Source organism: Apteryx mantelli, chromosome 14 (assembly GCF_036417845.1).
Source record: "Apteryx mantelli isolate bAptMan1 chromosome 14, bAptMan1.hap1, whole genome shotgun sequence".
NCBI lineage: Eukaryota > Metazoa > Chordata > Aves > Apterygiformes > Apterygidae > Apteryx > Apteryx mantelli.
In genome coordinates, this window is record NC_089991.1 from 21,021,728 (window position 1) to 21,160,071 (window position 138,344).

General features: G+C 48.1%; 1 protein-coding gene across 3 annotated transcripts; it reads right to left on the reverse strand.

Annotated features, from left to right (window-relative positions):
• Positions 1 to 2,539: 2,539 nt before the first annotated feature.
• SIL1 (SIL1 nucleotide exchange factor) lies at positions 2,540 to 117,906 on the reverse strand. 3 transcript variants are annotated; one of them, XM_067304787.1, is made up of 10 exons: positions 117,899 to 117,906; positions 85,392 to 85,506; positions 81,909 to 82,044; positions 51,445 to 51,565; positions 50,065 to 50,161; positions 46,251 to 46,442; positions 41,628 to 41,749; positions 7,618 to 7,714; positions 5,231 to 5,395; positions 2,540 to 3,008 (listed from the first exon to the last, which is right to left on the reverse strand). In XM_067304787.1, the coding sequence occupies exons 2-10, from the start codon at positions 85,500 to 85,502 to the stop codon at positions 2,652 to 2,654; spliced, it is 1,398 nt and encodes a 465-aa protein (XP_067160888.1). In that variant the 5' UTR covers positions 85,503 to 85,506; positions 117,899 to 117,906; the 3' UTR covers positions 2,540 to 2,651. The 3 variants fall into 3 exon arrangements, with proteins under 3 accessions (XP_067160888.1, XP_067160887.1, XP_013802383.1); XM_067304786.1 differs by lacking the exon at positions 117,899 to 117,906 and adding an exon at positions 116,210 to 116,258; XM_013946929.2 differs by lacking the exon at positions 117,899 to 117,906 and adding an exon at positions 86,068 to 87,099.
• Positions 117,907 to 138,344: the final 20,438 nt, after the last annotated feature.

A 138,344-nucleotide genomic window follows, 5' to 3' on the forward strand; every position in this document is an offset into this window, starting at 1 on the left:
TGCCATAGAAATACAACTATTTATTATTATTATTATATCATCATTAGGGCGTCCCAGCGGGGAAAGCCAGCAGGAGCCACGGTAATTACAGAGCAGCCAGCAAGGGGGGAGCACGCCCCGCAAACGCGCCGGCCACAGGAGCAGGCGCTAATGACCCGGTCCGGGGGCAGCCGAGGAGCTGCCTTCGGGGCTGATCTGGGCACTGCCACATGCGGCACCGAGGCCTCTGGGCACCAAGAGAAAAATAAAAGCCTGTTGGTAATGGGCTTCCCCAATATAGGCATTAGGAGCGATGGGCGAGCTGCAGGTTAATGCACTGGGTCTCTCCTCTAAGGTCTGGTGGTTACGGCGGAGATGGAATTGGTGGCCTCGGTCCAGCCTTTAATGGACACTTCTCTGCAATGCGAAAGCGCCATGAAGAGCATGTGGCAGTGCCGGCCCAGGTGAGTCCTGCCCTGCTGCAGGGACAGCAGGGTGGGCAAGGCGCAGCAGGTGGCCAGGGAGCTGCTGATGTTTCACCACCAGGCCCTGAAGGCAACGTGTCATCCCCAGACTCACGGCACCATCTCACCAGGGCTGTCGCTCCTGGGTGCCTGCAAAACCTGCCCTGCAGTAAGCACCCTGCAGCCGGGAACGGGCAGAGAGGCTGGCGCTGGCCTCCCACCTCCAAGCACGGCACGGGGTGGTGGAAATGCGCTTGCACAGCCATGACCTGTGTGCGAGGGGCCCTGGAGTGGGCAGCCTCGCAGGTGCTGCGTGGGCAGCTGCCTCCTGCCAGGCCTGCACCAAGTGCAGTGCGGCAGGACACCGCAGCTGGCATGAGAGAGAGCATTCCTGCTGAGCAGGAGACCTCAGGAAGGAAGGGAAGGACTCGCGTCCCCTCCTGCTTCCCTCTGTGAGCAGGAAGGGGGGCTCAGCCCCACCTCCAGGTGCTCACCTCAAGAACATGTTCAGAGCCCTGGTGACAGAGGAGGATGAACACCTCTGTTGGAGAAGCATTCAGGCTGGACATCCCATCTGATTAAGATCAGTACTACCAAGAGGAAGGGACAAGCATCAGCAGCTGGTGACTCCCTCCTGCACTGGACAGATGCCCACACCTATCGTCTAGAAGATATGCTGCTCACCTGCACCTGAAATGCTGCAGCCTTTGCCAGGGCACGTCTGGCCTCCCCACTCCTGCTCCCTGCTGCTTGCCCACGGGGTGCCAACGGCACAGCCAGGGCAAAGCCTGAACAGCTCCGAGTGACGGCAGGGCTCTGCGGCAAGGCAGGGGGGACAGACCTGGGAACAGGGGTGCAGGTGATGTTGTCCTCAGCCCTTCCAGGCCAGACAGAGGCATAGGAACTGCGCCACTGGGGTCATGAGCAAAGACTTCGGTTTCTTCCATAACAGTGCCTCAGCTGAGGAAGGCCTACCTGGGAAGAGACAGAACCAACCTGACAAGGAGGGCACAGAACATCTTTCCAAACAGACCATCTAAGCTGGCAAGGACTTTAACATGGGTTTCTGGAGGAGGGACACACATCCCTGTGTGGAAGGAAGAGTGTTCAGAGACTCACCTGGAGCATCTGCACACTAATGCACAGAGCGTGAGCAGCAAAGCAAGAGCTGGAAGGGCTCAGAGAAAACATGGCTCTGCTGATGAGCAGAGAAGACAATTTAGTGCTGTGCAGCATAGGAAGGGCTGAAGTCTGTCTGCTGTATATCATGTATAGAGCACATCATCTTGGAACCCATCTCCAAAGACAGAGAGGAGAAGAACATAAGCTGAAAGCATCAGTGGGGCTTTTTGCAGGGCAAAGTGCGCTTCACCAGGGGGGTTACCTGTTATCATGGCACTAGTGGTTTTGTGGCTGTACCACACCACAGCTTGAATAGACATTTTGCCTCCCAGAGCAATCTTACTCAGCTGGCCTCCAAGCAGAGAGGGCCTAGAAGAGGGCTGCCACGATGGAGTGGGTCCTAGCAAACGTGACCTACACAGAGGGGTTGGTGGAGCTGAGCTTCTCCGAGGTGGTCAAAACTCAGCTGCACAAAACCACGCTGACCTGATGGAGGGATAGCGCTGCTCTGAGCGAAGGCTGGACTAGAGACCTCCAGAGGGTGCCTCCAACCAGCATTTCAATGAAGTGGCACAGTCCTCCCCACACATCTCAGGTAAGTACAAGCACAAAACCAAACCCAAAGCAAACTGCACTTTTTGAGTGCTAAGATACATTATATAGAAGGAAATAAAAGATTACAGTTGTTTTGCAGATTGTCCCTAGGTAAAAGAAAAGGCAGGTCAGAGCTGCACAAGGACAGTCCCAAATCTCTCAGCCCTTCCCACCCCAATGAATCTCCCTGTTCCTCCAGATGGACTGAAAACATTCAGCCATTTGCATGGGTTAGCAAGGCTGAAGGATGACAGGCGATGTAAGCTGAAGCTCTGCCTCAGTACTTCTAATGCCTCTATTTATCCAGAAATACTTCATGCAAAGGAAAATATGCCCCCAAATACTTGTGTTTTAATAACGAAGCTGTTGGGACACTTGCATGTTGGAGAGATCCCATTTAGTCCAGCAGTTTATTCAAAAGTGCATTTACACACGTGCCATCAAAATTCATGCTGTTGTCTTGAATTTCTTAAATTTTAAGTGAAATGACAGCTATTTTGATCTTAATTCCTGAATGATGGTATTTACAGAGCCAAGGAGTTCCTTGAAATAGCCATCTTTGTCGCCTTCCCTTTGCTCCTCTGCTGCCAGCTCTTCGTACTCGCTGCGCAGCAGGCTGAGCGTGGTGCCGAGGCTCTGGTCACCCTGGTAGCGCTCCTTGCAGAAGGCCATCAGCACACTCACCGTCTTGAGGACCTTCTCCCGAGTGTCATGCTCCGGCATGGCCAAGAGGTTGGAAACAATCACGCACCAGTCCTGCTCGACCACCGCTGGCACCAGCTTGACTTGCCGGTACTGCTGAATTTTCTCTTCCATTTGATCTCCGTTCGGAGAGTCCTCCAGCAGCATCTGTGGGAAATCATGTTATATCGATTAAGGACAAAGGAGCACAGAGAGGAGAAGCCAAACTAGACACGCTGATCCACGCGGTAGCTGTCTAAAGACAAGCTCTGACAGCGACAGAGCAAGACACTCTGCTGCAGATCCTGGGCAGTTCAACACTGCCCCCTTCCACTCTGTTAAGGGGGACGTGCAGGAGAAGTTGCTGTGAAGTCAGCTTATTCCAGGCAGTTGCTTGACGATTCATCCCAGCTCCATAGCTGCTGGGAGCTGCTGCGCGGGGGCAGCGCAGACGGTGCGTAGAGCGGAAACGGCCCCATGAGGACCAGACTGCTCAGTGCTGGCTGGTTCCCTTGCTGGAGAGAAACGCCCGATCGCAGCAGTGCTGGTGGGGCAAGGTGAGGGGCTGCCTTTACCTGGAAGAAAAACCTCCCACCATGGCACAGCAGGGAACACGACCCTTCGCAGCTTAGGTGGAGGAGCTACCGCTGACAGCATCAAATTCCCCCAACGGGCTCTGCTTCCCTTACAGAGTATTCCTCCCGGCTTGGCTGGTGGCCCCCTGTGATAATTGCTATGTATGTGCTTCATTAATTAGCTCTGAATACGAGCAGCCTGCTTGCTTCGGCATTATTGTTAAGGGAAGATTAGGGCTTCGGCGGGGCTGACGAGCAGAAATCCGGAGCCGCGGCACAAAGCGAAGGGAGTGGGCGGCGAGCGTGCCAAGGAGGCCGTTGCGAGGAGGTAGCTCACGGACAACGCCTGTCTCCAGGGGCCGTTCGGGCCCCCGAGGACTCCCGTGACATTTTCTCTGACCTTTACTGAAGAGCCCGGCTCGGCTTGGCAACTGCCTTCTGCTGGTTCCTTGGGCAGCTGCTGCCAGGAGCTTCATCCTACTACACTGTCCTGCTGATTTACTGGACACAGGGAGAAAAGGGAGAACAACGCCGGTGATATCTGCCCTCTCCCAGTCTCCCAGGAAGGCTACCTGCAAAACTCCTACTTGCACACGAGCTAGGCAGTATTCGGGCTGAAAGGGAAAGAATGAGGTGGAAAAAGCTGTTCCAAACCACTGTTCTTTGTGCTTCAGTCCAGAGCTGGCTTCTGATGGTAGTCAATGCTTTTAAAAACAGACTGTTTGACTTTCACCCAAAATCTGCCCACCTCCTCCAGACCAGCTCTGCAGCTCCCCAGGTACTGAGCTTTCTCCCCATTTTCTGTGCAGACTCAGAAAGTGAGCACGCTGTGATTTATATGCTGGGAGGTGGCTTTCGCAATCAGAAGGGCAGTGAAAAATCATTGTTTTAACATAAAACTGAGAATCTGTAGGGTCTGCAGATTGCCTCCAGTTAGAATGAAGCTGGGAACAGATGGGACTGCTAGAGGTACAGCAGTAAAACGTGGAACATGAGTAAATGGTTCCGATAAAAGGCCCAGGCACATTCCCTTTTGGTGCAACTAGATAAACAGGTTCGTTGTATGTTAGAGCCAACACCTGATAAAATTTCAGACCAGGCAAAATAATTCACACCTTTGCAAAATCTCCTGCAAAACAACTGTTTTAAACATAGGCATTTCTCTGTGGTGCCTGAAATCCAAGTATTACAGCCGAAATAATCTGCAGGACGAATTGGCTATAAACAGAGTGAAAGTGGATTTAATTCCCGTTCTCTGGAGTCAGAGAAATGCGCAAACTAAATAACAAACTGTGGCGAGGAAACAGGATTCTAAGCTGACATTTACAGCAGTAATCCAAGGTTTTCTAAAATAAAATAGTTAAAGCTGCGGGCTTGCCTCCAACCTAAGACTAGCAGATAGGCAACGGCCTCTAAAACGGACAGGATCACAGAAACTCGTCTCTAGACGGTTTGTTAACAGCCTGCATTTCATGACGGCTAGGTGGTGAAACCAAGCTGACGGCAGGTCCGCCTCCTGTTTTTCCTACTTGTGTCCTTTTTAACACCCTAGGGTAGAAACGGCGACATTGGTTTAATGAAAAACCAAAGTTCAAGCTAATTCTGGGCTCTCCCAGCCACCCTGCCAGCCAGCAGCGGTGGCCAAGGTGCTGGGAGCTGCTCAGCACCTGATCCGAACTGCAGGGACCGGCCCTTCTGGGGGCTCCCGCAGAGGCTCGACTGCCCCTCGGGCCCTGGCCGCGGTGGAGGGGGAAGCGTGCAGACCGGTGTGCGGTGCCTCCACCCTGCCTCGCGCCTGCACGGCTCGCTCCTCACCTTCTCCATGATGAGGTCGTAGAGGAGCGTCACCACGCGGATGTAGAGGGCCTCCATGCCTTTCTCCCTGAAGAGGTTCCTGAGGACCTGAAGGCCACCAAGCTTGAGGAACTGCTGCTGGGCATAGGGGAAGTGTCTCAGCATCGAGGACAGGGCAAAGAGAGCCTGGTGAGAAGAAAGGTCCGTCAGTACCTCGGGCCCTTCTGTGCCAGTCTTTAACCAGTCAAATACTGTTTTCACGGAGCTCAGATTGGTCGGTAGGGACGCGGAGCAGCATGACCTCCGCTGGCTTTGGTGACGGGGGCCCCCTGCCCTTCCCAGTGCTGTGAGACTGCTCGGACCAGCCATGGGCTCAGCCTGCAAGCAGACCTGCCCTGCGCTCGCTGTGCAGGGTCCTGCTCAGCACGGGATGGTTTGCCACCTGCACGCAAGCTCCCCTTGGTGGCTTCTACCCAAACTTCTTCACAGACACTCGATATGTTCACTGTTCACTAAAATAATAACCTACAGGGGCTCGTGGCCACCACTTGGACTGAACCCAGGCAAACGTCTCCCCTTGCAGCTCTCCCATCCAGGCCCCAGTACTGATCCCAGCGATGGGCCAGGCCAGGCCGGGGTGAAGAGGGGATCTGGCACTGCTCAGCAGAGCCCTTCCCCCTTGAGATGATCTGGTTAACTGGAGAACTTGCCTTTGGGGCCTTTGAAGGCATGGGGCTGACACTGAGGAGGCAATTAGGGGCCAACCGACTGATTTTTCCACTCGCCAGGCTGACAAACACGGGTCCTAGAAGCGACACGTTAAGAGCTGAGCGAGGTGCCCGGGCTGAGAGTCTGCCCTTTGGGCAAGGCTCTTGCCGAAGCAGGACTGAGGACGCTCATCTCGGGGCCTGCCGACGATCTGACCTGACTCCTCTGCGTGCGAAGGTGGGCCGTGTTTCCTGCACTCTTTATGGACACATCCGAACTGACAGCAGTTTTTCCCCTGATCCAATTTGTGTCTATTCTACATCTTTTGAGTTGCCTCTGGCCAATCAGTGCATGTCGCCATCTCCTTTTTCCCGCAGACCAAAGGACAGTGGTGTGAAGAAGCACGCTTTGGGCCTCCTCGCCCCGCTCCGTGCTGGAAAAGGGGGCTACAGCTCTCGGGGGCCCTAGGAAGACCACGTGCAAACGCGGAGGATGCTAAACTCAGCCCTGTCCCGCTGGGGAGGCGTCTCCCGTTCTCTAGCTGTGCCAGCGCAGCTCATTTCAGGCTCTCTGCAAGCATCGGACCGTACCCACCCACGAGGGTTGCAGGTGAAGCTGCCGAGGGACTCCACACTCCCAGCCGCCCTTCCCGCCCCAATCCCAGGGCCGGACCGAGACAAGGGCATTCTTCTGAGCACGGAGCTTCCCGCAGTGCATTTCTCTGGCAGGGCCTTCCTCCCACCTGGGCATCGAGGAGGCGCTTCCTCACGTAGCAGTTCCTCCGTCCCTCCCTCTCCCGCCACTGGGTCAAGGACTTTTAGCACGGGCTAAAGGGACGCGTCTTTGTGGGAGCTCCCTGTCAAAATTTCGGCAGCGCATCACCGCTTCCCTAATGGCAGGTATGTTAAAGACGAATGAAGGGAGCTGCTATTTCTCTCACCCTGCAGAATTCCCTCTCGCAGAAGGTCACTGTGTTAACTGCTGGGGCTGGATTTTTAGAAGAAGCTCGATAATTTTATGGCCAATAAATAGTTGCAGCATTGCATGCTAAAGCGAGGGTAATTAGATCTCATGCTCCAAGGAGTAGGCTGATGCGGGAGGGAGGCAGGCAGCGAGGACTCCCCCTTCCCCAACAGACAGTGCTGCACATTTAGCTAGGGGCTCTCCAAGTTTTTTGTCTTCCTCTAAAGCCTCCGCTGTTGGCCAGTGCCAGAGGCAGGACGCTGGGCTGGCTACAGCAATTATCCCCTTCCAAATGTCAACTTCTATGTTGGTTAGTCTCTGATCTTTATGCCTGCTACCGGCATCCGTGCCTTTCCTCCGAGGCGCTCTGCAGCATCAAGCGCTGTCACCCAAGGGGTTTTCAGTGCTGCTCCGCGAGCGCTGCCTTCCTTGCAACTAGGGCAAGAGCACAGCGCCAGGAGGCACCAGCCGGCAAGGGAGCCCGAGCAACAGGGGGTGGCCTGGCCCTCACGGCCGCTCTCCTGCAACCCCGCGACAGTGGCGAGCGCTGGACGAGCAAAACCCAACCTGCACGGGGCACAAGTCGCGCAGACTCTGGCCCAGCACTGCTGTCAGGACAAACGCAGCTGTAAGCTGCTGCGCCCCGAGGAACACTTGCATCTAGTCTGGCACAGAAACGGCTTTACCCGGAGGTGCTGTAGGAAGGAAACGAGGTAGATGCATCTTTGCCCACTTACCTTCTTCTTGACAGCCAGGGGTTGCTCTGTAGCCAAAATAACCAGGAGCTTCTGTAGCGCACCCCCCTCGATTGCTTCTACCTGGACTTTGGGGTTGCTGCAGGAAAAGAACAAAACATATGTCAAAAAATGCATGTAAATATACCACTGTGGGACAGATCGCAGGTCTGCCTGGGCCAATATCCTGCAGCGGACACTTAACGAGAAATATAGGAGACACCGGGTAAAATAGAGCCTGATCCCTGGAGCAAGCTCCCCAGCCTCGCCTGAGCACAGCTCGGGGCTGCAAACGGTGCCCATGCTGCGTGGGCACGTGCCTACCGTCCTGCCACCGAGAGCTCAGCCCATGCGGGGTGCAGGGACCAAAGCCCCGCTGCCACCCTGACCGGGCATCGCCCTGGCCCCGCAGAGCCGGCGGCTCTGGCCCTGGGCCGCTCTGCCGAGGAAGAAGCAGAAGCTCAGCTCCCATGGGGCCACCATCAGGGGGTGCAGCGTTTGGCCCGCTAGACACCAGCGGACCTTCTCCCGTGCTCCTGCCGAGGAAAGGGGCCTGCAGCGCCGCACTCGCAGCAGCATGGAAACGCGCCCTCCACCACGGCTCGGTGGGCACGCTGCCCAGCGCTGCCCCGTCTGGAGGCACGGCAAACATCTCAGCTCCACGGCCACCTACCTGACAGATAGGGGCCGAGGAGAACGGTGGAACCAGCGGCACACAGAAAATGAGATGTGACTGATGTAAGCTGAAGCGATGGCAATGCGGCTCAGGAAGGACACGCCAGGCCATCCACACCAACTCTGTCTTGCTTACAAGCATCTTCCCCAGCCACAGGTGTCAACTCCACCAGGCTTCCTCCCCCCACCCTCTCTAGCATTTCCCTCGCAGCAATTGCTCCATTAATCCTTTCGCCTTCTGTTGCATCTATTCCTTAATGGCCTTTTATTTCAGTTCTCACTTTCCACCTCTCTTGCGTTCCCCACTTTCAGTTAACGTGCTGATTTATTTAAACACTTCTCTGCCATCGTGCTGCTTAGGCTGCTGCATGAGTCTTTCAGCTCACCTGAAGAAAGGACCCGTTTGTCCCTGGAGCCTCTGAATCACAAATTACGCCTGGTCTCACCACCCACACACCTCTCGCATCAAGCGTTTTTCTTCAACGACTATAAATGGCTAAACTCGTTCCTCCATCTGAAAGAACTGGGCTAAAGTGCCCCTTTTGGATGTAAATGGCCACCCCAGGTTCTCAGGGCCAGCTAATGCCATTGCTAGTCCTCAGCGCAGACCTCTGGCGCTGGCATTGTGCGGGGATGTCCATCCTCATGGCCGGTGTTATGAGAGCTGTATTTGCTGCTGGCAAGCAGCTGACATAAGGCCCATTCTCCTGCAAGTGCAGCACGGAGACAGGGGACTCCGGGAAAAGCAAGTCCATCGGACAGGGCACAGGGCAGATTTGGTGATGCCGGTGTTGGAGAAAGGGCTGACGTCCCCCTGGATCTCTTTTAACGCCCAGTTCGCTGCCTCTAAGGCCTCTGCTGCCTTCCCTGAAGAGCTCCTAGGGCACCCTGTGGTCCTTCTATCAGCCTAGCAGAACGTAGAAGATCTCCGTGCAGTCGGATCCTGGCGTAAAAAGCAGCAGGGCTCTGCAAGGTCATGGCCTGCACATCCCTACTTGCTGCAGGTCGGCGGCAAGTGCGCAGCCAAGCAAGGACGCTGGGGCCAGCTCCCGGCACCGCTGGTACGGGCTTCTCCTGGGCCACGGTGCTTCTGGCCAGCCGGGCCCCAAAGACGCATCTCTGCCACTCAACCAACGGAGCTCATATTGCTCGCAAGCCAGAAAAGGGGGCAGAGTCAGGCCCTCCTTTCATGTCCAGGAAGGGTTTAGCCACCCTGGGCTGGTTGGGAGGTTTTCAGCAATGACTCGGTGTAATACGAAGACTGAAATACCACTTGATGTAAGCACAAGTAGAAGCAGACAGGGCTGCCACCCTGTGCCTCTACACATCTGAAAATAAGCTTTTTCCCCCCAATTCAAGCTGCACTTGGGCACTGGCTGCCCCGGCAGGGGCTGCTCGGCCTCTCGGACCCTTTGCAGAGACCCTTCTAGTGCGTTTTGAAGGCGGGCGCGAGGCTGCGTGCTACAGGCTGCCTCTCCGGCAGGGCTGAAGCTGAGACTGAGCTTTGCATTCAGACCACAACGCGCTGGCTGTCTTCCTCCCTGCTGCCGGGTCTCTCGCGCTCCGAGGAAGAGCTCCAGGTCTCCAGCCTTTGCCTGCCTTGGAAGCAGCTATTGCACTGCGGTTAGCCAAAGGGCACCGCTACAGTAAAAACCCGAGAGCTGTTGCTATTACCAGCAAGCTGCTGCAGCAGCCAGTGCCAAGAATCATACCAGAAATAAGAAAGGCAGGCAGACAGGGTCATAAAAAAATAAAAATACAGAAGACAAATGGACTTGGGCAGGGAGCAGCTTTGAGTTAAACCAACAGCTTAATATTAGCTCACAAAAATGTAGCAAAACACAAAGCTCACCCGTGTCAACCGAGGTGCCGGGCAACCTCTCCCGCTGCCTTTGCAGGGAGAGTGGCAGCCGCCTCCGCCGGGGCTGTTTCCCGCGCCGCTAGGAGGGGACGGCGGCTCGGAGGCGGCGGATCCGCCGCGTGGACTCCCGCTGCAATTAGCAGGCTGACCTCGATGCAGAAAAACGGGGATCGCTGCAAGGCACCTCCTCACGGTTCCCTTTGATTCCTCCTTCCCGCCCCGACTGCCGCGGTACTCGGGGACTCTCTTAATGACAGGCCGGGTCTCGGAGGCCGGGCTGCGGCGGCACGAGGCAGGAACAGCCCCCGCTGCGCGCGGAAAACGGGGATGGATGATCCAGTTCCCACCGCTGCACGCTGTGCGCAAAGCGAGGGAGGAAACGGAGGGGAGAGGGGAGGACGCGAGGGGTGAAGCCGGCACATGGAGGCAGCTCCTTTTCCAAGGAATAACTTGCCCTTCGGCTCACAGGGCAAAGCCACCACACAGGGCCTGAACACGGGCTGTGGCGCGGTGGCAGAAATGACACTGGAAGACCAAAGCCGGGGACAAGACTGGCGAGCCGTCCAAGGAGGACGGCAGGAGGAAGAGGCTTAGGCACCTGGACTTGGTGCCTACGCGTTCTGGCGTTGCGCCAGCCGGAGAGGACCAGCCCGGAGTCCTTCCCAGGCCAAGCAAAAACTCCCCAGAGAAACCACCGCGGCGCACAAACGGCTCGGGGCCGACAGCTACACCGTGACTGAACTACAGAGACGCTGCGAAGGGGCCAGGGCAGGCGGTGTGCTGGCTGCAATGCCGAAAGCACCGCAACAGGCATCTGGTTTTCGCGTTGTTTTTTTTTTTTTTCCTTATTTTTTTTTCACACATCAGTCAGATTTTGCACATTTTTAATGCACAAATTATGTAACAAAAAAAAACCTTGCCTTTGTTAGCGTCCCATTTTATGTCTGGGAGGAAACTGTTCGCTGCTAAATCCCGTACACAAAGTTAAATCAACCTCAGGCTTCCTGGTTGCTTAGCTGTCGGCCCAAACAAAGATGGTCAGAAAAACGGGATCACCCCCAAAAAGGTCAGCTGCCTCCAGGAACATGCAACTCCTGCACCCAAGGCAAATCATTTCCCCCCAAATCGGAACAACTGCTTTGGAAACAACAGCTCTCCTCTCCAGAGATGATCTTAAGCACAGAAACAGCCACGATCCCACCAGGAAGGGTAATACACAGGGATAGTTCTTCAGCTAAGGGGCATCATGGTGAACCATTCAGCTTGGGCAACTTCCCTCACTTCCCTGCGGCAGGGATGGTAAGAGTACAGCAGTGGGATAGATGAAAAATACCTCCCAGAGCACCCAGGGCTTGGCCAAAAGCTTCTCTAACATATCCCAGCAGACTGAAAGGTACCATGTGTGATGCCCACCTCAAGAGAGCCAGAGATAGGTGCTATCTACCCTACAGAAGGGAACGAATCCTGCATCTCCTTTCTATCCAGATAGATTTAGATGCCAGATGTATTCAGGACTATTGTGTTTACACTTCTTAGCGAGTCCAGAGACACAGAAACCAGAACGTAGCAAGGAGACACAATGGTGAGAAGCAGTACATGTATCAGAATCACTACAGGTGCCCTCAGCAACGTCCATGGTGACTTGTGAAGACCCGGTACCTGTGCACCGCTGAGCCCTCCTGCACGTACCAGTGCCTCAGCAGCACAAAACCTTCATCTCCAGAGGCTGGGCAGCGTGAACGCTGCCTCCAGGACCACAGCGAGAGCCCCGTGCATCTCCAAAACACATCTAGCAGCTACGGGAGATGCACAGACGAAAGCCTGCCTGCTGTGACAGGCTCCGCTGCAAGGCAGGCAGGAGGAGGAAGCGCTGTTTCTCCAGCTTGTTTTCTGCAGCAGTGACAGCTTTGGTCTCTACCTTTCTATGTGTATGGTTTGGTTTTGTTTGTTTCTGGTCTGAGCTTTTCTAGCAGCAGCAGCGAACGTCACAACGGCGAATGTCAGCTTCTGCCTGGCACATCAGCAGCAACGCTGTCAGCTCCGTTTTAAGCACTGCAGCTCTGTTACCAGTGAGAATAAGGGAGTCAAGGAGAACAGAGCTGCATTTTCACACTCCACGTTGGAGTTTGCAGCTCTGACACTAAGAAAATTCAACTTCTCATCTGAAAATCTGATCAAATCTCACCTGAAAGTTACTCTGGACAAGGGAGACCAGAGTAAATACAGAACAAGTTTGCAGACAGGCACTTTTCTGATTATAACTGTGCTGCAAGGAGAATCTCTTTTGCTGGAGACCTCTTACTGCCATTCAAGCAAAATATTAAGTTTGGGATATTGAAGTTCTTTTGTCACACCTTTCTGAAATAAATAATAAAAATGCTATACAGCAAGGGATCTAACTGAAAAATTCGTACGCCTTTTAATGCTTCACTGGTCACCTGGAGCATTAGATCTAATTAAAATCTCTGAACCATGGAGCTTTGGTAAGGAGAACCTGTAGAGGTTAGGAAGTTTTCCCGGATGGAAGGTGGGCTGCTCACTCTTCAATGTTTCTATTGTTTAATGTCTCTACTATCGATAGTCCTGTTCACGCGCTAACAAAAAGCTCATTTAAGGGTTTTGAAAACTCAGCACAGATCTGTACAAATCGCACTGTCAAGCACAGGGAAAAGCAGCCTGGACAAAATAAATACAATGAGACAGACTGTGGACTACAATCATATGAAATTCAACCTGGGCTAATCTGTTAGTAGATAAGGGGATGCTGGCATCAGCAAGGAAATTTGCTGAAATGAAGCTTGGAGGCTGGTACAGAGACCGAACACAGCCTATGATGGCACCTCCCTTCCCTCCAGCAACGCTACTGTGATAGCAGAAATTTGGGTGCATGGAACAGAAGAGGTTCACCGGCCTCAAATCTGGGTGAGGAACAGCCACAAAAACAGGGGGACTCAACACCGTGCTGCACTTGGGTTCAAGCAGCTTCCCGAGCTGAGGGCACTTGCATGTGCTAAATGCAACCGCAGAGTGCCCTGGCAAGATAAAGGTGCAAAGAACAGCACTGACCGCAGGGCCACACCACGTCCTTCCCAGTGCAGTCCGCTCCTGAGTTCGCTCCCAGTTTGGGACTGGGGCTAATGGCCATCCTGGTGTTCACGCTGGACAAGATGCATTGAGCAAGGGTGAAGAACTCAGGGCAACCGGCAGGAGTGTCTCCTACCCACAGATGTCCATGCCACAGTCTCTGAGAAGCTCCTAAGAAAGCTCTATCCCTTGCCAAGATGGGTTTTATGCTGGGGCAGAAAATCATAAACTTGAGACACCGATCATCTATCCCAGAACATGAGATGACTTTTCAACAACACTGGACACAGGCCACTAGACCTTTATGATGAAGATTTTGGACACGATACCCTATTTCACAGGGTAGTCCAAGGTCTACTGTCTTCTCTGTGCTTTCAAACCCCAGTCTGGGCCAATTCAACCCATGAAGACTCAAGATGACCCTGCTGCCTGGAGACCTTGATGTTTCTTCTCATCTCTTACATGGACCCCCACAGACAAACTAACCTGGCAATGATGGGAGCTGCCACCCAACACTGCACCATGCTTTCACAAGCACACCATGCCAGGTGGATCGTTTTGACCACGAGACAAAGAATAATGTTTTCTATTGCTGCTTCCATCCTAAACTGCTGGAATTGTAGCTTTGCCTAGGATAAATTTAATGTGTCATTTTGTCAGCCCAGCACATTTTCTCTCTTTGTAGCTGGACAAGGGTGACTGTGCCCTTCAGCGGAGAGGGGAAAAACAAAAGCAAGGAGGATGAAGCGAACAGAAAACCACCACCTCAGCTGTCTGCTGCAGCTCCTATGGCAGAAGGGAATATTCCATTCTCCACCAGTTTATATTTCACTGCATTAGATTTATAACTTCCCACACGGGGTCAGAGATTATTATAGTCAAGGACTGAACACCGCAAGCTTCAATAGCACAAGGATAGGGGAGCAAAAGTAATAAAAACAAGCAGTGAAGCACTGCGATCAGTGATAGCATAACTCCCTAAGTGGTAACACGCAGTAAAATTGAAATGAAGAAAGTTGCTACAGCGCCCCAGCGACTGGCACGAGTCCTGCCCGGGGCAGGCTGTAAAGGCAGAGAGATGGCACCTTGCACAGGGGCAGGACATGGCCCAGGAGGATGAACATCTTCCACCAGCTGCCGCGTTAGACAGGGAACGTCTCTGCTCCATTTCTTCCTTTTCCTCTTCCATTAAAGCTGTTTGTGGGAGCAGCAAGGCCTTAGTCCTGGGATGAACTGGCGTGGTGGAGGTTGCCCAAAGCACACATGGCCTCACGAGCGTGATTCGCAGATACCTCCAAGCAGCTTCCGCCCACATTGCTGGGTCACTAACAGCTTGGACCTGGACCATGCTCTGGCAAGTAATTTGGCTGTTACAGATCTGCTCATGGGATTGCTGTGGTTTCTCCCTACACATCATTTTGGGAATACCTCGGACCAGCTTCTAGAAGCACAGTCAACTACCACAGGCCAGCCCTGGCTGGCGGGACGTGGCTGTTATGCCTATTGTAAAACACAAGTTTTTAAGAGTACTATCAACTTGCACAGCCTGACTCCTAGGATGACCCAAAGTATACATGCAAAAATTTGAGAGAGACTTTCAGAGTTCCCAAGAGTTTTTAAGAGAGACTTCTAAAGGACTTTTTTGAGACCACACACTCAAGGGCCAGGGGAAGACTGAAAAGCAGCACCACAGCCCTGAGGCAACAGTGGATCTTGTAAGAAAGATGGGAATTTGCAATGCAATAGAGCAGCAAAATTAGATTTAAATTAAAAAATAAAATAAAATAAAAATAAAGGCAGTGTGGAGGGGTTGGGAGCACAAAGCAGGGCAGGGATGAAGGCAAATAACCTCACCTCTGTTACTTCCTGGTACACGGGAAGTTAAGGCTAGAGCTCCTGCTTTGATGCCAGCGCGGCACGCCGGCAAAAAGGCACGATAACCGCGGGGCTAGACAAGCTTTAATGGGTCTCTTCTCTCTCCCGAACCAGAGGTCTGCGGCACCGCGTGGGAAATCAAAGCCTCCGATCAAAGCCTGCACGCCTGTGAAATAGCCTAAAAAATTCAGTACAGTCTATTTAGCTTGTGCTCTAACCTAAGGATCAGAAACGGGCAAGCAAAGCAGCACAGCTTAATTTGTCCTTCCCCTCCTGCAACCCCCTTGCAGGCGTTCACCGGAAAGATCTGCTAAGGAAGAAAATGACACCGTCTAGGATGGTGTTATGAGTCCTTAAAAACAATTGCAAGTCTTGTGGCTCCTTGTGCCCTCAAACTTTCACATCTGGGGAGGAATTTGGAAAGCACCTGGAAAAGGGCATTTTTCAGAGCACTGGGAACCAGAAGCAATACAAGCAGCGTCACACCCGAAAAGGCCAGGAACTTTTCCAGAGAGGCCTCTGCATTTGGAGAATTTCTGACAGACCGTGTAAGCGCGCTGATGTTAAAATTATCTGACACATAAGAGACACAGCGATAAAGCTGATCATCGCAATGTCAGCCTGTAAAGGTTTGACTGGAATTCAATAATGCACATCCTTGAATGCAGCTGTACATCTGTCTCTCTGAATAAGGGCAGAAACAATATGCAGGATGATCGACAGCTTGTTAATACTTGTATGGTTGAATTTTAGATTCCAGGTTTAAGAAAAAAAACGTTAAAATAGCTCAAGTGAGAAGTACGCCTAGAATACGCTTCCCTGTTGCACTCAAGCAAAATACCGGCTACAGCACAAAACATCACCCTCAGAAATGATTGCACAGCAGCGCAACGAGCCCTGCCATCAAGAGGAACTCTTACGCTCACAAACCGCAGAAGCGGGAACGGCCTCTTCATCAAACCGAGGCGTGTGCAAGGAGCGCTCCCGAGCCGTTCCCGCAGCCCATCAGAACAACCGTGCCTGCGGCACAGCAAATCTGCCGCCGCTCCGAAACGTCGAGCGGCACCCGCAGACCGTGCCAAAGCCGTGACTTTGCGGGTGAAGCGCGCAGAATAAGCGCGAGCTAGCCACATCCCTTTATGAACTTTCTTCTTAAGATTCCCCAGAACGGGATAACGGGGACAATTCAACGCACGTAATTCTGCAGCCCCCCCCCGCCAGCTCCTGTGATGCAGCCCCCCGACTCCGTCCCCGGGATGCTATCGCAGCAGGCTGCTCCTGGGATATCACAAAGCAAATGATGCTTATGCACACAGTTGCTGAATCTCTTACAGAAATACATATTTAACACGGAGGCTTTCCATTACCGCAGAATATCACATTATCGAAAAGGAGATGGGTCATTTGCACACAGAATGTAAGATAGGCCGGGTAATAATAAAGCTACAGCTCTAAAAAAATAAAAAACCCAACCAAACAAGGCCAGCTGTGACTAATCAGATTTAAAAGGAATAGGTATGAAGCACACGCACCCCCAAGGCCCACACCAAGGTCAACTTTTGGCAGAACTGGCCTAAAAAAACATATTCTCTCAGCATCATCTCAAAACCGAGTTTATCCTAGAGAAAGGCCTTCAGAGCCACGCCTAAGGAGATCAAAAACCACCCAGTAAAACGGAGCCCTAAATAGTTGTGCCGATCAAAACACAGTGAAGAAGAAAGTGGGGGTGAAGGGGGAAAACCTGACAAAAGGAAAACGAGGTTTCGACAGGCAACACAATACAACAATTTTGTACCAAGGATGTGAAGCATAAGAGAGACGTTAGATGTTCAAAAGCACAGAATAGAGGAGCGACATAAAAAAAACACCCTGAGAAGATGAAAACCCCCACTTCAAGGCAATACTGCCTTCTCGCTCTCTACCAAGCCAGGCGCCCGGCACAGCAGCGGGCGAACAGCAGCACCCCTGCGCGAGCAGCCTGGCGCACTGGGAAATAAGGGATGACATAGATGGCAGCACGGTTTTTAACGAGCAAGTAGGTTATCGAGTATTTGTTGCAAAGAGGAGAAAAGAATTGCAGGGAACAAGCTGGAGCTGAGTAAACGATTCGGGGATTCGGGTGGGCTAACGCGCCACAGAGGCGACTTAACCCGAGGGAGCGAGATTCACCCCAAGTGCACAAATGGCAAAGAAGAGACACCGGTAACGGCTAGAAAAATTGCCGCTGGCTGCAGACGGCGTGTCCACGCCGCAGACACCAGCATGAGACAGGGCAGCTTGTTACAAGTCCTGCACTGCCCCTGCCCAAGGGACCCAGGTGCCTGTACACGGCCCGGCGCTGGTGGCCGGCCGGGGCCACGCGCCCTTCCCCTCGCCGGGCCGGCTCACAGCGCACGGCCCGGCTTGCAGCCCGCTCCCGGGGCATCTCTGCAAACCCAGCAGCTCCAAAGCTTTCCGCTTCCCACGGGGCTTCCAGGCTCCAGAGGCATCGGAGCCCCGCGGGCGCCGGTCCTGCCCTCGGCGAGAAACCCCCTCCTGGCGCAAGCTCCAAGAGGGCAAAGTCAAGAAGCTTAATATTTTGGAACGAGACTGACACGAGCTGCAGTGCCATAACGCAGCGTAGCAGATGGATAATTAGATTTATACTAAGAGCTGTAAAACCAGGTAATTAAATAAAAATATGTAATAATGAATCTGCCGCAGAAAGACACCTAGCAGAGGCCCAGAAAGCCCCTTCAGCTGGGACCCAGCATCAGAGTAACGGGGGAGCGGACAGCAGAGCCAGAACGCGATACTAATTCAGCTCAGCATGAAATGCGGAGTCGCGCAAACATAACCACTTCAGCGAGGAATGATGTGAATAGAAAAATCAAGTCCTGTGGCAAGAAAGAATCGCAGTTAAGCAGTAAAAGCCTTTTTCCTCCTCACCTCACCGTGAAGCAGATTAGAAAAGTGAATATCAGATCTGGGCAATAAAATCTTAGGTGCCATAATAAAACCAACCATGCCAGATTGTTCTGCTAAACACATACAAACAACAAGCCGCCAGGCTGTATTTATATCTGCAGAAAAAAAAAAGGATCATAAAAATGGGCCAGAGATCTTGCACAGTAACAAACCAAGCCAAGGCAGGAAGCCCAATGTCTTGGCACACACGAGGCTCCGGAAGACAACCCGCAGAGCCTCTCTTTTTCTGACCCCCAGCTACGCTTGTTCTGGGCGTTTTTTGATGCTAGCACATACCTTCATCTATGCGAACATCAGTGCTCAGCCTGGCGTGCTGCCGGCCGCGTGGCTCGACGACCTGCTTTGAAGGGTGCTGAGCACCTGAAGCTCCCCTTGACTCGGGGGCAAGCGGAGCAGTGCAGCTTTCAAGAGCCTCAAACGTGAGCTCGGCTTCCATGAGTTTAATCAAAGACCTACAAACAGTTTTATGATTAAAAGCAAAGATACTCTGGATTCTCAGGGGCTATCAACTTTATCCTGTCAGCTGAAGCGCAGAGCTGGCGGAGCCTGCAGAGGAGAGGATATGAAATAGCACTGTAAATGTTAGACCATCTTATCTGTTCTCCTGACAGTGAAGAATTGTCCTGTAGAGTCCATCCTGGAGTGTTTTGTCAACCCATTATGATTTAAGGGGTGGACTAGGTGACTCATGCCCCATCTGCAATGATCAAGGAAACTGTGTTAGCTCTTTGCCAGCACAACGTGATGAAATACTGATCCTCCCAGGTAGGTACGAGCAAGTGCTCCATGGTGCATGGAGAAGGACATCACTGAAACTCCCCTCAGTGCTAAATCACCAAAAACAATGTTTTATTTTGAGGTGTAAATCAACCTTAAGGCCAGATGTGCCATGCTTACGAAACACTCAATATGCATTTCTGAAGGGCTGTTATTCTACTGTAGGTCAAACACATCTTGTCGCCTAAGGATGGGTTTTGTTTCATCAGATGCTGCATTAATAAAATGTGAACGTTTCTCTACGAGTGCAAGCAGAATTCATTTATTTCCATGTACTTCTTGCTGTAGCCCACAAAAATGGTGTTGATTTCATCTCAAAACCACGATACAGCAAGAGAGGAAAACAGTATTGCAGGATTGATACCATGCCCTTGAGCTCATCCCATGTTTTTCATCAGTAAGGCTTCAAAACATTCCCTGATTTATAGATGGGGAAACTAAGGCACCAGAGAGGCAGGAGATTTGCCCACAGTCACCTCGAGATGGACAGCTTGATGCAGTGCAGGGCCGCGAGCAGAGGGTGCCGGAGGCACCCACTGGGCTCCTGCAGCTGCACCCCGCGGGAGCCTCCTCTCCTCTCTGGGTGGACCCACTCCCTCCCCGGCTAGAACAACCCACCCGGCAGATCCTAACTAAACCCCCAGAGGAACAGGAAAGGCAACTCTGCCACTTCGCACGCAAAGGAGCCGAAAGCAGAGTGCCACCTGGGGAGCGAGTGTCAGCCCTAGGGCAGGAGCGCTTGGCTCCCGGGCACACGCTAGGGCCACCGCTCACCCGGTGCTGAGCTGTTCCTGCCCATCTCCACGCTCTCGTTCTGCCTCTGCATGGCTCAGATGTGACGAATAACCAGGGCGTGCGCTGCAAACCAGCGACAAGGACACCAGCCAGCGGCTAAGCTGGATTTGTAGGGCTGCCGTTCCGAGCTGCTGCTCCCGAGCCAGCTCTCTGCCCGACTCCATCCTCCTGGCTCCAAACTGCAGCTGGCCTAGGACGGCAACAGAAGCAGGGACACACGAGGTCTGAGCTAGCTCCCTGCTGCTGCTGCAAGTCCCTTCTGCAACGGCAGCTTCGGTGGGGCAGCTTTGCACAGCAGCATCCATGCACGCTCTGCCACGCCGCACTGCGTGCCTAAAATTATGTTTGAAATTGCTCAAATATTCAAACAGAACCTATTCACTTGCCTTAGGTAACACACAAAACACCGTAAAAAGCTGTCTGAAAGCACCGCAAGAAGAAAGCCTTCGTGCAAACTGCTGGGCTCCTAACACTTTGGCTCATATTCCCGAGTGGTAGCAAGTGCCTATATCACACATCAGCGCTAATAATCTGGAGAGATGTTAAAAGGTAGCCTGAGGCCAAGACCTTTGACTGTCATTCGCTTTATTTGTTTGCTTGCTCATTTGAGTTGATTTTTCTTTAATACACACGCTAATAATAATAATAATAATAATAATAATAAAAACCTTTTGCCTGCCTTGTCCCTGTTGGGATGCTGAAGGAACGCACAGGCCCTCTTTAGCTCTGCCACAAGACACAATGCAAAGTGTGAGAACAGGCACTTCACTTTTTCTTTTCCAGCAGCATCTCTGAGATGCAACGTCCTATTTTAACCCTGCCATCTGTTTCTCAGCTCTCTGCATTCCTCTTGTAACTGAGGAAGATATTACATTTCATCAAGCAAATCCTCCTATCACCTACCACCGATTTTGTTTATGGACACACCCCAGAGCACCTCCAAAAGCCACAATGCAAGGTATTGCTCTTAAAGAAATGATCCACTGATCATTTACAAACCTTATTTACATCTATACCACTCACTCTAAATGCAAGGAAAAATACTAGGTCACAAAGAGAATCACACCCAGTGCAATCATCATATTTGAAACTTTGGCTGTTTCTAGTCCCGCTGGTTTAGCAGATTGCTATTACAATCATTCAAAACTAGAAAAGTAGATTTGTTTCACTGACTCATAATTCAAAAAATGAGACTTTGCTCCATTTACAAAAGCAAAGCACCATCTCACAAATGCCAAGCACAGAGAAATGCAGCTCCAAAAGAGAAGCCTGTGGAATGTTTCCAGCTGGGGAAAATGGAGACAGAATTAAAAAGATTTTAAGATTTAAAAGATTTAAAGATTTGCAAAACTCAGGAAACTTTTTTGTTGTTGTTGTTGTTGTTAACCAAAAGATGTGACCTGTGGAATACGAATTCCTTGAGAAACCTAAGGAACCAATTCTGGACCAAGCAACTTCCCTGCATTATAGACAGAAGAGCATTAGCTGGAGTCCTTCTATTCAAAGAGGTGAGCTTGCTACCACAGGACCAAGGAGTGTGACCTGTAACACAAACCACGCATCGTTCAAGTCAGTTCTTGGGTGGGGAGCCCTCAAGGAAAACTTGGGAGTTGCAGAAAACCCCAGTAATTCCATCTGCTTTTTGATTCGCCCCTACTTGAACAGCCACATACCAGGGCAGAGGAGGCTGGGATGACATTTAAAATCAAGGTTGTAGTGCTGATGGTCATTAAAAACCCAACCGCACTTTTCAGAAACAAGCAGGCGCTAGCATCAGTGTCCCTGTCAAATATCAGCACAGCAGTAATTTTTCTACCAGCTTCCCTTGAAAAATACGGAAAATTGCACCCATCTGTAATTGCTGCTATTATTGTTGTTGTTGTTTTAAGCAGCAGCAATGTACCTTTATATTTTCCAAATATAAAATAAGACAGAAACATTTCTCCAAATCTTTCCAAGCGCGGGATTCATCTTACTTAACACCAGACACCTCAAATTAAGACATCCAGCCTAGGCTAGCTGTCTGGGCTCCCTCAGTAACATCTTCCAATCTGTGGTCGGTATATCCCTGGAGGCCCAAGCACTATTTCCGTATTTCCGTAGGACCTGCCTAAGGTAATTCAGAAAAGCAAGCTGACAGTCAAAGGGTCTAGATTTATTATAAAAGGGTCTGCATTTACTTTGAAAGAAATTTCTGTGGCATTCACAGTCACTGGCAGTGAGCAGAAACCGATCTGATGATTTGCCCCGAGGGAGACGGGGCTATCTTTGACTCCTGCCTTAGGATGTGATGATTTGTATTTTGGAGGCATCTCTCTCCCTTGGTTGGGGATGGAGCTTAGGTAGTTAGCTTAGATGGATACTCACACAGGAAGACTGCAGGTGACACAGATCCCATCTGCAGAGAAAGGGTGCAGGATATAGCCATGAATGCGCAAAGCAAGCTGTCAAGGAGTTAAAATGACCAAGCTAGGTAATAAAATGTGTTAATGATGCAATGAGTTGAGGAACAGGGTCATGGCAGGTACTACAGCTAAAATGAATGCTCAGAGAAGGCTGGGGCAAGCAGAGAAAGCACCTACAGAGAGGAACATCATGCGTAAAACATGCAGGGGAACAAGATACTGAGAGAGCTGTGCAACAGGAGGGGAAATTCAGCAGTGTCCTGCATCTCTGATGGGATGGAGAGAGTAGATATCTCGACAAAGGAAGCTGACATGCCAATCAAGCTTAAATAACCTTAAAGGCAAAGAGAAAAAGCTCTCATCTGCCATGGTGGAGGAGGGAGCCAGACAGACTTAAGAGGTGAATGAAATGATAAGAACAAGCCAGAAGGATCTTGAGATGAATACTGTCTGTGTCATGGAGAGCAGTAGTATGGGCACATCACAGGGACATTCTCTGGGACAGATAAGGGCTTAATCATCAGGACAGAAGAAAGCTATCAGGGCTGGGAGATGCAGTGGAAGATGAAGTGCCTGTTCAGAAACAGCTTGAAAGTGAAGAGTGAAGAAGGAAGCGGGGCTCAATTTATTCAACACTTTGAAACTGTGGAAAGACGCACACTATCCAAATGTGAGTTGTGATGATCACCTCCCACTGTTAGACATCGTTAAGGGAGGACAGAAAGGTGACACAATCAGAAGTTCACACATGTGCTGCTAAGGCGCAGAAGGAAGGAATACTTGCCAGTAATCGCCGGGATGTAAACTCCCAGTTGATCACAGCCTAGTAAACAAATCTGGGTTTGCATTTCCATCTGTTTTTACTGCGTTACAGGTCACAGAAGGAGAAAGGAAAGTGACTGTCCAACGGCTCGTTAGACACTGTTGGCACTGCGTGGAAGAGGCAGGCCCAGTGCATAGAGCCAGGCAGCCTGCCTGCCCGCGGAGAGCTGAGGGGAGCCTTGTCTACATGCACAAGCTGTAGATACTTAAGGAAATCACTTCAGAAACTGATGGTCCTAAACCGATGCTTCCTCCCAGGACGGACATTCGTAAATCAGCACAGGAACACCCTACACTGAGCGAGCGTAAAGTATCTCCTTGCTAACGTAAATCAGCTCAGCACAGAGCAGTCAAATTGATTTCAGACCATTTACACAGAGGAGGTTGCTACAGCCTCCAGCTGAGTACACAAACCCTAGGAGATGAAAAGCCGCCTGCTCTACGCTAATGACTAATAACACCAGTGCATCATCCTCCCATGGATGTCACCTGAAGTGTGAAAATCTGGCCTCCTTCCCAACTGGAGCTGCTGGTACTTCCTGCAGACAACATCCATTCCTGCTCCATTTAGTCTGGAAACGGATGAAGAGAGCAGCACCCACAAACTTCCTGCCTTCTTCTGGCTTTACTCCCCTCCTACCCTCGCTGCATCCCTCAGCAAGGAAGACCCCAGTCTCGCTGGCAATCCAATCTGAGCTGGGAGATCAGGCAAGGTCCCACCTTCTCCTTGCTGCCTTCAGCTACAGCTCTTCCACCCTGGCCCGTAACAGACCAGCCAGACTGAGATGACAAGGCAGAGGCCAGATCAGGTGTCATGCTGATGTGACCGGTCAGAGCAGCTGGATGCAAACCATAAACCACCTGGAGAATCAGTCACCCACTGCATTCCCCCACCTTTCACTGACCCATCTCTTTCCCACTTCTTTCTATTTCGCAAAAGCAAGTAAAAAAAGTCCCATCTTTCATGGAGATCAATGTGAAATCCAGCAACAGATCTAACCCATTCTTCTGTCCCGGGAGGGATTTCCTGGTGGTACGAGTAGGAGACAAACCACTTATCTTGTTGGGGAATAGGACCTTTCTAGGTTTTGATTAAGTCCATCTTGCAGAACTGCTAAGTTTTGTTCAAATTCTCTCTTTTGCGCACTCCCTCAGTAAACTCCCCAAATACAGCATGAATCTTCTGGCCTGTTTGCCATGGGATAAATCTGGGCAAGTTCCCGATCTTAAATGCTGATCCATGTTTATGTGCTTCATGCAGTGCTGTGACAGCATGTGTCACATACTGCCTTTGACAATCTAGGCCCACTGATTTATTGAAATGAACCTTCATGTTTCGTGGCACAAGTTTGAGGCTGTATAGCTAACTGTGGACACATTGCTTGTTCTCGAAATGTAGGCCACAAAGCCACTTGAGTTCTGCTTTTGCTTGTAAATCAGGGGCTTACATATGTAATTGGCCTAAACCGTAAGAGCAAACAACAGCAGTGGTAACACAGTGCCAGCAATTATTCATGCCTATAATAAATGCCTGTAAAACTGAATGCCAGCCTTTAAAAATCTGGCTCCTAACTGTATGTATGAAAAAAAACCACCCAAAACTCATCTACAGGGCCTGGCCAGAAAAATTTTTGCTTTTGGGGAGAGGCTAAGGAGAGAGGGTTTTTTTTAACTCTTTAAAAGCATTGCTCATGCCAATGTTCAGGTCACAGACTATTCTGGCCGCATTTCAGAGTTTTGGAATAAACCCAGGGACAGGCCCAGAGGATAAATTTGCCCTGTGTACGAACAGAGCAGTTCTTTGCAAATAAGTGCAGCAGATCATTATTCCTTGGCATGCAGGAAATGGAGTAAATGGTTTATAGATGGCCTTGTTTCTCCTGCCTGTGTGCTGTGCCAGCAGTGAACCTGCAGATGAGATGTCACCTGCTAGACATGACATACAAGCACAGGCCTTTACCACTTCTGGGCAAAGCTCCCTACGGTGCTATTCTGTGTGAGAGAATGCAGACTCACCCCAGGGGCTTGGGCATTTAACGATGGCATCCTTGCTGTCTAAATCTTCGGGTTGAGCTGCAAACAGCCTTCTTTGCTTCACTGTGCACTCTTCAACCTACCATGGCTACCTCTCACTGCAACAGGGCAAAGGAACAGCAATGGAGACAGCAATTCCTGCCTACACTTTGCGCATCACTCTGTCAAGCTTGTGATCAGCTTTAGGATTTCCAGGATGAAAGGTGGTATAAGATCATCATCTTTTCGGTACCCACATTTCTTACCCACAATGCCAGAGCAACCCCTATACAACTATTACGGCGCATTGCTGAGAAGCAGCATGAGCGTCCTTGCTGGGAAAGATGCCCAGCAACAGAAGTCTGCCCACAGGGTGGTCCTCACAAGCCAGGAGACAACACAGTGCTGAGACACAATTGCTTTTGAGTCCTTGAATTGCTGTAAAGATTGGCAAGGTTGAAAGATGTCAAGAGAGTCAGCAAACAGCAGTGACAGCTGAGTGGCTCTCCGAGAGCAGATCTCCACCTGATGCACTGCAAGGCCTCACAGCAGATGGGGGTTACTAAAGCACACCTTCACACAGCAAGCAAGGGCACGTCATTGCATCACCAGCGCAACACTCATTCCAGGATCCCTCTTTAAGTTTTCTCCATGGTCACTGCCCAGGAAACACAAGGTCATCTCTCACAAGGACCCTACTGATGCCCTTCCAGGCATATCTTCTCCTCACGCACCTATTTCCCAAGGGCTTCAGAGTTCCTGCCTCTAGCAGCTTTGTTGGCCTCTGGTTTCTCCAGCATCATGTCAGCTCTTTGCTTCCTCAAGCACTCATCAGTTAGAAGCAGATTTCTCCTGCTCCAGCAGCAATTTGGAGTATGACACCTCAGTAGTATGACACCTTTGACAGGCTTTGGACCTCCAAAGCTAGAAGGTCTGAAGTACTGACAGACTTCATTAAAGATGAATCCTCTGTTTCATACTTTCCTGTGGCAAATCTGCTTCCCCTCCCCCCCCCCAGTTGAAGCGGTGGCTGAGCATGACTGGAAAGAGCTCTGTAAGGACCGCAGTCCCTCTCTTTGCTCTGTGAAGCTTCCCTCTTCAGAAATTTTCTGTAACTACTAAGTTTGAGGACCTTCTGAAGAAAGCAGCATTCGTCACAGTTTGGAAGGGACCTTTTGACCTAATCCCCACTAGAAAAACTGCCAAGACGATCCTCCCATCTCACAATTAATAGCGACAGAGATTTCATGATACCGGAATATGTGGTGCTGCTATGACAACACGAAGGGGAGACTTGTTAAAGGTCTCGTCTAGAGAGATAACGAGCAATCATGGCTCCCAGAGAAGCCAGGTATCAGTGAGAGTCGTTGATACTGCAACATTTTTCTGGATCGGGTTGGATATTTGGCGAGCTCTGGAAGATTGACATACATTGTTACAGCACAGTCACCCTAAGCACAACTTCTGAGGACAGGCAAAGATTCCTAGGGAGTACAGATGAATATTCATGAAGGAACTCAGTTTGGGAAAGGAAATGAATCAAGTATGACAAATGCTGCCTATTAGAAAAAGAGGGTGGTGTCTATTTTTAGTGGAGTTAAGCAAACATTAAAGCTCACTCTCTAAGAACTCCAAATAATACCACTCACTGGCTGTGCCTCTCCACCACTAGATAAGAATTTAGCAGCATGTTGCCACAGCCAAAAACTGCTCGTCTGAACAGAAGTTTTCTGATTCGGCCCCCATATGTGTTTTATAAAAATAAAAGTTTTAATCTCTAATCTGCATAGGAGGATGTGACAGTTTCCACTAGGATTTCTTCCCCCTCCCTCTAGAATCATAAGGCTTGAAGGAACCTTTTTAAGACGGAAGAAAACGCTGCATTCAAATCTCCTAAAAGAGCACTCACGCGGAGCTGTAATCACTTCAGATGCACAGAATTATCAGGAGGAGAAAATTCATCTCACTTAGAATCAAGACCCAATTTGAAGCAGAAAGGAAGAGGCTTGGTTTGCTGCGATGCCAAGCACTCAGACTTTTCACTGAAGTCAAAGAAGCCCCAGCTGCTCAGAGCTATTGAAAATCAGGCTCAGAATCTCTGGTGAAACTTGTTTGCAGAGATTACAGCAGGGCTGATAAGGATATTGACTATTCCAAACAGGCCCACATTATTTTATATTTTTAGAGATACTTAGCCTGGGTATTATTATTAAGCAGAGGTGGAGTAGTCACTGCCTCCTTCTCAGAAATTAGTAACACTGCTGCCTTTCAGTAGGCTGTTCTTTTCTTCTCATTAATATTAAAGAGTTTCCCTCTCTTACTTCTCAGGCTTATAAAATGTGCCAACTAAATAAGAGAACAGAAAGAGAATATTGACAGACAAAAATAACAGGATTCCCATAAAGATAATAGAAAGGACTTGAAATCGTAACCTAAGGTGCTCCAAACCTGAGATGAACACCAGTGTGTGTTTGGAGAGGATACCCCACCGGGCACTTAGAAGAACCCCTGGGCAAGGGGATGAATCATGTCCTGGGGTGAAGGACCCTCCCAGAAAACTCTCTGTAGGATCAGTTCAGACTCTGCTAGCTCAGCTGGCTGCCTGCCTTCTCCACTGTCACACACCGAGCAAGCAAGGACCAACTTTTTCAAATCAAAGCATCCCATTTCTTACCGATCCCTCCACCTGAGCACATGGCTTTTGTCCCAGTTTCTCATGGAGTTTCAATCGTGGTCTAAAAGGCCTAAAATGAACAAGCTCTGAAATTAGATGTGTTGAGTGTTTATTATCGATCATCCATCTGTAGCATTCAGAGGCCACAAATCAGACCGGGTCGGGTCTCACTGTGCTGGTCTCACTGCACACAAAGCAGGAACCCTACAGGCGTACCCCAGCCTTGCCTCGAAAGGACAAGGGACAACTTTTTCAAGAGAAACAAAGAAACTTGGGAGTTTGAGGCCTCTTGAAACTCAAAGAGGTGACTGAGCTGACCAAGATACTTCTCTTACCTAAATTTTGCTCCCAGGCAGCATGGGAGAGATCTACTGGCAATTAATACTAATCTACCCAAAACCAAAGCACTTGCCAGAGGCTTGAATGAAAGTCTAGAGACTTGGGCTGGACAGGCTTTTGAGGGAAGGATTTCTGGAGAGTCATCTACATGCTGGGGGACCAGAAGCAAGCTGAAAATCAACAGCAGAAAGATGCAGTCTTTCCCAAAGTTGGCATCCAAATAAGATCTGTGTTTTGGGGATCCTGCTATGGCACGTGAGGTGGGTAACAGAGGTTGTGCCACCTCCTGGCCTCTCCCTCCTGAGCGAGCACCTCCATGATTCCCCTGGGTTTTCAGGTTACGAGTTCCCCTTTCCTCCATCGGGGAAATTTGCTCACCTTTAACGAAGCGTGGCTCATTAACGCGTCCACTGGAGCAGCTTGCATCCAAGCAGCGGTGCATCTGGCTGGGTCTCCAGCAGGGCCAGGAAAGCTGGCCGGGCAGCCAGCTCGCAGGGCTCAGCGCGCAACATCTCCTCGGCATGTGACAACGCCATTTGTTAGCAAAGTTGCGTCCACTGTCCTTTAGAAAACCCAGCCTCGTCCCCTGTCGCAGCCAGCCCTCGGCAACTGTTGCCATGGTTATTACATTTGAATGCTTTTCATCAAGAAGATGCTGCAACTGCTGAATTGTCTCTAGCACGAGTTATTTAGGAATAACTAGTTACAAACAGTAAGCAGGACTAACGGGCTCAAACTACGCACAGAAGCCAGTGATCCCTATTACTTTTGGTTTAATCCTGTGTCCTTTCTGGTCTTTGTCAGGTTCAGATTTGAAATACAGGTTAGGAGATAGGTAGAAAAGAATAAATGCTTCCTGAAGAGAAACACAGTTGTCTACGCAAGTAAATGAAAGGTCTCTCTTTATACCAAGCCTCTGCTTTTCAATCAATCATAAAGAGGTATAAGGAGGCACAGCAATAAACTGGAAAAAACATATAACCTCACCTGTCAGATTCAGGTGGCGAAATGAGATGTATTTTCCAGCTCCATCATGTTAATTGTTAATCAAGATATTACTGGCAAAACCCAAAATACGTACATCAGTCAAGGGGAGTAACTAATACCCCAGCGCTTTCATTCGGTGACGCGTGGCTTGCACCGGGCGGACGTGCCCTCCTCGGCAGACAAACCGCCGGGCTGCTCCTGCCCCCGAAGGCGAGAGCTGCTTTCATGGCAGGCACGAGGCCTCGGCTCTGGGAGGGGTGCCAGGGATCTGCGTTGAAAGGCAGACATTTTGAGCCAAATTTGAGACCCACTTTGGAGATCACAAAGGAAATTAATAAAGCCTGCTCCAGAAAGCAAAACCCATTTTGTTTAGCTGTCATTCAAAGCCTGGCAAAGTGACTGGGTAATAATGGCACTGGCCTCCTCCTGCAGATCTGGTCCCACAGCGCGTTCAGTTAGGCATTTAATGACATAAATGTCCTTTTCTACTCTGTTATCACTAGCTCTGCAGAGCCAGCCTGATATAGAGTTTGGGTGGAGAGGCTCATGCCACAAGACCTGAAAAAGCAGTGCAGCTAAAGGAGAGGCAGTTGCAGTTGACTCCAGCTTGTGCGTCCATCAGCAGCAGGATCTCCCAAAGCCCAGCTCATCACGGCCTAGGATGCACAGGGCAGGTGCTACCCAAGGCACTGGGGGCCCTCACCCCGGGGCAACCTCAAAAGGGAGGAAGACCTCAGCTTATTTCAGGAACCAGTGTTTAAGAGCCTAAGGGCAAGAAAAATGCATGAGCTGAAAGCCAAGCCCATCGCATGGAGGGTCAAGCAAACATGCCGTACTACGCCATGGAGCCCCCCAGCAGAGCAGGGCTGGGTTTTGAAAGGGTGTCTAACCAGGGATGCCCGGGGCTGGCTCAGGCTCTGAAAACAGGAGCCACAAGCCTGACTCGAGCCTGCTGTAACGCCTGCTTCTTCAGCCTCGGGTTCACCCATTTCCGCTGACAATCCTGTAGATCGCCAGGGGAGAGCTGCAGCCCACCGCGCAGCACTACCTCCATGGCACGCTGCGGTGCTCCTGCAAGCACGCCGCAGCACTGCACGCTGGCCACCCACAGAAGACGATGTCTTCCCCGCAAGAGTTAAATATTTTTTCAGCGTGCTAAAGTCAAGTAACTGAATTTATATTACATCAAGCCCAAAGAAATCTTGTTTCTGCCTTTTTTCTGAGTTTATCAAAAGAGACAGAAAAAGACTTCACTTATTCTAGCTAAACTAGCTGGATTTAAAGAAATTAAATTTGCCAGTTCATTAGTGTGCAACATAAAAATGAAAAATACATTTCTAATTCCTGATACACTAATCCACAATCCGCTGATCTGCAATCCCCCAAATCCCCAGGGAAAGAAAAGAAATTCCACAGCAGCCTCACGCTATTTCCCTAAGACTTCCCAGCCAGATCCTGCAGAAAGAGCTCACATTACCGAGCTTTCCTCCCTTTACAAAATACACCACGGCACATTTGCTGCCGTGCTACAGGGTATCATGAATAATGAAAATCAAATTGCACTTGTCAGAATAAATGAGCAATGGATGTTTTGTGAGGTGCCAGGCTTGATGCTTAGCATGTTTGCTCAACTCCTCATTGATCTGCAGCATCAGCTCATTTGCAGCAACCCTCCCACTCATTAGGGACAATTAGCAAGGTCCTGTTCAAGTTTGTAACTCTGAAGGGCTGCCACTGCATTGCAGGAAAGGGTGCTGGGTGCCTGTGAAAATGCTGCCCTGGCCGGGCCTAAGGCATTTCCACAGGGATGCTGGAGATGAGTCCATCTGTACCTTCCTCCAGCTCACGTGCTAGCATCCATGGAAGTTGCTCCTCATCAATTTTGCTCCAGGAAGATCAGTTCAAAGCACCTCTGCTCTAGGGGAGAGGGAATGGCAAGCAGACAGTTCTCGCTGGAGTACGCACCTGCCAAGCACACTCACAGTAATCGACCCCTTGGCCAGACTGCAGATGTTAAACCATGACCTCTGTGCTCAATATCAGCCTTCTACACCAAATCCTTCTTTACATTAATTTTAACCCCTCTGCCTCGTTCAACCAGCTAAGGTGGAGTTCTCATTCTTACCTCCAGCAGGTATCTTAGAAAAGCTTTAAAGGTGTGCATCTACAGATTCCAAAAATATCCACTAATGCCAAAGCCAATGCAGATAATACCACCTTGCACTTTTCCGCTACTGCCCTTTGACGGTGTGGGACCGCTTAGGCCAGCAGTCACACACACCCCTTCCACACCCTGGGGCAGATTCACCCGCTGCATTTCACAAAGAAGTGAATCTGCAGGACCCGAGGGAGCTTGCTCAGGTCGCCGGAGGAACACGAGTCCTGGGCAGCACCTGAAGCAGCTGCCCCCCGGCCCACGTTAACCACATTACTTCCCTACCTCCAAACTTCCATTCCCAAATTCATGCAACATCCCCCAGAAATACCCTACCCCCTCAGCAGTTCTGCTCCAGACCTCTGCAGTCGCACAAGGGCCATCAACGCACAGCTGGGGGGAGCTCGAGACTGGAGATAGCAGCTCATTAATAAAGCAGGCCGTGACACGCTAGGGACCCTGATAGGCCTTTTGATTTCTTTATGTATCACCATGGACCTGCACACTGCTTTCGCATCTCTTCCAGGAATAATATGGAGTGACACTTAGCACATCATTTCTTCCAGGTCCACACGGCAACCTGGAAGGTGACAACCCAGGACCCATCCCATTCCATCAAATGACATCTGCATTTCCTACACTGAGCTCCTCAGTCTGGACCTCGTGGACATTCAAGCTGGCTGGATTGTTCTCAAGACACTCACTGGGTAGGACCAAGCCCTGACTCCATTCGACTCTAAAGGGATTCAATTAATCATAAAGCCAATTCCATTTTGGGCTCCATCTGTCTTTATGCCTTCAGGGACTAATAATGCCTCACTGTGTGTTTTCACACACTAGCTGAACTGAAATTAAGAAAGATTTCAACATGAAGCACTCAAGAAGAAAACACATTTTTTGAAAGGAAAATTTCAGAGTCATTACCTTTGTCAGTTCGGAGAAAGCCACTGTTAAATAAAAAGAGCAGCAGGACGTTAATTGGAAAACAGTTCAGGTGAATTCCTGCTTGCTGCAAGACATACAAACACACTAAGGTCATATTTATGGGCTTCCATGACAGAGTATGTACGGAAATGTAACACAATCTACTTCCAAAGGGAGGTGAGAAACATGCAGAGGGAGATTAGAAACACCCACTTGTGCAGAAGCTGCCAAAACGCATTCTTGCATTAGCCACCCTGCTGCACTAGGCATGGACCAGAATTCGGAAACCCGTTTAAACTCTGTTACATAGACAGAATTAGCTAAAAAACGACGACCCTTGCGTCTCAGGACATAAGGGAGTTTTTAGCTGCTTAAGGCTAGGGGAGCCTCATCTGCACTTTACCATGTCACGTATTTTTGTTCCTCCCTCTGCAAAATCCAGCCTCAGGGGCCTTTAGACAGGACTGCATGTCCACTTTAATGAGGCAATTCCTACATTGATCTAGTGGTTTATACAAAGCAATAGCCCTAATCATTGATCTCAGCAATTGGGGCTAAGGATTAACAGCCTGTCCCCGGAAAGAGCCACCGTGGAGCCCTGCAGAGCCATACCACCCGTGCTGCGGGATTTTGCCACCTCCCCGGAGTGTCACTCCAGCAGCTCCTCCTTCACACACCAAGATGTCCTCTCACCAAAGGCCTGCTTTGGTGATAGCTGAGATTGACACGTGCAGGGATAGTCAAAATTCAGATCGGCTCCAGGATTATTAACAGAATTGGATAGGTACCGCTGGGCTTCAGAACCGAAAGAACTGAGAAAGAATCCTGAAAGTGGAAATAAAGAAGCGTGATTTAGAGTATTTGCCATGACCCATATATTGCATGGGTCCACCTAGCACCCATCTGACTGCTGGAAGAGTCCTTTAAACCTCCCATCCTCTATTTTCAGGGCATTCGAAAAAATAAAAGGAGAGACTGTCTGGAAAGTACGGTTGCAAAAAATTATGTGCTGCACTCCATGTTAAATTCATTAGGGACAAACCCAGAGAAAATCTGTGAGCACTGAAGTGCACTGGAGGGACAGCTAGACACTTGCGACACAAGCGGAGGCAGAACGCTTTGATGGCAGCCTCCTGGAACCAGCTGCAGTGCCTAGGAAACGTCTTCAGTGCAGCAGAAAGGACCGGTGACATACAGCACAGAGCATCTAGAGAACCAAATTCCTTTCAAAATCTGCTCAGCTCTCAGGCAGTCAGGTGTCAAGGGGCCACGACTTTGTGGGAAGTGGCTGTGCCAACATTTCTCAAGCTGATGAAGCGACTCCGAGGAGACTGGCGGGGAGGGGGTTGCCTATCTGTAGAGCTCCCGGGAGATGTTTCTCTACAACGGATTTGCTCCCCTGACTGGCAGGTCTCAGATGTCTGAGTTGCTGCTCCTACAGTCAAGAGAGTGAGTCATCCCCTTCAAAACACGCGACGCAGCTCTGAGAGCCGCTCATGGACATTTCCTTTTAAGCAGAAACAGGATCATATAAAATAAAGAGCAATCAAAATCCAGCTCACAAGAAGACGCAGAATGTCGGCACCTGAGGGAAGCACAAGTAATCAACAGTGATAGTGAGTTTCTTCAGAAAAAGATCATTTCGGATAAGCTGCTGGTTTTTCTCCATGGAAAGTCACCCTTTTCAGATACTTGGCAAGTCTTGAAGCGGGTGGTTGGAAGTGGTCTGGTGGAAGCCCTGAGGAACTGTCTTGGAGGATGACTAACCAAACTATTTCAATGGAGAAGGCTTCATTTTTTAAATCTTAAAACACATGAACAGACAGAAGAGGAAAAAAAAGTATCAAAGCACAGAATCTGGATGGTAGGCAGTCTGGAAGATGCCAACCTGGGAATGAGGTCACCTGCCCGGACTTGGGCAGTCAGGCCAGGCAAGGGCCAGTCTTAGACACCGTGAAAGCCTGTGGCTGCTGGCTCCTATTAGTTTGCCTCCTATGCAAGCTCTGGGTTCAGCAGCTCTGCTTTGCTCTCCTTCAACCCAAAGGGAAGCGCAGGGGAAAAGAAGAGGGCTAGTGAGTAATCGAAGCTAAACCCACCACTGCAGAAGACACGTGGATCCCCACAAGAGCTTAGGGCAGCCTCTTCGGACCTCTCTGAAAGCCTGATCATTCCCGCTGCAAGCTTGGATTCATCTGCTTTTGCATGCTTGCAGCATACAGCCTGCCAGCAATTAAATCCAACAAAAGCAGCAATCAGGAAAGGAGTAGAAGGGTGTGCACAGCAGGGCCTACACAGAAAGAGATGGGATCTGGATCCTCCTATATATATATATTCAGAGGATTGACGTAATCTCTAGGTCAGCTCTATCCACCCCAACTCCGCTCAGAACAGGTACGTAACTGAGGCTAGATCCTGCATTTCCTGCTTTCATTGTTCGTCTTTCTTCCACTCTTAGCTTCTTTGTTCTGTTCAATGCACTTTTCCAACCTCGTTTCTAAAACACATTAACAATGGGCTGCTACAGCATCCTGTACAACGTGATTAAAGAGTAGACCCAGATGCGTCTTCTTTGTGGAGCATTTTGCACCTATTACTTGGAGAGAATGCAGAGAATACGCGAAGTGGAAAAGTCACAGCAGGTCAGGAAAATAATGTAGGAGTTATGTAGGAAAATCTTTGAAGCTTGTGAAGCCATTAACTGAACACACAGGCTGTAGGAAAAAGGATAAACAGAAAACATGGATGAAGAATAAATAACAAGTGAAGCAACAAAGGAATACATGTTGCATCCAGTGATGAAACTGGGTCTACACTGGAACCAGGAAGTTTGAGCTTTTTTTTTTTTTTTTTTTTTTTTTCAGAAAGTGATTAGGTAACCAGGCTGAATGCATGTTTTAAATGGAAGCCACAATAAGTGGAATACTTTAGTGGAGAGCACACATTACACACTTACTAAATGAGAAGAGACAGAAACAACATGTTTCATATAATGCATGACCGAGCTGCGATGATTTTTTTCTGCAGGTTGTGACACCAACCTCCCTGCTAAAGACAGAGCGCAGCAAGAGCGGCTTCCCATTGCTCCCAGGCTCTGCCATTTCCGCAGGCAGCACCAGCTCTCCTGCCGCAGCTGCATTTTCAGGATTGGGAGTAGGGCTGTTTCACCCAAGTTTTACAACGGCAAGCGACTCAGGAAGAAATGACCTGCGCCATCACAGTTGAGCACCATAAAAACCAGCAAACGCAATGGATGGACACGACCAACCTCAGCGCTGCAGGCCCCCTACCCAACATACTTGGCTCCCGTGGGGAGTTTTGAGACCTGAGCCGTGAAGAGCAGGGGAGCACGGTCTGAGATTGCTCTGCTGTGGCACAAGAGCTAGGCACGCCGTGGGGCTCAACCAGGGGTACATCATCATGGAGCAGTCCCTGCGTTAGCACAGCCCAAACTCCAGCAAATCCAGCCCTGCCCGCGGCATGCCAGCAGTGGGCACTCCAGGCTCCAGGAGGTGACCAAGTCCACAGCACGCTTCCCCACCAGGTATCCAAGCTCTGCAGTATTGAGGAAACCCTTGTCCAGTTAAAGAAAGTCCAGAAACCAGCAAAGCTGGGCAATGCTGGGAGGGAAACCGCAGGTTTTCTCGTGGCTGCAACGCGAGGTGAGACCAAGCACGCTGCCAGCAGACCCGGCTCCAGCCTCAGCCGTCTGCAACCAAACTGAAACTACTTCACCTCTTCGTCCTCCTCGCTCGCACCACCAGCACTGCAAACCTCAAATTTGAGGGCTAGAAACATCCTCAACCTAAAAACAATCCTAATTCGGCTAAAATGTCCAGCTAATCTAGTAAACTTGCCAGCGGTAGCAGTCGCAGACCCTTGGGGAAACCCTATGTGGCACGGGACAAGCACACGACCCTGTCAGCTTCCCCAAACCAGCGCTGTATCTAGTATTTAAATTATCAAAACATTTATGAAAATGAAAACACGACCAAGCCTTTGATTCTAGATACTTCTCATGGGGTCTGCTCTCCCTTTCTTCCCGAGGGCACAAAGATGGCAGTTTACTGTTTTATTGTTAATTACACTTTCTTGTTATATTTCAGACACTGAAAAATGTTTAGGGATTTAGTCTTCTGTGTAATTACACATAATGATGAAACAGTTTTATACTGCACTGCAGTTTTTCTTCAGGTGTGAGTTCATTACCATTACAGAAAAAAAACCTGAGGTGACCCAATCAAATTAATTTGAAATTAAGCGCAGTGAGGCTGCTAACTCCGCACAAGTCGGGAGTTCAGATAAAAACAGAAGAGACAGTCCACATGGCAGGAAGTTTAAAGTAAGCAGGGAATCGAGGTAGAATTGCCTGAAAGGTAGCAAATGTAAGACGCTGTCAAAGCAGCCCACAGAACAAACAGTGAAAGTGAATAAAGAGATAGGAAAAGATTATAGCATGTAAAAAGAGAAGCTGGAGGAGGAAGGGACAAACATGAAGATGGATTTGAAATAAATGGGCAGGGGCAGCGCTTGTTAAGCTAACTAGATTTATTTCTCTGCCCAGAAATTCTTATGTCCTTAAGAGACCGGATCGAAGCGAGGTCTTTAATTTTAATTTTCTTGGCTTTATTGCTTTACACTAGGCCTTAATGTTATTTAACAGGAGTGAGTGTCAACCAGCTTCATTGCAAAGTCTGACTTATGTCAAAATCGTTAAATCGGGGGGGGGGGGGGGACGACTTTTTCCTCTTGACAAATACATCCTGAAGATGCAGAAATCAGGCGAGCTAGGAAGGTTGACACCACTGAAACGGTGATGGACGCGGTAGGGACAGGGGAGCCAGCACTCCTCCCCCCCCCCCAAAGGAAAGGGGATGAAAACGCAGAGGACAAGAGCCTAGACCTGCCACAAGCAGGTATCACGGTGCTGAGCAGCACCTAGGCGCCGCAGTACAGCAGCCTGCTGCAACGCACGGCGGGAGCAGAACCTCCTCAGGCTTTTCTCTTAAGCTCATCCCCAAAAGCAGATACATCTTTCACGTCTCTCTTTGCCTCGCCAAAGCCGTGAAAGCTCTAAACGTGCCTCGGGGCTGGCTGGCTGGCAACATATGAATAACGGTTATTGGGATGTTCTGGCATGCACTGCCACAGTTTAAGGGGTTTTGTCTCATGGGAAACGGAGAAGACAAATGAGCAAGAAGCAAGACAACGGCCTAACACGAGCTATCTCAAATGGACTCTCGAGGATGGTCACGAGGCATTGCCCAAGTTTAGCTGTGATGAGTTTACTTTCAAGTCTTTGCCAAGTCATTCATATATATATATATATATATATATATATATATGTAAATATATATTTTTAAATTATTCAGGGCCAAAACTGGCAACAGAGAGATCCCAATAGCTTTGGGCTCATTGGAAAAGCCATCCCTCCCTGGAGAGGCTGTGCCAGGGAGCTGCTGCCCTGGCATCGCAGCCAGCTGACACCTGGGTGCGAGGCCAGCCCCGGCCGCTGGTTGGGATGCAAGACGGACGCAAGCCCCGGCTGGCGGTTTGATTCCTTTCCCCCACTGCTCAGTTTGAACAATATTTGGAATTTAAGAGATTGGTCCAAATGCCACCAAGTCCAAAAGGGCCACCAGCAGGTGCCCCCACGCAGAATAAAAATACAGAGGTCTTTGAGAGCTCTGCCAAGACCAACCATCCTTCGTTCAACTGTAATCTCTTCCTCCCCAGCTCTGAACGCCGCTTTCCACCACATTTTTCTCCTCTCAAAATGCTGCTGCATGGGTGAGTTTCTAACTCCCCATTTGGGCCATGCCAGAATCTCACTTTTCGCTCTCTTCCCCATTCCCAATGAAATATAAACTGTTCCTCTTTGCTTGAAGGCCTCACAGCTTATCTTCTCTCCATCCTCATCTCTAATTCACCCCGACGCATATGGGGACCATTTGGGATAAAGCTTCAAGAGTGCATTTGATGTAATTATTCTCCCTTTGTAAACGGATTACAAAAATCTCTTTATAACAAAATATGAAAATGTTTAAATTATTGGTGTGGAAAAATGTTTCCTGGTGGCAAAGTTTTTACAAAAGTTGAGGTTTTAACATCACAAACATAATCCTTTCTGGCTAATATTTCCAGTCTTGTGAAACATCTAGCTACAAATTGTGCACAGGGGCCTTGCTGTGCTAAGAACAAAGGAAAATATTGCCTGTAAATAGCTTAGAGGACATCAGAAGACACTTCTCTCATCAGCAATCTTTTTAGCTTAATATAGCTCCTCTTTGCATAAAACATTGACATTTTTGCAATGTTTGGACCCAATGGTGCGAATGCTGATTGTCATCCTAAGATACTAGAGTGTACCTTCGAAAATACAGAAGAACATTTTACAGACAGTAGTTCTACTTGCCTCCAAAATGCTGTATCTTAATATTTCATACTTATATATATTTAAATGTTAGTACCACTGGATAAATGCTAACATGCTTTTATGCTAATGCAATCACTGAAAATCTAGATAATGTTGTGTATTGGCATATACTGTTAGTGAATTATGGATATCTAAATGTACAATCCCACATGCCTAGCAATTATTTTTGTTAGTGCATTTAACTTTTATTTGCAATCAGAGCACTCGAGGATTGTTCAAATGAAGTTTACTTTTGCAAACTGCTGAACAGAAAACATTTTGTTAAAGGTTTAAAAACAGTAAGCCTGTGAGGAGGTTACAGAGTTACAGTAAGGGCACCGCTCGGAAAACTCTAGCAGATGGAACAATGTTTGACTTGGTCACAGACTTGGCGATTAAGCCCAAAATGCCTAAAATGAAGGACATACAAGAGAAACAAGAGATGAAATCTTGATTTCTTTTGTACCTTCTTCCCAGTCAGAGGCACACAAATATGCAGGCAGATGGAGACTGGTAGGACAGCACCTATCCAGGCAATACCCGGGTGACCAGATGGGACGAGACCCTCTGCCTTGAGGACCAGACTCCCATGTGCTACAGCTGCTTGCACCAACAGTAGAAGTCAATGAAGGAAGAACTGTATCAGGAGGAAGAAGTCCTGACCTGCCTTTGCTGATGCTGTGACCTTGGCAGCCACATGGTCTGCTCAAGGAGCTGATCCATGTGAGAGCTTTTTTCTCCCCAGCCTAACCACATGAAGGCAGGGCTGGGAACGAATGGCCTGGCTCAGCACAACCACCCTTTTTACAGCAGCTGCATGTAAAACCACCATGAAACTAATGCCTGAAGGAAGGGAAGAAACCATTGGCTTGAGCCAACCTGGCTGGTTTTGCTTGAAGACACTTGGAAGGTGGCCGCAAACCCATCCGGCTAGCAGGAGGCTATTGCCCCTTGCACACACGGCTCAGTTCTGATGTCACCGGTTGTCATAGCCTGCCTGAGACACACTCGAAGTCTGCATGGGCAGAAGAAACCGCCTGCTACACACTGCCTTGTGCTTCACTTGCATTCCTTCCTCCACCTGCATCTCCCTGATGCCTTGTCTTATACTAAGATCTCATCTACTTACAGAAATTCTCATGCCTAAAAACACAGAGTTAAAAAAGTATAGTACCTTGTATGTAAGTGGAGGTAGAGGGGGATTTTGTACTTATTCCAGCAAACTTAATCACTGCATAGGAAGGGGAATACCTATGGGAGCATATATGGTACATCTGCATGCAAAGTAGGACCTGACACCAGCACCAGGCATATGAGTACGGAACAGATCATGTCCTCAGTGAGCTGTGCCACCTCTGGGCATGAGTAGGACTCACCAAGTCCTACTATTTGACCCAGGCTCCTAGGAACAAACATGATGGAAGGAAATAACAACAGCCCTCTCAGAAGAACACAACAGAAAACGTGGAGAGCGAAGCACCTAAAATGCCTCCAGTGGTTGAAATGGAGCACAGAATAAACTGAGGAAATGTATGAACAAACAAATTAACCAGAAAGCACAAAGTAGACAAGTTGGCATGTAGGTGTCTATTGAATAAGAAAGCTTAAGCACAGCAAGGAAAGAAACCAAGCATAATATTCCTCACATTTTGGAACCGAGCTCTCAGACAATGAATCATCTGAGCCACTTAATATTACCACCTGTCAGAATGTCCTTTAAAAAAAAGCAGCTAAAAGTATCCAAAGCAGTATTTGAATATTTTCATATTAGAAAAGATACAGTCTCTGTCCAAACAGAGGCATTTGCAATTAAGTGAGAAACATTACCCCAAAGCATTAGTTTAAGGCCACTGATACATGCATATATCATGGAATGGTGACTTTCTTGAGTCCTAATTGTGTCACATTACCTAAATCAGGAAAGATGTGATTTAATACTTCTCTTTATTTTGCAGGTTGCCTCCAAATGTTTCTAGAGTTTCTGCATGATTTTCTCTTTAGGAAGCATAGAATAAAGAGTCTACATGCTATCAAAGAACCTAACAAAGCAATTACAGATATTGTTTCAAATGCTAAGATATGTCAGAATATGAAGAAAGTGTCTGTGTTTCTGATATGAAAGAATATATCTTACTGTGACCAGTAAGTCAAGCTCTGTTTCAAACTACGAGAAAGATCCTTTTCTGGTGTAAATCAGTGCAACTGCTGCTGTCAGTGAAGCCATATTAATTTACACATGCTGAGGACCAACTGCATTGTATGCAAGATTGCAAAAGAAACGCAGATTTTTAGACTGTATATTAGACTAAGTGATAAATAATTTATAATGGTGGAGAAAGCAATCATATTTTTAGACACAGAAATAGGCAGATATAATGGCCCTAGCTTTCAATCTTCACTCTGCGTTCCTGACCTTGAATTCTGGGCCTGTCCAACGCCTTTCTAAAGTCTCCATGCACGTGAATGTGCAGCACATAGCTATGTATAAACACATACATGCGCACGCAACAAAACCCAAAAGCCAGTAAAACAAAAAGGCCATCAATAAAACCCAATGGGCCTATGCAGAACAGCCTGTACCACTGCATACCACCGTTCAGTCCAAGGAAAACTGGCTCCTTTAGGTGGAGGACATCGCTCCATCAATACCAAACATGCCTCCCATCAGCCTGCTCTTGGCTCAGCCTCTTGACACCCATTCCCTCCCAGTCTAATGACACCCCTCGAGGTTATGCCTGTGGGGCAGAGCTATGTGTCTGCTGGGGCAAAAAAACCCTCAAAAGACCACAGTAGTTGCTATGTCTCCAAAATCACCGTCGCACAACTCTGAAGCAGACCAGGCACAGGGAGCAGAAGGGAGCTCTCTGCGGCGCTTGTAACTGCATCATCCTTGAAACCTCCCCTGAAAAAGGGCTGCTGAGGGAAGGGGAGGCAGAACTGTTCCCCTCGGACTTTGTAAAAGTGAGGAGCCTGGGGGGGGGGGGGGGGGGGGGAAATCAAGGAACAATCACAGGTTTCTATGCTGAATTATTTCCAGCTGAGTCTAACGAGCAGGGTGAGGACACACCGAAGAGCAGAGTGGAGAAAGCAATAGGCTGCAAGGAAAGGTCCAGGCGGTGGAGAAAACATTTTGCTTGGGTTTGTTGTCACCAGTCAATCCATTAGAGAGGTGAAGAGAAGCACATAGGCTGCCTGGTCTCCTAAGGCTCCTTTTCCCTTTCCACCCAGCCCTTGAGGACACATCTCACCTGGACAGCGCAGCTCCCAGCACGAAGGCAGCGTGTTCCTTGAGTATGGCCTCTGTGCTGTTCAACCCATTAATCACCAGCTGAAGTCCACCCAAGGAAAGGAAGTCTTTAGCATTGTCCACCTGTGAAAGAACAGGTTTCCCCATCAGTATGAAGCTTAACATGCCGCCAAAGGCCTCGACAATTTGTCAAGACCGTCTTGTTTCAGAATGAACAGCATCAATTCTTCTTTCCCTCGGTTTTAAAAGCAATTCAGAACTAACAGAAAAAGATCTTGGCTCGCATTTCATACAATCCTGCCTGTGAGCAATGCATGTCATGTTTGCAGAAACACTGTCTACTGACAGGTGGCTATTATCAAATGCAGAAAGCATCACTGAAAACTCAAATACTTTGATTAGCTATCAAAACTTCCCTTGACACATGTTGCAGTAATTCAGGAAATCCGACAATGTCAAACCAAAAAAACCCAACAGTTGTCTGCTCTCTCACCTGAGAAGGCCATTACAGCGAACCGGGGAATTGTTATGTTTTACAGATGCAAAAACAGAGCTGTAATTGTGGCGCCAGGAGTTAGAAACGTTTAAGAGCCTGTCAGCAGCAATGGCACATCAACATCATCTCCTCAGCTTCTGCTCCCAGCAAGGCGCCCAAGCTAGTCCAGGCATTTGTCATTAACACAGTCTGCAGCTTCACGGGAGCGTGCAAAGGAAAAAGCCAGTCCCTATTTGAAAGGGTGAGCAAGACATTTTCCCTGAGGGCAGACGATCCCGTAAATTTTCTAAAGCAGACAACGTTGGACTAACTGCCACTAGGGAAAAAGCATAAGGACTAGTGGGAATTCCTCCAGTAAATTCATCATACTTTAACTTTAAACAGACTCAGGGCTAACCAGACAAAATCACGGCGGACATCTGTTCTTCAAGAGAACATCAGAAAAGGGCTCTGAGTGGTTTGCAAACAAAATTGGGAGAAACAGTGAAGAGTGCTTCAAGTACAAAATTCAGTCCAAAGTCAAAGTGATGCATTTTGTTTTTAAAGGATTTTAAACAAGCTTAAAAGGGAATCTCTAAAGAATTTTCAAAATTGCTTGTGCAAAGAATTTGGGTTTTTTTTTTTAGAATTCCAACATTTCTCTTTCATGAAAAACACGAAGACAACAGCATATGTCGCAGTCGGAAATGGAATATAAAAACGAGTATCAGCTGGGTAAAACGACCTTTCCAGTTTTAGTACACAGACTGAAGTGATGGGGTAATACAGAATAAACACCACAAATGGTGCAGAATATGTCAGACTAACATATTTTCCAAGTTTGAACGATCTCTCTTTTAGTAAACAGTGATTTTTATGCTTAGAGTTATTTTTATCTTGACTGTGTACCTTCCCCAAAATTGGCCACGAGTCAGATATTTAAGATGCTCAAGAGAACGAAGAAACTACTTAGCTCAATGTCCTACGGGCCTTTAGCAAAGCATGAACTGGGGAGCTACACGTCATCTGCTGTTCACAACGGGACAACACCTGAGCATCCTCCAGCCACTCGCTGCCCCCCTGCAAAGCTGACGATAGAAAATGGGTCCGTCGAGGTCTCCTGTAGATCATTCGGGATTTGTAGCAGCATTTTCATCCTTTCAGACCCTATTCTTTTAACTGTTACTACAAACTGGCCCCGAGATACCTCTTGCCTTTCTGACGGTCAGTCTTTGTCTAGACGGAAATATATGCAGCAATCTAAATTAGTCTACCAGGCTGCTTTTATGGCTCAACTCGCTGTAAAAACTCTGAGGCTGTTTTAAAATTGGGTTTAGAAGTTTGTTTTCACTCACGACGGAAAAAGTCTAGTTAGCCAACGCTGTATCGGTCTGCTGGTTCACGATAAAACGCCGTGCCACGGAGAGGTTTACATTCAGCGTCGGCTGCGGCAAAACCGATTGTCACCGCGTCCTCATCGGAAATCGGGTCCTTTCGGCTAGCTCTAGTTCCAGCAGAGACCTTTCTTGATTCCAGAATATAGATTGCAATGCAAAACACATTTTCAAGGTGTATTTAATTTTTAAACCTCTGTTTTTGTCTGCTGGAGTCTGTTGCGAGAGCTACTTCTCCTTCACCATCAAAAAAAACAAAACAAAAACAAAAAAAAAAGCCCAAACCCAACAAACTTGAAAGGCTGAAGCTCCCTGGGGAGCGGGGAAGGCGCTGCAGGGCTGCTGGGAAGCAGTCAGCCTGCACCTTGCTTCAGTCTGCCGAAAACAGCTCAAAAGCAAGCCGGAGATCAAAAGAGCTCTGGGGTAGAGCCCCCGCGCAAGGCTGGAGGGCAGAGGGCTGCAAGAAGAGCAAACACGACAGCAGCTATTCAGGGAGCAGCTTCAAATGGGAGGAGAAGGAAAACGGGGAGAGGAGCTGGGAGAGCAAACGATGGAAAACGAGAGGGGAAAAGCGGCATGTCACCCGTACGGAGCGGGGAGGAAACCAGCCATGAAGCATGGCGCAGCCTGGCAGCGGAGGGAAGAGGGAAAGATAAGGAGAGCAAATAATTGCGGGAAAGAGCCTGCAGAGCGTGTGAAGGGGCCCGGGCGCCGCACACGGCTGCACAAGCACCGTGAACTCTGTTTATAAAGGAGTTATGCTCCGGCCTCTTCATATTTGCATTTGGGTTTTTATGCATTACGGACAACCTAGCAAGCAAAGCTCCCCGCTCTCTCCCCGAAACGGGCTCTGCGACATGCCAGGGTGAATTGCGACCCACGCGGAGCATAGAGCCGGCACCCAAAAGCCGAGCGCACGCCGAGCCCCGGGGCTGAGCCCCCGAGAGCCGGGGAGCGCGTCTGCCCCCGCGGAGCTGAGAGCGAGCCTTCGTCAGCGGCCCGGAGCCGAGCTATTAGCAGACGCGGTGGCTAACTACCGTGCGAAAGGAGGCCGGCACGGCCTTCCCGCGTCCCTCCGGGAAAGAGGGCGCCGTCAGGGCCCCCCGCCGCGCTCCCCACACCTGCGGGGCTTCCAGCGCCACGCGGGGAGTCTCCCAGGCCGGCCTCCCCGCCATTTCCCTCTTTCTGACCCATTTGACGGTGGATGCGGCGCGGGGGCCGGTTCCCTGCCGTACCGGCCTGTCCAAGCCACAGCAGCCTCAAATCGTCCCACCCCGTGCTTTACGCAGGCAGGGTTTTTTGCTGGAACAGCCCAGAACATTACGCTGAAACCCAAGTCCTCGCGGGGCTGCTTTTTAGCACGCTGGCACCCTTAACCAGACCGAATTAGCCCCGAGCATAAATATTAAGCTCTTTGGGCGACCATTGTTCATGCTTATTCTGAGTCAGAGAGACGCCGGCAGCGAAACAAAAGTGTTTCGAACAAACAGCAAGGAACCCCCTGCATGAATAGGGTAGAGACTGAGCGTGGAAACCCAACACAAAGAGCCCTGGGAAAATAAAAAAAACCCTTTTATTAACTCATACACAGACTCCATCTTTCATCAGCCTGTTCCTTCAGCTGACTTCTCAAGGAACATGTCTGTTTTTTAATAAATGTCATTCCAGAGAAAGGTCTTGTGCTACCGTCTCTCAAGAGTTATCTCTTTTATCCACCCTGTGAAACGATAGAGTCGCTGGACCGGCTGGCTTCACCTCTCCGCTGGCTCCAGGTGGAACGCAGCAGGCCCACCAACCTCCAGGTGATGCAGGAGCACAGTGGGTCTCCAAGCAGAGACCGCCACCAAGGCGGCTGCTAGACTGGGGAAACACTTCAGGAACAAGGGCGCAACGTTGGCTGGGATGGGGGGAACCTCCAGCCCTTCCACGCAAGGCGCAACGCAGCCGCGAGCCCTCGAGGCCCGGCCACGCGACCGAGTCCCCGCAGCACGGCAAGCACAGCCGAGGAGAGCCTGTGCGCCCAGCCAGCCCGTGGCAAACAGGAGGCAAAAACGTGCGAGAGATTTCGGGAGGAAAATAAATAAATAAGTAAAACAAAAAATGTGCAAGCAAAAAACAGCAAGAGAGATTTCAGGAAATATATTCCACCGCGCACACAGTCAATTAGCAGGGCTCAGCTGATGCTCAGCAGCTTCCCGTGTGCCTGAGCCTTCAGTCACTTCTGACATCGGCCCAGCTGCGAGAGGCGCTCTACACACCGTTTCGTAGTCACACTGAGACAAAATGTAGGCTTTTGGGTGTCTGTCATCTTGCTCGGTATAAAGGCCTTCTCAGTGAATTTGATGCAGAGAGACCTACCTAACCACAGATGCCTTTCATGGAAGAAGAGAGAAAATAATTTTTTAAAATAAAGCAGCCACCACTATACTTACCTTAAAATGGCAATTAAAACCCATTTTCACAAAATAACCAGCACATAAAAGAAAAAGAGAAAGGGAAAAAAAGGCCGAGAACAGACAACTATTCAGGGAATGCTAACCCATAGGTAACTGCTCACTATTGTTAAGAGTGATGATATATATGAGAACCTGGACATAAAATAAGCTTGCAGTAGCCCTCTGCCATCTCTTATTGTCCCAAAATTATGATAATTAAGCAAATTGTATTATCTGATACTAATAAGAAAAATAAGACCACATTTACGATACCATATTCCCTGGATTTTACATGGTAGTTACTAATGCTTTTTGGTTACCTGATGAACATAATATTCAAGATCATAGAGCGCCGCTACTTTTTCATCCAGCGTAGAAGCAGAGCTGTTGAATTTGCCGATTAATTTAACCATGATTTCATAATCTGTTTCCAACTTCACATTCAGCTTTTCAAACTCCTCCTTCAGCTGCTCTATGGGACGGAACTTCTTCCTCACCTCTTCCTCATGGGCCTTGGAAAGGGCAGACGAAAACCAGATATGAAGCCAGGTGAGAAAACAGTCCTGAAGGAACAAGTCATCTCAGAAACAACCCCCAGCCCCTACATTATTTACAAGGTGAACGTGGCTGTCTCGGCAACTGGATTTATCGCTATGCTTTGGAGATGGAGGGGCAGAGCTGGAAGGTGCCTAGGTTCCCCTGGGAGAAGGTGTCAGATGCAAAGTCTGAGAGGACTTCTGCTCAGGTCAAGCCTCTCGGCTGCTTGTGATGCTTCCTACCACCTGACTTGCCATCTCCAGTCCAACTGACTGGCTGCTGTAGATCCCGTTGCACATAGGCACTAACTCAGGGCCGCGGCCGGCACGCCGCAGCCCAGACACCCCAAGGTTATGCACTGCAATGCTGAGCTCTGCAACATTTAAGGCAGATCCCTCTGAATGCAGTCCTAACAAGAGCAGAGCAGCCTGCCGGGCGCTTTGGCACTTCTAAGAAGCCCATCAACCTAGTTATCTGTAAAATAAAGCCCTTGGTTATCAGCAGAAATCCCCAAGAAGCTTAGCCTGTACCTATCTGTACACCGTTTCTACATCCTCCACGCCTTTCAAAAGTACATAAAGCACAAAGGCAGGAAGCACTGCTGTGCTCAATTTTCCTGGAAATGGATGTTTTCACGACCTGACTGGATAAAGCCCTGAGCAATCTCCTCTGATCTTACAGACATTCCTGCTTTGAGCAGAAAGTTGGACCGGAGACCTCCAGAGGTCCCTTCCAACCTGAATTATTTTGCGATTCAATGTTTAGCCCAGCCAGCGGTGACATCAGCGTCTCCTCAGATGTGGGCAAAGCATCCTTCCTCATCCCAATCACTTAACACATTTCAGAATCACTTTATCTCTCACCGAAACATATGTATTCGTTGTTGGGGCCAGAAGATAGAAGCTGTCTGAAAGCAGAGTCGAAGGACTAGCTACAAGACGGCAAGCGGCTGAAGTACAGGGCCATAGGGCTCTGCTGGCAGTTAGCTTGTTTTGCAGTGCTGCCCGTTGGCTTGACAGACCATGAGAGCTGGACAAACGCATGCAGTAAGCAAGGAAAAGGCTCTCCCAGAGATACAAGAGAGCACCAGAGGCTGCAGAGACCAATGCTCCAGCATCACCGACAGGGACACCGGGGCAGGCGGGGAGCAAAGCCTGAGACAGCACGAGGAAGGAGAAAGAGACACCAGGCTGAAGACGAGCTACCCCAAGGGCAAGAGAAAGCAGCAAGGAGGTCTCTTCAGAAAGTATTCTGTCGTGAACAGAAATATTCTGGGATGTTTTTGACAGGTGACCCCCAACCGGAAGGTGTGCATGTGCAGTGCTTCTTCCTGTCTAATGTGCTCCGGTGACAAATGCTGCCCCTTTCCAGTACGTGCGAATGAAACCTGAGGACTCAAGCTATCAAACAGAAAAACATCAGTGATGGAAGTTAAAGCACTGTCAATCTAACGGCAGCTGTACAATTTGCACTAATAACTACTGGGCTAATTACTATAGGTGGCACACAGAAACACAGAACGCTATCCCCACTCCAACCACACAACAAGTATTGCTTTTGCAAAAGCATACGCTGGAACATGCTTGGCGTACCTCGATTTACTTTGACATAGTTACTTCAATTTGTCCCCTGCAGGAGTGATTTTAAATGGAGTACTTTAGGTCCATTAGATGTAGCTGTTTTTAGCTCCATTGCTGGAACAATAGCTATTCTAACAATTTTATTTTATAACAAGGCTTATTTTAATGTAGTAGAGTATCACTGATTTTTGCGTTTAAATGATACCCATTTCAAAAAGTCCTGCTGTCAATATTGCTGGCTGCTACATAAATAATCTTCTGGAAAATAAAATGCTGTCCAGGAGCTGGGCAGGGAAAAAAAGACTTTCTGGGACTCAAAGACTTCCTAACCTCTATTCTTACCTCAGTTTTACTCCAGCTGAGGCAATGTCAAGGTACCAGGAGGAGCTAAGGCTCAAGGAAATATTCTTAAGTGGTAGAGGAGGAAAAGGCTGTGATCAACCTGATGGGTCATAAATCATCCAATCAGCATAATGTCAGTGTCTGCCACTGTCCTGGGGACCAGCTCCAAGCCCAAAGAGCGCTGAAGGAGCACAAGTATCTCATTTTACTTTGGATTGCAGACTCTTTGTAACTAATCAGTCAAGAGCTGACAACCACGGCTGAAAGTCTATGTTAAACTAATTGAGAAGGAAGTCTTATTCACAGAATTCCCTGGCGTTCTTTTCATGACTTTTTTCTGAAACAGGGCTGCAGCCCAGACTTTACGCCACTCTCCGTACCATCTCTGGCAGACTTGTCACTGACTTCAGTAGAACAAGAACAAACCCATGAGACATCCTCCTCATCAAGACAACCCCAAGTAACTACTGTATGCTCACCAATTTGCTGAGAATAGAACAGCTGATGAAATAACAGCGCTCCTTTTCTGCAAGCTATTCAAGGCTAATTCTTACTCACTGATTTCTTATTTGAAAGTGTTCACCCAATAGCTTAGGTAAATAAACTTCAGCCTATGCTTCACCAGAGCCATTTGTTTTTCACTCCCAAGGGCATGAGATTAAACACTTAAATCATGAGATCTCTCCTGGATCCTGCTGTGCCAGTGGAAGAGAGTGTTATGTCCATTGGCTTGCCACCATCAATGATTTCAAAACAGAAGAGCCTTAGCTGCACAATACCTTTTGTACTTCTTCATTCTAAGGAGAACAATGAATAGAAGGTAACTTCCTAGACAAATAACCATCATGCTGAAATTCATTCCACTTCAGGGTTTTGCAGATATTTTTGCGAACCAAGAGGCAGTTGAACAAATCAATCAAAACAATGGATAAAGAGGCAATGCAAACAATGGAAAGGAAATCAGGCCGATGGGTCCACAGAAGTGCTTGCAAGAAATTCTCTGTATTATTAATTTAGGTCTAATCACACTGGTACCCGAACAGAAAACTTAGGGGAGAAGCAACTCAGCACAGAGCTTACTGACTGTAGCTGCTTTTGGTTCACAGGAAAGATCCAATAGTTTCACTTTAGCATTGATACATCAAGGAAGAAATTCGGTGTCTGGATGGTTATGTGGAGATCATGTGTCTAGTTTGCTGGTTCGGGTCCCACTCACTTGAGTAAAAACTAGAAAGTATGGTCATTTGATGGCTGCTCTGTTGATAAACTGCTGATCCCAGCCCTTTCCATCACTGCAGCCCCTCTTCCACTGACAGTCCATGGAATAATTATTACCGAGAAACACTGTGAGTAGTGAGGGTATATTTAAGTAATTACAGACAAAAGAATCAGCTTGCAACACAAGGCCTTTAAGTCTGAAATAAATAAAAATGATCTAAAGTATTCCGTTTTTACAGAAAAGCCAGGATTAATAACAAAAGGGGTGAAAGTTTCCCAAGGAATATGTCACTGGCAGAGCAGGGAAAGTATTTTAGGCCCATGCTCACCAGAAGATTAGTCTGTATAGTACTGACCTGAGCAAATTCTTTAACCAGCATATTTCCAAAGACATGTTACATAGGGCATTTGCATTAGTATGCTGTACATTGATTTAGAATTAGGAAACTATCTTTACCATTCTTTCTGTCTTCTCATTTTCCTTCATTTTAGCCAAAGCCTTTTTGAGCTCTTGTGATGTGAATGAATTTGAGTCAATATCCATCTTGCCCAGCCTTGCAGAAGAAACAAAACAAAACGCTGTATGAGTGAACAATTTTATCTGTATTACTTTCATTGTGATACAATAACAATGGATAGTATGAGGAGGAAAAAGCTAAGAGCACTATATTTCCAGGTATCTCATCTACAACATAAAGAAAAACTCCACGCTCGACAGAAGATTAGGCTGAGTGCTATATTTCTTGTGTGGTTTGTAGACACCTCACCCTGACAATCATAAAAGGCTTCATAATCTGCATGCTGATCCAGAATCTCAACTCCTAACACACAATAAAAATAGCCGATTAATTTATGCTTCTGAGTTGCATGTAGGCATATAAAAAACAGGAAATGTTTCACAGGCAAAAAAGCACCACTGTGTCCCTAGAACAGTGCCAAGGACTTCCAAGTTTTAACATGGGTGTACGGAGACCTACAGCTGAAGTTCTCATGATCATCATACACAGACCAAGTTAGGCAAAGGGTAATCCCAAGGAGCAATTAGACAGAAATGCTACGAAGCACACTGTGTTGCTCTTTACATTGATCTCATTGGTTCAGGGAACTTATCTTGGCCAGCAACACTCTTGCACAGGCAAAATGAAAGCCAAAGACTGGAGCATTGTTAGAGCTTCTCCCTACTTTGAACGCAAGGAAACGGGGGGAGGGAGGGAGGCAATGGTGGATCTCATGCACTTTGGGAAAGAAAGCTCCCCATAGTTACTAAGCCTGTCTTTGTTGCGAACGTACCAAGGAGAAGGTCAGCACAAGTGAAATTTTTTTTAAACAAATCAAAAAAATCTAGGTACAGCGAAGGCTGTGAGATCTAAGGAGAACATCAGCAACAACTGATGCGCAAATCAACGCTCTAAGCCCACTAACAACGGCAAGTTAAACCTACAATGTATCTGCCTAAGGCCAACAGAAGCAAAGCCCCCACAATTGCTCTGGTGGCTTCAGCGTAGGGAATCATTTCAGACTGATTGCCGCAGATGTTTCCAAGGAGCATGTGTCCTTCAGAGAACCACACTGCACGTTTAATTTCAGAATCACAGCACGGGAGGCTATGAAGACCTCTCTAAATACATGCTTGGAGCACTTCTACCACGATACCAAAAGGGAAAGCAAAGGATAGGGCCCAGCTTTCAGAACTGCCAAACACCTAAACCTGCAATTAAGTCTCTTGAAGAGACAGCAATTCAGCGCACCAGGGAACCTGGCCTCTAATAAAAGACACAAAACCTACAGTCAATCTACCTCTGCAGAGCAAGAAGGCAAGTACTTTACATTACTGTACCTTTTTCTTCTTTTCTCTTCTCTTCTGTCACTTTTTCCATTTTCACTGTCTGAGAGTTTGGCTTCTCTTTCTCCCGTCTGCAGATTTAATCGTACATGTGACCCTGCAGGAACAGCTTGACCTACAAACAAAGGTTAGATTATTTTAGGCCGCAGGCATTATTTGAGGGTTGCGCACCCAGGGAAGTCACACACTTCTATTTGAAAGGGAATCAAAGCCACGTAAAAGCCACAGCCCCGTATCATGAAAACGAGCAGGGCTCTTGGCTGCTGACCGCTCTTCCCGTCAGCAATGCCCCTTGGACACAGGGGCTGTTTTAACCTTTCAGAAGTACCACGCTGACCTGCCTGAACACTTCTTCCCCAGCTGCATGCCCTTCCAGCCAGGCTGCTGGCTTCATCACTGGGGGCGTTTGCGGAGGAGAGACCTGGAGCCAGGCACAGCTCCCATGAAGAACACAGGCCCCTGTCTTCATAAAGCAGTGATTTGACCTTAGGGCGCCAGTGCCTAAGAAACCACTAAAAATCTTCATCGGGAGTTGATTTTGAGGCTATTTGGACACGGGCAGAGGGCATAAAACACAGCTGCCAAGATGAAATCAGAGCATGCATCAGATGTTCCTTCAGCCACATACACTGAATATCAAGTGGATCACTACGAGGTTGGGTTGCTTTGGAAACACTGTATTAAAAGAGATAGTTGATCACTATTATATGCCAACAAAAATACACAGAATACAACATTTAGGTTTGATTTTAAATGCATAAAAGATGGGAAATTCAGAGCGCTTTTCTTGGTCATTTCTTGGAGAATGCCACAATTACACCAGAAACATGTCTTGATGGACAACTGTTGCACAGGGACAGAGAGATGGCAACATTTAATTCCATTGTCCTGAGTCCGCTTCCTCTCTTTTTAATGCAAGAAATCTGCCTGCTTAGGAGAGCAGGGTCACAGCTGAGTGAATACGGAGATCTCAGCTGTACACACACAGCCGTACCCAGACAGACACGCAGCTGCTTATGCTCCTCGCTATGAGAATTCCCTATCCAGTCTTTCCTTTATCTGTTTCCTTTTACCTAAGAAGATGCTTAGAATAAAACAACACAGCATGTATGAGACAGATGGCATTTCCTACCAAAGGGAAATGAAGGCGAGGATAATAAAGGATTTCTTGCAAGAAATACATGTTCTCATAATACAAAATCCTCTAGTCTAGGGAACTTCCACATTGACTCTACCTATTCAAGACCAAAGAGACTTTCCACTGATCACAGGATCTAGTGTTTCCTACAAAAGACTAGAATGTTTGCCACAATTTAGACAAAAACATTGCAAAGCCTAAAGACACACAACAGGTACAAATTCATTTACAGAATCTGGAAATAACCAACTTAGAGGATTTCCTATTAAAACAAGGCATATTTCCGATGCCTTTCTCTCTACCGTATCCTTTCAGTAGAAAGTAGTGTCTAATATGGAGAAGGACAGACATGATTACCTATCTTCCTTAAAGCATGCAGGGACAAGCTAAACGTGCCATTTCTGTGCGCCAGTGAAGAAGCAGTATATATTCCTTGGTAAGCTTTCCACTGGTGATCCTCCTGCCCCAGCTGGCTCCGTTATTTGTTATACTTTGGAGCTTTAATCTATGTGTCTAGAGATGAGCATCTTCCCATTTTCGAAAGGTGAGCTCTGCAGAAATTCGCTGTGATAGCCGAGATGTTCCCCTTGCAGGCAACCTAGCCGGAGCAGCTACGACGTGCCTTTCGAAAACGAGTTTGTAAAAATTCAGTGCAAAGGATGACACCTCACATGTTTCAAAAGACACCAAGGCAGGGGACTCCCGGCAAAAGAAAAAGTATAAAACGGCATTACACGCTGAGCATACAAATACATTAGGATGTCTTCCTCTTCCACAGGTATGAGCACCACTTAGCCTGAGAGAAAGAGCGGGGGAAAGCTGGGCTCTTCCAAACCTGAAGTGAGTGGCTTTTCTCACCGGGTCAAAAGCATTCAGTCAGCCACGGTTACAGTCACAGTATTTTCTGAAGCAATTCCTGAATTGTCAAATGTAGCCAGAAATAAATGTCCCTGTTAGAACAGTACAGTATATTCTAGCTTTCATGTTCCTTGCGCATCTGGACACATTAGTTCACTCTGTTGCCAGGGGAGAGGAACAAGGCTGATGGGCTTTACTTAAAAGAAACATAAAAAGGGAAGGAAACCGAGCAGCCTCCAGTAGCCTGAACGACTCCCATGTGACCAGTTCTCCGAGCTTCTATTTTCAGCAAGCAGTAAATAAAAGGGAACGCGAATCCCAGCATGTACAAGCTTACAAATGCAGCACAATTGAATTAAGGACGTTACCGTCAGAGAAGACACAAACCTTCCCTCCTTCTGTGTCTCCATACTTTCCCCAATAGGTTTCGACTAAGACTATGCCGAGCCCACGAGCAGAAATCTCGGCGTGGAAGCACTTAAACAGCAGCCGTTCCAGCAACAGCCTCCTCCTGCCACTGTGCACAGCAGCGCAGGTTCACGCCACAGCAGGGCAAACATACTGCTTTAGTAAGTGAATCAACAACGACACCCCTGTTTTCAGTAACGAGATTTGGGTAGTCACTTTAAATATCCAAGGCATTTGAGACGGGATGAGGTCTCCTCTCTTGTTCAGTTTGGGAGATTTTTAAAAACGATTCGCAAAGTGTGTTTCAGGTTGGATTGACATGAATAATGTGATTAAAATTGCTGATTTAAATGAGCAAGCTGGAAACCCTGAATTTTAATCTTGTTTCAATACGTAGCTTCTAGACATTTCCCTTAAAAATAGTTGATTCTCTTTGATTCCTATAATTTGATACTATTCAACAACCAGGCGCATACACCAGATCTATACATATGTCAGCAGTTATATAGCTTCCCATTCTCCTGATATAGAATTGTATTCTTAACAGTTTTTTTTTTTTTTTTTTTTTTTTTTTTTTTTTTTACACTAGAGAATTTCATTTTTACTTATTTGTATCAAGCTGCATTTGGGAACTGAAATTCAATTTAAAAATGCATAAACAATCTAAGATTCCAGCAATTTTAGGACCTTTTATCTCCTTGATACATAAGAAGAATAAAAGCGTGCTTATCAAAATGGTTTTGCATTGCAAGTGGAGACTGTCTGAGGTTATTGAGTTAACCTGTTATTGAATGGGAACATTGGAACAAGGGGTAATGATGGAAAGAAATTAATAAACTCATTTCGTTTAAAATAATAATAATAAAAAATCCAAGCACCTATTTTTGCCACATGCTAGCCAGAGCGAAGCGGCTGATGGGCTTTGCTGCCCCAGGACTGCTTGGAGAGGAGAAGGGACACCAGCCGGCGCCGCTGCCCACGCAACCCTCAGGGCCGAGACTGCCGTCAGAGAAGCTCGGCTTGGCTCGTTTCAGGCGTCCGAGGGCAACTGAACCGAGCTGAACCGGCGGGTTGTAGCAGGACACCCAGGTCCAGCCGGCGGCAACGTGCTCGAGCGTGGGGCACCGCTGCTTGCGCTCCTCGCCGCCTAAAGCAGCCCTCTCCCTCCGAGCCGGAAAGCACCGGCACGCAACAACCACGCAGCGCTTCCAAGGCCTCTTTGCATTCCTCCGGTTTGGACGTATGCCAGCTGTCTCGGAAGTTGCTTAAAGTGACACTGAGGAAGAATTTAATTTATAGCCCCATTCTTTTAATCTTGGCCAGTCAGATTTTTTTTTTTATTTTTTTTCCTCTCCAAACCTCCGTTTATTTCTTCTTATAATATATTAGATGGAATAACAGCACCGGAGTCAGCTTCAAGGCACCGACTCACTCTCAGGGGTTCTGCTGACATTTATAAACTGATCTTATTTCTCTCTCGTGTTTTATGTTATCAGCTAAACCTGTCGACTTAAATTATTGCCTTGTAACCAAATCACAGTTATCTATTATTCTGCTATGTGTACGTTGCTGAAGCTTTGCGCCTAGATCAAGTTTTGCAGAGGCTGAAAACAAGACTATAAATAAATAAACAAATGGAAAACAGCACTCGCTCCCATTACATTGACAACTAAGGGAAGAGTCGGGCACATCCAGCGCGCAACGATCGCAATTAGATGGCTCCAGGCCCGAACGTGTGCCACGCTACTGCGTGGAAGTATATATTCAAGGAACTCTTTCCTTTCCTCAGGAAGGACCGAATGGCCAAGCATGTTACCTCCTTAAACGAGAAAGGTCTAATCCCGCACAGCATCCTTCCAGTACACGATTTTGTTCAGTGCTGGCCGCAGTTGGTTGCTGGTTTCGTAGGGACACACGAGGGCAAGGCTGAGCCCCCATTCACGACACAGAGCAACAGGAAGGCATTAAAATAGTGAGCAAAGTTTTACATCATGCGTATTCATGCATATAGCAGCTTTACAACATACGTGCTGTCTCATACAGAGATCATGTAATAGCTTACTGTGCTGCTGGGATGAGCTTCCCCATCTCCTACCCACTACTCATCCTTCTCACTGGTCAAATTCCCGATTGCAGCCCATCGACCTGCTGAGCAAGGGATGCCCAGCATGGACACGTGATTCCCCCGCTCCGGAAACACCTTCAGGCACCACTTTGGCCCCTGCGGCAGAGGAGCGTCGCTCTGGGAAGGCTTCTGCAACCAGAAAAAGGGACGATCCAGCTCCCTAAGGCAGATCCCTCAGCCCAGCCCCTGGCCCACCTTCTCCCCAAGTGAATGTCCTCATGTTGCATCGGAAAAAAAACACCACCACCACCACCAACAACAACAAAAAAAATCTATTAACAGTGTGAAAATCCCATTTATGAGTCAGTAACTGGCTCTGCAGTTCTCGGAAATAATCTTGATACCTGAGCAAGTGTCAGATAACATCATCTTTTCTTGACTCTTTGTTTCTTTCAGCACAGGAGAACGAGGCGAAAGGGACTTTCTTTTTAATATAGGCAACAAAAGAATACACGAGTCAATATGTGAATGTTCCCAGCAAAACAAACTGGCTGTGTTGCAATATTAAAAATAATAAGGCTGTACGAGACCGACAGTTAAGAGCATCCTCGAGAAGTTATCTGATGACATAGTATCTCTTCCTTTAATAAAATAATGATTAAAAAAAAAGATACAAATCCCAGAAAACAGTGCAGCTCCCCTTTGCTGGCACGCCCAGGTCCAGCCTGGTGGCTGGACACGCCAGGGTACAAGAGGAGAGATGCACCGGTGCCCCACCAAGCACTGTGGGGAGGCTGGGACATCTGTGTCCTCTGGAGCTCCAAAATGCCTAGCCAACCAACCAGCAATATCAAGGTGAGCCCCTGGGCACCGAGCGCAAGAAAGCTCAGATCAGAAACACTTTTCACCTCTTAGTTGCACAGGGCTGGGGACAGAGCCTGGGTTGGAGCTAGGGGACAACCATCCAGACAGCGAGGCATGTGTTGGGCTGCAGGAGGGCGCTACAGCTGCCCGGGCACAGCACCAGCATGCCTTCTCCTCCTCCAGCGGGCTCTAGTTGCACGAAAACACCGTCCGTTTCTCATACTTGATGCCATGCTCAATAGAAAACAGATGGACCGGCCTTAATCTGAAGGGGGTCGGTATGTGCTCTGACTCCGGACTCTCCACTTAGCACTGCCGAGCAAGAAGAGGCAGCCAAAGCCCGAGTTTTTATGAGGGTGAGTCATAACACTCCTTGGACTGTTCATTATTTCAAAACAGAACATTTTTACATACAAAAGGAAGAGGAGAAGGCACAGGTCAGGAAGAGATGGATTATTGATGGGAAGAGGAAGCACAGAGCCTGAATCTCATTTTGCTATTTCACACCCTGCTTTTTTACTCATCTAGAGCCTTTCATATTATTTCTCTATCTAGCACTCACAGCTCCTCCCAATTAAGTACCATCTGAAAAGGTAATTAGTATGCTATATATCACCTCTTCCAGATAGCTGCTGGGAAGATTTAACTGTATAAGGCCTAGAAGTCCTCTGCTGAACCCACCCCACCAACCACCCCAGCAAGTCAACGCATTTCCCTTCTGCCTCGTTTGCAGTGCACAGTCGCTAAGAAAACTCAGGCTCAAAGACATCTGCGTTCAAATTTCAAGTACAGACTCCTATGACACTGTATCAAATGCTTTACTAAGATCCCATGGCAACTTCCCGTGCATCTCTTACTTCCATTAATGCTGTACTTCTACTGGGAAATCAACCTCGCCTGTTGAGCACAACGCACCCTTTACGAAACACTGAGCTATTCACTGCCCAACACTCTCTGATTTCTCAGGGCTGCACAGTCTGCGACAGCAGGAGCTGTAATTAGCTACGTAATTAAGTATAGAGAAAACTCTCTTTTATTATCACTGTATGTTTGCCATGTTCATAAACTGTTTCCTAAGCATGTGCTTTTGACATCTGTAGAGGACAGGATGCTGGATGAACTCTTGGTATGACCCACTCTGGCCATTCACATAATGCCATTTCTGCCAGCAGCCGCCTGCCTTGGGGGCCAAAGGCACCTCCGAGTTGTCTCTGTCTGCAAATCAAAAGTCCTGGTAGCGTAAGACTTGTTTTTATCGTCATTATTTTGTGTTATCATTGCACCTAGGAGACCTTGATATGGACAACGATCCTGCTGCGCTATGTGCAGTACAAACAAAGAGATGCCCCTTCCCGGGATTACGGAAGAAACCGCGATTTAGGTTTTTTGTCATCACAGGAAAAGCAAACAATTCAAACTGCAGTTTTGTTTTGCTTTCCAGAGTACATAGACAAACACAGAAACGTCTTTAAGAGCAGGAAGGGCCTGATACCAGGCTTGACAACACTGATGGGATCCCACCAACAGGGCTGAGCAATGGGCGAGCGCAGTGAGCACACCTCTGCCCGTGTTCACTAGGTGGACTTAAAGGAACTCATATAAGGTAGCATTACCCCACTATAAGGCTACCAAACACCCAAATGGCAATATCTAGTCTTTTCTTATTAAAAATAAGCAAAACTAAAATTGCATAAGCATAGACAAAATATTAAGAGAGTCATGAGCATCATTAAAATGCCCCAGAAATCCCCGGATGTGGGGGTTGCACCCCGCAAAGAATTTGCCAGCTCTCAGCAGCAGCTTCCACTAGTGTCTTCCAGAAATGACCAAATCTGATGAATTATTGAGAGACTGAATGAACAGTTAAAAAAAATAAAAAATAAAAGGAAACAAACCCAAGGATGTTTCATATTAAATGCACCTTAGCTGGTTAGTTTATCTGACAAATTTTTTATGTAACATTCCACGCTAGGTTAATAAATATCCTGCAGTTCAGCCTGTCAAAATGGTGCTGTCTAAGTAAGAAATCTTCAGCACCAATTTTGCTCCGCTCTGCAGTGGAGTAGGGACAAAAGCCATTGGAAATGCTTGAAGTTAGCCAAGGCTGAATGAGGTCCCAGTTTGAGTCTTGCTGATGTTGCTGGCAGCAAAGCCACCCACAGGAGGGGGCACACCCCAGGGAAAGCCCCAAATTACTGCGTTATAATACATCCCGCCACAAAGTGCCGCAGCTTCGTGTTTTTGCCCAGGGACTCCTCCTGTGTCCTAAAGAAGAAACACTCCACTGATTTCAGCTGGACTTGAATCATACTCTGAACAGAGCACTGAGAAAGCACCGCTTTCCATTCCAGCCTCTCATTAAGTTAGAGACTAGTTATTTACTGGTGCTTGCTGGGCTATTATTTTCCTTCAGTTGATGCCACAAAAATCACTGCATGGTCTCAAAGTGCCAAGGGCTCAGTAAACCCAAGGTTAAGGGGAGACAGCTCCTCACAATACACTTTGGGGGAACTTTATCTTTTTTGCATAAGACTTTAAAGCCAACAGCCAGCTTGCTGGAATAATGACCATGTCTTTAAACGCCATCCATCCAGGCTACTGCTCAAACATTTATCGGAAAAGGGTTTTAAAGCCACTCTTTTGTTCTAGTGCTAAGAGGTCTTCTCTGTAATTTGTTTTTCTCAGCAGATATAATGAAAACGTTTTAAAAAGTGATTTTGGAATCAAATCTCTCCTTCCACAATTTGATCTGCAGCTAACAGAGAGCAAAGCATCTCAAGGAGTGTGCTTTCCAATAAGTAATACTTAATTAGACATGCAAGCGCATCAGTTAAATTTGGGCACTCAGCTGGACAACCACTTATGTCAAAGACATGACTGCCAATTTAAACAGATCCAGTACTCTCCCACTGCACCACTATTCCTGCTCTCTCAATTGATCAGCAAGCGCTAGGGGCCGTGAACCTGGTTATTCAATCCCACGCCATGCGAGCGCTGGGCTCCAGCTCCCAAATGCCTCTTAAACTTGCCAAGTACATCTGCTGCCTTTGCTTGGCTTTGCCTCCTCTTCTCCTCAGGCTCCGGCAGTGGGAGAGCAAACCTGGGAGGGAGAGGCAGACAGATCAGCGAACAGGTACCCTGCATTTAACTCCCATCTACCATCACCGGTGGTTATTTGCCTGCTTCTGCCAAAGGCATCCCCTTCCCCTTTCCTCCTCGCTCCCCCCACTCTCAGCCTCACTTTCCAAGCTGAAAGTGCTCCTGCAGTGGCCACAGCGAGAGTCAAAAAGACTATTTTCCACGCACGTCACCCTTATGCAGGAGCATATGCACACAGCTGAGCTAAATGCCACCTAAAAACCGATCCAAAACTCAAACCTATCTTGGTAGAGTAACCAAGTTGGCTATCACGCTCCAGGGCAGAGCACGTGTCTTCTGCAATGTGCCTGCCACTTTCCTGGATGCTCTAAAATAGTAAACAAGGGAAGCGAAGGTGGATGCTAGCGGGCTGCTTGGGGAGAAAGACTCCTGGGGAAGGAGATGGGAGGGCTCGAGAGAGGACATATGGTGCCTCTCTGATGAGAGTTACTGCTGTGGCATCTGTTGAGGTATCTTCTGCCACTGCCAATAGAGGAAAGCTTCATATGGCAGAGAGCTCTTTGCAACAAGTACTTCACCCTTCCACCTCCCTCTCTGCAAAAGCTTCTTTTTCACTTGCACTAAAACAGCAGAAAATAAACCAAGAAAAAAAAATAGAGCGTGGAGGAAGGAAGAAGGGTTGCCCTTCTGTGAAATTGGCAAAAACACAGGTTTTCACTTTACAAGCAAAACCTTATCTCCAGCTTCTAGCCAGTCACTTCTTATGCATTACCACACACCCTTGCTTACAGCATGATACATGCGCATAGTGATTCAATACGAAGCACTTAATCTATTTTCTGTTCTCATATTGGGTTCGATTCTGTGAACGGTAGCACAACTTCACTGTTTAGAGAGTTTAATCCCACAAAGGTCTGGGCAGCAGCAGCAAAGTGGAGATTAAAGGTGTCCAGTCCCATACTGAACTGCTTGGCTGCATCTCCGATTATTTCAGCTGCAAAGTGATATGCCAGGCTGCATGGGCATTGCAATGACCTCTGTCTCACTGTGCTGCCAAGTCAACATCAAACACAAATGTTATTTACACAAGCCAGCTGTAATCCCTCTCCAGCTAAGTTATTTATCCCTAAGCCTAAACTACTTTATAATGTCACCACAACCTGTTAAATAATCGCCATCCCAGAAGTACACTTGTTATACTTGAAAGCCCATCTGGAGTGCTGCAAGCTGTCCTGCTCACCCACGTTCGGAGAAAATCAGTGTAGAACACAGGCAGAGAAGGACAACTAGGATGACCCGGACAAATGAGAACCTGACAAAAGGGTATAAGGATGGAATTTATCCGGCCTAACTTTTGGTATCTAAAAGTTAAGGTACTTTTACTGAGCTAGGCACCATTGGCTTCTTTGTAGTCTAAGAAAAAGTCCAGCACCTCCAGAACATCATCCATCACAGCTGGCTTCAATATTTGTCCTAGAGAGGGAAAAATCACCCTCAAAGAGCCTCTCTTTCTCTCTCCACTGACTATTAAGATGACCAAAACAAACAAACATGAGGGCAGAGCAAACTATCCTGGAGGAACCTGCAACGTGGAGGCATGGAAAGCATACACTGTCTCTAGGGAGGGAGAATCAGGCTAGACCAACGCTGGTGTAAGAACCAAGGGGACTAAGCTGGCCACAGTTAATCCATGGTTGGAAATGAAAAGTTGAAGTCTAAGATTCTGCAACAGGAGGAGAGAGGGGCAAAAAAAGATGCTATTTCCAAGGGGAAGGCTGGTAAGTTTGTGAAGGGTTTATGACAGGGTCTTGGTGATATCTGTTCTGTATTTATAAAGCACTCTAGGTTGAAACCGAGAAAACATACATGTGCCACAGAGGAGAAACACTCCCTCCTCACAGCTCCAAATATTACAGAGAGCGTTTCAGGACATGCTGTATTGCTGGCAGTGAAAGTGTGCAGCTTATTGACTTGAATTGCATCTCTACTAGGTGTGTGTCAGTTGGCTTATCTCAAGCTTTTGCATAAGTGGTCACATTAACACCCCAGCACCCAAATTTCCACAAGCCTACAGCATCTACCAGAGCCAAGAGACTCCAGGTCTACAGAGTTGGACAACCATTTTCCCCGTTAACATCGAAAGGTGGCTGATCTGAAACTGCTGGCTGCGAGACTACCAAAACATATTGAATAAAAACGTCTGCCAGCTATGCTGCCAAGCTATAGTGAGAATAAATTTGAATAATAAAAGCTGGAATAAGAAGATGCGTTAGAGAATGCATTGCTATAGTACTTTCCTAAGCTTCAATTTAAAGGCTCAGTTCTACAGCTAATGCAGCCGTAAGGGACATTAGCCTAATTTTTGTTGGGAGAACTTGTCAGCACTGCAGTATTTAAGACAGACGCTAAGGACTTGTTTTATCTCAAAGACAGATCACAAAGAAGGAAAATAATTGTGCCACACATGGTTCACAGAAGAATAAATCCACGTTCTCCCTGGGCCTAATCATGGAGTGCTTTTTTATAATAACATGTGCGCGAGCAGCCTCTGATCTTACCAGGTGTGCAGCACCCACGCTGCAGCTGAGACCAGATCCAAACGCACAGTGCTGTGCATGGGAACCTTGTATGATTTCAGGGCTATGTGAAGAAAACTCATGGTGGAAATGGAGAATTGGCTTTGCCTTCTCAGGGATTCAAGCAGGAGGTTGAAATCAAAATTGCCTGGCCTGATTTGTAGAGATACTCCATGGTGAGTCAGCAGAGAGTGAAGAAAAGAGAAGCTGTACCCTACGTTTTCAGAAAAACAGCTTGCATGATCCTGCTCCCCCCATATTCCCCTTAACTATTTTGGTATCGATCATGATGGAGTTGTTCAGTGATAAAAACTGCAAGTTCCTCAATGTATTCTAGCGCGCCACCCCTGGCACACACTCACTTTGGGTGAGCAAGGCTGCTCCCATCCCCTTTCTCCCTCCCACTTCCTCATCAGCTCACTGTCTTCAGCCAGAAGCTAAACCTTGGCCTTTGCTCTTCAGCATCCTGACAGCAAATGTGGCCCTGACAACAGATATCTTCCCCCCACGAGCCACCCTCAACATCCAGGCCTGAATGTGATCCTCCAGCTGTACAGCACCACTGAACAGGAGCCTTTTTAAAGAACTAAAATGCACAAAAGCTATATTCCCACAAACCCGTAGCTTGCCCGGGTACCTTAATACCACCATGGCTTCATGCTTTCCCTGTGCCAGCCTCAGATCTGTACATGCAAGTCTAAAATAATAATGTTGGTGCTGTGGCATAAATGCCAGCCTAAGACATGTAGCTTCCCCAAGTGCAAAGTTGAAAATCCCTTTTTATTTGCAGTTGTTATGCTGAAGCAACAGAAGTACGACCTTGCCCTGGCTCTGGAATAGAAAATCTGCCTGCAAAGGAAGCCCTACAGCAGTGCGATACTGGACTGCAGATTCAAAGGCAGGATGGTGGCTCGGCTCTGCTAAGAAATCTGTGCTCACACTAGAACTAAATCATTACAATGGCCAGCAATGTCCCTCGGGAAGGAAATCCTCTCAAAGATAAATCAATAACTCAGTGTAATTTTAGCACGCAGCCAGGAGAATTTACATTGCCAGTAAGGCTGACAGCTCCACCACGGAGACAGAGCTACAGCATCATCAAATGGCCATAAAGTGGTCCCCGGAGCTCAAGCTCAGGCTCTCCGTAATAATTGCAATGCCAGGAGCCTCAGGAGGAGGCCTGGCCTCCAGGGACCTGGGACTTGTAGGGATCCAGAACAAAACAGCAGCCGGCAAGGATGCGATGCGGCAGAACTGCCTCGCAGTGAACCAACCTTGCCCTCGAGCTGGCTGCACCTCCGCAGCCACGGGCCGAGTCGGCAAACACGCTCGAGTCTTACCCAGTAATAAGCACACAAAGACGAAGTGCGAGTTAAAACAGACATGGATCACCGGAATACAGGGGAAGCGCCACAGTCTTCCACCTCTCGCTGGGGCTACAGCAGTTCCCACCAGCCAAGCCATCAGCAAAATAAGGCAACAGTGATATGCTGCAGAACATACTATGATTAATGAGACTGCAATTTATGTAATTATATTAACGCAAAGTACACTTGGACCAATAAGCTCAAGGAAACTAATGACACCTTCCAGCTGTGGTTCAACATTGAGCAGTAACTCTAGCAAAAAAAATAAATAAATAAAATAAAGGTCCCTAATTATTCAGTAGTTCTCCTCACAGATTCTCAGGGTCAGCCTGGAGGAGAAGGTGGCCTGAATTATATTTTCGTTTTCAGAACATCAACAGAATTGTTAACTAAGTTCCAACAGCAAGGTCGAAGCCTGCCCATAGTTATGTATGCTGTCCCCCTCCCAACTGCTGGCTTGCACAAGCGCTGGTCCTGCTGTAACCAGGAAGAGCTCAGCCTGGGAGCGTCCTCCATTTGTATGTTTAAAATAGCAGTACTCTGTCATAGTCCTCTGAGAGACGTGGTACCAGCGTCTTTCTGACGTCCTTATTCTCTGGTAGATAGGAATTTCCCAGAATACGTAAAGAACAATAACTAATTCCTTAGAAGCTAAAACTGGCCTCCATAAGGCAAAGAACGTTTTCTCTTAAGTGTCTAGGAACTGAGGCTTCCTGAAAATAAGCCTTACAAGCAAACACCTCAATCCACCTGGCAGCAATCTACTGTATCCCCAAGCCACGTACATCTTGTATATCGTTGTAACCAAACCAGCTTGCTTACATCCCACCCCAAACGAGGCAACTGGGCTGACACCAGCGCTCAGCTTTTGAGGCTTCTCAGCCCAGGGGGACGTGGAGCCAGTGCTGCTAATACACGGAGACCTTGGGAAGAGGCTCCCAGCAAGCAGGTCAAACAGCAAACGTGTACACACCTGCCTCCATAGACCTGGAGCGGGGCAGTTCACACCACACTGCTTCTTAGGATCCCGAAGCATACGCACTCGGCACTCCTTACACAGCTAGCTTAGGTTGCTGCTTTTTCTCCCTTCATGTTTTTAGGGTCTCCAGCACAAGCTGCCACGTCTGTGCACGCATGCAGCCTTTTGTCCTGGTGTAAAATCCACTTGGAGTAACGGATGCATTTTGGAGCCCCTGGGCTGTCGCACACATGGTGTGGCCAAACCGTGAAATCCTCCTGCCGCCAGCCCACACACGAATGTGGCACTGGTCCATGTTTGTGTCACTCCTCACACTCTTCCTCAGTCCCATCCTGTTCTCAGACGTGCCCATACTACATAAATGATGACACACTGAGTGCCTACATCTGCAAATCCAAATTTGCAGTAACTTCAGATGTGGCTTGTGTTTCCACACTATTTCATTGAGACTCCAGAATTTGCCCCTCCTTTTTCTAAAAGACCCTGGCATGCCAACATCTATCAGCAGAGCTGCTCAGTGTTGGGGTTCATAGCAGCGCTGATCCAAAGAGCTGGAGAGGCACTGCAAACACCCCAAGCAGAGCCTGGCCATCCCGTCATGTTCCTACGATGCAGAACTCCTACAGGAAGCTGCCTAAGAAGCCACAGCAGAACCATCTGTGATGACAACACAAGACAGGACACCCCACAAGCATAGCTCCGCATCCAATATAAAACCAAAATCAAACCCAACTAGAAAACCTGAAACGAACAGTCACATATCATCCCAGCTCTTAGGATGCTAACCTGCCAACAAACCACAGAACAGCTGTAGCCCCTGTTCTTATGGATGCTCAGCACAAGATGTTCAGTGCCTTAGGACTGCACTCGTGGGTTAGGAACAGGCAAAGCTCTCCAAGTAGCTTCCAGGCTCAGCAGCAGCAGCATCCTACAAGAGGGAACATGCAAAAAGTCAACCTAGTGATGATCAGGAAGACATATATAAAGTAATTTGTCACGCAGCAATTTGTGTGCACTCAAATGTTCTGCAATACAATTAGAAATCAATAGCAAGAAGCAGAAGCCCTCAACCACACAGTAAAATATAAAGAACACTTGTAACATTGATTTTAAAAGAGCCTAAGAGAAGACAGTTGCAGAGGAACCTGAGAAAGCAAAGCAAAATGCCTGAATTGGAGCATTTTTTTTTCCTTCTTAAAAAGACATTAATAATGGATTTTCAATGCAAGAAGAAAAACTGAAACCCACACCAAATTCTCCTGGTAATAACAGCTTTCTGCAAAGCCCAACTATTAATGTAACAAGGATGTCCATCAATCAAGCACAAAGAAAGTACTTTCTGAGCTAAAAAAAGGAGCAAGCAAACATCTGCTTTTTTGTAACTTAAATTTTGCCCTTAAATGCAAGGAATATGATAAATTATTGGAAGGCTGAGCTTGAGCCATTTTTCTTCCATCCTGGACAACTAAATGCTGAGCATAGGGGTACAGGTACACAAACATCTTGCCACAGTGATTTGTGCCTGGCAGGAAACGGGAGAAGCAAGCAGAGTTTTATTTGTAGACTGAGCAACGCTTGAAAAATCCCCGTGTCCTTCTCAGCACCCACACCACAGCGAGCTCCCAACAACAAACAAGCGGCAACGCACACAGCAAGGTGACGGCGGGCGGCAATCTGAACAAGTCTTTGAGCCAGGGGTTTTAGCAGCTACCTTTTACAATTAAGGAAGTTCTTGTAAACTCTTTTCCACCTTCAGCCATCCTAAACCTGTCTAAGACTCTGCTTACACGCTGAAGTGATACTAGGGTAGGATTAAAAGGAATAAAAGCTTGCTCCAAGATGACAGTTGTATCCCTCCTTGTTATAGCTCTCCTTTTCCAGTTTCCTCATGCTCCCTGCAGGCAGTTACAGCTATTAGGAGAATTTTTGTTGCCTGCATTTCGCAGTGCTCTCATCTCTGGGTCCATCCTCTCGGATGAGCGCTGCCTGACTGCAGTGTTAGGAGCAAACCTGAGAACTGCGGGATTTCCACCAAAAAACCCCAGCCAGCAAAGAAAGTAATCGGGGTGCCATTATGCCTCCAATACTTGCTCTTTCTTTAAGCAGACTAGGTGAAAACAGTGCTGGAGATAACGAAGAGAACTTACAGATTCAACCAGAAGAAGCTGCAGGCATCACTGCATCTAAGTCTTAATATATTCTGAAGAGTGACACTATAAAATGACATTATGGAAGTCTGTATTTACTGTCTCTCCATGCTTTCTGTATCCACAGTGCCGTGTTACATTTAATAACAGTTCTTCACCCCAGCTGCTGGTGTTGCAAATCCTGCTTGACACCTGACAAACTAACTGTTGGGGTTAACCCCCACCACAAATACGTACATCTTCGCCCAGTTTAAAGCTTTGGTAGCAGGCACAGGGATAAACGATTAAAACAATCCTGCTTAGGCAATGCACGGGAAGGAACAGACCCTCTTGTTTCTCGGGTGTGTTGGCTCCACAGGGCTAATTGCAATACAAGAGGAGAAATGTATTTTTGTCCCTACTCAGCAAGTTGAACTGCCACAGACAAGAAATAGAGCTGTTGGTAAGAAGCTACGTTTACACACAGACACTTTTCAGAACAGAATCACACTGTGAGAACGGCAGAAGCATCGCTATCGTGCCTGCCACAGTACCAGGAGCGCCGGCATCCGCAGACCAGCACAGGAGGATGCTGGCTTACACCACAGCCTCCACCCGAGAGCACCTGCCGCACGATGGGGTGGCACAGCGTGCTCCGTGTAACGCTCTCCGTGCACATCAGGGGACAGAAATGGCAAGTTGTTGATGCCCACCTCCATATTCTGATCCTGTAGCAGCGGTAAACCCGGAGAAGAGCCACGTGCAGCTCTGAAGTTACCACAGATTTGTGCCAACTGGTGATCAAAATGAAAAACCCTCCGGCAGGGTACCTGGCACAGCCTACACCTTCCCCCTTTCAGAAGGGCTGAAAACCCTTCCCTTTCAGGGCTTGCCCCTAGTTCAGTTACCATTGCCACATACACTTCAACAACCCCGTATTTGTCTTTTAGACCAACCGTTCTTGAAGTGTGGTCTTTAGCAAGTATCTTGTCTTGACTGTGTAGTCTTCCTCATAGTCATGCTCTATAAGAGGATCATCTTTGCAATCAGGCTAATAGGCTGTACACGGGCAGTGTCTTGGGTTGTGGCTGGATACTTTACAAATATAAAGATGCTACCATCCCAACCTTGTCCGCACCACCTGCACTGCAGAGCAGCCAGAAGAGGTCATTCAACTCAGTCATCTTCAGAAAAAACACAGATCAGTAAAGGCAGACAGATATCTAATTTTCTAGCTAGTATAGAAGAGCGGGACAGTGAAAAAAAACAATATAGGCGGTTCGACCTAATCTGAGGAACTTTATCAGAGTGGATGTAGAACACATACAATCCCTTCTTGCAGAGCAGTAGAATTAACACCTCTGACCAACACAGGTCGATTTGGAAGAGCCTTGGCTTTTCCTCCTCTTCTGCTGGCCAGCCAGACTTTGGCTTTCTCGACAGGTAGCAGAGGGTGAGGTACAAGCTCTCCCTCATCTGCAGCCTCACTCTGCTCCTCTTCCAGGACAAGTTCCTGCCACTTAAGGATGTACTTAAGGTTTGAAAAAGGGTGCCTGAAGAGATCAAAGTGGGTGAAAGTTGGCACAAGATGATAAAACAGGGCTCAGCAAGAGAGAAGTGAAAAGCCTCTTGCCTTATATTTCAGGAAAGGCTCTGGCCCCACAGGGCGGCTTCACTCCAGCCTTCTCCTGGCTCCAGCCCTGTTGTGCCCCACATCTCCCCAACAGCTGGTCTCAGGCATCAGATTTTGCTGCTTCTCTTTAGAGAGGTCTCTAGTGACTCTTCCCATGCTTATTTCATTCAGGTTTCAGCTGATGCTAGCAAGATGTTAGTCAGCATCACCACCAGAAGCTGGAGTTCTCTGTGGAGCTCAGCATGAGATCCTCTATCTTAGAAAAGGTACTGTCATATAGACTCACAGAACAGCTGCAGTTGGAAGGGACCTTTGGAGATCATGTAGTCCAGCCCCCTGCTCAAAGCAGGGGCAACTTGAGCAGGTAGCCCAGGACCAGTAGAATTTTGAATATCTCCAAGGATGGAGACTCCACAATCTCTCCAGGCAACTTGTTCCAGAGCTCAGGCACCCTCACAGTGAAAGTTTTTTCTGCTGTTTAAAGAAAGTTTCTTGCATTTCAGTTTGTGCCCATTGCCTCTTGTCCTATCACAGGGCACTACTGAGAAGAGTCTGGCCCTGTACTCTTCACACCCTCCCATCCGGTATTCATACACATTGATAAGATCCCCTTGAACCTTCTCTTCTCCAGGCTGAACAAGCCCAGCTCTCAAGCTCTCCTCATATGAGAGATGCTCCAGGCCCTTAATCATCTTTGTGGCCCTTCACTGGGCCCACCCCAGTAGCTCCATGTCTCTCTTGTTCTGGGGAGCCCAGCACTGGACCTAGCACTCCAGTTGAGTCTCACCAGGGCTGAGCAGAGGGGAAGGATCGCCTCCCTCTACCTGCTGGAGGTGCTCTTCCTAGTGCAGTCCAGCATGATGTTGGCCTTCTTTGCCACAAGGGTACATTGCTGGCTTATGGTCAACCCACTGTCTGCCAGGACCCCCAGGGCCTTCTTCTCTGCAAAGCTGCTCTCCAGTCAGCTGATCCCCAGCCTGTACAGGTGCATGCAGTTATTCCTCCCCAGGGGCAGGACTTTGCACCTCCCTTTACTGAACTTCAGGAGGTTCCTCTCTGCCCATTTCTCCAGCCTGTCAAGGTCCTTCTGAATGGCAGCGTAACCATCTGGTGTATCAACCACTCCTCCCCGTTTTTGTATCATGTAGTCTGTAAATATCAAGCCTTCATAATTTGCACCTCATTAGAGCTCTAGTTAATCAAGATACAGAGAGGTCTAACCATTTCTGCATGTTATCAAGCACAGAACAGCGAGGTAACTAATTAGTAGTAACTTGGTTAGCAGGATAAATGGTATTATAATTAATGAAGATCAGGTGGGCTTTGTTCCAAATAAGCAAAGCAGCAAATTATATCAAAATATACATGCATCTTAAAATACAATCCTGAAGACAACTTAAAGGATAATTTAAAGCTGCTTTCAGAAACATCACCAGACACAAATGGAAAGGTTTCACTTGGGTCAAATGACAAATCCTAAAAATAAAACCTGGTCTGGGGTTAAAATGTAATTGTTGATTAGATCTATTTATTCACACCCTGCAGTGATGGTGGAGACATGCAGCTTAATGTTTTCTCTTTTACTTTGCAGGAACATAGGCACATTCCTCTTATTGCCATTGCTGCTTGCAAGGTCTTTACAACCCTGGGAGATCTCTAGCAGAAGAACAGAAGAAATACCAAGTGACAGACTGCATACATTAATTCGGTATTCAGATAACATCCTGTTGCAAGTGAATGACCCAAGCAAAACTTCTTGCAGTCTTAAGTAGTATGCAGAAAATCAGGAGAGAGAAACAAGAATATCTGAATTTAAGTAAGGTATTTTGAACGAGAAATGTTATCCTTAATTAGAATTTCCAACACTACCATGCTTAATCCTTCCAAAAACGTAAGCACATAATAAAAAATTAAACTTGAATATAGGTTTGGTAAGAGTTCTTGCAATAAATGGGAATTAGCTTCACAAAATGTCAAAACAGACCCAAAGAGACTACATTTCTTTTCCAAGCTTATACCGGTAGAGTAGAGCTGGAAAAACAGATATATATATATATATATTTTTTTTTTTTATCTCAGAAGCTTCCTTGAGGTGCTAAAGGAAGCTGTTTTAGAAAAGTGGAGACATTTGTTTCAGTGAGCATTTGAGTAAGAATAAATGCAAAACAAGCTTCTAGACCTCAAGAAACATCAAATAGTTGTTTTAATTTACATCACAGACAAATTCATTGTTGATTCTAAAACGAACGGAGGGCAGAGATCAGAGAAAATATCTCACTAAATCAGGACGGCATGATGGATATGCAGAGTTTTCCTCAGAGGAGCAAGGTGCTTTTTATCCAGAATGGAGGAAGTAGAGCAGGTGACTCTGAAAAGCTTTTGTGGAAAAAGAGGCTCTGTTGCTAGTTTGACCCTATAAATAGATTTATGGAAAAATTTTAAAAAATAGCTACAGCCACATCTGAACAGAAACACTAATTGCAGCCATGAATTGTGAAGGACCAGGATAAAGCATTCCTTGCAGAAGCTACTTGATTGCATGCTGACTGCCTGAGAAAAATCTAATTTTGTGCTCACCCATTTAACTAAAATCAGTTTCTTAGAAATTTTAATAAGCAGAGTCTTAGTGCACGTACTGCCCATGTGGGAGAGAACAGCAAGGAACAGTTAGAGCAAGACCACGGGGAAAACACTGCTTCCTAATTATGAAAAAGATACATCATGAAACTATGTTTCAGTGATATAAACGATCTAGACTGAACTCCAGAGAAAAGAGAGAGTTTAGCTCCAAGAGCTACGCGTTTTTGTGACAACTCTCAAACACACAACCAGGACCAAAACCACAAACTCTTGGACCATGCGGCCACAAATACGTCTTGGAAAAAAGGGTTCAGAAATGATCCTTCTGGCCCTAGGCTGCAGCTTACTAAAGTTGTTTGGGGGCTAAACAATCCTTCTGCTCTGAGAAATGTTTAATCAAGGCAGGCAATCTGGATGCAGAGTCCATGGTGCTAGAGAGAATAATTCGAAAAGGATTGGAAAGACAGTGCTTCCCCCCAGGGACAGGACGGACCACCTGCCTTAATCAGCGCCAACCTTGGTGAGCAAATTAGATAAAGTACAACAGAGCAGTCTGAAGACACAATTCCTGGATTGTATCAATAGGTCAGGGATTCATTTGTCCAATTATGTAATACAATTGAAAGTGGAAAAAACAGCTCTGCAGGAAGGCGTTCTCTCCATGGCTAACTGCCAACCTCTGCAGGAGAGCGCACAGCTAAACACAGCGCAGAAGCAAACACAGACCCATGTCACACAAGGGCCAGAGATCCATAGCACAGACCTTTACGTTCCCACACCAGGAAAACAATTGCTCTGGGATCCTTACATTGCCAAAGGAGAGAGAAGGACCTCCCCAAAAGGTGACCGAGAGGAGCTGAAACTCAATAGCAGAAAGGAGGCCCAACCTGCAGCTCAGACCTCAGCAGTTCATGAACATATATGGAATTGCATCTTCCTCCAGCAACACCCCCCTTCGTCCTCTGAGGCCATTCTCAGCAGGAAAGCAAGAACTGGAGCCTAATGAAAGCTCACCGAAGAGGATCGGCCCCAGAGTCCAATCCCAAAGCTCCTCTCACCAGTAGCAGTCTTTCCACCAACTGACTGCAACAGGCGCTGGTAGATTCACTTGATCCCCAGCATCTGTGATCCCGCTCTGGTGGGAATTCAATACTTTCATGGACATGGAAGCAATATCCAGGATTTCATAGGGATGGAGGTCCATCTGCAGCTAAGCAAGCATGCACTGGGATGCCTGGAAAGCTTTTCCCATGAAACAAGACCATGAGATTGAAGAGGGGAGGTGGTTGCTCTGATTATATTTGATCAAACCTTCAAAACTGCTTAAATTACTCTGGAACCCAATTTACACTTTTTAGAAACATTCTTCCATAATATCTGATTGAAATGTTGGAACCAAGATCCTGGAGTGACTTGTTTGTTCTGGTAGCAGGAGGGGAGATACTCAAACTGGAAATTCAAGATCACCAAGGTTGGATACACTCCCAAAATGAGCTGGGAAGGTGCAGAACCTCACATGCTCTCCTCCCATCATACAGGCAGGAGAGCACTCACCACCAGGACTAACATGCCAACCACAGGTCCTCATCTTTGCAGTATATCTCAAGCTAGTCAATCTGAACTCTGTAGTACAATCGCATGCGTTCCAGGAGGGAAAACATTTTTCTTCCAAAGCACCATTACAAGCTTGAAATAAGTGTGCAGATTGTTAGATAAAGGCAGAGATAAAAATAGGCCAGTTAAATACCTCTTCTTTAATGAGGTTCATCCTTCTAAACAGTCACGCAAAGGTTATTAACGTTATTACAGAAAATATTGTATGCTTGCACATAAAAACCATGACAAGACATTCCTAATCACCCAGCACACATTTAAGAACCTCTCAGCAGCTCACATGCTCACAGCATCCCTGGCTTGGAAGAAACAAGATAAAAGAGAGGTACGAGCAATCTCCCTTGGAAACAGTCGCTCTTCTAAGGGTTTTTTGTTGTTTTTTTTTTTTCACTCCAAACAATGTAAATTTAACAATGTGAATGATATCTACTCCTTACATCTATTGCAATACAGCTAATATACTTATTCTCTTAGCTAAGATTAAACTTGCATTATAACAACACCAGTCAGAGCATCATTAAAGCTAATTTTGAAAATATTTTGAAAAACGCAGCCCAACTTCCTGAAGTCATACAAAAAAACCCCACTTCATTCTAAAACACCTCCATTATCTGGTTTATAAATGTTTCAGACTAACACATAACACACTGCAAGGGTAAGGGAATAATACAAGTAGCTAGCAGGAATCATATGGCCTGTCTTATGCAAAAATAGATCATTACCTACTTATTTCAGTTATGTCCAATGTCTGAAACCACTGCCATGTGTAACGAATGCTTATCTAGGCTAATGAGAAGTATAATGAGTTTTTGATTGTACACATATTATTATGGAAGACCCTGTGTAATCAACATTTTTAACGAAACCAGTAACATCATGTCCAGTAAGGGACAGTCAACAGTATTCCCCCCCCGTGACGCACTGAAAGCCCATCTCGGCTCCTCCCGGTTCCAGAACTGAACAATCCAAGAGGTAAATCCAGAGTTCTTCTGATTAAAAGCCGCTAATGCTTCCATTGCCAGCCGATACTGACAATCTTTGAAGCGCCAGAAAACAATGGAAGTTTTGCCCAAGTTTAAAAGAAAGAAAAGAGGACAAAACAACCAAAAGGAAGGGCCCCAGAATTTGGCTCGCAATTTACTTCACAAATGATAAACTTGACATGATCACTAGCACGGACACGTTGGCAAAAACGGCGGCTGCAAAACTTTGCAGCTCACAGGGAAGCAGATAAGAAACGCAGGCAAACAAACATGCTGAGCCATTACAGGTATCTGATGGAGCTGAACGTGATCCAGTTGAGCAGCAGTGTCCCTGCCTGTCCTGCACTACTGCGCTTACATAGACCCAGAGGAGCTTAGGCTGAGAATGGACCTAGCAACCAACCACTGGAATTCTGCTTAACCAGACTTTGCTAAAACATTATTAAATGTAATGACACAAAACGCTCAATTTCTGCCCACTTTCCAGGAGAGATCTAATACGCCAGGAGCTATACAGTTCTGAGGTCTCACATTATTAAAGTTTTAAAAATACATATAGCATTTACAATGCATGATGAAAAAACTAATCAAAACTGCACAACTACACTTGTCAAATTAGAGAAGCAGAGTGTCTTATATTGTGGGATCTTGGAATTTTTTTAAATATGTGTATTCAGTTTCTAGCCTCTACAGTTCAGTTATTTGCTATGGTTTCCCGTTTCTTGGTATGAGTCCAAGAGGTTCTGCTGGAGCTCTGGTCTCTTCTGGAAAAGGTCAGTATGGTGCGTAAGTTCCTGGGGTCCAGGGACATTGATGCCTGTTGTTTCAACTGTACGTGTCTGAGGCTGTGACACTCCCAGCATCGCCTCCATCAGTGGCCGCATTGGCACCTCATCGGGAGCCTGAAAGCTGCCCCCGGTTTGCGCGACACATAGCAGGCGACCAGCAGCCTCCGTACAGAGACATGTGCCGAACAGACGGGAAACCACTCTGATCACCATGCAAAACCGTGTGCCCCTGTCTGCATGTTAAAGGGACGGGTTGACAAGGACCAGGTGCGCATCCCTGTTGGGCGCCCTTTGACTTCCCAGCTCAGGGAACCTGCCAGCAAAGAAATCAAACCAAGCAAGCAAGCAGATAACTACGAATTAGGCTGCAGACAGAAAATATCATTGACTCCCTTCATCCGCACAGCAAGACCAGAGTGAAAGACACTTTTACCAACAACATTTCCATGTCCAAAAGCTGGAGTGCCTCAAACACTACCTATTTAAATAGAAGTTTACATACCTCCTATCAACCTGCTGTCTAAGTGTCTCTCAAGCCCTCGTATCAACACAAGATAGGAAAACACTGTTATCCCTCCTATGTGGATCAGGATTAAGGCATTGACAATCTATTTTATGATTCTGTGCTACAAGGCATCACATCAGAGCCAGAAGCATCGCACGGAGTTTCAGTCCTGACACTTTTGCCAGAAAAAGCTCCTCCTCTTTTAACGTGAGGAAGTATTAAGCATCAGCCCAAAAGAAGCTAGCATTAGGGAGAGGTAACAGGTTCTTTCTTTAAAAACCTGGAAAAGTAGCATTTCATCTAGTATAAATGAGGTTTTTAAAATTCCATTTGCTTTCACTGTCCATGCAAATCTGTGGTGATCTGATGAGATGGATACAACTTTATTTCCCGGATTGTGCACACTCAGCATTGCAAAAACAAACATACCCTTGTGGTTTAACAACGACCCTCTCCATCACTGGAGATATTCAAAAGCCATCTGGACAGGGTCCTGGGCAACTTGCTCTAGGTGACCCTGCTTGAGCAAGGAGCCAGAGTAGATGATCTCTAAAGGTCCCTTCCAACCTCAACTGTTCTGTGATTCTGTGAGGGAGATCATTCACCTTGTAAGATTAAGATGAGAAGACAAGGAAGGAAAATGAAGATCAGGAAGCTGTGAGAAGAGAGCATGAAGATGCGCAGTAATAAACAGGAGGAAAGACATGAGAGACATTTAAGAGATCAAGAGCTTCACATGATAGAGGTCAGATGAAGAAACAAGCAGAGAGCAAGCTACTAGTGGCCATAACCCCAACTCTCCTTCTCCAAGCATTGAACATTTGCAATTGCTCTCGAGACTGTCTGGGGCTTTCATATCTGCTGTAATCAGCCTGAAGCACTCCTTGTTGCTGACCATAACAGATAATGATAATTCTAGAGTCAAAATTTTTTCTCTCTGCAGAGAGGTAACATGTTCTTTTTTAAAAAACCTAGAAAAGAAGCATTTCATCTAGCATAAATGAGGTTTTTAAAATTCCATTTGCCTTCGCTGTTCATGCAAATCTGTGGTGATCTGACAAAACTATTTCCTGGATTGCGCACGTCTAGCTTTGCAAAAATGAGCGTACCCTTGTGGTTTAACGATGTATTTCATGGACCTCTATTGCCAGGGCTGACATAAATATTTCAGAGACCTGCACACAACTGTTTTAGAGTTAGGTCTGGGTCACCAAGAAGCCACAGATTCAGCACATTCATTAATTCAGCCCAGCAATTAGAAAGAGGGGGCTAACCTCCAGACATCCTGGTGAGCGGCACAAGCAAGACACCCACCCACCAGCTGTAATAAAATCCCCACAGGCACACCACACCAGCCAGTCTTGTGTCCACCAAACTGGCTGTGAGACAGGCCCTGACACAGGTGGTCTTAGCCAAAAGGAGGCCTTTTGGGCCAGGAGGAGAATGACATGGAGAGTGGCAGTGGAGCTCCCGCCATTACCTTCTCCTCCACTTTCGAAACCTCTTCTTCACAGGTTAGAGCAGCACTGGCTCACTTGGCCACCTAGATCTCTTCAGAGATATACAGACTGACAACTGAACTGGACTGAGTTATTCCCTATCCTCAGTCTTGCTCTTTCTAGCAAAAATCACAGGAAGTCTTTCAAAATCAGCTTTGGAAATGATCTTCGCAATGTGAATGCATTCTTTCCAAACTGCTTCTGTATGTGTAAAACCTTGCCCATGGAGCAAATGAGACAACAGCAGACACGAGACAAGATGAACAGCTAAGATAGCTACCAACAGAGAAAGCAGACTGAGGACCCTTGGAAGTTGTGGCCAAGGATAGTTAAATGCTAAGCAACGTATCATCAGCTCCCTGCTCAACTTAAGATGGTTTCATCTTTACAGAAGTAGCAACAACAGCATGCTCCCATCAACTTCTCCCTTGCAGCATGAGCAACAGTGGCAGTCACGGCCTTCCGTTTTTTCTTTTTAACTGCAATATAATTAGGCACTTAGGAAAATGACTCTGAACAGCACAAAAGCTATAGAGTAACTGCAATTATCAGCATGGCACTCTGCAAGCCAGAAGTTTAACCACAGCTCAAAGTACAAGCCAAACTAGCTCCTGTAACACATGCTGTATCCGGCCAAACACTGAGACATGCTATTCCAACCCGTGAGAGAGATTCAGTGCTGCAAGATTTCAGTCACAAATAGAAGATTTTGCTCCATTTCTCTGGTCTGTAGGCAGCTGCTCTGTGCCAAAGGAAGCCTTTCTGTGCCCCCATGCTAGTTTGTCCCAGTTGGAAAGTATGCATAGTAGAGTGTAGATATTTTGTGCAGACAAGGCTTCTTTGGTCCATCTGGATTTGGAAACCGGACACGTTAGTTCCCAATTTTAAGCTGGCAGCTGAGAAACCTGTCAGCTAGTTTTCGCAGCTTAAGGAGTATAAAAGCGCTGTTGTCACGGAGGTGGACAGAGCCCGTCTGCAGAGGTGCCGTACAGCCTGGGCTCCCTGCAGTGCTGGTCACAGCTAATGAGGAAAACACGATTAACTAGCTTTTTTCTTTCCCAATTAAATACAGGCCTCTTCTGCTTCCTAGGAAGCAACAGGAGAATTATGCAGCTCTCTAGAAACTCCAGGGAGAGGAACAGTCAAAGAAGAAAGAGGTGGACTAAGAACGTCAACCTGTTAGTGAACGTAGAAAGAGCAGAGATGACAAAGCAGCGAACCACTGAAACCAGCCCTAAAAGATCTCAACTCTGCTTCGCAAGGTCCCCGCGCTGGGGACTGCAACAGGCAGGGCAGGGAAGCAGCATTACACGCTCCTGCTACCCTTCTACTCTTCCCTAGGCACTCCTCCCACTTGCCATGGTCAGGGCAAGACACTGGACTAGATGGGCCTTTTGGATAAACCAGCATGGTCATTCTTAAACTCTTACATTAAGTTTCTGGGCTTTTAGGATGTCTAATAATTTGCTTCTCTTTTTCTTTCTTTTTCTTGTTCTTCACAGCAACGTATCCCCAAAGGAGCAATTTCTGATCTGAATGTCAGACAGAAAATCTGCTGGTCAATAATGTGATTAGAGCTAGCCGATTTTCAGTCATCATGAGGAATGTCTCCTACCCTCTGGTAAAAGAAACAGAGGGAACCAAAGCGCCCAAGTGATGAAGAAAGATAATTCTCCTAGAACGAAGCATTAACATGCTCTGGGGTGTTATGTGGCAAGATAAGGCAGACTTGAGGTCATCTGAAAATGTGCAAGCAACGCTTTTATATTTTGACAGCCTTGGCAAATCCAAAGAAAACTGTGTCCATTTGAAACAGAAGACCAGAACATCCATGAGTGCAGTAATCTCAAGGTCAGACTCCGTCATCACAGCCATCCAAACAATCACAAAGAGCATGAGCATTTAAGTCCCCAACTCGGTGTTTCCCCAGCTCTTCAGTATCAACACCATCCAATGCCTCCACTCCTCTCTGCCATCCCAAAGACTAAGGACTGATTGATCTTTGATTGCATAACTGACAGGCAAAGACTGACATGAAAAGCAATAGGGTGTTCTTGTGTTGCGATAGCATCACCTCTACACACTATGAAAGGATTAACTTTAAGAAACAACAAAAACAAGACACCTCAGATATGTTTCTCCAGAGAGCTTTCAACTCACGAAAGTACTACCATATGGTAAAAGTGAATTTAGAATGGAAAAACAATTAGAGAAAGCACCACTTCAAAAAATTCTGCACCGGTGATGGAACATGGTTTTCTGACCATGGTGGGAGAAATGACCTGATAACGGGCATAAACATCCATTCGGAGAAAGATGCAGTCCTGCTCCTTAAAACACATGTAGCCTGCAAGTTCCTATAGATGCCAACCAAAAACACAGAGAGAAAAATACTGCAGATGTCTTCATCATTTCCTCAGATGATACAAAAACAAACAAAACAGGAAAAAAAAGAGAAAATGGGAAACTTTCCAAAGTGCACATATCCTCTACATCTAATCCAGCAGTGCCTGGTGCATTATTTAATGCTAACTGAGAAAAAAGAAATCCCTAACAAAGTGTTAAAGTATTGTGGAGTTTCACAGACCTTTCCACAGCCCCTGTCAGCCTCCTGGCTGGCTGGCAGAAAAGACAGCTGATCACCGGGCTTCCAGATTACATGCAGCAGCACTCTTAGGGTACCTGTCTCTCTGCGTTTGCATCCAGCTGCCTTATGCAGCTTGAAGCGTGCACAAAGCACAAGGAAGAACTTGATCAAAATACAGCTCATATTTTAGGCAGTGGTGGAACAACTGTACAAAGCAGCATTACCGTATACAACGGCAATTGAATTTTTTGGAAGGATTTGACAGACTACTGGCTGATAATACTGCTGCAGTCTCAGTGGAAATCTGGTTTGATGCAATTAGTGGCAATGAACTGAAAAACAGCAGAATAAAAACTGGAAATACATATATAAAATATGAGCAACTGTGGAACTGATGCAAGCCTAGAAGTCCTGTGTGGAGCTCAGAAAAGAAATAAGACAAATTGTAGGGTGAGGGAAACATAATTCTGAATTCCCGTCTACTATTTAAAATTGAGGAGCCAGCTTCTGAATCAAGACATTCGCTTCCCCAGCAGAGACTGGCACAGTTTGTTACACAGATGCAACGGAAAACAGTGTAAAGGCATCCCAGGGAGCCAGGCAGTAGGAGGCAAACCTCTGCACATTTTTGGAAGATCTGCAACTCTGCTTGCAGTTTACTGTTGCCTGAATGTGTTGACCGTAGACCAGTCAGCTCAGCCAGAACTTTGCTCTGAGAAAAGCTGCAAGCAGGTAAAAGAGCATCAGAGTACAAGATGCAAAGCAATTAGATTAGTTACGCTGCCAACATGCATTTCTCCATTAAACGATGGAAACGCACGGCCCTCACATAGCCAGCGCGAGAGGAACGCCAGCTGACAGCCAAACAGGCTGCTTTGCTCTCCCAGCAGGACGCACCGTAGACTCCCTCCCCAGCCCAGACCCGTATTAGCACAGGGGCAAAAACATCAAGGCCAGGGGTCATAGTGAAGGGATGGTGGAGGCTGCAGGTTCCCCCATCTTGCTTTGGGTAATAACAGGCTAAAAATGTGGGTCATGCAGCCCATGCTCATGGTTTGGCTTCAGAGAAACCTGCAGGAGAGGAAAAATGGGCCAGCGGGGAGAGGCCGGGGAAGACCCCCCTTTCTCAGATTTTCTAACCAAATCCCCCACACACCTGAAATCCGTACTGACTAGACTACGAGGCAAGCCACCATTTAAGCCTTTTACAAGAGGAATTTGAAATCCTTTCCTTACAGCATGCTGCTAATGCTGACAAGCTCGCCACTTCCACAAGCCCTTTACTGCATGTGCCTAATGTGGAATTGCTGCAAAAATGAAGCAGAACAAAATGCCCAAGCAACAAAGTTACTTCTAAACAAAAAAGGCAATGACATTTATAATAACTGCAAGTATATATATACATATTTTTTGCTTCAGTAAAGGTGGTGGGGATCTGACAGTCTGGATACTGAGTAGGGACACAACACAACTTCTATACATAATGGTACAAAAGTGGAATATAAATATATACTGCAGCTTTGTGAAGGTTAGGAGCTTTTGCAAGACATTTACGTTATAGAAAGATTTACATTTGGGAAAGTCATTCTACTATATCTGGCTGAAATTTCATGACAAACGGATCCCACAATTATTCTTCAGATAATAATAGTGAGCACTGACAGAGTTCTTTTAAATTCAGAGCACTTTATAAAAATTATTTACTACTTAGTTCACCCTTCTGAAGTGGGAAGGTATTATACCTTCACATGCACGTGGTCACCAGAGCACAAACGGATTAAATACCTTGTCCAAGACCACAGAGGCAGGCTTACTGATCCTCCCAGCTACTGAAATGTGTGTGCATCCGTGTCTATGTTTAAATGGGCTTATCCTCTTCAGAGCCCTTCCTAGAGCATGGAGTTTAGCAGCAAAGCCAACTCGTTCAGTTGGTGTCATCTCATCATGCATGTCCCAGGTCAAACCCTGGGTAACAACTGCACTGCAGAATCAGGGAGAGACCACCCTGAGCGTGGGGGAGAAGAGAGCACCCAGCTTTCTTCCAAAGACTGCAGGAGGAGCTAGAGCCAGTTTCCCCCGGAAGTGCTTCTTTCCGAAACCTGCTCTAGAGCTTGGAAGCAGACTAAACATACAGTGCATAGTGAAAACGCTCTTCTCTTGGGCTGTTTGAGACATCTGTGCCCATAAGTGCCAAGAGGCTATTCCAAAAAACATGCAAGATAATTAACAAAAGTTCAGCCATTCTAATCAAACACATTAACCCCCCCCCCAAAGGCAATAGACTTTTTGTGGGATGTAGAGCTTTAGGTTTGAAAAATAAAAACTGGACTTCATACAGCTAGGGATTAGAAAGTCCATTGGTAAAAGACTGTGTAGTGTTAACATTGACAATTCTGGATCAGATTGCCACTAAGCGTCCCACCAACTGACACTGAAGACCTGAGATACTGCACGCCAACAAACGTTACAAAATCTGTCTCTCGACAAGTGCACAAAAAGAGAAAGGTCTTCTGAGCTAGTGACAGAGACACATTATCACCTACAATTTGACTGGCAGTCCTGCTCCAGTGAACTGAAAGCACTTTAACAACCATTCCTGTTGCCACCTGGTTTGGTGAAGGTCTCATTTCCCTGTATTGGGTTACTGCTCTGTACTTCTTTATCTGAACACCAACAAAAGCATACACTGTCATGGGAACAAACAGGTATTTTTAGTTTCTGCAAGGCTTCTGTCAGCGGTGTCAGATGTGGTTTCAGAGGGACACTATAATTAGTCAGCAGCAGGTTACCTGGATGGAGAGTTTGCCATTGATGTGTTGGGTAAAACACTTCTAAGTCTTCAGGATCAGCTTCATCTTCTGTTACTGGCTCTTTCCCGCTGTCATCTTTTATGTCGCTCTCTTCTATTTTCGTAAGGGCAAACTCCTTTTGGATAGAAGAGATTCAGCTCATTAGCAATTGCATCTGAGTAATTTAATGCCGGCTGAGAATACAAAATTTTTCCCTCGCCAGCAGATTTTTTTTTTGACATCCGAGATTCTTTCCACATGGTTAAATTTAGATTTAAAGTATATTAAAGGTTAAACATGCATAACTAGCATGACATTTGTGCTGAACAAAGCAGTGCAGCTTATTTCCTATTCCAGTGGAGGCTGCAGGCTTTAAACAAGCTTTTGCAGAGCCTCACCTATATTACACTTAGAGCCAGTAGCCCTATTATTAGGCTTGTGTAACATTGTAAGACCCTGTTTTCCCTTGCCTAAAAGTATGTCAAAATTTAAACTTTTTTAGCTGAAATTTTCCACACTAGTCTCTTCTGCCTCGAGCGGTTTTTTTCTTAAGTGTACTTATTTTAGGGCTTGGAGTAAATTTAAGCTAAAATAGTTCAGCTATTTCCAAAATAGGACACAGGGAAAACACATTGTTTTGCCCACATTATAAAAATCTTCGCATCCTTTTCTTTACGCATTCTGGCGCCTCGAAGTCTTTTAAAACAATGAGGCAGCGCTCTAATCGCCACCCACGCTATAATCGCTGCGTGCGAATACCAGAGAGGCAGCAGCAGAACGGATAAAACTAACGGTGTGACATTAAACAAAGGAAAAACAAGGATGAGATGCAGGAAAAAATTCCTTGCTCCTAGTGAAACCTCTTTGCTCACTAAAAAGTCTCCCTGGGGAGCTGATGGGAGTCGCTTAAAACCACAATGGACAAAACTATTGGGAGTATGTAAAAAGTAACAATCTCGTACCGGGAGAAGACCATTAGTTGGGTGGGAACCAGAAGGTCTTTCCTATTTTGGCTTTCACAGAAACAGATAAGCTGGTCCAGGCTAACAGCCCAGACAGTTCAGGTCCTGCTGTAGGTAACATTATCAGCTTCCGATAGTGCCAAGAAAGCAACCGCTGAACCATTTCAAATAACCAGCCAAGAGGGAAAGACTATTCCTAACTTTTGGCAATTTTAGTAAGAGCTATAGCTCAGAACACAAAGTCTTTCAATAGTAATCTTTAGAATATTTTCAAAGGCCAAAAAAAGAAGTCAATTAAGAGCTTAACTGAAAGTTTTAGGCCATGTTCTGCCTTCGCTTCTTCCAACAACTTCACTGGAAAAAAATGCATGCGTATTTACCGGCAGAATCTGGCTGCTTTGCATTTTAATATCTCTTAGCCAGTCGAGGAGAGTGTTTTTGAGCAAGCGAAATGTCAGCCTGGGCAAAACATGCACGATTAGGAACAATATGATAACACATTAAGATGCTTGACAAAGCTATAGAATGTTTTTATTTTATATGTTAATAGGAAACAAAATTTCCAAAATACATAAAAAAAAAAAGGAAGGAAGAAGCAGCTTAACTCCTATTTTCGCTTAGTACATTAGAGGCTTGAAATTGTTAAAATTACAACAAATGGTTAAAGCTCAGTCATGCTCATAAACACAAAAAGGCAGGTTCTACTGATGAAAATCAATGTTAACATTTCCTGAGCCAAGACTCAACAGGACTAAAATAAATGAGTCAGAGCAGTTATTACTTAGTTATTACTTATTTGCGCTGTTATATTATTATCCAAGAGGGACTTAACGATACAGTCCATTGTAAATTTACCCACACGCCTCCGAGTAATATATCTGTTGAAACACATAACGGAGACGGCTGGTGTTTACAGCCGCCGTTCGAGAGAAGCACTGTGGTCTGTGTTCTGTAAGGGGTAAAAGGATGCGACTTGCTTCATTTAAATGTTGTTTCCGCTGCTTGGCCCACAGTCGCTTTGCAATACCCCATTTCCATTAGCAGACTCGATACCGTTGCCCATTTTCACCACTACGGAATTGCTAATGATACACAAACTCTTCTTCGTTTATGCAGAAAGCCACAAACCGCATCGTTAAGCAGAACCCTTTCTTGGTTTTGTTTTCATAATTAAAACAGTAGAAAGAAAGATGGATTTTTTTTTTTTTTAAAAGCAAAACAACAAAAATTTCCTTAAAGGCAAAAAGACTCCCTGGCTTATTATTCTGAAATCAACTGCAATAAACTGAACAGCCTCAACAGGGATGGTCCGAGACCATCTGCAGTCCGTTTCCAGTAGGGGAAGGATTTGGCTGCCACAAAGCCTGAAAGGCCGGTGTATGCGGAGGGCAAGAGAAGGTGGGGATCTGAGAGCTACCTACCTACCGAACTCCTCCCTTGCCTCTTTCCCAACTATGCTGTGATGCTGCCTGCCAGTTTGGGCACACGTCACTGGGTGCCTGTCCCAGCCCTTGTTTTCAAGCTTCTTCCTGCAACTGAGATGATCGCGCCCAATTTCCAGCCCCGCTTCGCCCCCAAAGACAGATTATAACATCACTGCATGAATCCAGGGGGGTCCTAGGCGCTGGCCTACAGTGCTCATACCTGAGCAAATAAAAGGGACCAAATAAAGTAAGTAGCACAGCCCAGGGTTGTACGAACAGGACAGCAAGCAGCAATGCAAAGGCAGGAGGGTCCTGGGACACGGGGGGCCAGTAACCCCCTAAGCCAGCATTGCTGTGGAAGCCCCTGTTATAAGCCATGGCATAAATTAAACAAAACTGCACTGCTACAGAGAGTCTTTTTTTCCCTCCCCCCCCCCCCAGGTCCTTGAGGAAGCTTTTAAGAAATGCTAATGTAGCGGGGCCTGGCACCTGGCGCTCAGAAGGAAATTCCAGTTTTGCACGCCTGCACAAGTGCAGAGGGCAGGCGGCGCCCACTCGCTTCAACGGCGGCTTGAAAAAAAATCGCACTGCAAGTAGCAAAACGCAGGCACGTGGGATTCGAGGGCCCAAGAGGGTGCTTTCTGGAGCCTGGGTCTACGTGACTCACTCGTGGTGACTCAACGGAGGCACAGCAAGAAGCATAATCGAGGCCATCTCTTTCCCTCCTCTTGCCACTAGACCACATAATTAGTTTTGCCTCTTGCCACGGGGGAGCACGCTACTACTCAAAATAGAAAAGGTGACACCTAACGAACAAGAGCGCTGGCTGGGTTACGCTGTTCCTTCTGCAAACCCTTTGGATGCAATATTTTCCAGATTTCCTGGGATTAGGCAAATAGTCTTAAGAAACAAGCCCTTCTGAAATGTTGTTCTTGAGAACCCACTCTTGAAGAGCGCAGAGGTGATTTATCACTTGGTATAATGGCATTACAGAAGGATTAGGCAAGGTTGTCACCCCCCCAGAGAGAGGTGACAGGTTTAAGTGGCTGAAGGGCCCTGGAGGGGTGAGGATCACTGCTGGAGCAGCCCAAACTTACGGGAACTCTGTCACTTAAGCTTGACCAGGAAAACACTGCAGAGACCACCAAAACCAGCAGGTTGACTTTAGCAGCCGTGGAGAGGAGAGCAGAGCAGTGAGACATTGCCATCAGCCTGAAAGGCAAAGGAAAACAAAACCAACAACGTTTTAGTACAAGTTTTCCCAGTTTTCTGCATCCTTTATGCTACATTTTTCAACACAGCACAAGTTTAGGGGTACAATACAGCAGGACACAGAATATCTGTGTGTTAGTTCACTGGTTTCATCAGAAGGGCATCAGATATTAAGGGGTGCAGATTATACTGCTAATGTTGACAACGGAAAGTAGCTTCATCATGCAGGCGCTTAAATCTCTCCTGGAAAATATGTAGAGATCTGCAAATCTTGTTTAAAATCACTGTGTTAGTGGCATGGATGACAACTACAGGAAAAAATTAAATTCAGTTCCAGTCCTGCTAAGGCTTTTATGCATGTACTTCATTTTAAGCACAGAAGTAACTTAGTTGATTCAAATTAAACAAAATCATCAGCCTTCACAGGATCAGGGCTTTATCTAAATCCATATGTATGTTTTGCTTGAGAAAAACAACATTTGCAGAGTTGAGCAGGATTTATGCAGTAGTTTCCGCAGCAAAAGGCTTTCCCCTCCCGCGCAGACCGCCGCTTCCCCAGACCTGCGCGTTCAGGAGCCAGCGCTGCCCGAGGTTGCATCAGACCACGAAGCTGTCCTCTCGCGTCCGACCAGCGACACGCCGAAGGGCGGAGGAAGAAAGGAAGGTCCAGCTTTTGTGGCTGCCAGGCACCTTTTTATGGAACTGGAGGTTTAATTATCCTTGTTGCTACATGTACAGCTACACTCGCACACATACGCCCCCCCCTCACCGCCTCGCAACGTGAGACGCTAAATCACTCTCCAGCATTCAGCTCACTTATTCCCACACTCGGGTAGTGAACTGAACAGCCTGCCAGCACACCGAGTGGAGAAGTATTTCCTTTGATTGGCTCTAAATTTACACGCTGCTAAATTAAACTCAATGAAGTCTTTTGAAAGAAGATGGGACTGATTAGTTCCGTTCAAACACTCCTTCATTACTCATCCCTCCATCAAGTCTGCTCCAACTCCTATCCAGGCTTTAAAGATTTTCCTCCCATATACGCAGAGTCCTAAATATCTGTCTGTCTCCAGTGTGCATCAGGATGGTGCATCACACCTCAGATTTCTTCCTTCCTTGAAGCAACCACCTTCTACTCCCACAAGCAGGAAACACACTTTAAGTGGAGTTGTCATGATACTTGCTGAATAAAATCCATCAGTTTTTCCTTTGGCCAAACTTCCCCTGGTGCCAGAAAGGATTTAGCCTGAATTACCAACTGCAAGAAGCCTGGTCTCATGAAAACACCGAAGAAACCCAGGATCTCAAACACACTCCTAGACTCAGCTTGTCTCAAAACAGGGAAGCTCTGCTTAGTGCCATCTCCGGACAAGAGCTTGCAAATCCCCAAAAGAACAGCTATATTGGATCAACTCAAAGGTCTACCCAGCCTAGCATCTCTGCTCTGGTGACCAGTAAATGGAGAAAGACTGGTCCTACTCGTTCCCTGAAAGCCAGTGGGCAGAGCACAATGAACACAGAGCAGAGCGGGAGCTCTTTTCCTAGCCTATCCCGAAGACCAGGAGAAGCAGACGCCATCCAGCACCGACACCTGCACCAACACCATCACCTTAGGGCTGGATCACACCACCACTGCCCAACGCGGGAACCAGGGACTCTGGGGCATCACAGATGCACCCAATGCCAACTCCTGCCACCCCAGGACATCGCCTCCACAAGGAAGGACTTTGGGGACAAGGAGTAAATGGAGGCCTCTCCTTCCACTCCTTACTGCAATCCTGTTTCCCCACTCTCTTACACTACTACTTCCTCTCTCTGCTTGTTTTTTTTTTGTTTTTTTTTTTTTAATGTAGCTTTAAAAAAAAAAAAAAGTAGTAGTGTTGGTGGGGGTCAAAACACTCCACCACAGTGGTCAGTGTGGATGGCCAGAAAAAAGCAGAGGAACAGGGAAAGCACATAGCAATACTTTCCTGATGTATTCTTGCAGCTTCCAAAAGATCCCGACCCAGAGTCTTCCTGAACAGCAGCTTGTATCTTCAAGCTCAACAACCCTCAGTGGACCTATTTTTAAATTGAAAAAAATAAAAAAGAGAAAGGGCTTTCTTTCATGAATTTGTGCAATTGCTTTTTGAACGGATCTGAACTTCCGACACCCACAACATCCTTTAGCAATAAGTTCCACAACAGTTTAATTTACACCATGTGTTGAAGTAACACTTTCCGCTTCTGAGATGGCACCAGATATCTTCCTTTGACCCTTTAGAAATGAGTAGGACATCAAAGACCCAACTTGAGAACTATAAACCTTATTAAACCACAACCAGAACAAAACAGCAGCCCTTCGTTTTTAGGAGACAGACAAACGAAACCTTTGGACAAAGCCTCCGTCTCTCACTTAGGACGCTGCCAAGTGCAACATGGCTACAACCAACCCCTGGGTTTCTAAGCTGGAAAACCAAAAATATTACTAATGGGCTCAAACTCCATCCATTCTCAAAGGATATAAGTGCCTTTCTTGTGAATACCACAGTCAGGACCTCAAATTTAAGAGCAAGACATAGGATTGCTGTTCCCAACTGATCTTAGAGCAAACTGATGCTTTTTCCATAGGAAACAGGTTTTCTTTATTTATAAGACAAAGGACAAAACAGGGATAATGAAAAATAAATGCACCCCCCTAAAACTTGAGCTGTAAGTCTGGAAGAAAGAAATTCAACAAAGCAGTGGCTGAAAGAAAACTTGCACTTCCATAAAAATAGAGCTCACGTGTACCGAGAAGGCTGGTAGCAGATCACAATACAGCCTCTTTAAAGCCTACAGCCTCATGCCTGTCTGGAATATGACATCGGCACAACAATTAGCAGCTTGCTTAGGTCCCAGGTAGGAAGGAAGAGCTGCCATGAAAAAGAGGGGTTTGAAGCTCCTGGAGAGAAGCCTGCGCACGCTGACATCTTGTAACAAGACAGACAAACGCAGAGGGCGGAGAAGATTTTCAGACCAAATGTTATACGCATACTAAGCATTTCTGGAAATGACCCTCCAGCTTGCAAAGCAAAAGGCACAGTAACTGTGCCCCCCACCTGCACGGGGAGCATTTGCACTCATCTAAGGACATCCGTTCGGGAGGCAGCAGCACCCGCGCACAGCCGCAGCCTGTCAGCTCCGGAGCCCCAACTGGACGACTGCCAATGCAAATTCCCCTTGTGCCGAGAGGGGCATCGTTTTCAACAATCCTCTTTTGTTAAAGAAAATCAGGTACTAGAAAAAGTGCAAAGGGTCAAATTCAAAGAAGCTTCTGTTCCCGGCAGCAACCCTCCCGTGAGGGCAAGCTATGCTCCCGTGGCGTGGCTCATTATCAGCATCTCCATACAGGAAAGTTCTGCTCCACAACTCCAGAAACCCCCCTCCGTACCAGGGGCTACGGAAACGGTAGCATTTGCCATTACGTTCTCTATTAGCAGAGACGTTTTACTGATTTTACTAGCTGCGCATCAGTTAAGTGCTGCACAGCTCAGTGACTGCAGCTGCTGTAGTCCTGGGTGGCAGTTCAAAGGAATTCAGTAACAGGAGCATATTTCATTAATGCCTTCTGCTGCTGGGAACACACCATTCTTTCATGTCCTAGCTCAAAGCATGCGCTGAGTATACTATGTCACTCCAATAAATCTATCCGCAACCTCATCTGAATTCTGATCAGCTATTCCGCAAGAACGCGCAAACATCCCAGTGAATTCTCCAGCCCCCGTCATGCGCTTTTTTCTTTTTTTTTTTTTTATATATAGCCAACAGGAAGTAATAACAATAAGCTAATCCCTGTTCTCAGCTACGGATCAAGGGAGCAGTACCGGAATTAGAGCAGTCTTGCAAAATCATCTGAAAATTTACTAGTTCAGACGTGGTAGCTGTTCAGCCACCCGTCATCGAGATGGCCGATGATAACAAAAGCACCAGCAGCGCTGTGCTTGTCTACAGGCGCAAATTATTCACAAAGTTCCCCTCGCTGATCATCAGGCAGCACTAGAGAACAATCAAATGATGAAAGAAGTCAAGGAATGCATCCCCAAACACCCTTCAGCTGAGCTGGTGACAAGACCTCCAAGTACTCACAGTCTCTTTGGTTCAGGCCAGAATTTGATAATATTACTTTAGAAAACTGTTTTAAAGATACATGGGTAAACCTGGATGTCATACTGAAGAGATGCAGGCAGGACGTGACCTTTAAAGCACATATTGCAATCAGTGTTAAGTCAAGATCCCATGTCCGGCACCCCCTCCACCTCTGATGGATTCTACTGTCAGCACAGCAGCACAAAGAGGAAGGTTTTGTCTGAAATTCAGTCCGTGTACAAGAGAAGAGACAACTGGAGGACAAACAGACAAAGGACTACTAGGAGACCACAGGAGATGATTTGCCAGCACTGTCCTGTTCCCCAGTGCATTACAATTGGGTTTTCAGAGCCCCGTGCTTCCAAAAGCAGGACCATTCTGCAAATACGATCATCCTCTCATCTTCCCGGAGGCACAGAGACAGAGGCTCCCATAAAGTACGAACCAAGATAAAAAAAGCCAGCCTGGAAATACTGATGTTTTGGTGGACACAGGCATAGGTGACCATGTATCTGCTCAGCAGATCTCAGTCCTGAAGATCTGCCTCAAGCCTTCCCTGCCCTGAGACCAGATGGAGATTATACCCTGGTTTCTGGCATGAAGCACAGGATTTCTTGAATTTCCATTAGAAATGGGAGCCACGAGAATGCAACTTGCCCATACTAAAAGCCCAGTAATGGCTCTCATATGAGAGAGCATAGATCCTGTCTTTCCAAATGTGACTAGCTGGAGATAGTTACCTGTAGCACATTTTAATGCAGAGGATTCAATATGAAGACACCAGCTGAAGGGCAAGATGCTGCAAGAACCGCAATGAGTTACTGAAGCTTGCTCACTACCTTTGCGAGACTGCTGTCAGGATTCGTAGAAAACCTCCCTTTCTTGTGCATGCTGAGAACATTACAGAACAGCGACTTGAACTTCTCTTCCACTCCTGACACATCCCCACGAAAACCTTCCTGAAGGAATCTGAAGCTGTGCTTCACATGTTTAATGAGGCCGTTAAAGCAGGGTCCGAGTTTCAGGTGGTCAGATAGAGTCTATTTGTTGACTTCCTTCAGGAGGTCAGAGAGCGATAACCAGTGTCCATGCTGAATCCACCCGGGGCTGGACAGGGGACAGCCTGTGCAACAACAGGCTTCACCTGTACAGCGGAGGTACTAGAAGAGCCTTAATAAGGTCTGAAAATCTGCCCCTCTTTTAGCTGGTAAAAACAAACATACACACGAGAGCATTCCCCACTGGCTTCACTAAGAACAGGATTTGAGAGTCTCTGATACCTCTTTTTCCCCCTTTACAGCCATCTTCATCTTCTGTTAATGCTTCTTCCTTCCGGAGATGAGGCCTAACAATTAATTGCCTTCATCCTCGGTGCAGGCCCACAATTAGCTCCTGCAGCTCTGCACGACTCTCACATCCGAGAAGCACCAGGGACCCCATCGCGTACATGCCCCTAGCCCGTGCATTTGTCTGAGCTCCCTCCCTCTGCGGACAGGGTTCTGATCAGCAACGCTTCCAAAAGGAGGTAGCAGTGAATTCTCCTCTTAATTAAAGCCAATATTAAAACTACAAAGATGCTGGAAGATACCTGAATGCACTTGACAGATCAAATAACTGGATCTGAATAAAAATTAATAATAAAAGCAGAATAATAAATAATAAAGAACCTATCACTTTATGCAAAGCAGAAGAGCCTTGAATGGCAAAACAAAACATAAAGAGGAGCTTCCTTCAGGGACTTGTGCAGATGTTCCAGATGGAGCCCCGACACGTTCGTCCCTGATTCCCCCAGGACAGAAACAGGGCAGGGAACAGACCTCGCTGGGGAACGGATACGCTGTGCTGAGCTGACGCAGGCTGCGCCCGGTTTAACTCAAGCGCTGATGTTTCAGCGTGCCGCTCGGGGCGAGAACGGCGCAAAGGCTGACCAGTACCTGCAGGTCGGCCTCCAAGCAGGGAGCCGTAAAACCTGCCGGGGGCACAACGAGGGCAGGGACTGGACTAAGCAACCTGACACCGTTACCCAGCGTACGGCACCCACTTTTGTTGCATTCGGGGTGCTTTCGCCTGGTCTGCTCCTCTTTCTGTCCTGCCTGGCAGGAAAGCATGTTCCTATCTCCAGCAAAAACTGCAATTAACCCCAGCTCTCCATGAAGCACGGCACCTCACTAAGGGCCAGCACAGCGCTAAGAGCCAGGAACCGATCTGCTGGAGGGGCTGACCTCAGCAAGAGGCCTCACGTACACATATGAAAGAGAAGATGATAGCAAACACGGTCTCACCATATGCAAGATTTCAGCGGAAAGGGTGCATAACTGCAACACGGACCATGCTGCTCACACTGCTTATCAAAGCATCTGTAAAATGTTTATTCTTTCTACTTGCTCGTCTTCATTTGTTCCTACCAGGACTGGGCTGCGGCATGTTAAAAGCATCCCTACACAGGGAAAAAGTTGTGGGAATGTCTTCCCATATTTGGCTGCCTACAAAAAACCCACAGAGCAAGGAGGCCACGCTTTTAGGTTTACATGAATAAATAATTGCTAGAGTTCTGCTGGTTAGGAACGCCATGTCCCCAGCCAGCAGGTCTTGCTCTGACCTTCAGCAGAAGCACCACTTGGAATTTGGACCAGTGCACAGAGAGAAATTTCTAGCCCAAGAGGCTAAAAAGTAGCCAACAAATCAGCCATAAGGTCATTTGGATAAACACCTTTCTCTCGCTCTCCTTATTCCACAGCCAACCACTCCTGGAAGACGACAGAGAAACAGTGAGGCCCAGCAAAGCACAGCAATAACTACGAGCAATATCCTGGACGTTACAGACTCGTGTCCCTTTAGGGACTGGGGAGGAAACTCACGTCCCAAATACTTGGCTGCTCCAGGTTCTCCCTTCTCCAAGCTACCTGGGAAGGACTAAACAGCTCTGGCAAAACAGTGATCCCTGCACACAGGTTTACAGAGCCCACGGCTTGACGGAGAGTCAACTCTCTGGTTTTACAGCGTTCTCACGAGCCCGATGTACGTGCCAAGAGGAGGAAGGCGAGGGTGCACACACAGACCCTTTTGAGGGACGGGGCAGCCTACAAGGGCGACGGGTGCTCTGCAGAGGAGGCAAGGCAGGCAGGCTTGTGACTCCTGGCACAGGGAAACGGTGGCTCTGCCAGTTCGTCCCCCTTCGTCACATGGGCTAGGCAGCGCACACGCTTCGGCTCGTAAAGCACCAGGGCTGAAACGCGAGGCAGCGATAACCAAACAGGAGGCAAGGGGGAGGGAGGACCAGGATAACTGCGGGAGAAATGTGCTCACGGAGCTGGGTTAGAGCTCAGCAGCTCGTGTTGCATCATGCAACTTTTATAACTGCCAATAACAAATAATAACAATAAATATTAATAACCCCCACAGGCTACCTGCTTAGCTTTCAGCTAACATCAGCGTTCAGCCCATCTGACAGCAGCTCAGCTAAGATACCGCGTGGCGTCTTTCTTCCATGCAAGCGCTGCCGGGTGCTGAGGACACACAGCGAACCCACCTGCGTCTCCGGTGACAGGAGGTGCCATAACCACCATGCCGGCAAGGCGAGGGGGATGTCAGCAGCTCAGGCCTCCTCGCCACCATCATCTTGCTCTGCTCCAGCGTGCCTGACCCACGTGGGCCAGCAGCGTCCGAGGAGCATGGCGAAGCTGCTTGACTGCACCGAAAGCCTCCTCGCTAGTTCATTTTTCCTCCGAGACATCAGATTGGTATCACTGCTCCTACTTCTGCTGCTTTACTCCTGTCGAACAGGATTTATGGATAACGGCTGCAGTGCCCTGGTCTAACTGCCCACGGCGTTTTGACCCAGTGCAATTGCCAGGTGAACAAGCTCGCTGCCACTCAGCGACACAGCTCCTCCGACTCACGCACGCTCTGCCCGAGCTGCGAACGGCAGAGTACAGCGGATGCAGTGCATTTCCTCGGCTATTCAGCACGATCCATTTTTTGCATTACCATGCCACCTCTGCCTATATCCCCCATGCATCTGCAACAGAGGCCACTGGACTGATGAGTTGACTATATATGGCATATCACAGATTAAAAAAATGACACCTGGTAGCTAATGTTTGCAACAGTGTCAGTCTGGAGCCAAGTTGTTTGAAGGCTGCTGTAGTCCACAGCAGAGCAGACATGAGCACTCCCAAAACTCCACTGGCAGCCCCACGCTTCCCTCGCATCACCAGTACCTGCTCGTGTTGCAGGCCCGAGGCACGCGTGAGCCCTAAGCACGGGCCGGAGCCCCTTCCCATGTGAGATCCTGCCCAAACAGAGCTTCTTTGAAGAGCTCACATCCAAGGAAGAGGAGGAATTGCAATCTGCCATTGACCACAGCGAGAAGCAGAGCCCGAGGCGCACCAGCTGGGCTCTGCTGCCATCCAGGGAGGCACAAATGTCATGAAAAGGTTTCCAGGAGGAACACGGAGAGCAGAAGAAGCACAAGACCTCACATCGCTGCTCTCTCTCTCCCCATTAAGCGAACCCAAGAAGCATCAGAAGGGTTGATCCTTGCAATGCTGAAGAAACACCTTGGCCAGAGGCAACCTGTGTCCAGGTAGGGCCCCTGGCAGCTACTGCAAGGTTGCCCTTGGCACACATCCATGTCGATCTGGAGAGACGCTCAGGTGGCTGTGACATCAGACCCAACTACTGCATCAGCGGTCACAGCAGGATGCAACGACCATTTCTGATCTCATCTTGCAACCCTCACTCTGGTGAAGCAGCCCTAACTAAACGCAAGAGCCCACTTGCCTGCAGGACTGCTTACACAAGCAAGGTTCTGCTATCCCAGGTCATAAAGAACATTTTCACGTCAGGCTTTTACGGCAAACGTTGATGCCAGACCGTATTTGGTCCTGTTCCTTTACAGACTCCAAACAGCATGCCGAGGCACCCGCGAGGAACCGGGGCGACCAGGGCACAGCAAACGCACAGGGTTGCTCCCACCGCCTGTCAGCAGCCCCTTGTCGAGAGCAAGAAACCGCACGAAGAAAGCGGCTGCCTTGTTTCAGCAGCCATTAAATGCTTCGTCTTTTTGATATTCCTGGCAGACATGTCGGCGGCACTGACAGTCACGACCAGGCCTTTGGAGCATTATTCCAAACCTAATTAGTTATTTAAATAACACTGTGTATACAAACAACCTCACAGTTCAACATTAAACATCATTTAGCCTATTAATTAAATGTACTTAATAAATTCCTTCAGAAACTTTGGCATTCACAGAAAATGCTATTCTCCAGAGGGCAAGAGCATCGCTTTATTCTTCAGCGGTATGAAGTCTGAACGAGACAGCGCTAGCTGCAGAACAGCAAGAGCGCTCTGCCGTCTCCATCCTCTGATCCGCTGTCTCGGCCCTGCCCAGCAGCTCATTAGGAAGGACCTCCGAGGTGCCCATTTTCTGCCGCTCTTAAGCCTGCTTTTGCCAGCGTCCAGCTGCCCGAGGGCTGCAGCCAACTTATTTAAAGTGGTCCACGTATCTCTAGCACAGGAAAGCTTCAGATCCAGGAAAGGGACATTTTCTGCTCTGCTCAAGATGGAAGCATAGAAAAATCAGGCCATGCCTCAGAGATCAGAAGACTGAATTTATTAGTTATAAATAATTTATTCATCCGAATTTATGACAGCTTCTCTCGCAGGCCTCTGCGCCTGCCTTCAACACGCGACATCCTCACTCTGCAGATGGCCCCAGCTTTGGGGCAAACAAGTACACTCAGGTTTGTATCATGGCACGGCAGCTCAGATTTGTAGCAGTTTAGGACTTGCCTGTAGAGAGGGGACGCGCAGAGATCTGCAGGACAAACACCTTCGAAAACGAACACCAGAGAAGCTGCGTCTGGCACTGCACAGCCCTTCCTGAGGCCTGTTCCTGAGCGGCCGTACTGCCCGACCACTGCTCGGGTGGAAAGCCGCTCCACAACCTCAGCCGCATGCCACAGCTTTCTCTCATCAGCTCTCCATCGCTGCAAACCTCAGCTGGAAACACCTCTCCTCCTGCCTGTACCTATTACCTTCCGCTCCTTGCTGCAATTCACCACATACAGTACATAAAACCAAGTGGGTTTTTTCCCCTCTCTCACACGTATCTACCATTTCTATCAGCCTCTATTTTCTAGGTGATACTTTGGTCCTGACTAGCCTGGGAGTCTGCCAGGGTTCAGAGTATTTTTAGTTTCCGCGCCCCACGAAGGGATATTTCTCCAAGCGTGAAGAGGTGCCAACAGGCTGCAGGCACTTTCTGGAGAATTTGGGCTCCAATATGAAAGAAAACGCACACCACACTACTCAGGGCCTTAGGAACCCCAATGTCCCGATATATTTGGGCCTACCAACAGGCAAAGGTTTAATTGGCATAATGCAGCATCTATGGAAACAGAGCCTTTGGTACTTTCCAAGTTGCCACTGTGCACTCGTGGCTCTCATATCAAATAATCACCTCCTTCCCCCCCTTCGGGTACTTACTTCCCTGCTTCCAGGCTTATAGAGTTAATTGAGAGGGGAAAAAAGAAAAAAAAAAAAGCACATGCAAAATTCAGGCTCAGTATTCTAAAAATACATACCGCCCTGCATGCTGATGTATCATGTACACAACTCCCCCACCGGCGCACACACGCTTCCTCCGCACACATCCGCGCTCGCCGCACCACCTGCCCGGCACCTGCAGCCTCACGCCAGCTCTACCGCACGCACACACGCAGATGCACTCGCGCACAGCCCCACCGCCTCCGGGGGCACGGCGCTGAGGATGGCACGGCTGCCGTCGGAGCCTCTCCCCTGCAAGACCTTGAACTCTCCTCGAGCTGCTGCTCTGGAGAAAATCGCCTGTTTTAGCATCCCCAGCTTCCCTTCTCCTCCCTGCTGCCTCTCTCCAGACCTCTCTATTGCAGCATGGACTCAGCAAGGGCCAAGAGCTACCATGAAACATTTATATGCCAACTGTATTTACACGGCAGCTACCTGGTGCTGTTCCTGTCCCCCCCAAAGATTTTACGGTCTCAAAGCGTTCATCTCAGGCCGCTGGCCTTCTGCCATGCCCTTTCTCTGCTTGCCCCCATGAGCGTTTTTCCTCAAGGCTGGTCCAGCTTTGGTACAACATTTTATACTACTAAATCTAACGCCCTTCGAAAGGGCTAGACAGCACGACAAGGAGAAAAATACAGAATCCATCCACCCACACGGGTGTCAGGCCCCATTTCTAAAAGCAGGCACACTCCCAGCCAAGTCGGCTAGAGCACATCAGTAGAGCATTCGGCTTAAAAAAAGCACTATTTAACATTTATATCTCACCGTGCTGCCCCAGTGCCACCAGGAGGGGTACGCGGATTAAATGCAAAAGCCCCAACACTGACCTATGTCTCAGCACCAGCAAGAGAGAGGAATCTAATACCCCAGCACAGCCCGCTGAGCCAGCACAGCCTGCTGAGCCCCCAGGCCCAAACACTTGCATTTCAGCCCATCCCTGCTAACACCCTTGCTGCTGGGTCCATCCCAGTGCAGAGGTTTCCTTTCCGAACTGTTACCTCTCCTGAGCCAAGGAAACCTACTGGTTCGGCAGCGCTGCATGAGTCACCCTGCAACAAGCTCAAAAACCGCCTGTGAAAGTGGGCAAGCAAGGACCTCTCCAAATAGCTCTATCGATCCGTGAGAAACAGTGAGCTGCGAAGTTTATGAAAAATGCATTTCCTCTCTCTTCTATAGTACGTGCAGCTGAGGTGACAGCTCTTATTCAAAGGCAACCCATGGGCATCAGTCACAGCAGGCGCCCCAACGCAACAAAGGCAGCAAACACGGCTAACCACGTTCTGGCTACTCAGCGCTGCAAGAAAGGCGGCCGTCGTTCATGATGATTAACGCGGAATTGCAGGGTACAGGATTAATTGTACAGGGCAGCTGGCTGGATGCCCAGTTCAGGACCTCCCTTTCAAGCGAGTTGTGCTCCCTCAGGCTTCCAGTTTTGTGGCAAGATCCCAGTTAAAAAGCTGGAGGGCTACAGGGATCTGCCTCACAAGCCAAACCCATCCAGAAGCTGCTCGATCAGCCACTTGCAGCAAAACGCGCATGAAGCCATAGCAAGAAGATCTCAAACTCTCGTTTGAAGTGGTTCAACAAGCTGTCTAGGAATTAGAGTCAGTTACTCCAAAGCAGGTTTGCTCAGGACTGTTGCTGGCTTTGCACCCTGTGAGAGCCTGGGCAAGTCATTCACCTCTCTGGGGCTCAGTTTCCCTGGTTGTAACATAGGCACCACATTTATCAACAAGGTTATCATGGGGCTTCTTCCACTAAGGTCTGCTGCAATACTATCATGCTTAGACAAAAGGCATTATCAAATTTAACTTACGTTTTTCCCAGTACTAGTAAGTTTTAATGTGATACCAGAGGATGCTTTTCATAACCTACTGAAAAAAACACCTCGGGCAGCTATGAGCACAAAGAGAAAACGGAGAGGCCATCAGTACGACCAAGATAGAACTGACTCTCACGATGATTTCCATTCTTTTACCTAGGCATTTCACTCCAAGATTAAAGATTGAGACGTGCTGCTCAAGCACAAGGGCCTCCACAACCTGAAACAAAAGTAGGAGAACAGCTAGCCAGCAGCAGACAGCATTCATTTGGCTTTTTTTTTTTTCTTAAGGAAATTTAAAATAGCTAAGGGCTCCAAAGACTGCAAATGCAGAACTTAAACACGCAGGCACAGGAAGCTAAAAGAGAACATAATTTTCCCCTCTCCTGTATTCTGTCATCTGCCATCTCTACATTACAGAAACGATTTTTTGCCATTCTGCTTGTGACATGCTTACAGACAGACTGGCAGAAGTCTCTCCTTATGTGTTCTTCTCTGCCTAGCATCTTGATCTTAGTTGCATCTAGCAGTCTAGCATCCATTCTTAGTTGGTCTTTGGGCACTATTTTAAGCTTAATATCAGGGAAGAAGACAGGAAATTGCCTGTATACAAAGCACCATCAATTGCAGAGAGTCCACAATTTAAAAGTGTATTTCTCCTCTACTCTCTTCTCAGATGGAGCTATTTTAGGTGGTACTTGTAGCAATGTATGGAAAAAACAATTTGAAAAGTGGCAGTGCAGTGTCCCTTTAATTACAGCGATCACTGCATCACAGCTATAACACAGCCTATTAAGTTGCTCTTGGAAAGTGTTTGAAAATCACTCAGCCACTATTAACTACAAAATTGCTCTGGCCAAGCACACTCACTGGACACTGCACGTCCGCTTGGTCAGGGGTAGGTGCAGGCCAAAGTCCTCAAGCAGATGAGACGGTTTTACAGATCCCTCTGAAGGCATGACTCTTGCATTATTAGATGGCCCTGATCATCTGCACAGGCTGTGACCTTCCTGGTGTAATCCCGCCTTTTGCCTTTTCAGCCTCCACGAAGCAGAGCTTTGATCCACCAAGTTACTCCAGGTTCAGAGGCCTTCTTTCCTTTTACCGCCTAGACATGAAGGACGAGCTTGAGTTCCTGAGCATCTCTGCTTCAGACAGGCACACTTTGATGTTCCGCAGAGAGCCAGTCCCTGTGACTCTTCTGGTCTCTTCAAACAAAGGTGGAACCATGGCTTGTGATCTGTGAAAAAGAGCATTTTCCTTGGGGAAGAAAAGTCACACTAGCGCTCATCTCCACCTTGTCATCGCAGAACAGACGGTACTGATGCTTCAAAGAGCTTCTCAATCTTAAATCCTTATGACACGGTGACAAATTAGGGAACGTGTCTCACGAATTCCAGCAGAGGTTATGAAACAACATTTCAGTGAATGCCTTACCGGCCATGAGATCCTCTGTGTGTTGTCAGAGCTGCATCAACCCCCTCACCTGCACTCGAGAGCAGCTAACCCTGGATGGCTCCACTCAAAAGGGAAGACTGAGCTGACCACATTGTTACAGCCAGTTTAACTGCAAATTCAGGACACAACCAGGTGTGCAGCATGAAGGGTCCACAGAAAGAAATCCTGTGTAGAAAAAGCCACCCTAGGGTACTCCAGTCAAAGCCCAAAGGATGCTTACAAGTGAAAACTGAGGCAAGAAATTGCTTTAATGGAGCCACAAGATCCAAGCTTATGCTCCTGGTGGTTCTGCTTCTGACTACTTCTAGCTCCCTGAAGCACAGGGACTGCACCCATCAGAAGGTGCTGCCTGAGAAGGGCAAGCCAGATGGCCTGTACCTAACAACGTCCTGTAATAACGAACAAGAGACACCATGCAGTGGCTTGCTCCAAAAAGAAGGGTGGTGCATATGCAGCCAGAGGGGGCTGGACTGGAGCTGCATCAGGCAGATACGATCTTTGGAAAAACATCCACACTGGTGAGGAAGCAACCTAGAGTTTCAGGCCAGGAGCTGGTGGAAACACCACCACAGAGTCCATGAAAATGGTCAGCGATCCACCAATCCTGTGCCTGTGCAAACCCTTTAGGTAGTGAGTCTAGAGAGGATAACATTTGCCCCTAAAGGAACTGATAAGTTTACGAGCTAGACCTGGACTAAGGGCTTCAGATTCCCAGCAATTCCATTTTTAAGAAGCAGTAGTATCTTGCAGAGAGCTTGGAAAGCCAGCTCTCCATTGGCCAAGGACTGAGAAGCTCCCCAAGAGGAACAAGGAGGCAGCCACTTCTCCAAACCCTTTAACTGTTATTAAAAAAAAGGGGGGGGGGGGACAGGAAAGAGGCAGGAAGGAAGGAATGGGAAAGAAAAATAAGTTTCTACCTCAAAAGAGAAGTAAACCTTCCAAGCAGTAGGAACGCTCCAAGACCACAGCTCTCACCTGAGCCTATGACTGTGCTCACAGCACTTCAAAGTACTGTCCATGGGATTCAATGAGGTGAAGTCAACTTAGCTTCATCAGGTTAGCAAAGGCAGGAACCCAAAAACTAGACTGACTGAGGGAGGAGGAAAGCAGAGGGCAATCAGCAGCAACTGTTTTTCCTCTGTGATTTTCTCTTCCTAATGACAACAGCTGTGTTTCTATCCTCAGTATCCTTTGATCCAGAAAGAAAAGACCCACTGTTTCACCTCTTGAGCTTCTATCAACAGTAGGAGATCCAGTCACTTAAAAGAAGTGATGCATGCTAGGCACTGGGAAGCAGCAGCCAAAGGATACAGTGAATTTTTCTCTCTGTTTCTTGGCCTTTGCTCTATGGCTACTTGCTTGTATGACTACGCTGAACTCTCCTTGCCTGCTGTAAGGGCTAACAGCCGATTTTTAAGCACTTATTCCCTTTAAGCTCTAATGAAAGAGGCATCCGCAGCACCTTCAACTCTACTCTGAAACATGAGAACATCCTTGAAGAACTTTCTCTGCACCCTGGTGGTGCCACAGAATCCTCCCACCATATCAGATGGGGAGATGGGAAGTCCATCACAAGACTGCTAGAAGGACACATTTATGCTAAGGGGGCTTCTCCCACAAAGACTACAGATTTCAACTGTCCTTTCCTGCAAGCAGATTTTATCACATGAAGGACAAAACATTCTGCAGAGCTTTTAGAACAGCTGAATTGCCAAATACAACTGCTACATGAATCAAGGTTGTTTCAGTGACAGTCTCCATGCTGACTTTCAGTGGCTACAGCTGTCACATGTCAAGAAAAGTTTTGGTGAGGCCCTAATCCAGGGAACAATTAGGGGAGTGAGATATCTCAGTGCATCCGCAAGAGCTGCGCAGGGATACAGTTACTCATTTATTAAGAGTTTGCAACATCAGGGTCAGACAGTACATTTTTTCAAGGGCAAAGACTCCATCATTTATGCATTAAATGTTACATTAATGCCACTGTACAATAAAAATAATAATTGTAGTGGCCTCCAGTCTCCAAATCTGTCAGTCTATATCAAGTTAATAAAAAAAAATTAAAAGAGGACCAAAGCAAACAGCACTTCCACAAGAAGTCCTGAATTAGCTTTTAGTTCCCATAGAAGACAGAGCCATATGATGATCTACTTCCCTTGTTGTCACGTCTAGCTTCTGTTTCATAACAGCAGCGAGGCATTGCAGGCAAAGCACTTCAGGAGGATTGCTGCACTGCTCAGGTGGTTAAGCAGACCCGACCTTCAGCCTCCTGCCTCATCACAGTGCCTGAGGTGCGCCATAACCGCCCAGAAATGGGCTGCCTGCTGGTGCCTTAGTCTTTAATTGCAGGGTTAGGAAAGGAAGTTCAGCCAGCCTCAGCATATGGTCGGCTCCACGCAGCTAAACGCTTTCGAACGGCTCTGAAGGAGCCGGCACACTCGGGTGCATCAGTCCACGTGCGTGGCTGGGAGATGCTCGCTCACAAACACATTTCCAGAACACAAACTCTCCTTTTAATCAAGCAGTCAGTTCTGTTTTAGTGGAGATTTACTGAGAGGTTTTTTTTTTTTTCCCCTCTTGGAAGCAACAATAGATGGACAGAAAGAAAGAAAAGAAATTAATGAACGTAGTAATTATTCCCAAAGTTGCAAATAGGAGTGATTCTTCACCCTGAGACAAGTCTGGAAAACAAGATTAAAATGCTTAGGGGACATATTCTTGAAACTGCAGGTAATAGAACAGATAAAACATATTTACAGTATCTCACAGGGGACACGTACTTTTTAGGTAACAGCTATAATTCTGCTGTGAAAAATAATATTCTTCCATTCTTCACTGCAGAGTTAAAAGGATGCCCTAAAAAAAACAACAGAACAAAGTGTCTTTAATGGCAATTGGGTCTGGTTCCAGAAACGCAGGCTCTCCTCTCCTGCCCTGCACACCCAAGTGCAACAAGGAACAGAGGCAGCATCTGCAGGAACACCCAGCACACAAGCAACATTAATAATCTATGCAAATAGTACGATTTAACAAACAGCAAACGGAGGGCTGGAACGGGAGGTGGGCTGAAACAACGCTCCTTCTGCTGCTCCTTCTCCTTTCTAAGAGGAGGGCAGCAGCCTTGCCTTCCCCAACTTCCCTGGCGCCCGCAAAGCCAAGGCTGCCAGCTAACAGACTGCGCCTGAAGTACCCACCAGCAGAAACAATTTGTCAAATGTCAGATCGAATAAACTCTTATGAGACCACTGTACTCCCTTAAGCAGACGGCTGCCAAACTCCAAGAAAAAAATCCAAGAAACCTAGCTGGCCGGTGTTAAACCCAAGTGCTTACAAAGACCAGAACACTTCTCATTTTTAAAACACATCAGTACGACACAATCTGTTCCCATGCAGCACCTTCCAAGCAGGGCAGCCATCAACAATATCAATTATTGGGAAGAACATGGGGTTTAAATTACCACTCTGGGCTGAAACTCCACACAGCCCAGAAACTTCACATTCTTTATCTAGCAACGTAGCATCTCACTCATCCAGGGAGGCATTAAGAAAGCTAACGTTTGCAAAAGAGCTTTGAAGATGTAAAGTGGTGCCTAGCTGCCATGGATTGTTATCCCTTCACTGTATCTTTTCTTCAGCTTGGCTCCTTTTAACTAAAGGAGCAAAATCCGATAACGGAAGAATTGTAGACCCTGTCTCCTGAGTACTGCTAGAGCAGAACTACCTTATGGGATATTTGGATAAGCTCTTTGCAGGAGGGCCATCTTTGTGTTGTATGTTTGTACACAGGTTATCACCACAGGGGCTCAATCCTTCACCAGGGTCTTGGAGCACTGGCACCACGCAGCTCCTGGCAAACACAAGCAACACCACTCCATCTGAGCAAGCGCTCCTCCTGTCCCAGGCGGCCTTGCATTCTCCCTCACTTCATCATACCTCCTCCACCCTCCTCACTCATCCCGATTTTCTTCCCAGTCAGGATCTGTTTTCCTTCCCCCTGTCTTTACATGTTCTCTCTACGCCCATGGCACAGGGTCTAGCAAGCTACACCAACTCCCTGATGAGGTGGTGGCAGCACGTTCCCTGCTGAGACGCTGAACACAAACTCCAGCATGGCATTTGAGACAGGTTTCTGCCAGAAGTGCTGAACAGCACAGCAATTACAAAGCCAAAATCTGGACCTGAAACCTTTTCTGGGGCTTTGTATCAAAACAGGGATTTCAGCTCCACTTTACTGGCCAAAAGCTAACTTGGAAAGTGCAATCCTGCCTACTTGACCACTCAGGGAGGATCAACATCATCTTTGTTCTTGCCTTATATGATGGCATGATAGTGTGAGCTGCTAAACAAATGCTGTGTCCCATACAAGGCGGCACGTGTTTGATTTAAGGAGGCATTGCCCACCAAGGCAACGTGAGTGCAACTCTACCAGCGCTGCCTGGGCAGCGACCCCCCAGGCAGACAGCTTAGAAAAGCCCAGGGTTCCTTCATCAGTATTGCATATACCAACTTCTTGAGCAAAATAAACCAGGGAATAAATAGACTGCTTTACTAGTATAAACACAACCAAGAGGGAAATAATAACAAGCAGAGTAAATAAGAATATATTATAGTTGAAAGTGTTAAACTAAAAATGAATTCACTAAAAATGAATTACGGATAAAAAATAAATAGAAGAAGAAACACTGTACTAGAACCCTGTTTTGGTTCATCCCTGAGCATTATGAGAGCTTCCCATGCCCAGTTCTCCTGTGATTTCAGTACTTGTGTTGAAGCCCCTTGCAAGCCCCCTGCTTGCTGCATGGTCCCACAAGATTCCCACAGCTCTCCCAGCTGCCCCTTTCAGCTTTTTTAAACAAGGTTCGTCACTGTTGCTTCATTCCCCTTTTTGATTGAATACAGCCATCATGGGTATTTTAATCTTCCTAACTTCTGCGGGAAGCCCCTACTCTCCATTGATACCATGCTGGCAGAAGTTTATTGCTACCTAGGAGTGCGCAGAGCTGAAAATTCTTTCAAAACTTCAGCCAAGCTTCTCAGGACTTCAGGACCAACCTGCGCTTCCAGACCTTGGCTACTGCAGCCATACTGGAAGCCAGCAGAGACCAAGCACTCACCTGCTCAGGCAAAGATCAGACTTCAGCACTTATTGGCCATCGCAGAAGACAAATCCCTCAGCCAAGGACTCATCCATCAGCTCCAGATGTTCCAGTAGCCAGAGTCCTTCAACTGATATTAGCCATCTGAGACCAGTGGTAGCCCCAAAACCCTCTCCTTCCGTAGAAGATGAACAATGGCCTCAGAAAAGTTTGTCTACAAAAGACCTGAGGTTCTTGGATGCTTGGAGGCTTTATAAACCTACAAAGGGTTAGATTATTTCAATGTGACCATGAACCACAGAAAGATAAGAGATCTAAAGGAAGGATGAGAGAAGTAGGAAACACTGCCTCAAGTCACCAAAAAGCAACTGCCTGCCCCAAAACCTGGCACAGCCTTGAATGACACTACATAAAAACAAGAAGTGAGAAAAGGAAAGAAACCCTTCAGCAAAGAACAAGGAAAGAACAAGAGGGAAGGCACAGGGCATTCCCCTTGGTATTGGTAGCACCTGCACAAACCTCAGCAGCATTTTTTTTTTCCAGATTTTATTTAAAGAGCAAGTGATGCCTCATGACAAGTTATATTTAGACACAGTTCTGTTTGTACCAGGATTTCTCTCCAGCCACAGGGACTGGCATCAAGCACAGGATGCCATCTCACCATCCTTACTTGAACAGGATTACTGTTTCCTATCTTGGCCAGTGCACAAAACACGGTCAGCAGGTCACGTACCAGGAGAATTGTGAAGTACTCATGGTAAAAACACATAGTGTTACCATAACACAGAAAGCGTTAGACTGAATCCTCATGGAGGAGGAGGTAACAGACGCAAGTCTCTACCATTTACAGTGATGCCTTACAAGCACTTACAGCCACAAAAACAGTCAAAAGCCAAGTTCTCATAGGTTTCTCTCAGACCTTACACAATCTGATTTCCACCAAAACTGCGACCCACTCTAGGCCAGCCAGCCAATATAAGAGGATATGGTATGGCTATCACTCACATCCAGCCAGTGCACTTTCCCAGCCCGGATGGCCAGGTATCCATTTGCAGCCAGCTTAAGTAGGCAAAGCTTTGGGCATAAATCCAGAACGAGACTCAAACTCGCATCTCTGAACGGAGGCCAGAAGGCTCTACCCACTGTTTACCACTCCCTTGCGAGGCTTCAGAAGCCTTTTAAAGCTGCTAATGAATTTACTACCCAATTTATTTTATTTTTTTTTCAGATCTCTGACTTATATGTATTTCAAAGAGAAATCAGTCACAGAACTGAAGAACTCCAAGGCATCCACACTGATTTCCTCAACAAATTCTGATTGTTTTTGAACAATGGAGAATTTTCCAAACAGTGAGAGAACAAAAATGACACTAGCTACCAGAAAATGAACTTCTACTCAAAGATAGCTCCAGACAACAATCTCGTTCTGCATCTGAAGTGATGCTCTGCGAACACCCAAACAAAGGAACTCATTTACAACATTCAGCAAAGAACTCCTTTAGCCCCATAAAAATCCCACCTTTGGGAGTACCATTATGATTTCCAGCGACCTCCCACTGATGTACAACAAACTTTTCAAGCATCTCTGTATGCGCTTGGTACTTGTCTACCCCAAGCTTGCTGGAAGAAAAGGAAAGTTAATGGCCACTAGTTTATTCCTAATTTGGGTGCAACAACACTGGATACAACAACATTACTTTTACTTCCCTGTGCTCTACCTACATGAGGAATGGCATACACCAGATCAAGCCACCAGAGACAGGTATTTCCAACCACGCAGCCTTCCCACGGAAGAAGTGGGCAGGGCACCTCATAACCAGTTCTTCAGTTTTGTAACCTGGGCAGGAACCCATCTCCATGAGCTGCAACGCATTAAGCAACAAGACAGCATTCAAAACCTTGGACCTTTGAAGCCCAGAGTTTCAAGTAGAATCTAATTCGTACAAAGCTTCCCCTGGAAATTTTGCATAGTATAACAGTCTATTTTGTAGGCAGGGAGAGATCAAGAAAATTAATTAAGTTAGAGTGAGAAATAACCTCCCCAAAAGTGAGTAACAGTACTAAAGCAGCTATCATGAACTGGCCAAACACATTTTAAGGGCTATCCATTTTCACTTTTACATTGTCTTGGAAAAGAAAATGGAGTGAATTTGTTCTGTATGCATATTGTCTACTATTTGTTATTGTCTATCTATTGAAGCTTACTTGAAAAACAAAATTTAATTAAAACCCACAGTACTGCATAGCCTGCCTTTGAAATATGCCCGCATTAGCAGATCATTACAGTAAATGAAATACAGCTTCATATCATATTTTTCAAACAACCTAAAACATTTACAAATTAAATAATACTCTCGCAGAGAGAAATTAAGAGACATGGTGTTTAGCAAGGGCAAAGAGATGTTTACAGATGCGGAGCCAGTGAGGCAGAGAGTTACGGGAAGGCTATTCCAGACAAAGTTGTTGTCAAGAGGGTTCTCCTAATCAGGAACTATGGGAAGAAACGGAGTACGCCAGTGCCAGACAAGCAGAAAGAGAAGCAGCCCCAAACCCCAAAGGAGGTCAGCATGAGTCCATACAGGGTTTGGCGTGCATTGGCACAGGCTGTTGAGGCCTGGGAGGTGCCCGTGCTTCTCTGCACGCATGGAAATCCAACACTAGAGTCGCAAGGAGCAGGAAGTCAGAGAGGTAAGAGAACGATGACAACGTAAGCAGCGGAAAGGGGAGGATTTGTTCCTCCAGCACTATTTACACGCTTCCTGTGTAGTGAAGTTAAAATGGCAAATACACATGCGAACAGCAGAAGACCAACACAAGACCAACTGGAGAACATGTGTAATTCAAGACAGTGAAGATGCAGTGCAAACTAGCTTAACAAATGGACCCGTACACAAAAACGCTCTTCCATCCACCAAATTTGTAGAAACCCAGCATCTCCGAGAACTCGTCGGAGAGTTCAAACTGGTCAGCATACAAAAATCACTGGGAAAGAGTGGGGATAGAGACAGAGGAAGTCAATGCAACGATGCAACTTTAGTGTCCTCTGGAAACCAGGCCTGAGCTGCATCAGGCATAGGCGAGGGAATGCTTGCAGCTGATTTGGACAGGTGAAAAATACAGTGCTCTCAGACTGAGAAAAAGGATGCCGAAAGGTGCTCTTGTGGCAGCATGAGAAATACACTATCAATATTTACACAGAGTAGAAAAGCAAAGGGAGCTTTGGTTTCTCAGGGTAAGTAAAAGCACAAACAGGTTAACAATGAGTCAGCCTGGGTCACAGCAGTAACATCTAACACTGAGCCGAGCAAAGGAGCATGTTCAAAAGCAAGCGAATATCACATGAGCCTTATAGCTCAGGCTTGAAGGGATCCAAGATCTGTCTTCTCCTTAATAGTACCTGGGGTGACGCCAAGCATTCTTCGACAAATTATTTACTCACTCACAGAAATCATTCTCCCTAAACCAGGGTAGCCTGTTACAGTGTCCTTCTTCGCACACGTCTGGAAAAAGCTGTGCCCTGCTGTTCCTAAGGCCCTATCTCCATGGTGATAAACTGGCTCGCAGTCAGAAGGAGCCTACGGAGATATCAACTTGAACAAGGAGGCAAATCTTCCCACATAAAAGCCTGAAGACGACAGCAGAGCTCTCACCAGCATTAACCCAGGATAAAGGCAGGCTGCATGTGCTGAGGAAGTACACGGTAATGGCAGACGGGGCTTTCACAAGAAAAAAGAGCATGCCAGCCAGAAGCGTGGGCCTGAAATGAAGACGACTACTTTGTGAGGGCACCTCCAGATCCATCTGACAGGCAGAGGGTAGAAGATTCACAGCTGCTGCCCATGCCAGGGATCAGCAACCAACACCTGAATTCCCCAGCTCCTGCTGAGTTCCTACCAGCAAGCTAAATCTCTTATTTAGAGGAAAAAAGTCCAGTCTGGTACATAATCATGGAGAACTGTCAACTTCTAGCTTATCCTGCACTCCCTCTGCGAGAAGAATCCTTCTCTGTGAACCACAGACTTCTCAAAAACTTTACAGTCGCAAAATTAAAACGAACAGCTGTGGCAAGCGGTGATCTATTATGCATCGCCTCATCAGCCTTGCAACAATAATGAGCCCGGAGGCCCCAAGACACTACCCAGCACAAAGCAAGGCTGGGCGAAAACCACCAGGATACATAAAATGCAGCCCAATGATCCTTCCTAAAGGAAAAACATGGTGGTAGAGATGTATGGGGAGCTGCATAAAGAGAGCTGATGCACAAAGCGTCCTTCCCACACTGGGGAAGAGACCCCACCAGAGATGATGAAGGTTCCTGCTGCTGAAGGCAAAGCAAGCGCAGAAATCTCGCGCCCAGGAACACGTGCAGTGGCACCCTGCGACACGGCGCTCTCCTATCTGCTAAGAGCCCCTGCTCGCTTCCCGCTCCGCAGGCTCACTCCTGAGCAACAATCAACGTCCGCTCGCCTGCACCCACGCACGTGCGCTTCTCCGTCAGCAGCAGCGCGGGACCTGAACGGCAGCGCTACCGCAGAGCTGCCCAGCTTTGTGCTTTTCAGGCTTTGTCTGAGGCTCCCTGACACTTAAAAGCAGCACAACTGACATGCGTAAAAGATAAAGATTGCTGAGCCTCCTGCAGCCTTCCCAAGGTGAAAGCAATCTCTGTGCACTGCAATCATCAGGCAGCAAAAGCACCTGCAAACCAAAGTGGTTATACCACAGTGCGAGTTTAAAAGAACTGGGCTTCGCATTTACAGGTATTTCAAGAAATCTGCTCGTCTCCAGTTTGCCAGTGTTGTTCTGCATCTTTGAACATATTGAGAATGAGTTTTTAACATTTGAAACGGACCATATTGTTTCCTCAAACAAACCAGGAGTAACAAAGAGAATGGGATGTCTAATATGGAGGAGGGGATGCAGCCAAAACATCTACAGAAGTGTCCATTTTAGACTTCCGTAGTTCAAGGTTAAACATTTCATTTGCACAAATTTCTGAGTCTGCCTTTCTCAAAAGCTGTGCCAGGTAATTAGAATCATTATAACTATTATTAGACCATAATATTATTATAGCATTTTTGCTACACTTGACATCTGTTGGCTGATAGATTTAACTGGTACATAAGAAATAATTATGCATAGATTTCTTGCAAATGAGCACCAACACAGAAGACATTAAAGTGTTCTATGTTGAAAAAGTTAATTTTATGGAGGCATGCTTGAAATAAAAATTCTAAAATTAACAGTTAAACCTTTAAAAACTCCTGTTAAAGAAACCATTGGGTTTTTAATAGGCAGCTGTTAAAAATCACGACTTTTCTTTAGAGGCTTAATGACAGATAGCTGGCTTAGTATCGCCTTCAGATCAACACATGCATCTTCTTCCCACCTATCCCAGCGATACAAAGGTTTCTGAAACACTTTCATGTTTCCTTTCCTCTCTATGCAGCAGATTTTTGAATTGGCAAAGAATCTGACTGTGCAGAGAACTAATATAATCAGGGCTCTTCTAACCTGCTCACTGAAAATCCCACAGAATCATCAACACGCACACATCTAGAATAAAATACAGCTTCTTTCATCCCACGAAGCCCAAAGAGCTTTACAAACTGAACTCGGGAAGTAATTTATCCATCACCAAGATTCAACCATACCCAGAGTGGAACACAACCTTTCTACCAACATTTAATTACAGCACGTAGCCCTCAGAGAGGAGAAGAATCCAATAAAAACCACAGAAATGGTTCAGGGAAGCAGAATTTTCTCCCTTCAAACTGAATTTTGGTCAGGGCATGCCACATCTGTATAAAAGTACTATTGGACTTTCCAAGAAAAATAAACCAGACCACAGAATCACCTCTCCCCACAAACGCTGCACCACAGCACACTCTGCACCCGCCACGAGCCAGGGAGCAATAGAAGGAGAACAAATAGGACACGGTTTCTCCAGCGCACTGACAATGTCCTTGAAGCGCAGCCTCAGCTGGGCCAGGTACCTCGAGTTATCAGTCTTGACAGATGGGAGAGATGAAAAGCACAGGGATCCTGTCATCCTTGAATTCAGTAGGGCCCAAATTCCACCCCACAGTTACACAGGCTTGACATGACGGACGCGCAAAGAAAGAAGACACAGTGGATGGAACTGCACTTCAGAAAAGGACTCGCCTCTTAAAATTCAAGGAGCTGAATGCAGCAGCTCAGGACTGACAAAACTTGAAGGTCGTCAGAGCTACTCATAGCTGGACAGTGGTGTTTTCTCTAGTTAAATGTATTTCAGTTAAAGCAATTCCTCCTCTTAAAGCTTAGTTTGCATTGGGAAAGTGATCAGCAGAGCTCTAGTGGAACAAGATATTCTGGAACTGCTCCCACAGGGAGACCCTATTTGGGCATAAAAATGATCGTAATTAATTATTCCAGAGCACCTCATTTTTATTGCAGAGTGGAGTAACCACCCAAGGAGCTTTTTTAGAATTGCTTGAGCAGAAAAATTTATTTTTACAACCTTAGTCACATACAGACAAGCCTAACTCCCACTGTGGACAGACTTGGGGAGAATCAAAAGGGAGTAGGACACCACGGACACAAATTCCCTCTATGCATGCCCCTGCAGAGTCGCACCAAAGCGCAAGAACACCACCAAAGCAGAGACACTTCGGCACCTTGTGTGCTGCGGCTGTAATGAAGCCTGTCTCAAAAGCTGTTCATTTCTCTCCCCCTCCCTTTCTTTGACCACCTCACAGCAGGACCCAAAAGCCAGAATCTGCCTGTTCCCCCAGGAGCCTGAGGAGCAGCATCCCACCCTGAAGGCTGCAACTGGCTCTCTGGAGCGACAGCGAAGGCTCAGAGCACAGCAGATACGGGCCAACTGCAGCGTTGATTCATCTCCTTGCAGCGCCGGTAGCCCCAGCCTAGTGCTGCTGCATGGCCCCCAGGAAGCACCACTCTTGGGGCAACTCGTGGTGGAGAGCAGGGCACAAGGAGGGCTGAGGTCCTGGAGGATTGCCTCTGAGTGAAACTAGCCCAGGAGAAGCTTCCTAGTGAGAAGCCCAGCTTGCAGAACACAACACCTGCTTGAATGAGATTCATGAAAGCTCTTTAAAACCAATCGAGCCTTCAGAAACAGGGCACAAGTCCTCCTCTGCAGAGATCTGCCCATCTCACCTCCAGACCAGCAGAGAGGAACAAGCCAGGCTTTTCACTGCATCCATCTGACACTCTCTAAAGCAAACTAGAGGAAATCAGAGTAGGGGAGCTCACCTTAATGAGGCACCGTGCTGGCTAGCAGAAAAACAAAGCAATTCCCCCTCACACCACCACCTGTTAGGAGTAGCTACCAATGATTCCCTGTCAAAAAAAGAAGAAAATTTCAAGTAGGGGCTCTGGAGGCTCTGACCAGGTCTGCCTCTATTCAACCTTTTCATTAATGGCCTGAACAACGAAAGAGAAAGTACTTTTATAAAACCTGCAACAATGCCCAGCAGTTAAGAGCTGGAAGCACTCTGGAGGTCAGGATCAGAATTGATAAACTGAAGAAAAGGTCCAAAAAAAAAAAAAACAAAAACAAAAAAAACCCCAAAACAAAACAAAAATCAATAAGAAGAAAAGCAATAAAGACAATGCAAAATACTACACTTAGAAAGGGCAAGAAAAAAGAAAATAAATCAAATGCACAGATACAGCATGGGGAGAAACTACCTAGACAGAATTAATGCTGAAGAAAATCAGCAACTGGAGCGGTCTAAGAATGAAATGTGTGTTAGCACTGTGACACCATTGCTCCAGCTGCAAAAAGCTAAACATCACTAAGGGATTTAATAACAGCTGTAAGACAAGAAAAGAAATCATTCCACTCTACTCGGCAGGGCAGAGCTGGAGGGCAACACGGAGTGCTGGGCACCAGCCCTCAAAAGGGCACAAACTGGCGAGCCTGGGGAACGAGAGGAGCAGGCAGCGGTGCAGAACAGGCAGCCCGTGAGAAGCTGCGGAAGGCTTTCTCCATCCCTGCTTCCCTCCAGACTCGTTAACAGCGCTCAGCATTTAACTGCTGTTTACAAGGACAACCGTCAACTCTTCTCCTTGTTCACTGAAGGCAAGAGCCAAAGCAGTCTGCTTAATTTGCTGCAGAGAAGAGGTAGATAAGGATGTCAGGCAGGCTACGGCCAGGGAGAGTGTGGGATCACCTTAATGGGAGGACAGAAGGCAACGAGCCAGGGCTAGCCCAAGACAAGTCTTATCAGCCTTTGTTGCCAAGGCCCATTTCTGCCCAGCCAGGCCTGCTGTGGGCTTTTCCTGCCTTCAGGAAACTACAGCAGTGCATCACAGCTGACCCCAAGCGTTACGGCTCAGGACCTGCCCCTGGAGACACAGGAGCAGCACTCCAGGAGCCCATGAAGGTGCCGAAACACGAACATGGGAGATCCTGTGCCTGCGATTTTGTCAAGGCCCTGAGAGAACTTTGCCACAGGTCTGCACAAGCATCCACCGCTGGGCAGTCTGAATCTGAATATACATCACCTGGCTTCAAAACAGGGGTACGAAGAAGCCTTTTCCAGCCCTGTATTTGATTTTAGCATCCTCCATCTGGCCACTCCTACACCACTAGAGCAGTGACTTTTCAGAGCTCAGTTAACAGCCTTCCCTTCCCCCAAGTACAATAGAGCTCCTTATTCTGCTGAAGGGGCGCCCACACACCACCACAGAACGAGCACGGCCACGCCAGCTTCGGTTCATATCTTCATTAGCTTTTACAAAGAAAACCCTTCAGCTCTGCTTGCCACCAAGCTATCTGGGCAGTGAAGAGTCTTCCCGCATGCTGCAAGGGGAGGGGACGCGGGCCTTATCTGCTGGTGGGGCAGGGTGAGATTTTTTCCACCTCTTTTATTCCCTAATAGCCCCACTGACGTGCGGAATAGACTAGAGCCTTTAAGGATCATCACCCCGTCCAGCAGGGAATCCTTTACTACTTCAGATAGAATAATCTGAGGTAAGGGTTACAAATGTGTTGTAAGGATGTAGGTGCTCCTTGGAACAAGGTGTTTCAAAGCCTGACAGAGCAGCTGTGCCCGAGGAGCTGACGTAACACGCGCACAGCTGCCCCAGCTGCACAAGCGCGGAACAGAACCTCGACTGACAGCTCTGCAACAAATCCTGGAAGCGGAGCAACATCTGCAAATCTTATGCAAAATTTGCGCTCAACTTCCAGGAACATTAGTGCATTTAGGATTTCATGCTGCCTTGAGAGGAATTTTTTTTTTTTTTAAATCAGAAATTTAGGAACGAGCTGCCTTTTGAACCACAGCCAGAAGAGACCTGACAAAACCCTTTGTGAGACACTCCATCTCTCTTCACATGGCTGTTTCCCAGAAGATCCCTAGTGTTGCGTCATTACTGATTTCAGGCGCTAAGAATATCTGCATGTTAATAATAAATAATAACCAGCTTTATATAGAACTTATCAACAAAACGCTTGACAAATCTTAACTGAAGCTCATTCACCTACTCCGAAAGTGAAAGTTAAACATTAGCTCTCAGAGGGGAAAACCGAGTGGTAAGACTGCTGAAGCAGGTTATGAAGGGCCACAGAGGGAGTCAGCAGCAGAGAGGACTAGCACATAGAAGATGTATGATCCCTGAATTTATCCCATTAATCCATCACCTTGCAAATTTCCAGGGTATAGTTCATGAGCTTTCAATCACACCTGCCCAGCTCAACCAACTCCGTATTTAAGTAGTCTTCAAATTCCTTGAGAGATAAGAGCAGCTAGAGAGAGGATGTGGGGGTGCTGGAGAGTTTTTTGTTTGTTTGTTTTTGGTTTAAGTGTTTTACTATTCACACTAAAGAATTTCTCAATAGCGAGAAGGAAGGTGGCAATAGCCATCTTTCATTTCTCTAGGGTATCGGGGCAGCTTTGCATGGTTAAGGGCTATTCTGACAACTCATCAGGAATTGCCAATTTCCAGCTTATTTCCACAAAAAAGAACGTATTTGTATGCCTTCAAATCTAGTAAATATAGGCCATCTAGTCATCAAATCTAGTAAATCAGGTCCTACAGAGCACAGACCCCAGGACCTTGCAGAAACCGTTCTCATTCCTGATAGCTGCACTTCTGCACTGAAGCACGTGGCAGCTGTGCTGCAGGAGTCTCTGGGACAGTCCTCTGAACGCTTCCACCCCAGAAGCACCTTGGAGGCTGCTGAAGAACACCAGGGTGGTCCAGACCGGTCATTTTAAAGCAAGGTTGGAAAAAAGAGGAGGAAAGAATGAAGAATGCTACTTCCAGAGCAAAAACGAATTCAAAAGGATCATATAGAGCAGAAACACAGTGGCACCATGTTCAGTAAAAGACAGGGTGCATCATCTGCTTCTAACACTTTAGAGGCTTATCTGCACTTAAAGGCTCTCCTACCACAGCTATGCACTGGAACAGCCTCCTAACAGACAGCTCTGTCAACAGGAATTGCTTTGCCTCTGCAGATTATCCTATTTTGGCAAGCAATTAAACCTATCAGTGAAGTCATACTTTCCACCTCTAAACCATATTTGTACCAAGCTAGCTTTATCAGCAAAACACTGAAAAATAAATAATGCACCACTAAGATATCATGTCAAAAAGACATGTTAGTGTAAACCTAGGGCATCTTGAGAGATGGCTGGTGTTGACTATTTGTGAAAGACGACTTCTAGTAAGAGTGTTAGACAACTACCGAAGTTAAATATTTTACGGCAATATTCTGTGTTTGTATACAAAAATCTCATTTCCTCAGTTTTCACCCTCTTGCTTTGTGCAACATGTAATTTCACCTATTCTCCAGTAAAAGGGCCATATGTAAGCTTGTACCAAAATAATTAAACTGTATTAACTCAGACTTCCAAGTTCTGAGTGGATAACCTGGAAATAAAAACCCATTTTATGGCCTTGAACGACATCAAAGGTGCTAGGGCTTGAGGTCACCAAGCCTGCTGTGGTGCTCTGGAGAGAACCCAAACTTCCTGTGTGTTGAACTTGTATTTAAAAGCCTTCAGTGCAAGGGATCCCGGTGTCCGCAGGCCTGCCAGTCCCATGCTTAACTCTCTTACAGGGACAGAGCGGCAAGCGAGCGATCCAGTCGGATTAATTTTGCGCATAGGCAAAGGAAGCCTTCCAGGCTGCTTAGCACCTAACGAACACCTCATGCGAGCAGAAAAAGAGATGGACAATAGCCTCCCCCCACCCCAGCAAGTTTTTTGGCCCCATCGCTGCCACGCACAAGCCACACACCACAGCCGACGCCGTGGCCTACGTGTTTTGGTCAAAAAGACGGAAAAAAAAAAAGAGGAAGTGGCCGCGCTTCTCTCCCCCTCCTCCCCAGGACGGGCTGCAAACGCCGACTGAACTCAGGGCAAGTTCCTTTACTCCCTCCCCGGTGCCAGCACCAGCGCCCAGCCCCGCACCCCACGGCGGCCCGCGGCAGGGCCCCGGCCCCACGCCGGGCCCCTCGCGCGAACGCGCCCGCCCGGCCCCGCCCCCGCCGCCCCCGGCAACGGGCGCAGCGCGTGCCGGGGAGGGGGGGGGCACGGCTGCGCGCGCTCTGCGTCACGCGGGGCTCGGCAGCGGCCCCCAGCCCCCGTGGGAGGGCACCGGCAGAGCCCACGCGCCGGCGGGCCGAGCCCCGCGGCCCCCCCGCACTCACCGCTCCTCACTGCGCACGCTCCGCTCGCCCCCTCCCCTGGCACCACCAAAACGCCCCCCTGCGCCAATCCGCGCTCGCCGCATCGCCGCGGCCCCGCCCCCGCGCCGGGCCCCGCCCCCGCGCCGGGCGGCCGTTGGGGCCGTTGGGGCGGGGCCGTTGGGGCCGTCCCGCCTGACGGGGGGCGGCGGGCGGTTAGCGGGCGGCCCGCGCCCCTCTGCGCCCCACAGCCCCGCACGGCAGGTGTCGAGCGAGAGGGCTATTTAGGGTGACAGGAGACACGGGCTGAGGGGGTGGCGATAGGACGCAGGCCTAAACATTTTGTGAAACAGCTCTTTGCAATCCCGTCACTACCTCCACTGAGGGAACGTAAATGCAGCCCCACACGCCATGGTCGCTTTGCTGGATTCCCAGTGAGGCAGCCTAGCAGGGTTTTCACCAGACAGAAAATCTCTCTTTCACAGCCCTGTTCCACCCAGGGCAGTGAGGAGTAGAAACCTTAAGGAGCTGCTTGAGCAATCAGCAGCAATTGGTCTCGCTGCTCCTTGGTATTCAAGAGACACCTTTGTTTTGGGCAAACGGCCTGTTCCTGACAACAAATATCAATTCCATTAAAGCAGTATCAGGCCAAAAAGAAACCCAATCAGACTGGAAATGATTGTCTAATTACATTTCAGTATTAATTGCAGGGAAATGGTTAAATAAATTACTTTTCCAAATGATGTCTGTGTTCTGGGGACAGGGTGGTGGCCTGGTGCCGCAGCTAGCTGCTTGCTGACAGATTTTTGCCTGTTGGTTTAGCACTCAGAGTTTTCCCCTTTCGCGGTGTCTGTGCTGATTCTAAACACTCAGAGTTTTGCTTTGGTCATCTTGCATCGTCCCACTGACTTATATTAGACCATAGAGATCACTCTTCTTTCGTCATCTTTGGGCACCAGCTGTGCAACAGCTCATCCTAAATCTGCTTAACCAGCAGAAGGGGAGGGAGGGAGGCAAATAAAAGACCTAGTATTTGCTCTTTGCAGACATCATTGCTTTGCCACGACATGGCAAGCATCGGTGAGCACAGTATTGCAGAGCACACTGCTGAAGGACAGCAAAAGGCATTACACATTAGCCTCTGTATGCTTATTGCTGTCAAAAAAGAAAGAAAGAAAGAAAAGGATTACAGGAGCAATTAGGAGCCAGAAAAACTCCTCCACGGCTGCTGACTTGCTTGAGCAGATCATTCTGGCATCATCTTGCAAAATAAGCAGGGCTGAGCTGGGGCATCAATCGGGAAGGAGAGGTACCACTGACCTCCGCAGCAGAGCGAAGGGCAGTGTTCAGAGTCAATGGCTTCTGCCACTGGATCGTGTCACAGGTTGACCCCTGGCCCCCCACATTTTCGGTCTCACAGAGATCATGTGTTCAGTGTCTCCCCAGGTTCAGAATAAACTGGGAAGCGGCTGTTGGCACCACCCGTGCTGAAGCTGTTGGACCTCTTACCCCAGGATGCTGTGGATGCTAACGGTTTACAGAGGCTCAAAAAGTGACCAGACAAATTCACAGGATAAAATTCTGCTGAGGGCATTTAAACATATGTTCAAACACAAGGCTACCACCTCCGTCTCAGGCAATCCTTCAGCTCAGATCACAGGAGGCTGGAGGATAGTCTGGGGAAGCATCACTGCATGTTTCTCTGGTTCTTACCTTCTTACCGACCGTGGCCGCACTCAGTGCAATGCTGGGCTAGCAGGACCTTTGGGCTGAGCTGGAGTGGCCCCAGGGTACTGGCTCAGCAGCCAGGCAGCGGTACGTGGGATGCTCTCCGGCTCCAAGTCACCTGGAGAAGTTACAGAGATCTGAGTCAGGATTGCTGGCCTCCACAAGGACCCTGCAGTGCTTTTCTTACGCTCAGGACATGGCTTCAGAGCTGCCTTGCCTGTGTTTCACCACTGTCCCCTTCACACAGCTCGCCGGGATCCTGGCAGTGGGATGCACTGCTAGGAGGGAAGTTGGAGGGGAACAGAGACAGCCACAATCCCCCAAACGCCAGCAATGCAGCCACAAAAGGGTGCAGGACCCGGTGCCCATGGTGGCCCTTCCCTCCCGTGCTAGCAGGGCTGCGGGGGGGCCTGGTACAGTGTAAATCCCGCTCTGTGGCAGGGGCCCGGGGCAGCAGGGATCTCAAGTCCCCTGCCATCCGCTGTGGTCGACGGGCTGCGGGGAAAGGAGGAGGTGACATTTGCACCTCTGTGCATCAGATGCAGCCAGCCTGGCCCATCATGTCTTGCCTGCCACCAGCTGCTTTCACCTCAAATCTGTCCCCATTATTTTTCACACTTTTTGAGGGCGATAGTGAAGTTTCAGGTAAATACAAGGGTGTTAATTCACAGTCTTGGCACCTAAGGTCCCCTGGACCGCACTGAAAAAGAGGTGAGAAAGTCAGTCCGGAAGGCACACGAACTGCTTCTCCTCCGCCTTCCCCAGACAGGGCCACGAAAGATGTGAGCCCGCAGCAGGCCTAAAGGTCCCTTCTGCCATGGGAACGCTGCTCCTAAGGTCACAGCAAGGCACTGACTCACGAGCGGTGGTAGATTAAAATCAGGTGGCCAAAGCATTTCCTGTCCCTCTCTTGGAGGGTGCCTGTGGGAAGAATCTGAGCCATGGATCTGATGCCAGCCAGCCCAAATCCTCCACGCACCAGGGTGTTCCCTTCCAGCGACAGGGAAACTGGAATACATGAGACAGCAGAAAAGCCACAGCCACGAGCTCCATAAACCCCTTCCCAGCCAGTGTCTGTGAGGAACTGTTGGCTGATTGAGGCCACAGGAAAGTACTGCACACCAGGAAACATTCAAAGATGCCCTCCCAGTCCCAAAATTACTACTGCAACACTGATAATGTCTGCAGCTTGACTGTGTGCTTAATACCTGGCTGTGGGAATTATTCAATGAAGGATGCACAATACCACTGCAACAACAACAAGCAACAACTGACTGGACATCTTGCTGTGATGTGGTGTGATGGGAATCATCAGGTGCTTCACAGGGGAAGCTGTGCGCTTTGTCTTTTGGGCTGATGGCAGCTGGACTTGTCTGAAGGGTGCAAGAGTCACCCATGCACCATGCTTTGCTCCTGGCACCCACAAAGACCCAGGAAGAAAGGAAGCCATTATTTTCTCCACTGCAGCCTTTCTTATTCCATGTCTTCCCCACAGCCCAAGCACTGAATTCTTGAGCTGAGCTGCTGACTTGCATCTAGCAGTTGTAATTTGTTTTATTTTCACAGTGTTGTTCATGCAGGGTCTTCATGAAAGAGGCTGGATTTGCAGCATTAGTGTCTCAGACATCAGCACCACCATCAGTACCACCCAGCTCTCCAAGACCTTCTTGCCACTTTGGCCTTTGGGAGGGCTCTTTTCTTCTTTGTTACATAAGGTGCATAAGCCAACAGAGATCTGAGGGGAAAGCAGTGCCTTCCAGAGCCAAGACTGTTACATTTTCTGGCACCCTTATTATATCAGCACAGTAAAAGTAAGGACAGAATGGATTCAGGCAGAAGAGAGGTGAGAAAGCTGCATGAGGGATTTATGAGCAAGCTTTACCAAGGAATAAGCTTCAGAGTTGCCACTAAACACCAAAACGGCCGGCAGCAAGGCTGAGATGCTTTGGCAAGTGCACTGTAGGCAGGATTCCAGTCCTCATTATTTTCTCTCAAACCTCCTGTGTTTTGTGCCTCCAGTTCCTGGAGTCAGGTGATGGATTGTATTAAAATCTCAACTTTCATTTAAAGAAAATGGAATGTTTTCAATCTTTCTTGGTTGGATATAAACACCTCAAAATCAGAATCCTGAAGGCTCAAAACGCAGAAAGGACATAAAAAGAGCTCCACAGATTTATCGGGTTTTAATGCCATGATTTTTCAGGCAGCTGCATGATTGCTGGCAGGACATAACTCCTGATTTTCAAATGCTCAGGGCTGAAAATACTGCAATACTCAAGCCTTTTCCCCCTGTTCACTTTGACACTCTTGGCCCCCTTGGCTCGTCAGAGCTGGGAGCTCAGGACGGGGCTGTTGTTCTACATTGGCAGTGGCACATCTGAGAACCAGGGCTGAGAAAGAGTCAAGCCCTCTCTTTTAGGCACGACAGAAGGAGCAATAAAACCCCTTCATGCAACCAAGCCCTCAAGCAGATGGTGCTGGCAGGCTCCTCGTGGCCCTGGGCTACCCAGCAGGGCAGAGCTGGCCTGTCCCTTTCTGCTTACAGGCCCAAGACCTGGGATGCCACTTGCAGATGTGGAAGCAGAGAGCCTCACGGAAGCAGTCACAAGCAGGACCCCTGTGGAAAGCAAGGGGAAAGGGAGTTCATGGCACTGCATTTGCTAGCATGGCAAACTGAGGGTTTCTGAGCAAGGCAAACGGGACTCAAGGCACACTCTTGGTGTAAGTAAACCTGATCACACCGCAGATGTACATGCCTTGCCTCTCTGATTTCTCAGCCAAAAGCAAATAGCCCTACAAGGCGCCAGATGTTGACTCAGGCACAAGAAGAGGTTCTCTGCAGTGTCTTACACGTTTTGCAGCCTAGTTGCGATGCAGCAGTGCTCTGCCACTCTGTCCTTGCAGCTTGCAGAGGAGCTGTGAGCTTCTGCTTTCTTGACAGTTGTTCTCATTGACCTGGAGACATCTTCCCTCCTGTGAGGTGCTGGATCTCAAGCTAGTTTGGCTGCTAACCCTTTTCATGATGGCTGACCAGATTCTTCCATGCCTGTTGGAGACACTTTGTACTGGACAGGTAGCATGACACAGCTCGATCTGGTGGCAAAACATGGGATCTGACACTCTCTCATCCCTCCTGTGCAGCTCCAGGGAATGCTGTTCCCCATCCTTGGGCAGGAGAGAGCCTTGGCCAGAGGAAATAATCGCTCTGTTGCAGATGGGAGATAAAAAGTAAAATTTGGGCAGCAGGTGTTGCAGGAACATCAGCAGGAGATGAAGAGCTTCTTTGCATAGACTCAGCTCTTAGCTCTCCTATTTATTGGGGTTTTCCTGGAAATCTTTTAGAGCATTAAGAATAATAAAGTTCTCCTGCTCCCCAGCAGGGACAGGTCTGGCATAAAACATGAATCCAAATATCCCTGAGCTTTCAGGGAAGGGAAGGTGCTGCAGTGATGGCTGCCCTGGGGGTGTCTGAGCTCAGCTTTTGGGTCTGGCCCCTGTAGAAGGAGCCCAACCACAACTGTCAAGCCCTGTCCCTCCCCGGGGTACCAGGCCTAACCCTGCAGATCATCCCAGCCACCCCTGCAGACCTGCAACCTGTTCTGGGGCTGTGGGGCCGGACTCTGTGCATGTGTGTGGCTCTGTGCCCAGAGCATTGCTCTTTGCTGGGGCCTCCTCCCAGAACTGCTGGTTTAAAATCTGGATCTTCCAAATACCATCAGTTAAAATGGTCAGCAGTCATTCACCGGGATGACACACACTGTCAAAGCCATCAGATATTTCTTAAGACCAAATTCCATCTTCATCAATTCCATCTGCCACAAGGAGCACCATCAACAAGTGACATATTCTCCAGGGAGACATTGCCATCTCTGTTTGCCAGACTTGGCCACTTAAGAGCTCTGCTCTTTCCCCAACCGCTCCGCCTCACCCCTGTCCATCCTGCCCAGGCTTTGATGGAGAGTTCAGGCCCACACTGTGCTCCCTCTGCTCCCCTGGCACCATGGGAGAGACAAGGACATCCAGGCCAGATGTCCAAGAGCAGAGCTTTGCTTTGGGTTGGTAGCTGCAGGAAAAGGTTTGTGTTCAAAAATATGAAATCCAGCATCCAGTAAACGACTGCTAGGATCAGGGGTTCGTCTGATTTCCTTCCCCTTGAGGAGGGAGCCTGGTCCTGGAGGAGGCTGTTCCTTCCCATCGGGTGGCGGAGCAGGGCTGTGCCCGTTCTGTGGCACAGGCCAAGGCATGCAGAGCAGGGCAGCAGAGCAATGTCGGCAGCAGTAGGATGCCGGGGTGATGCTGCAGGCAGGCGTTCGCCCAAGAAACATTTCCCTCTCCCCAGGAAGCTCCTGCGGCAGTGTGGTGGGCTGTGCGGACCCCTGGGCTTGTTCCCCTCACTGGAGAGGAGCGTTACTGCATTCTCTGGCAACACCAGCCTAGTCCCACTGTCTGGAAATCACTCCCTCGTGAAAGAGATTAAAAAATATGCTCCGCACTGTATTATTTTTTGCATTTTGTGATCAAGCTCTTCAACAATATTGGTTTGATCTGGTGGGACAGAGTTTTTCCAAAGGTATTGAAGAAGATGAGTGTGCAATAGTAATTTAGGTCGGGAGTAATTTTTCATCAATGTACTTAAAGACAATCACAGCACTAGGAGGGAGGCCTAATTGTGGAGTAGTGTAATTAGTTTTTATGTCACTGCAATTATTCTGTTGGCTACATATAAAGAACATGGCAAAATGCAACACTTAATTTTAAATCAAGACTTGATTCTCTTTTAGTAGGTAATTGATGTTGATCACATCACTTAACAGTGACTGTAAAATGTGCTATTTAGATTGTAAAAGGATGGAGAAAGGGACTAACCAGATAGGTAATTGATGGATCACGGGCTGGATTGGCAGGAGGCAGCGTTAATCCATCAGACGTCCGTTGTCTCTGTTTCCAGGCGCTTTGGGGGCAATGTTAGTGGCCCCGAGTGCTAACGGATGCAGAGCCGCTGATCCATGCAGCCCCAGCATCACACGCCGCGGTGAGCAGCCACTCTGCCCCTGCCAGGAGGATCAACGGACAAATTTGCATTTAACGCAATTGATTCCTTGTGTTTAAAACCCTTCTTTTAAGGGCAAGCTTTGATCTCTGCTGCTTGGTGCTGGAGGAAGAGCTGCTCCTTCATCACCTTCACCCTGGAGCTTACTGCTTTCTTCGACGCCTGGGCTCGGGGCGGATAAGTGCAGGATTCACAGTGCTGGGGGGTCGTTACAGCTCAGCACCGCTTTGTGCCCCCAGGCAGCGTGGAAAGCTTGGTTCCCCACTTAAAATAATGGTATAAAACTTCACCTACTCAGCACCCGCCCCCATCAATAGCTTAATAGCAGCATAGGCCAAGGCTGGTGATAAAATCCCCAGTGCTGGCACCACTGCACGATTTACGGTTGCACCCTGCGTTTCACTTTGCATTTTGGGCAAAAGTGACAAGAAATTCTCCACAAAAGCCTCGGTGGAAATTGAAACAATTCCCATAAAAGCTGCATAAGGCCTGGAAGTGGCTCAGTGCCATAACTCATTTCAGGGTCGCTCACAAGAGCGGCTTTCTTTGGCAATACCCTCCAACGGGGGAATATCAGAGGCACTTTTCAGCTTGTTTCACGGGACTCAGCCACGTTCCCTGCGTGTCCCGGTGTCACCCCCTCCCATTTTGCGTGGGCTGCAAGGAGAGCAGCCACGTTCCTCCCAGAGCAAGCTCTGCGGCTCGGGGCTTTGCCTCTTCCAGACAACTCACGAGAAGAGAAGTCAAGTCAATAAAACTTTTCCTTGCCTTTACAAGCAGCTGTAATTACTTGATTTTGATGAATATTTGCAAGCGGTTTCATCGATTGCACGAGGGCGAAGTGCTACCCCCTCTCCGGTCTGCTCCACACTGCAGCAGGGTGAGCCCATGCCGCTGGCCAAGCTGCAGCAGCACCTCAGGACCAACCCAGCATCCTCCGCATCACATATCCAGCTCCCCCATCGACCGAGACACTGCAATTTGCCCTGAATTTGGTCTGAAATGGAAGTATTCAGCTGGTTCTGGATTCCCCAGACACTTAATTAGATACTCAATTTAATTCCAGAAGCAAAACAAAAATAATCGGTTAAGAAACACTTAGTGGTAGTAGGTAGCTGGTCTTTTTTTTCCTGCTAAAGTACTTGCAAGTAGTTTTTCTTGTGAGGAGACCAAGAGGAAATCCATGCACAGCGAGGACAGGTGCGTGCCCTTGCGTTTGAAGCACAGCTACATGCAGCTGATGTGCACCAAGGAAGAGAATGGCTTTGTGTCCGTTTTACGTCCGAAATTATCAATGAAATGATTTTTGCCCGGGGTCAGAATTAGTATGGTTGTGCAGGGAAAGACAGGTGGGCTTCTGGGATGGTGGGACCAGGTCTGGTGTCCCCACATCCTGCTAAATTTTGCTCGCTGGCTCGGCACCCACGCCCGGGCTGCCCGCCCTCCGTGATCTCCCTGCCACGTCTACAGCACTCATGTTGTCCTCGCTAGGAGGACTTCAGTTCTCCTGGAAAGATGCAAGGAGAGGCCACTCTTCAGTGACGGGAGCCTTTTGCACAGAGAAGAGGTTGCCGACCTTTCCGAAGGTCTGCCCTGATCTTTGCTGGAGGTTCGATCCCCAGCCAAACTCCTTGGACCGCCGAGTGCCGGGGTATAAATCACCTCTGAGTGCGCGGGGTGTCTGGTTGTCCCAGCACAGCGAGCAAGCAGTGCTTCGCTCTGATCCGTGAGGCTGCGGCAAGCGGGAGAGCAGAGCCACGTGGTGTGAAACGTGTTGCTCTGCCAGATAATAAGCAAACTCCACAAGCTTAAGGCAATTCGTTAGTTCAAATTTCCAGGTGTCAGGTTGGAGGTTTCAGTGCAAACTTGCACCAAAATAAATGGATTTGTGGCCAGCCTCCGGAGAGCCTTTCCCAGGAGAAGCTCTCTATCTGAGGGGAGGCTCAGAGCAAAGCACAGATGTTTCGGCACATTCTGGCTTCAGCAATGTCCTGCAAGTCCTTTCACCTTCCCGCCTCCCTTCCCCTCAGCCTTTTCTGTCCTGCTCTAGCTCAAAAAATTAGATTAAATTCAGGTTCAAGCCGCTGTAATTCTTTAATGACCTGCGACTCCAGAACAGCTTGATGAATTGCCTTCCCAGCTTCCCGTGACCGATCTCTTTGCTGTCAGAGCAGATCTGGCGATGTCCAGCCACGCTGAGATGATGAAATACATCTTCACAAAGAAGCGAGTTGTGACCCCGTCTGAGCGCAGAACTGACTGTTTTCGTAGCATAGATGCATCCAGAGAGGGCTAAGGGGAGATGAACACCAAGACCTAGTGGCATCCCAGCTACAGCAAAAGCAAGTTTGGGGGCAGTCGCAGCTCTTCATGCTGGGGTGACTGTGTCCCACTGGAGCAGCACTTGTCCCGAGGCATCACCCCCTTTTTTGTGCTGAATCTCCATTTTCGGAGGTTTTTGGTGCAATTCCCGCCAGGCTTCAGGTCCCGGGGAGAGCAGGAGGCACCACCAGGGCTCAGCTCTCCCCCATGGGCCCTTTTGGGTGCCCGGGGGCTGCGCATGGCTGGAAATGTGGCCCGTGGCCAGGGCACTGGTCCTCGCGGCCCCAGCAGGGCGACCGCCGCAGCGCTGCCGCTCTCCGGGGCCCCACGGCGTGGGCGCAGGCTGCTGCGGCGAGGCTGCTTGCTCGCTGTATGCGGGCTCGGGAGCATTGCTAGAGCCCAGCAGTGCTAGATGAGTTCAGCTTTTCATTATGGGTGATTACAGTGTTATTCATCACAGTAAAGCGGTTAGCCATACGCAGGCTGCGCACCGCACGCCAGGGCTTCCCTCGCTCGCTGCCATTTGATATCAATTTTTGATTAAATTAGATTGCGCAGCAAAGGTGATCAATTCAAAGCCGATTTCCTACAAAGCCATACACAAATGATTTATAAAGGGAGAGATGAATAAAGGCTGTAACAAGAGGAAAGGGAGCTGGCAGCTCCAGTGCGGAGAGAACATAAAGCTTTTGCATAAAGCAGCCGATTTTGCTGGAAATCGGATTGGGGTTGCACGGGCTGAAGCCCTGCTGCTGCAGGGTCAGGTCTTTCCAGCACCCCTTTGCAGAAGCAGGCCCCAGTAGTGACTCCAGGAGGAGCCTTTCCAGGTGTCCAGACAGGCATTTTAGTCAAAATAGAGGAGCTGGTCACCAGGGAGGTGTCCCCAGGCTGGTGGGGGTCCCCGGCAGGCGTGGGATGGGTTGCTGCGTGGGCAGCAGAGGCAGCGAGCTGCCCCCAGCAGGGCCCCTGACAGTGCATCCCTGCTGTGCTGGAGGCAGCCGGGAGGCAGCATCCCAGGTGGGAGGGGAAAGCCTGCCTTTGGCTGGGAAAAAAGCGTGGCCTGGGGTGAAGATACTGCAGAGCGAACCTCCTGGTAAGGCAGAGCTGCCAGGCCAGCCGCCCTGCCGCAATACTCTGGGAAGGACCGGGCGAGCGGGGCAGGAGCATGGCCCTTCCCCTCTGCACTGCAAGGTGCCAGGGCCAAAAGCACCGTCCTCATCCTCCAGGCAGGCCAGAGAGGGCTTCAGCCGGGGCCCCGTGGCAGGAGGGCACCCCGGACCTCCTGGTGGAGCCTGGTTTAGCAGGGGGTGCACCGCGGGCCGGTGTGGCTAGAGCTTTCCTCCCTGGGGGAGATGTGGCCACCTCATGCTGCAGCGTGCCCAAAAAGCAGGAGCGGGATAGGGTGCCAGAGCAGGATGGGGTGTCTGAAGAGTACAGGTTGTCCAAAGGAGATGGGGTGCCCAAGGAGGACAGGTGCTGTAGTGGGATGGGGTGCCTGAGAAGCATGGGGTGCTGGAGCAGGATGGGGTGCTGTAGTGGCATGAGGTGTCTAAGGTGGATGGGGTGCTGAAGTGGAATGGGGTGTCCAAAGGAGATGGGTTCTTGTGCAGGATGGGGTGCCCGAAAGAGATGGGTGCTGGTGCAGAATGGTGTGCTGGTGCATGATGGGGTGCTGGAGTGGGACAGGATGTCTGAACAGGATGGATGCTGTAGTGGGATGGGATGCCTGAGAAGCATGGGGTGCTGGTGCAGGATGGGGTGCCAGTGCAGGATGGGGTGTCCAAAGGGGATGGGTGCCGGTGCAGGATGGGGTGCTGGATCAGGGCTGTGCAGGCAGTGCTGGGGCAGGCAACTCTGCCTGTCATCTCCTCCATGCCCACCATCAGCCTCCAGCCTCCTCCCCGGGGACGCACAGGCCCCACACGGAGATATTTGGTCCCTGCTGTGCCCCCAGCAGGTGAGCCTGGCAGAGCAGCAGGGGCCGCGTGAGGCTCCGTGGGCCCACTGGCAGAAGGTCCCCAGAGGTTTCACAGCACCCGGAGCGCTCCCATCCCTGGCTCAGCCCTGGGGCCGCGGCGCGGGGCCGTGGGTCGGCCGGCCTGCACTCGTCGCTGCCGTCTCCTCTTCCCCGTGCTTGGAAGCATCCCTGTGCCACAGCACCCACAAGGCTTGGGAGTAAGTGCAGGGACAATTAATAAAACACGTGCCATGAGGAGACCATAAATCTCGGCAGTGCCGCACACTGCCGAGGGGATGGTTATGAGCAGTTATTCCCTGCAAAAATGGACTTTAAATCATCATCTATCACCAGTGCCCGGCACTGGATGCTCTTAAGCTGTCCGGCAGCGTCTTTGTGACTCCTTTCTGTCACAGTGCAGTAAGTAACCCCGGGGCTTATTACCTGGAGGTATTTATTGCCTGTCAGGTAGCTACGCTCAGCTTCTGCTCACGGGGCAATTTTTCACGGTGTCGAATATCAGGTACAAACGGTGGCCGGCTCCCATGCAGTGTTGCCACGATGCTGTGCAACAAAACGCTGCCAGGGAAGCACGCTGGTCTCAGCTACGTTGAACTAACGGGCTGCTGAGGTGGCCCCCGCGAGAAGAAATCCATCCCACCCGGACGCTGCCGCGCCGCCCGGCAGCACGAGCCTGCGGGAGCTGCCAGGGAGAAACCAGCTCTGGTGCGTGGCCTGGCCCCGGGGCGCAGCCCCTGCACGGCCCCGGGAGGGCAGAGGCACTCGACACGGTAATTTGGGGACGGCAGGAGCTTGGGTTGCTCTGGGCTTGGGAGCGCGGGAGGGACAGCCCGCCGCTTGCTCTTCCCCGCTGGCGGCCAGAGCCAACGGGCTCCACACAGGGCCACCGCCACAGCGGGAGTGGAAGCAGGACCACGTTCTGGGTACGGTGACCCCGTTTCAGGTACAGTGACCCCATTTTGGGTCCCTGACCGCAAAAAGCTGCCGTGGGCAAACACCGCTTCTTATTCTTCTCTTATCTCCTCTGCTGGATTTCAGCACCAACATACCAGCAAGGGGTGAGAGACCCCAATAAATCTCCAAGACAGGAGAATTAATACAACGGAAATGTTGTTTTATTACTTTGCTGGTCTTCAGATTTGAGGAGGAAGCGGGGAACAAAGGAAGAGAGGGAGCAGGAGGGGCACGCGGAGCGAGGGCGGCACTGCGGCCGGCAGCGCGAGCTGCTCCCGGGGAGAGCGGCGCGGGCAGCCGGCTCCCGGCCGTGCCGCTGCCCCGCGGCGCCCCGCTCCTGCTGCGCGGCAGGATGAGCCCACCCGCGGCGTGAGTCACTGCCGCGACGCCTGCCCCCGGGCCCATCTTGCTGTTGAGGCTTTGCTGAAGGGATGCACAAAACGAGGACCGCTGCTCACCTACGCCTAGCAAATACATATTTATAGATGCAGGATATTTGGTGTTATTCTCTCTCTCTAATGTCCCTGCTGGTAAGGATCCTTCTGTCAGAGATATCCCAGCTGCAGAGAAAATAGTTTTGTAGGGTTTATATATATTAGAAATTTAACAGTAGCTCTATCTGCCCCCAAAAAAGAAGCCTGCAGTCCAGGCCCCCCTGACCAGGAACAACGGAGGTGTGCTTCCATGAGAAAGGTCCTGATCTGATCACAGATGAGAAAAGGTTTGTCTTAACCCCTAGTCTGACAAACTGCCGCGTGGGTGGCTCGGGGCACTGCCCAGCAGAGGGGACTTCCTAGGCTGCAGCAGGAAGGGGACTTCCCATGGAGCTGGATCAAGATCTGAACACTGCCGTGACAGACAGGGGGTGATTTCTCCCACTAAGCCAAGCCCAGCTAAGATATACAGGAGACCTAAACACATTTGGAAAATCTAGTGTTGCAAGCGAATGATACGGAAAGCAGGCCAGCAGAAAAAGGATTTGAAGGTTGGTCCAATGAGTTGGGCTTCACCTTGCAGAGGGCTGCAGAGACCCACGGACCCACATGTCTGGAGTCACCCCAGAACGCGGCTTTAGTCAACATGATGTCATGGGGCCAGAGAAAAGAAGTGAGACTGACCCTTGAGCCAGCAGCTGGGGCCATCGGCTGGGAGGTAGGGTGTCTGCGGGCCAGTGCCCACGGATGTTAAGTGACATAACATCCACACAAGAGCCCATCTCGGGAGCGCTGTGCAGAAAGGCAACCATTTCTCACTTCAGAAACATTCAAATGGACTGCTTTAGTATTTCTTCTCTTCTTCGAAGCTGTTGGATAACCTCAGACCCAGTCTGGAAATAGATTTGGGCCAAATAACACATTTGGGTTTTTTTCCCCCTTTATATTAACTGTCTACTAAAAAAAAAAGCATCTGACTAATTGATAGCAGTGGTTTGCCATGGCAGAAAGGCACAGACCACGACAGAGCTCACACAAGGACTGCTCCTGCCACTGCGTTGCATGTTGCGAGCCTTTGGGGGTTCTTCTGGATTTAGTTTCTCCCATTTGGACCGGACACCAACCCCTGCTTTGGCCAGCTGAGTTGCTTGCTGGTTGGGGAAACTTGCAAAACAAAATAATTTTGTTCATGACCCAGTGAATAATTTTATTCATGACCCATTTATTCAAGACCCTCATGAGAGCTGGGAGTGAGTCACAGCTGCTGAAGAGTGCCGGCTCCAGCTGCGGCACCTTCCAGTTCTTCTCCACGCCCAGCTCTTCTTCTAAGAGGTGCAGGGCCAGTAATCTCCCCTTCTCAGGGGTGAAAATAGGCAATACTGGTGTCATGGTGTGTGCGTCCCATGACAGACTAATTTCCTAAAAAGGGGAGACTCTTTTATGTGCTATTAATGTAACTTACAGTAAATACGTATCAAAAGAGATGCTAACGCAGGGAAATGAGGTGCCCCAGCTCGGTCCTGCCACTTTCTCTTTGTGATGCCTTCTGTCCCATTCTTCATGCACTACCCCGGGGAGTTCACGTGACGCAGACCCTACCCTGCACCCCCGGATGAGACGCTGACACTAAGGGGAGCTGCACTTTGCAGAGTGACCCCCTCTGTCACAGCCACCGCTGCGTTAGCTCTTGGTCTTCTGCGATGAGGGTGCTCCCAAGTGAGACTCAGGAAGGATCAGGCCTCATGGGGCTGAGACTTCTGCAGGATCTTTTGGAGACTTGTGGATTTGACTCTTTGCCCTTGTTACTAATTATTCTGAGCTGAAGGGAGGATTTTTGCTGCAGAGGCAGTACGGACTTGAGCTAAAGGGCTGCTCTCCTTCTGCTGTTGCCCAGAGGCTCCTGGAGCTGCTGCCTAGAGTGAACATCATGCTGTGCATGACCAGCAAGGATTCTCCAGTGCCCGGTGGCAGATCTTGGTTCAGCAGGATCTCTGTCAGCACAGCCTTGGCCAGACCATGGACCGATCCATGCCTAATGCTCGTCTCAGACTTAAAAGATGGTGCATGAATCCCAAATGCCTTCGCTTTGCTGGCTTCCTCCCAGAAGTTGTGTCAGACCAGCCAGGGTTTCTTTCTTATGATGGTTCTGCAGACCTCAGAATTTCCTGTCATCCATTGGGTGAACATAATGTCTACAAACACAGTTAAAACAAGCTGCCTTTCTGGAGCTGTTACCTTTTTTCTTTTTTTCCCTCAAGGGAGGAAAATAGGAAGAATTAGTATGCAGCTTCTTCCTCAATAAATCAATGAGATCTCAACTCACTGTGAAGTTCCCTGACTCTGTTAGACATGTTGCACTGGTAAAAACTAAGCCCCGGAGCAGGAAAAAAGAATGAAAGAAAAAAAGAAATTTCAATGGCTAGACAAGGCTAAAATGTTGCTCAACCCTTGCCAGTGCTGGAGTTTGTTTGGAAGTCCCATAGCGGAGAGAGCTGGGCAGTGGATTCAGTCCAGCTGTATATCGCACAGCTAAAAATCAGCTGTAATTGTTAATTCTAATTAAAGCTGTTGAAAAAAAAAATGTAATCAAGGCAGTTTCCTTTCAGAAAAAGACATTTCAGCGAAACCAAAAATTTTGTTTTCAAAAAAAAGCAGCAAAATGTTGAAAATTTTGAAACAACTCATTTCACTATTTTCAAGATGAAAAGGAATATATTTTTGTTGAGAGATGCCTCATCAACTCAAATGTACTTTATCTCACACCCTGAGGAATAAAAATAGCTTTCAAATCAAAGCAAAATGATGTTTTTAGACTTTCTCTTCTTTAAAAAAAAAACTATTCAGGGGTTTCTGTCCTAAGAATGAAGTTTTCCTTATTATTATTTTTTTTTAATCAAATGGAACAATCTGTTTCTAGTTAGCTGTACTGCACAATACTGGCCTTGGGCTTTTCTTGATGTGTCCCTTCTCATCTTCACCAGTCACGCGCCCCCAGCGTCTCAGGGTACATCAGCAACGCTTACACCAACCTTGCTCTAGGTGCCAGTGCCGGCAAAACTCCCCTGGGACTTGAGTTGGGCTTTGCAAGACCTCACAGAACTAAACCAATTAATTAATTATTTAATTCGAATTAAAAGTGGCTTGGGCTAGCACCCTCCGTACGGTTAGCAGAGCACATCTAGCACGCCAGGAAAGCACTTTAGGATCTGCTTAGATCAAAGGTACCGAGTCCTCATCAGAGCACTGTCTGCAGTTTGCAATCTGCCTTCTGGATGGGAGCACTGAAGGGAGAGAGAGAAGGGAAAAATGGGGAAAATAAATAAGAATTGGGAAAGGAGAGGCATATCCGGGAAGGAGAATCAGCTGGGGCGGAACTCAGCAAGAGGAAGGCATGGATGAGAGAGGAATGGGAAGCAGGGCATTTCCAGGGGCCTGCCAGGGACTGAAGGGGGAAAACAAAAAAAAGGGAAAATCACCCCGCAGCACTTACAAACGAGCCCCAGGGCCAACTGCACAGATGTCCGCGTGCCGCCCGAGTACGTTCCGGACAACCCAAAGCAGGGCACCGGCGGTGCGATAAAACCGCGGCAGGCCTGAAGGGAGGGCAGCTGGGGGAGAGGCTCCTTGCAGGGAGAGGGGAGGCAGGGCTCGCTCCTGCCCGGCAGCGCTGCGCTCACTGCCGGTACGGGATGTCCATCCCTCCGGCAGGGGCGTTTTTCTCATACAACCTTTTCTGATCGCTTTCCTGCAGGCCCAGAGAAGCTGCTCAGCAGCTCTGCGGTGAAGGGAACAGCCTGAGTTACATTTCCTTCTCTCCGGCCTCACCCTCTGCGCTGCCCGGAGGGTCACATCCAGCTACGGCTCAGAGTCAGCTCAGCGACGGATCTTGTCCCATTACCACCCCCAGGGCAGCTGTGCAGAGGGGAGAGCTGTCACCCCAGAAGACAACACAGCCACTGATCTTTCAAAAAAAAAAGTATATATATATACACACACACAAATACATATATATATATATACATAGAAAGCTCCTGTGGGAGGCTGTGGGGCCCTTCATTCCCCCAGTTCCTTGGACAGGGAGGGAGATGCAGGTAGATCGTGGTTGCTCCTTGCCCCGTTGCCCTCACAAGAGGGGACACCGGTGAACGAAGCCTGTAGCTGCTGCCTGGAGCCTGCACTTGCTTACAAGAACAGCGAGCCCCACATCGACGCAGCCCAGCATTTTCTGCTCCTGCTCCAGCCCCTCAACATCACGCCAGGACAACTCCTTCCTGCTGGGCCACAGGGAGGTCCATGGCAGAGCAGGGTCAGGGCAGAGACTAGTAGTCATTGCACCAACGCTCTCACAACGAGATGACAGGTCCGCCAGGGAGCAGCGAGGGCCAGCTGCTCCGTGAGGGAAGGGGAGCCAGGAGCGACCCCGGCACAGGCGGTGCCCTCACTAATGGGTGCCGTCCCACGGGGGCTGCACGCGGCGGGCAGAGCTGTACCAGAGCGCTGGCAACAGGGTCTGTTGGTCCCGGACACAGCAAGCAATGAGCCAGGCCCAGAGTCTACCAAGAGGGTCCAGTCAGGAGCAAGAGGAGATCGGGTTAAGGACAGGGCTGGAGACCCTGCTGCGACATGGGTCCAATGTCCATCTAGGAAACAGGGTCAAAGACACGGCTACAACGTATGTCCAAGGGTCCATCCAGGAGACAAGCTGCTACCAGCACAGACCCAAGGGGTCCAGCCGCGAGGTGGGGGCAGAGCCAGGGCTGGAGCCAGGGACACCTACAGCAGCTCAGGCAGGGACCTAAAGCCCAGGGCTCGAGCCAGGCAGCCAAGCCGGGCACGGTGTCCCAGCGAGGGCAGTGTTAGCAGGGGACACGGGGGAATAATGCACTGTGGCTTTATCTACCTCAAATAGGCACAGCTCTCAATAAGCTTTGATTTTTAAAAAGATCCAAACATCCAAAAGGAGCAATTTTTCTCATTTTGTTTTTCCTATTTTAAAGCCGTAAGTTATTGAAAGACATATTATTACCCTCCCAAATCACTCTCAGGCGAACAAAAGACTGTTTTAATTCTGCTTTTCAACTAAAAGGATCCAGCTACATTTTGCTCATGATTCACCCTTGCCTCCATTTAGCCACATCATAAACTCCTTCACCATTTTGGTCTGATTAGCAGTGTCTGCTCAGGGGCAGAGGAGGCACCGGAAGAGCCTGAAGTCTTGCAGGTCAAGAATAAAGTGCTGTGCATGGCATTAACTGTCAAGACTATAACTAGCTTAAATCAGTGGAATTAGATTGCTCACAGATTACAGGAGCAACTGCTGCAGCTATTCATTCCACATACAGCACGTCTGTGTGCTTAAACCACAGCCTTGACATTAACGTGACATGATTAAAAGAAAGCGTCTGAGGCTCAAATATATTGGAAAAGCTCAGCAGGCAGGGTTAAGTCCACAGCTTCTTTAAAAGCCTTCTGGGGTTGGACACGTCAGGGTCTGGGAAAGATCTCCAACCTGTTATCAGAGCTGGCTCAGCTTTTAAGTCTGTAATGCCATCTTGTGATCGTGTTCAGGAAGTGGAAATTGCAGTGTCCTCTATGGACTTTGATGGCTTCTCAACGTGGCTGGAAATGCATGGCTCCTGTTAGAGGGATAGAAATCCCAGAAGTACCCCAGCTTAACACATTAGGGGCGAAGAGAAAATCTGTCTGTGACAGAAAAGTCCCTCTTCATGCTCCGAGCGAGTGAAAATGATTCATTTCCTAAAGGTGTCTCTTTCTCATTCCATTATCTGGCTAAGGCAGCAACTTCTTCCAAGTTGAAGGATGCGATTTGGGTCTCTCCTTGGATTTTGAGGTCCAATTTTCTTTTCCAGCATGGAAGAATGCAGTTTCACCTGTGTGATGAGCTGCAGTGGAAGAATCTTGGGTTTAAAGTGCCATATTCAAGCAGTAAAAGTACTTTTCCTTCCTGATTGAAACTGGAGGGTTCTGCAAGATCAACTTCATTGTAAGCATCCACCAAAAATCCATGCCAGGATTCACGTGTGAAGGACTAGCACAGGAAACACAGGATTTGTGGGGCTGGGAAAACAAAATCAAGCACCGGCTGCTTCAGCAAATGGGAAACAGCCTGCAGGTTAGCAAGCTTTCTGCTTACCCATTTTACTGCACTTCAGACACGCAAGGAAGGAAGACTCAGCTTAGAAATGGCAAGAGTCCGCCAACAGCAAAAAGCCCAGCCCTAAAACAAGTGGGCCAAACATTTGGTCCTGCCATGTCACTCGTTGGGAGGGAGACACAGTTATTCCTTCCCCAGCCTCTGTGGGACACCAGCTCTGCGCTCCATGTCACTGTGGCGAGTCTACTGCCGCTTGCACAAGCTGGGACGGGGGCCAGGCATGGCAGTGTAGCTATAACCTCACTCGGGATCCATGCGAAGGCCATGCGGAAAGTTTTTTGCTGCAGGCTTTGTGCTCCAGTGAGACATTTTAAACTTCTCTCGGAAAAGGTTGGACTCCCTCCCACATGCTCCTTCCCGTAGCTTAGGTGCTCGCAGAGTGGGGATGTGACTGGAGCTCTTCGGAGCCCACTGACGACGCCTGCTGCGGAGAGGCAGCTGGAGCTGCTCTCTTGCCCTAGGCAATCATCTGCTCCCATGTCTGCCTTCTTCAAATGTTTTTGGGGTTTTATTTCTGTCCAAGGGGGGCAGCTGTTCTTCCTGGACGCAGTGCAACCTGCCATTACATGTAGGGGCTCCTCTTCAAAGCAGCCTGTCCCTGCCTTGCTCCAAGCTGTGCTGGGCTTGTTCTCTCCGAGGCTGGGAGACCCTCTTGGCAGCTGAGTGGTGGAAAACGTTAGGTGACTTCCCATATAGTGATGAAGCTAGTGACTCTCATTAACTTTCCCCACTCAGTCCCTCAAATACCTCAGCAAGACAGTGGACATCACAGAAAACCCAACTCCTCTCCTCCACAGACCTGCCTCACAGCCTGTGGATGGAGGGGATGGTTCTCAGTCTTGTCACCTGAGAGGTGCCTAAGCGTGGTTTTCTCATCGTGAGATTGCTTGCAGGGCAAAGACAGTGACACGTTGCAGGAGGTGCCCAGAAGAGATCCTCCCAGCACGTGCTGCCAGCAGTGCAGATCACAGCTGTCCGCACACAAACCAGCCCAAGATGGTGGGGTCATACCAGAAGGTGCTGCAGGATGGTCCCCAAGTGAGGGGCTCTGGGAATGCAGGACAGCAGTTTCTTGGCTATGCTCCAGTTTTATTGCCAAGGGTTTTGCACATGAAAAGCTGCTATGGTGGAGGGACAAGTAATAGCAAACACAGTGGGCACTTCACGATTTTGTTTCTTGGGGTAGTATGGCCAGTGGCTGAGGGCACATGTTCACAAGTACAATCAGTTCTTCTGCCGATACCCTGAGCATGCTGGGCAAGCGACAGCTCCAGTTTGGAAGTTGTATATAGCCCATTAGTGCAGTGCTGGCCCTACACTAACTTGCCCTGCCTCTCATAATGAGACTTTTTCAGCAGGACCGGGGAGATGCTCCAAAATCTTTCTGAATGACAAATATTAGAGCTCAGGAATATCAATGCCAAGAACGGCACCTGTTCTCGCTCGACAGCACCTCACCACATAACAGCATAGACTTCCCTGTGTTCCTGCACAGCTTTCCTGACTAGTAACTGGCCTTGGAGCATTTGTTGATCTCATGCAGTGAGGAGGGCTCAGGCAAATGCTTGCATGTTATTTGGGAACTTTGAATAAAAGGTGTAACACCAGGAGAAACACATCGGCTCTGCAATGTGGAAAGTAAAGCCCACTACTGCCCTGGCTTGCTGGCATACAAGCTCTCTACATCTGCTGCATCCTTTCTGCTGAGAAAATGCTTCCGAAACAGGCTGAACCCAGCAACGTCTTGCCTGGAGTTTGTGCTGAGCAAACAACGCAACAACGGGAACCCCCACCCAGCTGGGCAACAGGTCCTCCTGTGTCACTGAGCTGGGCTAGCACCCCTCCAGTTTGGATCCAGGCCTGGGGTTGGAGATACTGGCTGTTGCCTGTAGCAACACCACAGCAGTGTCTACAGCACTTGCCGCCTGGCTGTCTTGACTGTTTGACTGTCCAAGAGCTGGTTTCATGAAGGCTGGGTTTCATCCGCTTACCTGTGTTGTCCTTCTCCCATCTCCCACGCAGGATTTCAGGCAGAGCTGACATCGGCGAATATCACATTATTGTTTCCTACTGAGACACCCACTTGGCCTGTTGTTCGTCTTAGCTCCAGCTTGATGAAAGCTAAATATATCCTCATTTTCTCCTGCAAGTGCAGGAGGAGATTGAAGGACTGAAGGAATTGGGGATTGAAGAGTCTGAGATGCTTTGTTTCAAGCCAGGTTAGAGATATAAGTTACCACAAAACAAAACGAAAGCACAAGCAGCCTCAGAAGACCTCCTCTTGTCTAGGTGCAGAGCAAAGACAGCTTCCCTTAACTCCCTGCATCCCAGCACAGCACTGCAGTTTGTGCTCCAAGAAACGCAACAGGGTCTAGAGGCCTGCTCAACCCCAGAGCTACAGAACCAGAATGAAGGAGGGATCATGCCCATGAGATTTTATTCCCATAATTAGCAGAATGAGTTGAATCAGGGCATGAATTTCCATCTGCTGGCATGGTGCATCCTCCTGGGGCACTTGCACTACCATGGAGCTACAATGCTGCAAAAATATCTATGCAATGGTTGACCTCTAGGGAATGTCCATCTCCTGCATGGAGCGATACTGTCGATTGCTAGGGCAATATTCATCCCTACAAATAACTTAACAGCATTTAAAGCCAGAAAGGACTACTAGTTCCCTTGCCCTGATCTCTGTGGTGTTAGGCTCTATCCACACTGAGCCCAATAACTCGTGTGAGATTAAAACATTTCAACCCTTAGGAGGTGAAACACCTAGTGTGGGACGTACCATGGGACAGACCGCGGTGTAACCAATGTCTGAAGCTCCTGCAATGGCAAGAGCGGTGCATCATCACGTTGCAGGATGCAAAATATCTACAACTATAGCTACAGAAGTAGCTACATCTCTCTCAGTTTCACCCTCAGGTCCCTCTGGCCAGGGAGAAACTCTTCCCAAGCCGAGTCCATCCCACCTTGCGGCCTGTGAGCCCAGCCGCTAACCTCCCGGCATCGCGGGCACTCGCCGCCGCTCCGGGGGGACGTTCCCTCTCCGGCAGCTCGCCCCTTTCAGCCTGACACTGCCTCCCGCGTGCACCTACTGCCTCCCGGTTCGGTACTGCTTGTGCAGCACAGCGAGGCCTGCAATAAAGAGAGGCCCGTGTTGCGGGAAGAGGAAGAAAGCGCGATAAATCATTGAAAGAAAAATTCTGCAATTGTTTCTGCATGGGGCTCCCTCGGCAGCCGCTGCCTCCGGTAACAGCGCCGGATCTCGGCCGTAAGAGCCAGCACGACCGCGAAGCAGCCGTACGGGCCTTAGCCGGGCTCTGTGAAAACCGCTTTAACCTTAAGCGTGGAGCTGCGGCCGAGGCTTTTGCGTTGACAACGCGCTCCGCGCTTACTCGCAAAAGCACTGCGCGATTAGGCAAGGTCTAACGCCCGAGACTGGCAGTATTTTTTGCCACAGGCCTTGCAGAAAGCGAGTGGTGAAACGCGGCGGCCGCCCCGGGGGAGGCGGCGGC

Excerpts from the sequence above, each read along its gene's own strand:
- SIL1 (XM_067304787.1), bottom strand. The coding sequence starts at position 85,502 with ATGGCAATGTCTCACTGCTCTGCTCTCCTCTCCACGGCTGCTAAAGTC. Across the intron at positions 51,566-81,908 it reads ATGGCAAACTCTCCATCCAG|GTCAAGCTGTTCCTGCAGGG; the intron begins GTAACCTGCTGC and ends CTTTGTTTGTAG. Across the intron at positions 41,750-46,250 it reads TTGAATATTATGTTCATCAG|GTGGACAATGCTAAAGACTT; the intron begins GTAACCAAAAAG and ends GTTCTTTCACAG.